The 125,599-nt window shown below is 42.1% G+C and overlaps 1 protein-coding gene across 2 annotated transcripts; it reads right to left on the bottom strand.

Moving 5' to 3' along the window:
* Positions 1–11,035: 11,035 nt before the first annotated feature.
* flrt2 (fibronectin leucine rich transmembrane protein 2) lies at positions 11,036–79,319 on the bottom strand. 2 transcript variants are annotated; one of them, XM_050058037.1, is made up of 2 exons: positions 78,602–79,319; positions 11,036–19,404 (listed from the first exon to the last, which is right to left on the bottom strand). In XM_050058037.1, the coding sequence occupies exon 2, from the start codon at positions 18,967–18,969 to the stop codon at positions 16,987–16,989; it is 1,983 nt and encodes a 660-aa protein (XP_049913994.1). In that variant the 5' UTR covers positions 18,970–19,404; positions 78,602–79,319; the 3' UTR covers positions 11,036–16,986. The 2 variants fall into 2 exon arrangements, with proteins under 2 accessions (XP_049913994.1, XP_049913993.1); XM_050058036.1 differs by lacking the exon at positions 78,602–79,319 and adding an exon at positions 21,555–22,158.
* Positions 79,320–125,599: the final 46,280 nt, after the last annotated feature.

Raw genomic sequence — 125,599 nt, 5'->3', positions numbered from 1 at the left:
TATATTGCTGTCATTGTTCATTTTAGTCAAACCATACAGTTTGAAAACGAGGCGCGGCTCCAACTAGAAAACAATGTTTTGATGCATTGGATGTGCTGAATGTGCATATTAAGGCAGTACAGGAGGAGGTGCACATTAATAATCCTCCAGGACTGTAACATGCTCATGTTTAACCCAAACAATGTGTCATGTGACTGCAGTTGCTTCACATCCAGGTCAGAACACCTTCTCACCACAAATGAACCGCACCAGAGTTCCTTTGTAACCGGACTGAGACCACCTCTTCAAGGTCTCGGTCTGGTTGTTTTGCTGTGTTCACACCTGCCCAGACAAACCACACTTAGACGGCAAACAAACTTGAGTTTGACTGACCCGAACCAAGCAGAGTGTGAAAGCACCCTCAGAGAACCACTGTATTTCCTGTGAACCACAGTGTTTTTATCGTGTGGTGTTCAAGCCAACACGCCACACTCCACTGAAATGAAATTAGGTACATTAAATTAAGCGCTGTTCTTAAAGTGGCTATAATTAATATTTTCATAATAGCAATGTGCAGTTACAATGTGAAAGGGTTCACTCGTAGTGACAAACTCCAGAGAATTATCACCTGAATCTGCAGCTCTCCTCTGCTTTTTTGGAGCTTTGCAGCGTCCTTCAACTCATTATTTAGCAAAAAAGAAAGAAAAAAAACAAAACACTTACTGCAGATTTAAGTGCAGTTCTGATATGGAAGATCACCAGTGTCACCAAAAGGCTAAATTGAGAGGCTGAAAGGAGAAAATGACTAAGGGGCAGTAAAATGCCGTGTCGTTAACCACCTGGAAAACGCGAGGTCAGACGCTACTTTTTGCCTTTTTTGAGCCAGTTTTCAAAAGCTTGCATGTGAGGTTGCTAAGCAACCATAACAAGCACCATATCATAGCCTGTTTACCTGAAATCCTGAGTGCAGAGCTGATCTTCTTCCAGGAGCTGTTTATTAGTGTGTAGGCCTATCGTCTGTGGGACAGATGTAAAGCTCTGGGTAGACTACTACAGACTGATATTTAAAAAGGAAGGGAAAGATATCTGTCGGCTGTGATTGGTTGTTCCTCGACCCAAAGCATGCGGTGCGCGCTGCTGTGTTCCCAAAGTTGCGCTCAGTTTATCTCGAGGCAGCCTTCACACCCTGAAAAAATTGGTGCTGAGGAATGTGTATGCACCAAGATAGCGTTGCTCCGGTGTTTGAGCGCGCCTGCCGTGCTTCTTCATTGAAAACAATGAATTTGACGGTGCAAAAATAAATAAATAAATAAAACCCTGAGCAAACTGAATAGGTAACAGGAAAGAAAAAGCAGCGGGGAAGTGGAAATGAAAATAGGAAAGGAGACTGCTAGGGTTGCACAGTATGCTCAGATTAAACACGTATCCGGTACAGATCATGTACTTTATACGAATATGAGAATTATATGTGCAAAATGTGTCAATGTCTGTACTCGTGATGAAGAAAAATCCTCATTCAGGTAACTATGTTTCGTCTTTTGATCATAAAGGACCTGAAGCTTAATTCTGACATTGTCCTGTGAATGTTTTCTTAATAGATAATAAATACAACTTCAGATCAACCCAAATCAACATCAGTCTTAAAATAACAGATTAGGCCACACCCACTTTCAGTTTAAACCCCACCCACTTCCAGTCCAAATGCTGCCCAAACTGAGTACAGGTACAAATACAGATAATTCATTTGGTTAAACAGACACTGATACAGATAATTGTGTCGCTCATCCCTAGAAATTGTCCTGAATTCTTCTGTAAATCTGCATTTTTAATTCAATTTGCATGTCCAGTTATTTATTTCTCTTTAAAAACTGCTTTTCAAATAGATTTTTAAATTCCAGTATTTAGTCATGAATTCATTATTGTAGTTTTTAACAAGATGCTTTTTAATTTAATGTTGCTTATGTACATCCCTTTTTAATTTGAAATGTTTGTTGATGGATTCAATTTGTTTAATTTTTAAATTATTTTTGTAAGTTCTCTTTTTATTGCCCATTAAAATATCATGCAATGAAATGAGTCATTTTAAATTAAAAAAAGTAATTTAGCTATTAGTTATAAAATAAAAAAAAAATTTGTAAACAATTTTTCTTATGCTTTTTTTGTTGTACAATTAGTTTATTATGCTTTATTACTTTTTCCGTGACACTTGTTGTCCTCTGTATTCTAAAGCATATGCTTGGATATTTCCATTTTGTGCTTATTTATAATTCTGCTCCACCAAATGCAGATTTTACATTTAAAACACTGTATATAAAGCAGTTATAATTAGCACCACCTCAAGTAAAATGGCAAACAATCCGACAACAGATACCAATTTATTTTTCTATAAAACAACACTTTTACTTTAGCTGATAATATTCCTCCAGGGATTTTGAATGCTGGAGTATTTTTACATTTTTGTGGTAACAGTCTTATTTTCCTTCAGTAAAAGCTTCTTCCAGCACTGCGGCACTCCCCTCTATCTCACCTCCTCACAGTTCTTTTAACTCAGTGTGTTGTTTACTGTGGGAAGGGGGGTGTGATGGGAACGCTGCAGCTTCATTCACACACTCACTCACTTCTTAACACACAAATCCTGAGCATATGTTGACAGAATGTTACATGCATGCTCCTTCGCAGTCTCCATTTAACACTGACACAGTGTCGTTTGTCAGTCAATTAAAATAGAAGCAACAGACTCAGTGAAAATATACATTCTTATGTAATCCAAGACAACACTATAGAGAAATACCACTGTGAAGCCGGAGAGGAGTAAATTCAATTGTATGGTTGTTTTTGAGGTCATAGTTGATAGTAAACCTTGTTTATCCATACATTCTGCAAACCACACATCTGTTACGTTTGTATATTTCATGTGTACGACGTAGTTCACATTACATGTTTATAAGAGCTCAGCTTCTCATCAGGAGGAGAAGATGGTAAATGGCGAGGTGAGATGGCTGCCAAACAGATCAGGACATTTCCAGCCGTGTTTGTGGCCACAAAAATGGGTATTTTTTAACGATACATTTCAGGACATTGCTCGCCTAGATTTTACTAACAAAAGCGTGTGTTTTTTCACAAGAGTTCAGGGCATTGCCATCAGTGTCTGTAGCCACAAAAGCTGGTGTTTTTTAACGACAGTTCAAGGCATTTCCAGCTGTGTTTCTAGCAACAAAGGTTGGTGTTATTTCAGTATAGTTCAGGATGTTTCCAGACTTGTTTGTAACCACAAAACCCATTGTTTATAAATGAGAGTTCAGGACATCTCCAGTATTAGAGTATAACAAATCGAATGCAGGAAGCCAACAAACTGCAGCTGCAGAAGGGACCAAATATTTGAATCAATGCCTTTAGGCCATAATGTCAACACAAACTGACCATTGCAAACCTCACAACAGTGTAGTATTTGTTGCAGGATCCTGTTAGTATGTTGCATCATTGTGTGTACAGCAGGGGTTGCTCTCTTTGTGTCGACACCTTTAAATGCCTCCCAGGCCTGAGAGGATTGCAGGCAGTTCGACAGCAGTTTTCAGTGTAAAGACTCATTTTGTCACCCATTAGGAGTGTGTGCAGCTGGCGACTCACTTCTCATAAGTTGTAAGAGAGAACTGTGTATATTGTGTACATTTTTAAAGAAAGTGCTGCGGTTTTCTTGTTTTGAAAGCGAGTCTCCCTGCAGACTTGTCAGGCAGTATTCAAAGTACTCATTTTGCTCGAGAAAACATCTTGGCTATCTCGATGGCACAAAGCACATTTTCTTTGCTGCTGAAGCAGAAAAACAGGCGAGAATTGTGTTTGCATTTTACCCTCACATGGTAATCTTCAGCTCGGTAATCTAAATTTGGGTGGACAAATTTAATTTGCATCTCCAAACAGTCCCCTGATTGATGATTGCCGAAAATATCCCCTGTGTTCAGTGTTTAAATGCTGTCGGAGGGATTCCTATAGAGTCTGTGCTGTGTTTTTGGTCTCTTTCATCTCACAAAGTCAAGTTTAAAAGACCAGCATCAAACAGAGTAAGTATTTTCAGGAAACAGTATCGCTCAAGAAAAAAGAAAACAGAACTTGAAAGGCAATTTTCTCTTTCACCATCACACAGGGATAAATGCAAACTGTGCTGCCTGTTCCAACCAATTTTCAATTTATTCACTTTTTTCATATAATTTCAAAGTACATCAAGGTGATCCTAAATTGATTTAGTCTGTTCTTTATTTAATGTTCATGGCATTCACTGTTGGCAGGAAATGGGCAGAAATCCAGTGACCCATCCTGACACACATTAGCCTGAAGTACTGTGAAAGAGGCAAAGGCCTCACCTGCATTCAGCCTTTAATTAAAGGCTACCGAGGGCAATGAAAGATGGGAATAACAACAGAGCGGCGCTTTAAAGCAGCCTGTTCAATGGTAAGTCTACCAGATGTCGATGTTTGTAACACCTGAAATACGATTGCTTTAGATTGCGTCCTTTAATGGCTTTCCTTCCATATTGAGGCTGATTAGAAGATGCTTAAACGAGGATCACAAAGTGAAGCTGTTAGAGAGCTCGTACTAAGCAGAAAATTAAATGTTTTTTTGGCAGGGAGAGATTAAAAAAACTGCTAAACAGAGCTAACACCTGCTCTGCGAACAATTCAAAGGCAAAAATCCACATTTCATTAATTTCCACCATATGGAATATGACAAACCACCAGTTTCTTTTAAATCAATCAGCATTCACAAATGTTGGGACACAAACTGTGCCGGAAAACGCTGCGACAATACTCTTCTTCATTGTTAACTTAGTGCTGACTGCACCAAACCTAGCCTTGTTATAACTTACATATGAAGGTATTAGGAACATGTGCAGATTATGAGACAACAGGCCCCTGGGCACAGATGTGCAAAGACATAGAAACAAGTCACTCAGACTCTCTTTGTAGTCGCTACGCATCTTTTCATGGTTTTGTGTTCCTTGTGGTTGTTGGGTGTCTTTTTGTTGTAGTTTTGTGTCTCTTTGAGATATATTTTTTTGGTCATCTTGTGTTGCTTTTTGGTCATTTTAATTCTCTCCTGGTCGGTACATGTTCATTTGAATGACATTTTGCAAGTAAGGGCCAGCAAGGGCCCCAGGTCTATGACCAGTAGGCCTGTTCAGTAATCCAGCACACTGAATTAGAGCTCTCAGTAGGTTTTAATGACTAAAAAAGCAACGTTTCGACCCAAATGGTCTTCCTCAGGCAACTTCACCATTTGGGTCGAAACGTTGCTTTTTTAGTCATTAAAACCTACTGGGAGCTCTAATTCAGTGTGCGGATTTTCCTCTTCTTTCTGCATGGACCCCTATTATCCAGCACCTGACCTAAAGCAGGATTGGATGTGCGCACAACTACTCTGTCTTCTGTTCAGTAATCCAGCCATGATGAGCTAACTGTACTTGAAATATCAAAAGTAAAAGTCTCATAATGCAGAAAGAAATGGCCCCTGAGAGTGTTTTACTAGTATATACTACGATATGTTATTGTATTATTATAAGTTGTCAAATACAGGCACCCAACACGGACAAAAAAAGCCGACCTTTCATGTTGGCATGATACTCAGCCGGGTGCCGTCAGTGTGAAATGGCACCTGATGGCATCAGGTGAAAACGCGGCCAGACAACATGAGTTAAGAGGCGAAAAGTCCGAGTAGGGTAGATAGGAGGGGTGGTGAATGAGTCCAACAATCACCGACTTTATCCTGGGAGGCTGTTTGCTTCCCGTATGAATGTAAAGCCAAGCCTGTGTGTGTGTGTGTTGGCTAAACGTAACCACATGCATTTTGTCAACTTGCTGTGTTGTACCAACATAGTGCTTTTAATTTGAAAGAGAATGTATGCAAACTGTACATTCCCTGTGAAAACAGAAGTGTATTTTGAAAAGACACAAGCCATGTACCAGCCTGAAGCTGACACAGTGTCCCAGAACGTCAACAACCAACACACCCAGGGTACCTTGCACGTCACATGCTGACATCGAAAGTCCACGACTTTGCAGTGACGTGTGACAAGGTCAGAATGAGAATGTTTTGTCATTGCAGCCGGGGTCACAGAATACAGCTGCTCACTCTACAGTGAAAAATCATTAACAAAACCTTCTAAACACAAGCTGACACGTTGCAGCAGGAATATCATCTGAAATCAGGGAGAAGTTAACAACATCTGAAACCATGATTACATGTTTCACTGACATCTGTGTGTAAACAGTTGCAGTAGTTTGTAGACAAAGAAGAAGGAAACAGAATATTTTGAAAAGTCTGAAAGTTTTTGCTCACATGGATTACTTTCTCTTCATTATCTGAAACGTTTAATATTTACTCTTATGAATTTGATTTTGTAACATTATATGATATAAAGTAAAGAAAAGCCATGATAAAGCCACAGCTGCCACGAGGAACTGTTGAGCAGCTGACAACACTTAGCTTGGTGCTAATTTGACACACATGCACTGAAGAATAACAGAGGTCGGACCTGTCAAAATACTGTTTAATAAAACAACACCAACCTAATAATGTCAGCTAGGTTAGCATAACTGAAACATATACCTGTTAATGAGTTCATTTATGAGTGAGAACATGAGTTATGCCTACATTTACAGGACAGAGTAATGTTTCATTTTCACCCTGAAACTGTCATTTTTGGAAGTCATGTTGCAGCCTGTGATGCTACAGTCACTTCCTGTTTACACACACTTGATTGCTTATAATTTGACAGCACTGCAGATGTTTTCAAGCAGCTGATTTCACTTTGCTGAAGTCTTTATGAGGTGAGACAATTCTAAAGTTTTAACGGTGCAACCTGATTTGGTAAATAACTGGTTTGAAACAGGAATGTATTTATGCTCCCCAGTATGGTATCCTCTTAGTATGACACAGTAAGGAGACCTTTCAAAGGGTTTATTAGAACAGTTATTCAAACATATAGCAAAGCTTTGTATGCACTGATCACCCAAAAGCTCCCAATTCAGATGTTATCAGCCCATCAAAAGGCCGTTATCAGTGGCTTGTAGCCTCATAGGTGTGGGATAGAAGGGGCCCGCCAAACCTACTATTAGGTAAAGATGCCGTTATCAGCTAATTAAATGGCTGTTTGTATACACAACATTAAAGGGTCACAGTTTTGTTCACTTTGGTGTACAGTGACTTTTGATTTCACGTGGGACACAAACGCTCTCCTGGGTGAAAGTCCTGTTTTACTGACTCGCCCCACGTGGACTTGCTCACTCTTTATACAACATCACCTGACTTGCTCCTTTGCTCCTCTAATGATTATTACGGTCATAAGAGGTTGCTGCCTGGCAATAAATGTAGATGCTGATCCCATCGCCTGATGAAGACCTTCTGAACCTAACGCACGGTTCACACTGCCCGCATGAGCAGTGCATCACGACTACCTTGCTGAACTGCTGCGTCTCACACGCATGCAGTGTTCACACAGACACTGTAACAGCCTACTGCTATAATTACTGTATTTCCACAATTAAAAGCTGGTACTGCACTGGAGCCGTGCAGCCGCTGCAATCATGACGATATTTGACAGTGAAAAGCCTTTTTAAAACAAATGAAGGGATTCTGTCCACAGAAACAATGTCAGAAGGCTTTTATTTTGAAATGGAAACAGGATGTTTTCTGTTTAAAAGGAATATTTACATCTAGACATTGAAACTGTTATGAAAGGTGGTACAATGTCGCTGTCTATTTTTGCTGAAAACCGTGAGTCGCGCGGAAAAACTAGGCGAGCCTCTTATTCTCTAGATGCTCTGCTCACGCTGACAGTGTGGCTGCTCATACCTTTTAACATAGTAAGTGAGGCAGGCCCATTTTAACCAATACGTATGAGGGTTATAACCACTGATAACTGTGATTTAATGGCCTGATAATATTGTATTACATGTAAAAAAGAATAATTGAAAGAAAAATAAATTCTTTCATCAACAGCCACATATTTTAATATCTGTAAATCACTATGATGACGGATGTACAGTGTCTCTTAGGTGTTATATTCAAGGGGCTCTATCTGAAAGCAGAGCATATGAATTGTCTGCACACATGAAGGTGGCTGAACCAGCAGCGCTAACTCCATAAACAGTCGGGAACTGGAAGGTAGGTGCTACACTTCCACAACAATGCTGTCCGATATCTGCAGTAACCACCATACGAGCGCATGACAAAGCAGCAGCAATGAGCTAGCAAGTGAGATGCAAACAGGCCCTAACATCCACTGGTGTTGAATTACAGCACACACAGAGGAAGTGTGACTTCATTCTCTGCTCAGGACGCCATCACTCCACTATATCTTTACATAGCTACAGTGCATTTAAGAGAATACAGCGCTGGGGAACACTGAACCCTGGGAACATGGGGATGTCCCTGTTTTAAACCAGCGGGTCATTACAAAGAACCCGCTCCTGACGAATGCACAGGGGTGAGCTCACACTGAATCTTTCATGATGCTCGTTATACAACACAAAGTAGGGAGAACAGGAAAGTAAATGATTTTAGTGCCAAAGCCTCAGTTCTCTTGGCCTCCCCCAAAAAGCCTCCGATTGTGCAATAACAAATCACATTTTGACATGTGGGGATTTTGAGAAAAACACCAATTTCCCGCTCAGAATACCAGAGCGGCACGCCCTCTTTGTGTTTCTGCTGTGGTTAATTGTCAGAGTGAATTAAGACGGGGCTAATGTGGGTTTTTTTAGCGGGCTGGAGGTTGCAGAGGCAACACTGGGATGTGGTCATGGGGAGGAAAAAAAGTTGGACGTTGGTAGAACACAGGGATTTGGGGAAAGAGCCCTTTCTGGGATTTAGTTGTGCCATACAAGTAGAATGAGAGAGTATCCTGGATTTTCCCCAGCTGAACGCTAAGCTGCGGTGACTACGCTAAGATGTCTCAAGCTTCCCGTATAGAAATAAGAGGATAACTTGGCATGGTGTGGTACAGCACACATCTTTGATCCTGAATTACTAGTGTCTGACCCAAAATAAATTTAGCTATGTACAAACACTCTCCTCAGATTGCTTGACAACTTCATCCAACACACAAAACTAATAAAGGATGTATGATCACTCAATAAAGGTCCCACATTCTTATTTTTTATGTGCTTTAATGTTCAGAAAACACTTTATTCTCCTCACACTGTCTGCCTGAACACACCTGTATTCACTCTCTCTGTGAGACGCCCTGTTGAGCACCTGTCTCTTTAAGACCCCCTCATGAAAAGCCTGGGCTGCTCTGATTGGTCAGCATTTCCAGGTCATAAGCATCAGCACTCTCTGTGTTTCTGCACCATCATTGCAGCCAAGGACGGACTGTGATGTCACTGTTGCAGCAGTTTCTACCTTCACAGAGTATAGTTGTGACATCACAACTGCACAGACGTTCTGACGGCTCGCTTTAAGGCACAGTCTCTGAATACGGACTGTGCATTTCTGTTTATTAGGTATTTTAATACTTCCACAGTATTTATATCAAGGACTGCCCAAAATTCGGCCTAAAATTTTGAAGCCCCCTTCAGTTCAAATAAATGTCCCATTGGACTGAAAGCCATTTTTCCGACCGTCCATTGTCCCAAAAACCAACACCCATTACTCAGTCCCGTTTCTCCAAAATACACACTTCCTGCAGTTTGTTTCAGATTCCCAGCAGTGTTTGAGCCACTGATCCCAGGTGTTTTTACCGACCCTTTGCTGTGTTTACCAGCAGCGTTTGATCCACAGACACTGAGCCAGTGACTTTTGTGCTACCAAATGTGTGTATTTAAAGCTGATCTTTTCCTGACCGTAATCCAGTGGTTTTGGTGTAAACATAAGCACACACTGACCACAGTATTATTGACAAATGTAAAGTTTCAGTGTATCTGCTCCATAAAAATGTTCAAATGTAACGAATCTGTGGTTTACAGAAACATATACAAACATTTTCAGCTCATTTCTCATCATTGGCCCATCTCTCCAACAGCCCATTATACCAGAAACAAATGCTCATGGCTCCGAGGTTTCATTTCCACCCCCAACAAAACCACTCCCTGCAACTGGACAACCCAATTGCGAGAAAAAGTTTATGTGAACCACAGATGTGTTACATTTGTATATTATTTTGTAGCAAATACACTGAAACTTTACGTTTCTCAACAACGTTGTGGTTAATGTGTGGTTAGGAAAAAATCATGTTATGGCTTCAAATGCCCACGTTTGGTAGCACAAAGGCTGTTAAAAAAAGCAGGGATGGGCCGGTGGTCCGGGTTCACTGGCTCAAAGGCTGCTTGGAAACACCTTGAAGGGTCTGTAAAAACACCCAGGACAGGTGGTTCAGACGACACTGGAAAACATCATAAAGGGCTGGTAAAAACATCCAGGTTTAGTGGCTCAAACCATGCTGGGCAACACTGCAAAGGGTTGGTAAAAACACTCAGGACTGGTAGCTCAAATGCTGCTGGGAAACACCATGAAGGGTTGGTAAGAAAATCCCAGGATCACTGGCTAAAACGACGCCAGGAACTGCCAAAAAAGGCCGAGAAAAAAATCCAGGATTGGTGGCTCCAATGCCACTGAGAAACGCCACTGAGGGTTGGTAAAAACACCTGGAATTGAGGGCTAAACAATGCTGGGAAACACAGCAAAGGGTCAACAAAAACACTCAGGATTCGTGGCTGAAATGCTGCTAGATAACGCTGTGGAGCGTTGGTGAAAATACCTGTGATCGGTGGCTAAAATGGCGCTGGGAACTGCCACGAAGGATCGGTAAAAACACCCAGAATCGATGGTTCAAATGACACTGGTTAACTGAAGCAACCTGTGGTGTGTATTTTCGGAGAAACAGTTAGTGGGATAACTTTTGCACTATTTAGGCTTCAACATTATGAGCTGTTGGAACAATGACATGGCACCATTTATACACCACCTGCACCTGCTCTTTTTAATTTGACTTTACAGTATGGGACCTTCGAAGCACAACAGAATACAAACTCTCATTTCGATGTCAAAAATAAAAGATAGTGATCGCTGAAATCCAATGGCTCTTTTATTTTCAAAAAGCTTCACTTAAGTATTTACAGTTTGTGCAAAAACATTTAAAGGTTTCAAGGACTTTACATTGTAAGTTCAACCTCAAGGCACATACATGGAACAACATCAATATTTCATCATGAGAACAGAAATTTAACTTTGGTTCCTAAGAAAACTCGGTGTGGATGGCCAACGTTAACACTGCAGCGTCTCGATGAGGAGCCGGGACGTTTCCCAGCACAGCCGTTTCACATGCATTGTAAGTTTCCAGCCTTCTTTCTCTAAGCCTCTCTGTATGGTTGCTCACACTGTACCTCAACCACCGCTGGGCGATTGCTTGGAAATAAACAGAAAAACCCGGTGTGATGAACGAATGAAAGGCTATGAAGCTAAATACAGTACATGCAAAAATCCTTGAATGAATGTTACTAATAGATATTTGCAGTGAAGGTTTCGCCTGCAGGAAGAAAAGATGACTTTAAACGTGTGTTTTGTCTGAAGTGACCTCTCGCAGATTAAACATAATTATTTCAACATGATTCAATGAGCTTTAAGGGAAATTACTTCTCGGCACCCTGAAACAGTAATAATCTGATGCTAGTAATACGTTTTGTGTAATTCCATCGGTCACGGCGCCGCAGCCGCGTTCTTTCATCAAGTAGAAAATTAAGAGTAATGTGCGCTGCAAAACAACCACCAAAGCCTCCTCCCGTCTGCTGGAATCATTAGCCACGCACCGCTCAAGGTCTGGCACTATGGATGAACAGTCTCTCGGTAGCTACTGTGTGTGTCATGCCTCATGTTCTTCTTCTTCCTGTTAATACTGTTATTGTTGCCGCTGCTGCCACCGCCGCCGCCATGGCTGCAGAACGTTGGAGAACTGTGCTTTCTTTTCAGCTCCCTTGTTGCCGTCTTTTTATGTCTCATCTTTTCTTCCTCCCACTTCACTCGCTCTCTCTGCTAATCATTCAGTCCTGCATAAAAGGTAAGGCAAATATCTGTCTCCAGTACACATTCACAGACGGGGGGGGGGGGGGATATGTTGCAACAGTTTGACCGTCACGTGTATGATCGCACAGGCCTTTCATCTGGAACATAGAATAATAAAGAATATCTGATGTAAATGTTCAAGTGTTTCTGTGTGGGGTTATGGTCAGCTGTGGGGATTAGTAGATAGAAAAGGGTTAAAATAAAAAGTGGAGATGCTTTGATAACCACAGAAGATCGTACTGTTAATGAACCCAACATGGAAAGAAAAGAAAATCCATCTAAACACGTCATGTATTGAAGTCTTGGAATCTTATTTTGCAGAAAACAAGCTGACTTTATCTGCCAGGGGAATGTGATCATTAGGGGAGAGCTGGGACAAAAATATTAAGGGGCTGGTTGCCCCTATTTATAACACACAAGTCAGAAACACAATGTACACACTGCTACTGAGTCTGCACCTAAGAATCAGCCCTAACTGATCAATTTCACCAGAGTCACTCGAGAAAAATTGATTTTTCACTTTGTAAGTAAAAGGTACAAAATGGAAGTGTTTTCCGTTTTTGTTTATCATCTGTTCAGACCTTTCTGTCGGCTAATACTCAGCAAAGGTTTAATTCATTACACTAGCCTGTCTTTGGTGCGAGCCAGGGTTAAGTTAACTGACACAAGGGAGGGACGAAGGTCGTGTGTTGCTATAATTTTGGACACACAAGTGCAGCTCAATGGTGATCACAACCCCCGTGACATGACTTGTCACTATCAGAATTTGCTCCATTTGGTCTGATAAATTTAGAAGGTCAAGAAGAGCCGTGTGATTCAATCATTTTATCCCAATTCAAGTTAGCGAAGCGCTAAACTGGCAGTTAGCTGCTCAACCGGCAGAAGTCTCCGTTGTGCTGCACAGTGTAGAATACCTGGGTAATTTTATACCCGTGAAGTCGCCTTAAACTCTGTATCAGTTCTCTTACAAACATACATCCATGGGGGAAACATCTGGTCTGGCTCTTCCCAAAAGTAACACAATTCACTAACAGCGGAGGTTGAGTACCAACACCCAGTGCCAATATGGTACCGATTCCTATACGACTGGCACCTACCGAGCCAAATCACAACGCAGATTTCGGGACCTTGTTTTGGTGCCTGATTGTTTGTGTAGAGAGAGTGTGTGTGTGTACAGTTTAGGCTACTTGTCAGTGGATAACTGCTACAACTCTTCCAGACCCAAGACAAGTTCCTAAATCTTGCTAGCCACTCGCTGATTAAAGCGAAGGAAGTGAGCAAAGTTAACCTCGCTTAAAGTCCCAGTGAAACAGAAGTAAAAGTGTCGTTAGCTTCAGTACTGTGACGTATTTCCCAGTGAAACAGAATATTTCGTGAATCAACAAATTAGACCTCAGCCACATTGTTTTGGAAATTAAAACAAGGTTTTGCTTGTTAAAAAGTGGGCGTGTCATAATGGTAACGCCCTGGCGACTTCACGCCATCAGGATCGTAGTCTCAATCAGAGAAAGATGAACGATGCCCGTCATATGCTCCATGTAGCGTTAGTTACTGTCAAATGTCTTGCACATCATCTTGAGCATTTTCCTCACAGTAAATAATTAATAGCCAGCGGCTGTGATCACGATATTCTGGGGAAATGAAAACACATTGATGACGCATGCTGTTGCTAGCTAGCTAACGTAATATTCGCTCTGTGCAGCTAAAAGTTGCACATCCATTGATGGGTGGATGTGGTGATTTATTTCAATGAAATTGGTTGGTACTAGTTCACATAAGCGCACGTTATATTTTGTTTAACAAGAAGAAAACATGATTTGATTTTAGAAAACAAAGAAACTTTTGTAATTTTGTGGCACATGCTGTTACACAGGTACACAATATGTCTGAAGATGTGATTTAAAAGGGTTAAATAAGCATTTTTCATTTCATCTCAATGTAACATGAACTGGTGAGGTGGACTAGCTGTTGTCATCGAGTGACAGTATGTCCTGAACAGAGACATGTCAGAGTTTGAGGGACAGTTATTGATCCACATGCAAAATGATTTTTGCTGTTATCAGATTTTTTTGTGTATTTGTTTAAAGTACTTTGTATTTATTCATATTTATATATTTAAATATATTTTGAAGCAGTGGTTCCCGACTGGTCCAGCCCCACGGTCCAAACGTCTCATTGACTGGCTCAAGGTCCACGCATATATTAAGCGTCCTACTTGTGTTGGGCAGCAGGAAACAGCACTTCAAAATAAAAGCTCTGTGCCAGATATTCACTGCATTTCAAAATTAAGTGTTTTTAACTCACTTGACAAGTCATTTGCGGTCCATTCAGAATGAACCCGCGACCAACCAGTTGGGCACCACTGCTTTAACATGTTCAATTTCAAGTCCAAATTTGCCTTTGCAATTTAAAAAAAAAAAACCCTTCTGTCAGCATCTTTAAAGCTCAATAATTAATCTTATTTTTTTTTAATTCGTACAATATATAAGTGTAGAGGTTACACATTTGGTTTTACAGCAGTTTTTTTTTTACATGCAGACAGAGCCAGGCTAGTTTTCCCCCATTTCCAGTTTGATGCTAAGATAAGCTAAGCTAAGATAAGCTAATAGCTGCTGGTAGTAGCTTTATATTCAGCGTACAGACATCAGAGTGGTATCAGTCTTCTCATCTAACTCCCAGTAAGGAAGACAGAGAAGAGAATTTAACAAAAATGTTGAGCTGTTGCTTTAAATGTTTTCTTAATGATTGAGATTTTGCCTTTAAAAAAGACAATCTGACAAATAAAGTCAAAAACATGTCAGCTGTATTACTGAAAACAAGATTTTAAGACATAAGATGACACTACATGACATGTCAGATGATTTCATTCACTCGTTCATTCATTCATTTTGTGTCGGCTTGGTCAAACAGATTTTCACCACCGGGTCTGTGGAAGTCATCGCCTCAAATTAAAATCCACGTGATCACAATCAGAGCGACTGCTGGAATTACAGTAAGTGCAGCTACTTTTTGAAGAGCGCTGAGGTAAATCCTCTCAGAGATAATCTCAACACTCTGGAATAACTCGAGTACAAGCCCTTAAAAACCATTCACCTAAAATTTGTGTCGACTCTCCGCCGTGCAGCTGAATCTGTGCGCCTCACAAAGAGTTAACACACACACACACACTCCGTCTCCCAGCGTGAGCTCCACGCAGCCAAGTGAAAATAAAGGCTACATATTTTCTCCCTTTTTTGGTCGAGGATTATGAGGAGAGCGGGGAGGAGGGGCGGGGGGCGGGGGTGGGAATGCTGTAAGCTTGGCCCCTCAAAATAAAATCTTGTCAAATCAAATAAAGTCTCCTTAAGAAGTGCACAATGAAGACCTCTCACCGGCACCTCACATGCAAAGAGCTGCCACCAACCCCGGCCCTGCAGCCGAGGGGCAGGGAAAGTGTTTTAATTGAGCCCACGCAGGGATGAGAAGACGAGGGGAGATAGTCTGAGGATCATCATCGCAGGAAGTAATGGCGTGAAGTGAGCAGGTGCATTGTTGAGGTGAGCAAGTGAAGTAGACAGTCTCATAAACGTGCACAAAGGGGTGAAGGATGAGATGCGAGATGAGCTGCTCAGTGACAGCATTGTGGGGACGGTGGGTGGAGCGCCATCTTATTGTTGTAATTTCCTAATTTATCAAAAAGCCTTAATGAACGCCGGGACAAGGTTGAAATAAGTGGGTGTATAATTATCGTTGTGTGTCTCCAAAAATTCATCACACCCTCCACACACACACACACACACACAACCACAGTGGTGAAAATCCATATCATTTAACCACCAAACACTGAAAACACTGTTAGTTTTAAATGATTCCACATCATTAAGTAGCTCGATGAGCAATAATACTCCAAACAATGCTGTTTGAGCATGAGTAATGTCGTCTGGGTAATGGACTCCAGGGGAATGGTGGAGGTAAAATGATCTATGCAGCTTTTTTTTCCTCCCCTCTCTCTGTCTGACTTCCTGTCCCACACACGACGCTGAGGGAAGCTGCCCCCTTGTGGCCTCACTCGCCAAAAAGAAGCAGAACACATTTCCCTCACAAGGATCTGCAGGTCTCAGCACATCCATGCACCTCATTAGGGACAATAACCCTTTGTTCCTTTTAATAAATTGCACCTCCTCGCTAAAAAAAAAAGCTGAGAATGACACACCCTTTTCCAGAGTTTTCCCAAAAAGTGTCTCCTGACTGAGCCCACCTTTGTTCCAAACGCAAACCAGCAGAACAAAGATGCTTTTAACGTGAAGGCACTTTGGGGAAATCTCAGCCCAGGCTTCTCAACAGCACCATGACATCCGCCCTACACAACCACCTACATCACCACCTCTGCTCATTTCCTGCCTCCATTAATAAGAAAGTGCACTTCTTTTTTACAACCACCAGTGAACCAGCGCTATATTTCCACAGTGCTCTAATCAGCAGTGTTTGGATTTCCCCTGTGCTGTGTTGTCTTTACTACTGTTCTGTTGAGCTGGGGAGGGTTTGTTTCAAAGAGCAAAAAAAAAGGCCATTTTTTTGTTTTCTTTTTTGCTTCTGTGGTTAGCAAAGGATCCCAGCCCTCTAAATGTGCCCCAACATTTCCAAGGCTGACAGCGTCCGTCAGAAGCTACACCCAGGGTGCCGTGATTGTACAAATCCGTGTTCATGTACAGTACTGACCATTAAAACAACTTTCAAAACCCTGCTGGTTATAAAAAAAGAAACACTTGTATCTCTTCCTCTAAGATAAAAAAGATAGCAGAGAATCCCACATTATTATCCACAGTATAAATTACATCGTAGACAGAACTTGGAAATATATATAGTACAGTTATATTTCACTAGAATCTTTATGTTTTTTGTCACAAACGCTGTGTGTACTTATGCATTAAGTGTTTCTGGTATGTGTGTGTGAATGCTGCTCTACTATTTGCCGCCGCATCACGTGTGGCAGAACTCTGTACTCGGCACGTTGCTGCTCTTGCAGTAGGCTATGCTGTTGTTACTGAGGTGACAGTCTCTAAATCCAATGCCCCCGTTGGGCGTGTAGATGGGCTGAATGCGAAAATCTCCCTTCAGCAGCTGCTCATTGTTCAGCGCCACTATCTGGAAACTGGTCTCAGTCATCTCCAGAATGGAGTTATCCTTCTTGGTCCCGGCCTCACCGTAGTCGTCTTTTCTCCTGCCCCGGTTGTATTTCCACTTGGTCGAAGACGACCGGCTCTTCCTGTGCATGTGCCAGCAGAAGAGGCTGAGCAGCGTCACCAGGACGATGAGCACCGCCCCACCTATGATCCCAGCCATTAGCAGCGTGGAGTTGATGCTCTCCTGAGGAGCTTGCTCTCTACCGGGAGGCTTCGTCGACGCAACAGCCTTGGTCCTGGCCTCAGAGCATATAGTATCCTCTCCGGGTCTGTAGGAGTTAAGGGTGTCCAACACGTGCACACAGATCCGATACACGGACCGGGGCTCCAGGTTGGTGAGGCTAATGTGCCGCCGGTCCCCGCTCACTGTCCTCTCCCGCATCCCTTCGTTTATTTGGCTTTGGCCCCTTTTGACCCAAGTGACCTTGTAGGCTGTGACGGTGAAATAAGAAGCCCAGCTCACCTCGATACTGGTGGAGTTGACCACGTGGAAGGAGATCTGAAGGGGGTCCTCGTACGGAGGCAGAGGCCCGGGAGGGTTGTTATGGATCGGGGGTAAGGGAGGGGAGGGCGAGTCAAAGTAGTAAGGGATGGATGTGGTGATGAGGGTGGAAATCATGGTGGTGACAGGGGTGGTTGTGGGTGGGGGAGGGGGTGTGGAGCGGAGAGTGGGCCAGGGCGGCTGGTCAGCATCCACGGGGCACTCTATAATATCCAGCGTGAGCTCTCTGATTGCCATGCCACGCACCTTATCTGGACTCAGGCACACAAAGCCTCGGGCATTGATGAAGGGGGGCAAAGATTTGAGCCACACCACCACCCATTTCACAGCACAGTCACAACGCCACGGGTTGTTTCGCACCATGAGGTGCCTCAGGCTTGACAGGCCGTCAAACACACCCTGCGTCAGAGTCTGAAGCTGGTTGCTGGAGATATCCAGTTTTTCCAGCCGGTTGAGGTCAGCGAAGGCCGCCACAGGGATCTGGTCAATCTGGTTCTCCTGCAGGCTGAGTTTGACCAGCGACTGGCTCGGGAGGAGCGGAGGGGGGAAGGTGAGTGAATTGCGGGCCAGGGCCAGCTCACGGAGGTTTGACAGGTCCTGGAAGGTCCCAGGCGCTATGCCCTCGTCCGTCAGCAGGTTCCCGTCCAGCAGGAGGCGCTGCAGGCGTGTCACATTCTGGAAGGCCTCCTCTGCAATGTGAGCGATACGGTTCTCGTCCAACCGCAGCTCTTTCAGGTCCTCGGGGAGGCCGATGGGAACGCTGCTTAAGTGGTTCTTGGTGAGGAAGAGGAGTTTGAGGCTCACCGCCTCCCTAAAGGCTCCTTCCTCCACCCCCACTGTGGAGATGGAGTTATCATCTAGGTGCAGCTCCTCCAGCTTAGTCAGCTGGGCCAGGGCCGCCCTTGAGATGGTTTGGATATTGTTCTCCTGGAGGTGCAGGACCCTGGTGTTTTTGGGCAGATTGACAGGAAACTCGTCCAGCTGGTTGCCGTAGAGATACACCGTGTCCACGGTGGCCACGTTGTGAAGTTCCAGAGGGAAGCCAGCATTGTTGATCTGGTTGTTGTGTAGGTAGAGGACCTTGAAGCCCTCCTGTATCCCCAGAGGCACTGACGTCAGGCTGCGCTCGTTGCAGTACACAAACGTTTTGTCACAACGACACTCCTCCGGGCAAGAGGCGCCCGGGCTGAACTGCATCTGGAGGCTCAGGATGACAGTCAACCAAAACTGCAAGAATGAAGCCCAATCTTTATTCCAGGGTCCAGCCAGAAACTCCATAGTGGAAAAACAAAACAGGAAAAGGGAAACCAACAATTAAAAAAAAAAGGGAATAAAAGAAATATGAAAATCAGAATGACGTATATATCCACCAAAAACCAGAGCCACGAAAAAGTCCAACTAGGAGAGTTTGGTAATGATGCAGTTAGCTGGGAAAAGAGCAGGAAACCGTGGGAGTAATCCTGTAAATGCTAGTCCTCAGCTGAAGAGCGATGGTCTCATTAGTGGTGGCCAGTCCTCTGACTGACTCCATCCATGCTGAGACATCAGACCATAGCAGGACTCTTCACTCGCTGCTCCATGCAGAGCTCAGCCAGGGCCAATTTGAAGCCACGCAGTAGAGAGCCACCGCAGGCTCCACTCGCCTGTCCGTCACACACTGCCGGTCCCCGACCAGGGCAGAGTCCAGGGGGGGTGACATTTGGATCCAGAGACCTGTGGGAAAACAAAGAAATGCTGGATTAGGGTGTTTTGGAGGGGGTGGTGGTGGTGGTGGCCTGTTCTCAGAAAAAGGGGCCTCTTTTCCTTGCTCTCTTTATCTGAAACCCAAACATGCACACGCACACACGCACACACACACACACACACAGCAACTGTCTTACAAAACATATCGTTCACCACCGATGTCAAATTATGCACCGGCTATTCCAACAAAAAAAAAAAAAGCATCTGATAAATATTCAGAACAGCTCTTGCACATCCGGTTTCACAGACATAAAGAAGGCTTTTATCCCTTCCGCTCTATCAAAGGAGGGAATAGAGCACTGCAAGGACACAGATTCACAGAGCAACATCAGCGCTGCTTCATGGAAAACATGCTAAAAAGAGATAAAGCTCATGAAGGCAGCACCTCTTTGTGCAGATATTTCCTGGGAAAAAAACAAACAAAAAAAACCCAGAACTGAACACAAGTGTCTTTCTCCCCGTCTGCCTGAGCGGACATTGTGGGCAGAGGTACACGAGTAAACACACAAGTGCTTACAGTAAACACAGGCGACTGTTTTGCCGCTGGCCTGAGGAGGAGCTGGTCTGTAGGCCTGAGCACGCCATCGCCCCAGCAGCCCCAGATTTAAGGCTGAGAGGGGAGCAGGAGTTAGAAAACAAAAGGCAGTCGAGGAATAGAGACCCTACACGTCAGCTCCACCTCTCAGCGCGGTGACATACACGAGCTGTCAACAGAAATGGGATTGGAAAATAATTTAATCTCTCCACCTGCGATAAATGATCGATACAGGCTGTTTTTCAACACGCAGAGGAGCTCGTAGTGAAGGCCGCTGGATTACAGTCGAACCCCAGCTCCATTATTCCAAGTTTTATGAGCCATCTCCCCTCCTCTTCCTCTCACACATGATTGAAAGATACCGGTTGTCATCAATGGCTTTCAGCTTAAATGAAGCCCCACTCTGAGGCAATGCTGGGTGACACACAATAATGGGAAGGATGGGTTGAATGTTAAGCACAGGAGCGGCCATGAGCGTGGATTAAGGTGTCAAGGAGCAGGAGGAGCCACAACATTCAGAAAATCATTTAACTACATTTCACATTTGTCATGTCTGGCAGCCATGACAGGGAACTGCTGCAAAGAAAGGGACAAAATGGAAACATAAAAAAAAAAAAAAATTAAAGGAAATCCATCTTTTTGCCTTCTGCTGCTTTACATCCTCAGCGCTGTTTGTTGACTGTGTGCCTCTTTTGTGGCAGAGCTGGAGAAACAATCCTTTGACACACATCTGTGATCTACTTTTCTAAATTGAAAGAGCTAAATTTAATCAAATAAGCTTCAGGGGGTATAAGCAACCACATGAGGCGATAAAAATGTGCTGCCACAGCAGCAGAATCAACAGCAGAAGGCAGCAGCATCCAGATTATTATTATTATAGCTGCATAAATAAAAAAAGACACGAGAAATCCGACGCGTAAAAAAGACGCGTAAAGTTACTGGACAACCTGATAAACGTTGGACAAATCAAGGAGGGAGACTGATAGACTTTTTCTTTCTTTTTTTGATTTAATTTCCAGCCGAGGGAGCAGAGTTTCTCAGCGCCAGATGAAGGCTGTGATATGTGGCCAGGACAATCCGATTAGAACTGGATTTAGCGACAGAAAAACGCAATTAAAAGTTTAAAATGGAGAGGGTATTTAAGAGGCGATAAGAGGCGGATCAGGTGTACTTCAAAGCCTGCCCAGTGAGCGCTGTTCATCTGAATGAATTATTTCAAAGGGGGAATTGAAAACCGTGCAGTGCATTGAGAGTGAAAGCCCCCCCTTATGAAAAAAAGTCAGGTTTTCTCCTGCGTGAAAAATGTGGAGCTGCGCGCTTTGTAGCGCTCTGATCTTTAACTCGATGAAACATATAATAATCCTACAAATAATTCTGCAAACTGATTTAATTAATCATAAAAAAGTCAGTGGGAATTGGTGGATTGATGGCAGTTTGTCTCTGCGTGCAGGCTGCACAACATATTTTAGTATCGGTAAACATTAAACATGATGTATTTATTTGAAAAAGAAGTGGATTGATAGAAACTCAGGCCTGAATGTTTCCTCCACATTTCTCTACAATAACTGAGAAACATCCACTGTACCTTTGGCGAGCCTTTATCCATTACAAAACCCGCAACCGCGTTAACTTTTCCCCTTTCTCTGCGCCTCCGTCCTTCATGCGGTCCCGCTGTATGACCGTGCGTAAAGGTCCGTTCGGTAACACTCGGCTCCGATCAGCAGCAGCGTGAACCCGGTGAGTCTACGGAACAGCATATTTGCCTGCATGGGTCCCCTCGGTTGTGGCTGTCCTCTCACCGCTGTCCGCACTTTTTTTTTTGTTTGTCTGTTTCCCTCCCAGCTTCTCCTTCGCAGCTCCTCCGCCTTTCACTCAACACCGTCCGCAGCGCAAAGAAAGCGGCGGCAGGGTGATCGCAGCGCCCACCTCTCCCCTTCCTGCCCGCACGGTGAGGACGCACAAGCCGAAGTGTCCGCCACGGGCCATGACGGCCAGCTGCGTCCGTCCCTTCGTCCCTCCGTCCGTCCGTCCGGTGCGCTGTTAAACCGGGGAGCTCAAACTTGCCTTCAGTGTCTTCGCAGCTCGGAGCCGGACTCCCTGCGAGTTGTTTTCTTAGATGGATTCAGTTGATAGTGCGACGTGTGTGCTCTGCTCACCTCCCTCCCTCTCTCTCTCTCTCTCTCTCTCTCTCTCTCTCTCTGTCTGTCTCTCTCTCTGTCTCTCTCTCTCTCTCCCCTCCTCCTCCTCCTCTTCCTCCTCCTCCTCCTCAGAATAAAGAATGCATCTCCTCCAGCAGCTCCGTGATGGCTTTAAGCCACAGATCCTCCCTGCTGCCCTCACACTGCAGAAAATAGTTTGTCTCTCAACACACTCCATCTCTACATGTTATTAGCCGGCCTACCTTTAACCCGTCTGAGCTCTCATTTACATTTTAATCACAAAATCCACCGATTCGTCCTGGAGTCACATCCTGAATAAAAACTCACCCCAGGACAGAGAGTTCTTTCTCTAATCCTCCGGGTTATTTACAGTGTGATATATATCCTGAGGGCCACACTCTGTCCCTGCAGGGCCTTATAGTCTTGTTGGCGTGTGTGTAGGTCTGCTGTTGGATTTCTTTCTTTCTTTCAGGACCACTAACCTCGCTTCTTTTTTTAATTACAGCTGGATAATTAGCCCCGAGTGAAAAGCACACTTCCCGGACTTTCTTGCAGTGATTTGAAGCATTTAGACACAGCCAAACTCATTTCATCTGACTACACTGCTTCTGGTACTGATTCAGCACTGCGCTGCACGCACTCTGCGAGACGCGTATCCCGCACGCACGCGCGCGCGCACACGCACACAATTGCCCTCGTCTACTGTAGTTTTCTCGTCAATGGGGTAAAGCTTACTGAAAACTCACACACATGCAGGGGCGTAAATATAGACAGTACAGGCAGTGTGGTGGGGGGCCCATAGAGAGAGGGGGCCCCTATGAGTGATTGGCTCCTTGAAAATATTCCTGTGTTCAAAGAAGAACTCTCATTAAATTAAAAAACAGCTATTTGCTGTATTTGCCCATGAAAAAGGGAAACCCATCCACGCCACATTTTTTATTTTGTAAAATAGTTAATACATCCACGCCACATTTTTTATTTTGTAAAATAGTTAATAACGTCTCGAACAAAATTATATGTATATATTATTCTATAACTGTACATCAAATATTCTATCAACACATTCTCACTCCGACCTTTTCACAGGAAATGTGCAGTACAGTCTCTTTCAAAATAAAAGCACTACGTTGGTACAACACTATGAATTGACTTGTTTTTCTTCAACAACCAAGCGCACGTGGTTGGGTTTAGGAAAAAAAGAACAGGGTTTGGCTTTATTATGTTACTGGACCGCTGTCCTGGGTGAAAGTCCGTGTTTGTTTGACACATCCACAACCCCTCTCCCCCACCCTACAAATTTTTTTCTAGCGATTACTTTTCTTCTACAATTGCACTGAGGAGTGGCGGAAGCGAAATGTTACAACGTAGGATACAGGTATCCATCCATCTGTTAGTCTATCATCGATATTCAATGGTTGGACTGATAGATGTTCACAGATAAGGTGCCTCCTTGTCTGGTGTTCTCATAAATTTGTGGCACCAACGTCACAAAGCCAGACTTACTAGCTTCCATTAGCATGCTAGGTCCCACTTTCCGATTGAAATACAAACCTAACAGCACAAATAGTTTGTCCCAAGTGTTGAGTGTTGCGAAGGCACCGATTATGAAGGCTGACAAGGGCAAATGTGCTACAGCACAATGCCACAACATTTCCATCAGGAGAAACGATGGCAACTCAAAGATGCGTGAAAATTCAAAACAAATATAACGACAATGAACACATTAACAGAAAACATGCTGCAACACAGACACAATGCAAAGTCAAAAATTCACAAACAAATGAAGCAACAGAAAAATGTGGCGCATCAACACAAAAGTTCTCCAGGCCTCCAGGGGGAGCTCTAAGTGGAATAGCTTGATTTTCAACCAGAGAGAGACCAGACACGAGTGTTTGTTTTTGTAGTGGGAAGACAAGTGAAGTAAGGAGGCGACACAAGAAGGTATGTATTCCTTTTAACATTTGGCCTTAGTCTTTAACAATATTATAAAAGAGCAACAGATCTATGTAGCTCCCTCTAGAGGCCTGGAGGACTTCGGTTGTGTTAATACACAGCATTGTCCTGTTGCATTTGTTTTAATTTGTTTGTGTGTCTTTTTCCTTTGCATCGTGTTTGTTGCTAATGAATTGATTTGTACAGAGACCCTATAGTCCTGAAAGGTGATATTTATATTTCTTGTGGGAACAAGTTAATTTACATTTTCCCAGAAGATAATAAACATCATTTTTTGGGGGACTTTATGGCCTCTGCATTGTCTTTGTTTTAGATTTTCATGTGTCTTTAAAATGGAGTCATTTCTGAAGCTGCAGCACTTTTCTTGAGATGGAAGTGTTTTGGTGTGGCTGTAGTGTGTCTGCCTTGTCGGCCATGGTAACAAACAGCTAATAGTCAACATTATCTTGACATTATCAATGTCTTCTTGCAATGCTGGCCATCAAATGTCAGTCACAGTTGCCATTAGAAATGTCCACTCAGAGAGCTGAAGCTTCAACACTCTTTCTACAAATATGACCTAAATAGGTTTATAACGTTGAAACAGAAAATATGAAGAAAAGCCACAGTGTCATTATAATTTATATTCCCCTACACAGGAAATATAAATTACTGACAGTGGAGAGGATTAAGATTTCAGTTCGCCTTATAAAATACTAAAGCTGTCATGTTCTGTGTTTCCATGTTTATAGTCAGAGCCGGGGTCAGAAAGGCACACGGCAGTCACATGATCCTCACAGGTCAGCAGGTGCATGTTTGCCTTTGATCTCCACCTTCAGTTGCCAAATGGTATGAACGTGGCTCTTTGACCCACTTCAACATAGATAACTCACGAAAACTTTCAAACAAATTACATGGCTCCCACTCAAATCACCAATGTCATTCTGTCCAATCAGGCCGGCCGGCGCTCGTGCCACTGAAGCCTTCTGATACGTCCACTCTCGGCGAGATGATGTGGTTGTTCTCAGTGTTTGCCTTTCATGTTTAATTTCGGCTGCCACGTCCCCGAGATGGACGGCCGCTGCGAGGCCCAGTCCACAGCATTTAATTCCTTCATAAATCAAGCTTCTGTGCGCGTCATGAATTATTGATTGAGTGAATTTAGAGGAAACAGCCTATTTTTATTTTCTCCTTGATGGACATGTTTTGCAGTCGTGCGCTCTGTTCCTGGTCGGCGCTGCATTATGGAACGTCTCTTTCTGGCACGCAAATGTGGATAAGATGACAGACACATAACTGGGCAATAGAAGGGCCTATAGGCAAATACGCTCCAGCTATTATCCGGCATGTTAATTTGAATTGTTCATTGTTGTCAAGCAAAAAACTGAGCAGGTGTTACATGAAAAACAGCCTGATTGCATTCAATCAAAAAATGAATGGATTTCTTAATTTAGCTTGATTTATTTTAAACTCTTAATACGACCTTTTTTGAGGATATTACATTTTATACTTCATTCTGCTTAACTTAGACCTGTTGTCCTTGTTCGTGGACACTGTTTGGGCCATAGAAAAAGAACAATACACCAATCCATGTAAAGTCAGCCAGCCTGTTCTTATTACCTAGTTGTCAAATATTGCTATTTTGTCCGTGATTTTGGCGTCAGACATTGACACAAAAAGGCACCTTGTGCAGCGATATGATAAGGTGTTAGTTTATTAATGCCACTGGACAGCGTCAGTTTGAAAAACCGCTGGTAACAACATAACATAAGGAGCTGTAAAGTCCCTACATGGCAGATGGGAGGGGAGATGTATGGGTCAAACAAACCTCGGACTTTCACCCACGAGCCCACTCTTTGGTTCCCATGTGAGGTTTAAGCCAATACATGATATTTTTTCTTAAAGTAACCATGTGCTTTTGTTGCAAAAGGAAATAAACGTAAATATGTTGTATTTTACGTACGTTGTGAGATTTTTTTTTAAAAACACTGGATGCATCTAACAAGCAGAAACTGTACATTTCCTGTTAAAGACGAAGTGCATTTTAAAAAGACAGACAGAAATTGACACAGTGTCCTGGAATGTCAACAACAGATGCTGGAGGACACCTGGCACGGCAAATGTAAACAAGAAAGCCCACCGACAAAACAGCGATATTTGACAAGACGGGATGAGAGGCCATTGAATCAGTCTACAGCTGATTGTGACACAAAAGTTGACAAGGTGTAAAGTTGGATCAACTTTAATGGTTGAGACTTCTTTATTTTTGCTTAATATAGTTTATATATGGCATACAAAGTTGATCTACTTCAGCAAAAGTAAAAAGCTAAGACACTAGTATGGAGCAAGGAAAATCAATACATAGTTATAACATGAAACACTAACAGACTTTTGGATATGTTGAATTTTTTCAGGCTGTTCACATAAAGTGTTTGTACGTTTTCCAATGTACCAGCAGGGGTAAAGACGGAAGCAGTCCCGGGCAGCCAGATAGGAGGCAGGTTGGGGCGATGGATGAGTCACAAAACACAGGACCTTCCCCAGGTTCTCAGAACTGTGTAAAATTTAAGTAAACTTTTATTCATTTTAAGGTTTGTCCTCACTATGTTTCTTTTCCTACACTTGACTAGCCTAAGCCTGTCCTTTGGAGTGTAACGTTAAGCACGTAACATCATTTGTGGGGTGCTAATTCATAGGATATCATATGCACCGTTGTATGAGTATATGTTAGCTATGTCAGTGGTGCTAGGTGAGCTAGCGGTAGATGCACACTTCCTTCTGTGCGGTGATACACTTGGCAGGTGATGTTTGGTAGAGAGAAAATAGTACCTACATGAAACAGCTCACAACAAGGTCTGTGGATTATCTTGAGTAACTGGGTCATGATTGTAGAAAGAGACATTACTGTTGAGTTTTTCTTGCTTTGATTTTGGGGTGAACTGTGCCTTTAAAGTTTCATGTCTTTGTAATATTTAGGACGTAGGAGCGCAATTATTATTTACATTTACATTTTATGACTGAAGTCTCAACTCTGTCTGCAGCTATCCCCAGAACCATTGTTTTTCGTTTCAAAATAAATTGAAACACGGAAAAAAATGATCCGTCTCCCGTTTTTTATTTGATAATAAAGAAAAGAAAAACGGAAAACTAATCGTTATCCATTATATGTTATCCGTTATCCGATTTAATTTGGGAATTTAAAAAAACCCTGTGGGAAACTCCTTTCTCTATTTTTTGTTCCTTTCTTCTCTGTGACCAGTAAGTTGCATTCATGTGGTGTCTGAATAATCGGAAAAATTACTTTCCGACTGGGAAAATACACACAAACGCCCGCTCATGTCGGAAAAACAACTCTGAGATAATTTTGGAACAGGAGTTGCCAACTTGACTGAAATTGACGTCACTTTCACAGAAAACTGGCGGACGGAAAGGAACGTTTGGTCCATGGTAATAAAACGTTATATTAATTCACGTATTGCATATCATTTTTTGCGGACATGTCATATTAATTCACGTATTGCATATCATTTTTTGCGGACATGTCATGTGTAATGTGGTATGCCGTTAGCTGCTGTCCATGTAGAGTGACCTAGATTAGTTAGAAAAGTTATTGTCATGTCATGTCAGATAAAGCAATATTCTAGTAGTTATAGGAAATGTACATGCTCTGTGTGTATATTTCATAGAGCATATGAATGCAACTTACTGGTCACAGAGAAGAAACGAACAAAAAATAGAGAAAGGAGTTTCCCAAAGGTTTTTTTTAAATTCCCAAATCGGATAACGGATAATGGATAACAATTCGTTTTCCATTTTTCTTTTCTTTATTATCAAATACAAAACGGGAGATGGATCATTTTTTTCCTTTTTCGTTTGGTCATTTCTAAACAAAAAATGGGTAATGGTTGGTTTTCCGTGTTTCAATTTGTTATTTTGAAACGAAAAACGAATGGCCGCGAAGTACACGGACCCTTTTGGCTTCCTTATCATGTTTCTTCTCCTAAACCAACCTGTGCAACTTTATGTTAATTATGTAACTTAACCTCATACAAACTGTTCTATGATGTGTTCAGGCACTGAAATAATCCGTTTTATAATTTAACACACTGTGACTATTGAAAATAAGCCCATTGTCTCCATATGAGGATATTATTTTCTTCAAAAACTACAAACTGTTCAAAGATAGTGCTCAGTTTTTATGTTCATCAGGTCCCTGTCATTCCAAATAGCTTTGATAAATTCAGAATGCCTGCCGAACAAAAGCTGAGGTCTCAGAAGGTTAAGTGAAAAAGTGAAACATCTATGTTGTGCTTTCCTCTGGTGGCCTCGGTAAGAATGTACTCTATTATATCTACTGTATATTTAAGGTCTGTATTGCACAAATGCAGAGAAATATTTCAGTCTGCACCCTCTCTGGAATCTCAAAGTGGAATTTCCCCTTCTCCGCCTTTCCCAGAGACCTTCCCAGAGCTTTGGCGTGGCGTATTTACTCTGCACGCTTGTGTACCTTGATAAAAGTGCAGATACACATGACCCCCGAGCACATCAAAGCCTGCTCTGTCCATCTGCTCCCGTTCAGTCCCTAAACAGTGCTAAAGGAGGGTAGAGGGATATCGTCCACTCAGATATGCAGATATGTTTATCCCTTGGTTATATTCATTCTTGTCCCCAGAGACATCATTAGCTTATCACATTTCTCCCTGCATGAATTTACATCTGGACACCAAAGGCACTTCAAAGGTGCCAACAACATCAGCGTCTAAAAACCTCCCCGCAAGTACTGGAAGGAGCTGTGAAAGAACTAAATGTGGCAAAACCACAGAAATATTACAAATGGCAGAGAGCCTTGATATAATCAGGCCCTTCCCTCCTGAGATTTCAGTGGCTTAAAGAAAAATATGCTGATAATGTTTAGAGTGGGCGATCAATGCGTTCATTAATTTCTAAGGCGATGTAATTATGTTTACCCCCGTCGATTATCAATCTGCATGCATCTAATGTCACAGCGTGGCTCCCTGAAGAGAGCGACGCGTTTTCACAGCCGAGGAAACAAGTCAGCCAACAACATACTGTATATTTTACTCAAGGAGTGAGCTGAGAGGAGACGAGGGAGTCGGAGGATTGCACCAACTCCTGAGCCCCTCAAGACCAAAATTCATTCCGTCTTCCACTTTTAGGATGTTTTTTATTGCTCTCTTGCTGTGCAAACATATCATGACTGACAGACTCTGAAAAATACTCTACAGCTTTCAGTACATACAGCACTACACACACTTTACACATACAGCATGATGTAAGAGGACATGGTATCTCCCAAATGAAGCCCTCTAATTAGATTAAACAACATTTACTTCCCAACTGTCCCTCCTTGTTAGAGTCAAACAAATCGACTAGACTGTCATGAAAACTCAATTCAGCACCGCTCCATCCAGGCCCCCCTCATGTCATATGTACGGATGTCAGCTCAGGTTAATGTTGCTTGGATAGCCTGACACCCATTAACTGGTAACTAAACAGTTCATATTTAAGAAAAATATGCAAAATGAGATGAAATAAAAGAGGCCTGTCCTTTTAGTCTGGCCCTCCATTGCATCAGTGAGCTTTAGCACTGCATTTAAAAGCACTATCCATTTACAGATGGTGGAATTGTTTTCATTTTTGTTTGTCAAATCATTTATTTTTGTATTTAGGCCCTACTGGCAGGATGACAGTGAAGAGCCAGGTTGGAAATGGGGGTTGAGAGATGGGTATGACATGCAACAAACGTCCCAAGGCTAGGACGTTGCGTCATGTTATGTAGCATGCACTGTAAGCACTCGGCTACCCCAAAATTTTAATGTTTTGTGATGTAAAGTATTGCCTTTTAATTCTGTTGGCTTTGTTGACAAACAGTTGGCTAGCTAACGTTAGCCTCGGCTGCCTTGCTTTGCACATCGCAGAGCTGGGAGCTAGCTAGCGGCTCTGCTCATTCAGCGATTACTGCTGGCACTGCAGAAACATTGTGCAGCCTTTGGTCTTTCAACAGGTCGGCCCAGTGAGCCAGCAGCATCATTCTGAACACAAAACCCCCTTTAGCATTGTCAAATATGCTAGCACCACTAGCCAGGCTGCCACTGCTAACGGCGCTAACAGAGCTATCAATAGTTATCAATGGAAAAGGGGTTTTGTGATGTAAACCTCTTGCTTTTTATTTTCTGCTGGCTTTGTTGACAAATAGTTAGCTAGCTGGGTTAACATGCGGAAACATGACGCCCACCGCCCACCTTCTGGTCTCCACTGGTTAACTAACATTAGCCTCGGCTGCTTTGCTTTGCACATCTCAGAGCTGGGAGCTAGCTAACGGCACTGCTCATTGGCGATTACTGCTGGTGCTGCAGAAACATTGTCCCCAGCCTTTGGTCTCGCAACAGGTCGGCCCAGTGAGCCAGCAGCGCCATGTTGAACCCCAAAAACACCCTTTAGCATTGTCAAGTACATTAGCACCACTAGTAGTGGGGACCGGAGTGTGGGCACAATGTTTCGGGGTTGGCGTTACTAGAGGTGATGGCTGAGCAGTGTTGGAAAGGTTACTTTTGAAATGTAATAGGTTACAGATTAAAAATTACTCTGTTAAATGTAATAAAGAATGTAACTACTTTAATTACTTTATTACTTTTATTTCATGTTTTAAACTAGGCGAAAAGACGGAATAGTCCCCCAAAATCATAAGCGCATAAGTGTTGCACTCAAATTTGTCACAATGGCTTTGCTGACCTGTGTTGTCGAGAAATATCCCTGCTAGCACTGGACATCGAAATGACGTCAGATAGATGTCGGACTCTTATGTTAGACAGATGTGGAATTTTTGTTGGAATGAGAATTGGGCTAGTAATATTCTAAATGTCGTGAGAACTTCACATTCTGTAGGTGTTAACATGATGACGTTTTGCAGACTTTGGGTTTTGTTCTCCATACCTCACGACTAAATGTCGGTATTCTACGTCAAGATGATGTTAGCATGATACTTTTGTAAGATGTTGGATTTTGTTTACTTAGCAACACAACTCAAAACCAACAAAACATCAGCGTCATCAGTCATCATTTGACGTTGACATTATATTTTGGTCACCCGACATTGCAACATAAATTCGATCATATCAAGGTTGCAAGATGTTGGTGGTCAGCTGGGACGCCAAAAGATGGCATTCCTGCACTATGAAAAGTTGCAAAGTAAAAGAATGAATGTTATATTCTACATATAGGGTTTTAATCTAGAGGAATATATTTGGCTGTATGAACCTTTGGAATCGCCAACACTCTGCTTAGTAACTGTAATTTAATTACATTCCCCCCCCCAGTAACTGGAAGGGATTATAATTACATTTATTTTGCTCTTTAATTACATAACCCATGTAGGCCAACTAGTTACTCCCAAACACAGGCCACTAGCTAGCTCCCAACCAACCTGGGTGGTCCACAGTACAGTAAAATGAAGAGTAGAACAATCAGCCGACAGACAAACATGTGTAACTGGTCAAAAATATTCTCAGCAGTTAACAGATTAATGATTAACCATATCCTAAGGCTTAAAGTTGCTTTTAGAAGAAGAGTAAAATGGTCTGCCAGGCGTTCAAAAGGCCGGCGATGATCAATCAGGGTCATTTCACGAGCAGCAGCGAAGGCAGCGCGCTCTCACATGAGCATGTGAATTATAGGGGAGGCAGAGTGAATGCAGTGTCCTGACTGAATGCTGCCCTGTGCTAATGCCAGGCTGTAAAAACACTGAGTTGACAACAAGCAAGCCCCTGTAGTTCTGCTGAGGGAGGGACGGGGGAGAAAGAGGCAGAGTGAGGGGAGAGAGGGGGAGAGAGGGGGAGGCAGAGGACAGGAAGAGAGGATTGGGGATTACTGCTGTTCCTCACATGTGGCTGCCATGTCATCCCTGATTTAATACCTCAGACAACTGCTCAGTAACATGTAATTGTTCAGATAAGTGGAGGCCATTTTGTTCATTTTGACATGTGCAGCTTTCTGCTGTGATAAATAATGTAGTTTAAAGGAGCAGTCCGCGCTTTGAAAGGCCTTACTTTAATTTACATCTCCACTCTGTAATGCTCAGGGCATGTGCTGCATTATATCATGATCAAGTGTAGCCCCAGTTTGTCTCTTTCATACATCACCACTACAGTATATTCCAGTCACAGAGCTGAGCATCTGATATTCCAAAAATTAAAAATAAAAAGCCAAAGGATTCTTCAACAACACTAACTGCTGTATTTTCCAGAATAATAAAAGATTCTTCCAACCATTTTAGTGAGAAAATGTTGCATGATGAAATTCGATTTTACTCACAGCACCCTTTTTAAGTCACTGTTACCCCCCCCCCGAGTAAACTGGTGCAATTTCTTTCAAAAATATGGGGGAAAAGCCAATGAACAACTTCGTAAAACATGTTCCACAAATTGCAAAAAAAAAAAAAAAAAAAGAAATTAGAAAATTATTTAAACCAAAAGCTAGGGCAAAATTCTATTTATAATTATCATTATTATATATTTAAAATTGTGTTACAGAATTATTATAATGTTTAAGCTCTTTTTCCAGATCATTTCTTTGTTTGTTCACTTGTTTTTAACTTTCTTTTTTCCTTTTTTTTTTTTTTAAACTAATTTTCTGTATTTATTTTGGGTCATTCTTTGTTCTTTGTTTTTGAAAGAAACAAAGCCTATTTGCTCAGGTTTCAAAGGGTTAAATTGGTTGTTTAAATTTTGTACAGACAGTAATCATCCCCAGAGGATGAGCCCGACCAATTTCAGTGATCGACTGATTTTTGCTCCAGCACCAAGCAGGCCGCCATTTTTACATTTTGACTTTTTTTATTGACATGTCTTGACAATTATTGGATGGATTACCAAAGTATTCATTCATATCAAGGAAGAGGAAGGTTATTTTAAGTGTGGGAGTGGCCTATTTGAATCCCTTTTGTTTGAGACCATGCTGCAAGGTGAGTGTGTTTGCTCATTCTGTGAGTTAATCTTTTCTATCTCCCTTAACTTTAGCTTATATTGGAGTTATGCTATGTAGCATGTGAAATAGAGTATGGTGAATGTGCTAGGAAAGGTGGCATCAGCACTGTCTCTACCTGGAGCTCGCATAAACGGAGCCTGGGTTTGTTGAAGGTGGCAGTGCTGTTTGGGCTGAGAAAGCCATGTGTAATTTAGGTAAAGGAGGTTGTTGGGTTGGTGCGGGGAGCAGTGAGACCTGGCATTAGGGGAGTGTCTCTGGGAAGCCAGAGATCACTGTCTAGCCTCCTGGAGGTGTCGTGGGACCAACTAGACGAAACACTGGTGAAAGGAGGTTCCCACCTGATGACCCCAAAGACATGTTAGTTATCACTGCTCACTGGTCTGTATAGTTAAGCCTTGCCATAATAGCTTATCATAGGGTTTAGGAGGTTATTCACTGAGTGCTGATCCTTTCTCTAGAACACAAACTTCTTGTGTTTATTTGAACCAGAGGATGAACCCTTATGACTTTGGTGATCCCCTGAATTTTCCTCGACCTGAATTACCTGAAGAAATTTTGGGTTTCTGCAAATATGAAACATCTATACATAATTATTTAGCACATATATCAAAACGCTGTGCAGTGGCTAACCTGTGGTTATGTTTAGGCATAAAAAACTCTTGGTTATGGTTAGGAAAAGATCATGTTTTGGCTTAAAGTACCTAATTTTGATGGCACAATTACGGATGGAAATAGCACCGATATCTCGCTTAAAAACACCCAATCTTGCCAAAAAAACATCCAGCTTTTGTGGCAGAATTAGGGCTGGAAAAGTCCTGATGTTTCAATCAAAATCACCTGCTTTTGGTGATAAAGTTGCAACCAGAAATGCTGCCAATGCCAAAAAACCACCCGCTTTTGGCTGCATAATATTGACTGAAAATGCCATCAATGTCTCGCTAAAAACATCCGCTCTTGCTGGCACAATCGCTGCTGCAAATGCCACAGATGTCTTGCTATGAGGCACCCAGTTTTGTGGTACAATTATGGTTAGAAAAGTCCTGATGTCTTACTTAAAAACACTTGGGTTTTGGTGGTGACATTACCACTGGAAATGCTGCAAATGTCTTGGCAGAAAAGCCACCAGCTTTTGGCAGCATAATTACGACTGGAAATGCCGTCAGTGTCTCGCTATAAAATGCCCACTTTGTGTGGCATACACAAATGACAGGAAATGCTGCCAGTGTCTGACTAAAAACACTCGGTCTTGCTGGCACAATTGCCGCTGCAAATCCCACAAATGTCTTCCTAAAAAACACCCAGGTTTTGTGGCACAATTATGGCTGGAGACGTCCTGATGTCTCGCTCAAAAACCACCAGTTTTTGGCAGCAAAATTATGACTGGTAATGCCATCAATGTCTCATTGAAAAAAACCCACTTTGTGTGGCACAGTTATGACTGCAAATGCTGCCGATGTCTCACTAAAAATCACCTGCCTTTGATGGCCAAATGGCTGCTAGAAATGCCACCGATATCTCGCCAAAAACGTCTGTTGGTCTCAAACAGTGGTCTGCAGCTTGGCAGCTATTTTGCCTTGGTATAACCTGATCCACTATCCCCTCCACCTCCACCTTCAAGTCAGCTCATAATCTGAACTATTTTTCTTTACAAAGTAGAAAGTTGAAAATATATGTATACGTAATGTATTCGTGGTTTGCAGATTCAGACAACACCAACATTTTATTCTGGCACCTGGGCTACTTTTTTTGTGGTGCCACAAAGAGCTGAAAGACTGAAAATATCTTAACATTTAACTGATAAATCACCACAAAATTTGGTGCAGAGACTTTGCCACCATCTGGTCGAAAATTTAATTTGTCCAATACATTGGTTCATGATCAAATACCTGCTAAATTAAAGGCATTCCCATCAGCACCAGCTGTACTTTGTGTTTAGTGCTAATTAGCTAATGTTAGCATGCTAAAGTAAGATGTAGCATTTGTTAGCATTTAGCTCCAAGCAAGTCTGTAGCACAGCAGAGCTGCTAGCACAGCTGCAGACTCCTGGTCTCGTTCAGAGGTCGCCAGGTTATATTTTTGCAGCATCAGATGCTGTGAGTGGAATATAGCATCGAGGCATTAGAGGCACAGACTGGGGCGAGCTCAAGTGCTGTCACTTATACTTTCAATCAACATCTACTTCCACTTCATTTAAGTAATTTCCTTCATTTCCCGAGGTGACTGACTTCAGACAGTTTCTTGGGAACAGATCGTTGTGCTGCGTGAAGCTTTATGGGTTAATGACGTCGAGACAAAGTAAGGTGAAGCTTTATGGGTTAATGACGTCGAGACAAAGTAAGAGTGGCAAAAGAACAATGTCGTTCACCTGAGAAAAAGATCCTTGTTTGTTCCTGTGTAATTACACTAAAAAGAAACGTTTTCTTTTTTATTGTGCTGTGTTATCTGTGAAACCTTGTTGTTTAACCACCACTGATGTTTTATAGCTCAACATTTCTCAGCTTAATCTTCACTGGAGTGTTTTTTCCTGGGAGTAGTGGAGTGTCATCATGTTGTCTACATTTGGTCAGATATTTATGAGAAAAAGATACAACACGAGGCAGAAAAATGTGAACTACTTCATGTGTGGTATTTAAGGGCTTAAGTGTGTGCGTTCTGAGAATCTTACAAATGGCCTTATTTGGTGAAAATGTGCTGCTACACAGTGTTTTTTTATCATTTTACACACGGTGCCGGGAAACTGCACAACCAAAGTGAGAATGACACAGCACTGAGTTGTGAAAAACAGCTGAGCTTTTGGGGAGTAAAAGTAAAAGGACCCGCGAGACGGCAACTTAGAAGAGCTCGTCAAAGAAAGAGCAGAAGAGGAGAAAAATAGACAGATGCCAGGAAGGAGCAGGTCTCAGGGTCACGCGAAAGATGGGCCTGATCCCACCTCCAATCCCTGCAGCTTTTCCTTTGTTTGAAGTCACATCTGGGCTAAATTTCCCCTTCTGACTTGAGCAAAGAGGAAGTCTTCTGGGTGGGTGGACGGGGGCTCAGGGCCGCTCCTGCCTCCCAGGCTGAACTGTACAAATACTGTAGATCTATGAGTCAGTAAAGCAGCGACTGAGCAAACCGATATCCAGACCCTGAATCAGAGCTCATCATGGAGGATCTGTGATGAACACTGCCATGATGTGTTACAGGTCAAATCTGGGTGCGAGAGATTGGACAATCATTATTTTGAATCTAAACTTGGAACAATAGCAGCTCTCACAGCACCTCAGGCAAATAGTGCAGTTATTCTTCATCGTCATCATCGTCTGCACTTCATTCTGCTGAGCGGGCAAATTGTGAACAGACAATCAAATAATTAAAATTGAAAGAAAATCAAATTTTGCCACAAAAAATTACCTTTATTTTTCTCAAATTTCTCGAATCTTTCCTCGTTTTTTCCTTTTACTAGTTTCACCTCTTCAGTTCCGAAAATTCCTCCAATGAAACGCTTTGAAACAAAAATCTATCTTACAGGGATACACTGAAAACCATGACCTATAAAGTTGTTTGTTAACCTATTAATTACAGATTTATAAGTAATACCAGACATCCAGCGTGACAAGCTCTGTATGAGAACAGCCATATGCAACATATGCAAGAATTTAATATGAAAAGTTTTTAATGACTTCAAAGTGGCTATTGTGATCATTTTGGCCAGTTTAATGACATTGGAGAGTATTTACACTCTCGTTTGCTTTGTTCGAATTTTCAGCATTAATCAAATTAAAGTTTCAGTGTTGGTTTTGAGCCATTTATTCATTTAGTAGAGTCTTTCAAACAAGGCAGTGATTTACAGTTAAAAAACAAACAGAAGGCTCATAAGAGAGAACAGATGACTTAAAGCAAACAATTCAAAAGCATATAATTTGTTTAAAAACAACAACAGATAAATGGGTAATATAATATAGCCATCAAAAGACATACAGCCCACTGAGCAGAAGAGAATGTTGGCATTGTGTGTTTCATCAACTTACGAATATGTTGCAGTTGAACGTTTCATACACAGGCTGCCTATCAACCTTCCTGAAGTGACATTAAATATGAGGTGTCTTTCCAAAGGCTTTCTTCAGCCTGCAAATGTGTTTTTAGGGACCTGTCACTGTGTTTCATCTGGCTTTTTACCCTCTATATGTGTTATTTTTTCGGTGGGGAACCAATGCTGTGTTTCCTGCAGTTCTTTATGGACCCACTGTTTTATTTCCTGCGGTACTTTAGCTCCAAGAACCTTCTTTGAGCAACACGTCACTGGGTTTCATGCAGCTTTTTAGCCCCTCAAAAATTGGACTTGCCAATGTTTTTCCTGCACTTCTTTTCCTGGAGTTCCTGTGTGACCCCTGGCTGTATTTCCAGCATCTCTACAGCCCCCAAATGTGGATGTTTCTTATGGACCCCCCGTTGTTTTTAATGCAGCTCTTAGTCCCCAAAACCTTTTTTTTTAGCAACACGTGACGTTTTTTCCAGCAGGTCTTTATCCCTCAAATGTGGTTTTTTTGTTTGTTTGTTTGTTTTTTAGCTAGGCGTCACTGTTTTTACAGCAGGGATAGAACCACAAAAATAAATGTTTCTTTTTTTTTTTTAGCAACACGTGACGTTTTTTCCAGCAGGTCTTTATCCCTCAAATGTGGTTTTTTTTTTGTTTTTTTGTTTTTTAGCTAGGCGTCACTGTTTTTACAGCAGGGATAGAACCACAAAAATAAATGTTTCTTTTTTTTTTTTTACCAAGACTTTGCTGCTTCTCCAGCGGGGATTGTGCTCCCAGAACCAGACATATTTAACCACACCTGATGTTTTCTGAACCAAAACCAAGACTAAAAGCAAACAAGAGGTTTTTGTACTTAAATTCACGTTAACCACAGCGCTGTCAAAATAATAACATGCAAATATAACCTGCCTGTGGTTTGCAGAAACACGTCAGGATTTTTTTTTTTTTTTTTTTTTTTGAGCTATTGGGTCAAGAAAGTAATCATTACTTTTTTCAAAGAACAAAAAATTATATAAACATGTATACATACTATGCAAAAAGTTTGCCTTAACACGATGCAGTTGTGTGTGACGACCACCTTGATTTGATCAGGACCTTCCAGCTGTGGACAGCTGTTTAAAGGCTCAGTCTGAGCTTTGGATGACAATCTGTGTTTATCTTGGGCTTTTCCCTCCGACTAATTAACTAAGCCCAGAAACACAGAAACACCACGGTCCCCTGAACCTCTTTCTTCCTGACAGCTTCTCCCCGCAGCTGATTTATTATTGCACAATTTCAAATTAGTGCTGAGTGCAGAACGTCTCACAACAATTTACACTCACATGACCTGAGACACTTATTAATTGCTATATTCTAATTAGAGATAATTACAATATAGTGCATAATAAAGTAGTTTCATATAGACAGATATTATGATTCTTGCTTATTTACTGAGTAAAGTAAAGAGGAGATAATTATTATCGTCATTATTATTATCATCATTCTTTAATTTAGCGAGTTAGATTAACCAAAACAGACTCGGAGGAGGAGGCGGGGAGGCTTTTCATTTTCCCTCTATACTCCTGTGTCTTCACTTTCAGATTAAATACCATGCCAATCTTTATTCCTCACGGAAAGTTTTAATTGCCTGGGAAGCAAAGAGACATTTTAGCTTGCAGTATGGCCGAAAGCACATATTGTAACGGATGTTTGAAGGGGTTGTATTATCTGTTCCAGCCCTCCTCTTGTCTTCCAATGCGAAAATATCCCCCTGATACATGAGGCAGGAATTTGGATAAATCCTGATTACATCAGAAGGCAGGTGAAACAGCTTACAAAACAGACAGCTAAAAATATAATTACACTGTCAGACTGCTACACTGTTTAATCCTTTGCCATGCTGATGCTGTCGCTTGTCTTCTCCTATCAAGTGTCGTAATTTAATATTCTTATCCCGTGTCTTAATATACATTTCTCTCCTCTGGATAATTCATCATCATCAAAACATTTTTCAGCTTATTTATTCTGGTTACAATCACAGTATTAGCCTTGGCAAGCTCCACTGTAACCTAACGCTTTATGGTATTACATCCTGGCAAGCGTTCATTTGCTCTTATTTTGGGAATATTGCTCACAAGTTGAAACGAAACTCCTCAACATGCCCCAGAGACATGCACATGCAGATGAGGCTGCTGGATTTTTTATTTCCCCATCACATGTTGACAGCGTTAGTGCTTTATCTTTTGTTTACAAGATCCTCCAGTGCTGCTCACCATGTCGTGAAAAACATAAATGAGATTTCGCTAAATAGCATTTTTGCCCCATATGGTTTTGCTGAGGCAGTAGCCCCTTTTAAACAATCTGCGGTTCCATCTGGTCACTGTGGTTTTTGCCCCTCGCCAGTTTGCCCCCCCCTCCCCCCTCTGCTTTCACTTACTGCCGCAGCACGCCGCCCCAGTTTGAGAACAGTCTCGCAAGACATCCCGAGGGTGTCTCTAGGTGGACGCCTACATGAGAATTACCGCTCTTCTCAGGGTGCTTCTGGGACGCCTGATGAATCAGAGCGCCTCGTTCAGCCGTTATTGGCCTCGTCTTTAAGTCCCGTGAAGGAGGAGAACAAAAGAGGCTCAGAGGAAGAGAGCCAGCCGGAGAGGAAGAGAGGAGGGGATGAGTTTTTTGGTGTGAGCGATAATGTAAGGCGCATCGATTCGGAGGGATCTGTTTTCATTGCTCATCCCTCACCGAGCAGCAGATCACTCTTCCTCTCTCGCTCAGGTGGCATGGGGCCCAACCCTGGCGCCTGCCACCCTGCCCAGATTAATTGAAGCATGCTGTTGTAAATGAATCACATATGGCTAATATCTCCCCGCTCTCCCCTCTCCAGCACACGCTCATCACCTATCCTCATTTGTATTCTATTTCGGGAACAGACGACTTCACTCTTTCCGCTTGTTTTTTAAGGCGAGACACCCCGAGTGGGGTGGGTAAAAATTTTAACGAAGACACCACATTGAAACTACGCCAGCTGGTTACTAACAGTAAGACAGTTATTTTTTTATTTTACACAGTTTTCTGAAATTTTATGTTTAATATGCAAATGAGGCATTGTTGAATTAAATTTGCACTAATTTCCAGTGACTTCCAGAACATAAATCTGAACATTTGATAAAGCCAAGTTTAAAATTCTTGTTTCACTTTGTCCCAGTAGTAGAGGTAAATGCTTTTACAGAGGTGATTTTGTCCATCTGTCTTTATCACTCAGAAAATAGTGTTGACAACCAAAAAAAATTCAATTTTCACCATGTTTTTAGGAATAAAATGTTCATAAATCAGGCTGTGAATCAGAAATGAACAAACCCTTCTGTAAAAACCTTCAGAATATGAATAGGAATAGAATTAGAAAATTTGGTGTATGTAAGCGCTACTGAAGTTGAGATTTTTGGCTTGGAACAAGAGCAAAAACTAATTTTAAGAAAACTGTGTGTATGGTAAAATTCCATGCATTTTTAGACCAAAAATAAGGCACTAGGGTAAAAATTTTAACTCAGCTTGATCAGGTTGGCATATTAATAAAGAAATTTTGTATGTCCGTTTTTATCACTCCATACATCAGAAAATACTGTCAATAGCCATTGAAAAACCACATTTGTGCCATGTTTTTAGGTTAAAAAAGTTCTCTAAATGAGGCAGTGAATGCAATATTAACAAACCCCTCAATAAAAACCTACAGAATATAGATAGGAATAAAACTGTAAAATTTGGTGGCTGTAACTACGATTGCAGTGGAGATTTTTTTGCTCGGAGCATGAGAACAAATTCATTGGAAGAAAAAGGCCTTTAAAGGCATGTATTGTCAAAGCCCATATATTCTAAAACCAAAAACTAAACACTAGGGTAAAAAATTTACCACAGCTTAATGAGTTTGTTATAGATTTAAAGGATTTTACAGAGGTAATTTTGGATAGCTCTTTTTTTAATCACTCTACAAATCCGAAAATCCATTTTTACCATGTTTTTGGGGAAAAAAGTTATATAAATCCAGTGCTGGGGGTAATGCGTTAAAAAAGTAATGTGTTCATATCAATCATATATTACTTTTTAGCAAAAACAAAGTAACATAATGCGTTACCGACAGGATTTCAGATAATATAATTACATTTACAATGTCACGTAACACACTACCACCCGAAAGTTTTCATTCATCCACACTGATCCACATCGCACCACTTCCACTAGTGCACCAACAGAAAACATCCCCGAAGGTTGTTGTGTGTTGACATGTCATTTTATGCTACGTTATAGATGGGTGCCAGTGATCATGTGCATCCAGTGTCCAGTGGATTTCCATTCATATACCTACAACATATCCTGTTCTGCTTTTGCATCCTACGGCTGCCTGAAAGCAGCGGGGGAAAGGAGGTCACAAAATGACCCTCAGCCATTTAAAATCAACATCAGTTCTTCTGAGCTCATTTTGGTCAAAGTGATGCAAAAGTGGTGTACAAAGTAACTTATTACTCTACACAGAGAGTAATATTGTAAAGTCATTCATTAGTTTCAAATTAAAGTAACTAGTAATATGAAGTATATTACATTTTGAGAGTAACTTGCCTGACACTGCATACATCAGGTTGTGAATGAGATATGAACAAACCCCTCTGTAAAAACCTTCAAGATATAGATAGAAATAAAACTTTGGTGTATGTAAGTGCTACTGAAGAACATTTTGTTAGAAAAAGATGTTTTAAAGATGTGTACTGTTCAATTCCATACATTTTTAGACTAAAACTAAGACACAGGTTAAAATTTTACTTGTAGGCTACATACATAGCATTTTTATTTTATTACTATTTTCAAATATTTAAAATAAAGTATGTTCAATCCAGTTCAATTCAAAATAAACACCTCATTGTGTATTTTGGATGATCTCATTCCACTAGTCTGAAAGAAGATGAGTTACAGAAGCAAAATAGCCCAAAATCTAAAATTGACCGGTGGATAAAAAACTGTTTCCACCTGAGGTGTCTCGCCTTCAGGGAGGACTGCTCAACATACACACAAAAAAAAGAGAGAGGAGGAAGAAAGTGTAAAGGTAGCCAAGGTCAGGTGCTCATCGCTTTGAGTTCACTGTAAAATTCATGACTTTCCCTTTTGGTTTTTCATTTGTCTCTTTCCACAGTCCACTCTTTGCTCTTAACTTGGCACACAGCAGATTAATTGCTCTGTCGTACAAAAGGTAGGAATAAGCCAGCGCACCTGTCCCTGATGCCACCTAGCATTAAGATGAATGCGTCATAGCTTTGGTCTTTATTAGTTATTTATAAGACCCACTGCCCAGAATAACAGCACTAAAAGACGGGGACAGAGTGAGCACTCGCTCACGGCGTTTTTGGCACTAACGCTCGCGAGGAAGTAATCTGAAGGAGTGATAAATGTTGACCAAAGTGACATTAACAACAATGCCCTGCCAGGCGGCGGGATCAGGTTGTCATGTCAACACAGCATGGTTGTCATGTTGACATCATGCATAGTGGAAGCAGTGTGCGCAGGAGGAGGATTTGTTTGTCTTAATGAATCTTGACACAAGTCCTTGTAATCCTGTAATGGTCCCACACGGAGAAAAGCCCAGGAAAAAATCATGTTTTTGCATTTCTGAGCTCCTCCAGGCGTCGACACCTAAAAAATCAATTACTGTTCTTTCAACTGACCACACAGTGTGGTGTAATTATGAGCCTCCTACAAATGTCTAAGTTAAATTACACCTTCAACAACCTGCATACATTCTACTGAATTTCATTTTGTATATATCTACTGTTTAATATTCTAATATTCTTATCTTCTGTTTTGTGCAAAGACATAGAATTAGACTGATATATATATATATATATATATATATATATATATATATATATCTTTTATCTTACATCTTTTTATTCTGAATTGTTTTAACACTAGGGCTGTCAATCGATTGAAATATTTAGTCACAATTAATCACACATTTTTTATCTATCGATTGAAATATTTAGTCACAATTAATCACACATTTTTTATCTGTTCTGAATGTACCTTAAAGGGATAGTGCACCCAAAAATGAAAATTCAGCCATTATCTACTTACCCATATGCTGAGGNGTAAAAACAGAGTTTAAATGACGTTTTTCCGAACAGCGTTTTATGCTGGGGCTTCAGGACACTTGGATCACTACAGACGAGCAGTATGGAGATATTTTTTTTTATTTGTTTTTGGACGTTTTAATCTGGGGCGCCGTCAGCCTCCATTAGGTGGAGTTGTGCTGCTACCCACTCTCCCCTTGGATCTCCGCAAGGGATGTGAGGACTCTAAAACTTCACCTGAGCCTCCCTCGGCATGAGGGTGATGGCTGAATTTTCATTTTTGGGTGCACTATCCCTTTAAAGGAATAGTTTCACGTTTTTTAATACTCCTATTAACATTGGGGTGGACAAATATGCGTTAACACAACGTGGAGTCCAACTTACACATCCTACACGGTTAACTAAACATTTCATTTTTTTGCCAGGTTGATGTAACTCAGTTCACATCGACAGTAAATGCAGATAACTTTGGTCTTGTCGACAGAATCATTAGAAACTGAACTTGCCATTCAAAAGAAGACTTGTTCCTGCTTGCCATCCATAATGTTACTGCTGCATCACTTCCTGATTTCCCAAACAGGTGGGCCGAGGGTCATAAGTATAGAAGCTACGTGCGTTAATCATGCTGCAAACAAATTTGTGGCGTAAAAAGGAATTTGTGTTAGCTCGTTATTAACGTGTTTAATTGACAGCCCTATTTAAAACACAAGAAAACTATAGTATTTCCTGTTCACTTCAATTCAGATACAGACTTTAGGAGGAGGTTGGTTTAAAGTTACTGTTTACAGTGCGTTCAGTCCAAACATGAAGCTAGTTTTTCACACAGCATGATTATATATACAAAGCAAATGCAAACATGCAAATAGATGTGAAATCCCGCTGAACTATATCTTTTCGTGTCTAGACGCGTGCTACGCAAATTTCATTGTTTCAACTTGAGGGAAAAATTTACACACTTATTAATGTTGAGAGCTGAATCAGACATGGAGAACAAACTTACTGTCGCCATCTGTGGGCACCCAAAGCTCTGAGACTCAACGTCTGGTACTGAGTAGTTCCTAGAGCACCTCCTCTTATTACATTCTTGATATGGGGTGGAAATAAAGTAACGTTGGTTGAGCACGTCGATCAAAGGCCCGTATAAAGCAGCAAGCCCTTCGCAATAAGGATGAGAGTCTCCTTCTCCTTATGGTCAGACTTTGGGACAATCTCAGTATCCAGTGTTATTGATGCCATTAGACTTCTCAAACTTCACTGGGTTGGCCAGCCATGCATAGATCGTACTCATGATGGTGTCCATGGCCAGAGCAATCCCCTGTGACCACCACTGTAAAAGAGACATCTGTAAAAGCGTTGGCAGGACACTTCAAACTGCAAACAAGTTCAATTATGACCCTTTTTGTTCTGAATTTTTGAGCCATGTTGGTTTTATATTTGTAAAGCTATCCTCAAGCCGAGTAAAGCACTTTAAAACTCAATGTGAAGTCTATAAGCCGAACGGGAGAAACACTACTGAGCTTTTTTGGCGTATGCGCCAGGCGACCAACTCCATAGGAATGAATAAGCGCCATCTTGGCATCCGGTATGTAGGTATAATTCAAATCTATGCTTGAAACAGGAACTGGCAGCATTTACAGACTTTCTCTGTTTCGCTCGACCAGCTGTTGCAGTCCAGGCAAAAACTTACTGTAAATACATGTGACTGGTGGAGGCTGCGCAGCCATTGGCCACTATCGAAGGTAAGCTCCATCAGTAATGCATCTTACCAGTGCTGATTAATCAGTCAAACAGCTATAAATTGGTTGACCTATAGTTGAGACCTTTCACTCAAAGCCACAAATGTTCGTGTCATGATGGTGATAGAGGAAAAGTCAGGGGATCGCCAAAAGTAGGTATGACCATGAATATCTGTACAGAATATCATGGCAATCCATCCAATAGTTGCTGAGATACTTAAGTCTGGATCAGAGTGATGGACCAACCAACAGGCCATCCATTGAGCCAGGCTGCAAGCATGAGTAATAAAAATATGATTACATAAAAAAAATGCACCATGAACTTCAAATTTCAAGTAAGCCACCTGAGTAGGTCATTTTTCAACATGATATCATTACTCAATATGTCCTCCTTCAAACCGCTGGGGAGACCTTCACATCCTGAGCAGAGTAGACTTTACACCACTTGCGGGATTATTTTGTTCCTGTCAAAGGAGATTTAGGAGTTTTTGTCACACAGGAGGCGTTTACAGGCTATGAGCTAATATCTGCACCGACTCAAGATGTCTGATAGCTGACAAGAACACGGCCTCTCACAAAGCCACAGTGCCCCGTTGGTCCCTTCTTATCATCAGACTGATCAGGGTGTATTCACTAACTTGGCAGAGCCCCTGATTGCATGGTTAGAAATTCAAGTGGTAGATGTATCAGGTTTGATATGAATATTATGTGGTTTGCCCATGGGGACAATTCCATTTGTAAGACCTACCCCCTTCTTTGTCTGAACCCTTTTGGATTTGTCACTTTGCATTTACTTTAAGAGCTAAAGCTTTAAACAATCGGAATAATGGAAAGCATGCTTTGGTGGTGACACCGCTATGATCTGTATCAAAGCCATCTGGAAAATAACGGTCCCAGCTTGTCTCTGAAAGCGCGTTTTAAATCCCGTTTCTTGAATTTCCACATTACATCCTGCGCTGAGGGGGCAAGTTAGTGAATCACTTCATGCAAATGTTCTATGCGATTGCACTTCAAACCGTTTGGAGGATGGTGGCGTTAAATTTAGACGCAGCAGTCTAAACCCTTGTCTATCATTGTGGTTGTGTTCATCCCCAAACGCCCTCACATTTCCTGATCTGTCCACAAAAGCAGATGTTGGCAACACGCTCCTTTATGAGCCTTGAAAGCTGTGAGTTGTCTTTTATTATTAAACACCATCTTGATGTATGTAATTCTCACATTAATGCTGCTCAGGCCCCCAGCATGCACTGCCCACATGCATTTGAACCACTTGTTCGACCCTGTGTTGGGATTAATCATGTGGTTCAGCACAGAGTCCCTGCAGCATCCAGAGTGGCCTGAGATGGTTAAACAAATAAACGGGAGGCAGAGTGTGCACGCGCTGGGGTGGCGGCAGCGTTTTGTAGGTGTTATTCTGCACACTGAACCTCTTTGTTCTCCCACTGACCTTCATCCAGACAGTTTTATTTGACAACAAGGTGTGCCCCGCAACAGCCGATTGGAGCTGATGTCCCTATGCAGCCGCCAGGGGTGGTGATTATGACTGTCATAAAACAGCCTTGGCTCCATCTCCCTGGTGTATAAGAGGAGGAAAACAATAGCTGGCACATGTGCAAAAACAAAAGACCAAAGGGGATGGCAAAAAAAAATCCCCCCATCCTGTTATTTAAAACTGTTAAGAGCTAGCAGGTATTTCTCATGACTATCTGCTTTCCCCTGGGTATCGGGTATCTTTGGGGAGAGTCTTGAAATGCCTCAGAAAGGTAGTTGGAATGCAGAGACCGCACATGGAAGCATTTTAGACGACTGCAGAGCAGGCGGCCGCTGGAGAGATGTAAGACGAAACATTGCTCAATGTCCTCTTCAATGTATCTCTTGGAAAGAGAGTGTTAACACATGTTGTGTTCCCGGGCTATCTACCCTGTGCATGTGTGTGTGTGTGTGTGTGAGTCTGGTGTGTGTGTGGGGTTGCAGAATAGTAACTGCCGTGTCATAGCAGGGGTTGTGTAGAAATACGCCCCTGGGACTTCAGCGCTGGCTCGAGTCCAGCTCTACTGATACGTTAACAAGAAGAACTTGTTCTTATCAATGGGGTGCTTTATTCCTGCTGTACACACACACACACACACACACATACAGGGAAACATCAATGTATAGAGACAGGCAGAAATGCAAACATCAAAGATTTTAATAACCTCACAGGGAGATGCACATCGACACACAAAAACAGACAAACACACCGATGTGCTCACAGACAGACCGACAAACACATAAGTTTCAGAGACCAACAAACACACACACACTCACACACACACAGCCTAGGGGTAAAAAAGCAGTGCTGACATCAGGAATGCTCCTCCAGATCCTCATCGCAGCACCTCACACACACAGCCCGCATGTTATTATTTCTAGTAAGAGGAAACTGAATCTTTCAACCCGGAGCAAATACGGAAAAAAAAATAGGACACCAGAGCGGAGAGGTGGAGGTGTGTGTCTGTGCAGGTAGGGGAGTGCCCCGGTGGTATAATGGTGTCTTGTTAGGTGGGTACACTGTGTAATAGTGAATAAGGTTCAGAATCTTCTCTGAACTAACGAGGCGGTCGCTGCCCACATGCACACAACCGCACAAAAAGAAGAAGAGGACATGTGGCCAGAACACAAGCTGACATTAGCCGGATCCATTTTTTGCTTTTTGTCAAGGTGCCGTCGTCAATACCAAAACAAGACTTTGGTGGTATCGATACTTTAGGATTCGATCGGCCCACCTCTTGTTTCCACAGAGTAAAACACAGAGAGCGGACTGGCTTGTTAGGAGAGCTTGAATCTGAGCACCTGCTGAGATAAACAGAGGTCTGAGTGACATTGATCAGCAACACCGGTGAACCCTCGCCCCGGCCGGCTAACATTACACCATCTAATACAGGGGTTCGCCACCTTTTCTGACTGCAGGCGCACTTCTGGGTGTTCAGAAAATCAGAGGACCTCCTCCCTAAATAAATGATAAAAAACCAAAAGGGAGAAAAATAAACTGGGCTGTAAATACGTGTTATGCCACTGTCATCTGTTAACGTTGTGATCCTCTCTGTTGTGGCTGCAGCCCGTCCCTTTCCCTTTGGAAATATTCTTTTGGCTTCTCAACACATCCCGGCTGCTTTGTGTTTAAGTGTCTCTGGAGCTTCGATGGTTTTAGCGCCTCATTTGACAGGATTTCATCACATTCAGCACACTGTGCTTTCGCCTCAGAATCACCGCCTGTCATTATGAAACCAAATTTTAGCTATTCAGTGTCGTATTTTCTCACCAAACAATTCAGAGCTTTTACTGGCGCGGGGTTATCACTGCATTCCAGGCAACATTAGCCAGCTAACAGCAGCAAGACACGTTTGTCTCGACCTGATGATGTGTAGTGATTGGCGTAACTGGTCACTGAAATCATGCGTTTAATTGACCTTAAAGTATCAAGCTCACTAGAAACAACATGGCGGACTCAGTGGAAGAGGATCCTCTGCATATAAAGCTCAATCTAATGTGACAAAGCACAATGATTCTTAGTTTCAGGCAATTACACAAATGAAAACATAGTTATAAATATTATATTCCATTTCTGCCAATATATCCCCCTAACTCCTACACACTGAACCTTTAAGACAAGTTACATAAAGTGCTTTCATGTGTTTGTGTTTCATTTTAATGCTGCTGCACAAAGCTCACAGGTTGTGGGACAACTACATACACTGCAACAGGTTAACTGTGTTACTCTTCAGTTTACTGCACTGTGCACCACCCTGATCTGGTGGGAGACAGACAGCCAGCTAGCCAGGTTAACGTACAGAAACCTAGTGCCCACTGCCCATCCATCATTTTCCACTGGTTAGCTAGCCTTGGATGCACTGCACTGTGCACCAGTTGGGTCGGTGGAATCTAGCTAGAGGCACCGCTAGCTCAGCAGTAGCTATGTTTCCATCCAAAAGTGATTTGAATCATTGGGAAATGCGCATTAAAAGAAATACGAATCCTGTGTGTTTCCATTAAATGTACGGACTTTGGTGAAAACTACGAATTTGCACGAGTTTTCTGCAGAACCAGAAACAAAACAAGTCTCGCATTCTTCTTCTTCTACGTTTTCTGGCGGTTGGCAACCAGCTTGTAAATGCATTACCGCCTTCCCGACGCGGAGTGTGGACATCACCATGGAGAGAGGTGCGCTACGTCAGACTTAATTCAAACATAACTGTTTCCATCCCCGTTTTGCGAATCAACATTTTTTCAAATCAACCAAATCTCGAGTGAGCGTATTTTAGTTTGTGCGAATCAGGGGATTTTAATTCGAATTTTGGCGTTTCCATCATAATTTTCCGATGCGATACTTCTAGATGCGCATCTAAACAGGCTGATGGAAACATGGCTACTAACTGCTAGTAACGCCGTCCTGACCCAACAGTATTGCTGCAGAAACACTGTGCCCACCCTCAGGTCTCCCTTCTGGTCATGCCTTTGAGTAATTGGTTCAATTAGGAGCTGCGATCCCACTTTAGCATTTGTGTTTGCTCTGTTAGCATCATTAGCAGTGTCAGCACACTCAGTGGTGTGCCCGTGTTTAACAATACTAAAGGGCCTGTGACTCAACAGAGCTACCTGGAGGGAGACCACCATGCCTTCGCAGCAACATCGTCCCACCACCAGGGCGGTGTTACCAGCAGTAATCACGAATGAGCGGTGCCACTAGCTAACTTAGCTCCCACCTGAGCTGGGTGGTAGTGATGTGACGTTCGCGAATGAGCTGAGTCTTTGAACCGGCTCTTTGAAGTGAACGAGTGAACCGGCTCTTTAGAGTGAATGAACCAATTCCTAATTTCTTTGTTTTTTTCTTTAGAGTGAATGAACCAATTCCTAATTTCTTTGTTTTTTGCTTGAATTTACTCTGTATCCATTCATTTCAGATTATTTGATCCGTAACAAGTTGAGAGAGACTAGTTTGTGAGGGAGAAAGACAGTGCAGCTGCTCACTCGTTCACTTTAAAGAGCCGGTTCAAAGACTCGGCTCGTTCGTGAACGTCACATCACTAAAGCTAACCCACTAACTGCTAGCACTTGCTTGTATTTACAGGCTTGTTGTTTATAAAGGGCGTTGCTATGGCTACACCAAACTTTATATCTGCAGAGTCTATTCTGGGTCCATGTTACAATATCAAGAGCACGTGATGCGATAAATCAGCAATGCGATTCGTCGTTGACTCTTCCTGAAGCTTCTTGAGCCTCCCTGAGTGACTGGTGGAAATTGCATGACCCTCCCACCGCCATATTAGTTATTAGATTTTTAAAACTCAATCTCTGATGTTTGAAAGTTAAAGATTAAAAGTTGAAGATGAAATCCTGAAATTGAAAAAAACCTTGGTTTTTCACTCTTGTCATACATGTTGGTATGTTCATATAAACAGTTTATTTTTGGCCAAATTTTGGACAAGACGTAGAATGAAGTGATTTTCATGAAATATCACTATTTTAAGCTTCTTGTTTTATTCTGATGGAAATGTTCGACACACATGATGACTCCAATGTCTGTGGAAAATTTGAAAAAGTTAAATGATAATTTCTGTTTTAATAGTTTATGGCTGTGACAAATGGTGTAATGTTGCCGATTTTTAAAGGATAAAAAAATTGCGGTAAAACAATGCAAAAAACAACCATTTAAATTCATGTGCCCCTCTCCCAAGCCAAAATAAAAACATAAGTCCTTTCCCAGTGCTTAAAAGAATTATTTGACATGCCTCCCCCTTTTCTGCACCACATTCATAAGTAAAGAACACTCCCATAGTGCTTTGAAATGTGTTGGTAGAGCTCCAGACTGAAAGGACAAGCCTCTTGTTTTTCATTTTTCCTTAAAATGAACCGGTCAGTCACTGGTTAATGGTTGCCGGGCTATCGAAAGCAAAATTAACAGAAACTGACAACCCTAGTATGTACATTGCCTCAGAGGAGGTGCTACCTCAAAGGCTAAAGTCAGGCAACAAAAGTCTCTTGCTGATTACATGAAAGATCTGAACATGATTGGCTTCAGTCTTGTTGTACAAGATGGACACTGATGGTTATTTTTATATACAGCAGATCCCAGAGGAGGGTGCACGGTGTATACCTGCGTATTTATGAGAGAGGCAAATGCAGGAGAAAGGAAAAGAGGCTATAAAAACAGAAGGTGAGATCACTGATCGTAACGGTTGATAGGAGCAAAAGCGGGAGGAGAGGGGAGCTTTGCACCTCCTTGGCTGCTGCTCCTGCCAAACTACGAGGGTGAAGCAGAGCAAACAGTGCAATGCACAGCCTTCCACTGCCCTGCTAATCTCTCAACACGGCCTACCTGAATGAAAAGGCTTTTTGACAGGATTTAATTACAAACAGCATTAGCTTCTTGCCTCTCTCTCTTCTCTTTCTGCCTTTTTCTCTTGCCTTCTCCTCTTCAGACCTCTCACACTTCCTCTCGCACTGCAATTAGCCTCCTTCACTCGTGCCAACATAAAGCCCTATTTTTTTTTTCTTTTTGAGCTCGGACTGCTGCACACATCCAGCACAAACACTTATATACAGCATGTGTAAAATACAGCACCAGCTCTCAAGTAGTACCGAGGCCAAGTGCTGCATTACTCACCCTCTGTCTCATGTAACTGAACAAAGAGCATAGGCCTGTGTGGAGGCAAGGTGTTAATAGTTTTCTATTCCAACATGCTATTATTGCTGGAAAAGTCGGAAAGCTCTACCATATGTTTGCCACAGTCAGAAGCTTTCGCTGTCTGTTCTGCTGCTGCTTTTTACCTCCAATCCCGGAAGTCTCGAGATCCTATTGTTTTCAGACATCCATTAGAAACAGCCTGCAGAACATAAAGCAAACGTACGGCTGCCTCCACTAACGCACTCCATCATTTTTAAACAACACGTGCATTGTGTTTTTCTCCTCGTGACTTAATCACACAGCTCATTATTGTGTTTAATGAGGACTATTTTCACTTCTGCCAGCACTGAGCACTTTTATGACACATGTAGTTTCAGTACTTCTGGTGAAGAAAACGAAAGTGGGAGGCAATTACACGCAACGTCTGCATGTTCCAGTTCCAGTTCTGTTGTTGCAAGCTGGACTCGGGTTTGATGATTGTAAACGCAGTAATTGTGGTATTTTAAAGTCACGTAAGGACACAATACATGTGTTACTGTAAATGGTGGATTAAATTAGACATTCATTTCCAGAATATCAGTTTTTGAAAAGGAGCCTAGTTTCTGGGAGGTGGAACTGACATCCTGGGTTTTACTCCGACCTACAGTGGTGCCTCTGTTGGCCCCTGGACACTCTAGACAAAAGATGTTTGTTGTACCAGTGTCCACATTTATCTTTCAGTCACAGTAAATAAAAGCAGAGAAATTAAATGGATTGTTCACAGAAGTGGTCCACACTCCCTGGCCTCGGGCAATGCAGCTGTTTTCAGTTATGGAGGAGCGTAAAAATAAGTAGGAATCAAAAGTACAGTGTTTTATCTATGTGGGAAAGTCATCCACGTGAAAACACTACTTTCTTTGCCAGCCGTGTTTAACAGTGTCAAACAAGACGCCATCACGATGTGGTAACAGCTGCTATAAGACAGTTGTTTTGTTGGTGAATGTTGTGAGTTGTAATGGAGCCGAATTTTGTAACATTACCTTTGTTAAATGTTGCTGTTGTCCCTGGCTTCATATGAGTAGAGGAAAAGTCCACTAGCTGCTAAGCTAATTTATACAATGTAAAATGCCATAGATTTGTGCTAATAACATTAGCATGTTGTATTTGTGGGGGAAATGTGTCCAGATAAAGACAAGTGTTTGTCTGTGAATGCTGCGATTTATAGTGAAGCCAGTTTGTGTACTTGTGTTTGAAATTTTCTCTATTAAGCCATGTTTAATGTGTGTTTAATGTGTGTTTTGAATATATATTATATATAATAAAGTTTAATTTGAACTAAACTTTACAGCACTTAACACAGTCCTCCACCGCCAGCAAGTGTTTTGGAGGTGTAACTGCAGAGTGACACAGACACACCACCGCAGAAGTAAAAATAACGTGATTTTTTTTTTTCCACGACTAATCGATTAGTTGAAGATTATGTGCGACCAAGATTTTCTTTGGTTGACTACAGCCCTAGAGAGCACATATTCAGGGCTCAAGCATTCTCAGAACCCATCGGCTGTATTCGGCGTCTGACTTCTGGCAGACAGCGATACAGCCGATGGGGGCAGACCCCCGATTTTTTGGCATTCCCGTTTGATTTGGGCGGAGGAGGCGAATTTCCGTTTACGACTTCCATTTATATATAAGTAAATATGCTGAACCATTGCGATGGATTCAGAGTTTGCAGTGACGCCAATTATGTTCCGCCTCGTTAGTTCAGTGCACGGACCCTTTAACCTGGCAACAACTGCAGCCGGTTCAAACGTGATTGGTCAATATCACGCGGACTACAAACAGCCTACAACCGGAAACCAGGGCTCTTCTGCTCTTCTTCCGGAGGCAAGATCTCCGGGGTTTGCCTACAGACTCTACATTCACTGAATGTAGAGTCTGTATATAGAGACTAGGGCTCAACTGCTGCAGTTGAGCTCATGTATTCATGTTCAATATAATATCAGCAAAATATGTTATATTTCAACTTTAATTTCCCAAACTATTTAAACTATTAATGTGAATGTAGCACGCTGAATTTTTCCAAGTTCTGAGAGCATTTTCTTCGGCTCTGATATGAAATTGAATTTGTTCTGCAGATGCTGCAGGTGGTGCCCCGTCTTGTTTTTTTAGGGTCATGTTTTTTTAAAAATACACTTAAAAACACATTATTCCAACAGTTTGGCTCCATTACAGTTGTGTTCAGGGACATGCTGTGCTGGGATTAAATACCACTATGTAAGGCAAAAAAACAAACAAAATAAAGTAGTCGACCTGATGTGGGTTTAAGTACATTTCCAATGGACTTCTCTTCTCCATAGTCATTTAAGGCTTTTATGAAGGCAACTTGTCACTCCCCAAATGCCCGCAGTGCTTATGGGAAAAACTCCCTAAACTTTATTCTCCCTTGAAACAGTTTAGTGATCTCTGCAGCCGAGTCAATAAATAGGAACACATAACTTTTTTCTCTCCCCTCGCTCAGCTCCCACAGCTCCCCTCCTCTGTGCACGATCCAATTTCAGCCCGACGGAGGTGATCCTTCCTCGGGGCCCGTTCAGATGGAGGCCGGCGGGCCGTTTACACAGCGCAGTGAGAATGAGGGATTTCTAATGACTCTGCACTCTGATAGTCTTCCAGTGGTGCCCAAGGCCTCTTGCCAAGGACCTTCCAACTCGACACAACTACTCATCAACCAGTCACATAATTCTACAGTATAGGCAGAGCGTGGGGGGGCCTCCGAGTCCAGGAAGCCCGGCCACGACGAGTGTTAGCAGATGGAGTCCATGCTTATTTCATGCTTTTTTTCCTCCTCTCTGAAAAGTCACTCAGAATTTCTGAATGAATCAAAATTATAATGTAAAAAACAAGTTGGTCTAAAAATTACTGCTGATGATCATCATTATTGGAGCATTTTGAACCGAAGCCTGTGATGTCTGAGGGACAGACTCAAAGGAAAAAATCCTTTCAATCCGCCAACTTTTTACCTTGTTAATGCAAATTTAATCCATGAATAATAAGTGCGGTGTCAAAAATATTAATGATCCTCTATAAGTGAGTAATTAGTGGTGAAGCTGTCCTGCGGTATGAAGTCACCTCGAAGCTTTCTAATTGTTTTTCAGTAAAACAAGGCCGATGTCGTGCCGCTGTGTTCTCTCTTTATAACCTGAATAACTTCTACTCTTTTTAGAAAGCTCTTGTTTTGTTTTCCCTCTTTGCTGCAACTTTCTTCATTACAAACCCATCTATTCTTTGAAAACTTCTGCTCCTCGCTGGCAATTTACTGATTCAATTTGCACATTGTTTTTAAAGTGTAATTTAAGTTTGGGCTCCAAACTTCCAGCAGTAATGGCTATCAAGGTAATGCTCAGCTTTAAATGACGGACTGTGGTTTTGAGTCGACGGCGCTGCCTGTCACTGAGACGTTTGAAGGGTTTTGATTGAGTTTTTTTTTTTTTTTTAAATCCTTATATTTGTTGTGGTTTTTATTTTCGTAATGGCTTTGAAGACGAGCTTCTGTTTTTACCCTACAATACCCCTGAGATCACTTGTCAATCAAATGTGTCCAATACTACACGTCTTTTCTGTCCCTGACTTTTGAAGGTTTTCTTGTTTGTTTGAGTTGTTAATACACTTACACTGATATTAATTTATTTCAGGACTTACACTCTAACTGAAACTATCAGCTCAATATATCACAAATACTTTGATGGTTTTTATCTCTTTTCCAAACTTGAGTCTTTAAATCCTTTCAGCAGTTTTACTAAGACTGCAACTTAAAGTCACACGACAACGGCCATTTCAACTTCTGTCTGGATTTTTGACGTCAACTTTTTTTTACTATGTTGTCTATTTTAAACGATTGATTTGCACATTTTTATCATCGAGTACATGTACATTTTCTTCAGAAAAGAAATTGCCCCATATTTATGAATTAACAAGATAAATATCTCAGAATTCTCAAAAGTTTTCATGGAAGACAAATTCTGTTGTTGTTTTTTTTCTGATTTAACGAGACTATCTCACTAATCTCGTTATTCTGAATCAACGAGAGTATTATCGCAGAATTATGAGAAAAGTTTTCATGGATGTTAGTTTTTTTAAACTTACAAGATAATGACCTCATTAACAATTTGATTATCTCAGAAATAACACTAAGTTCTCATAGACAAGAAATGCTGCTCTTGTTTTTCTAAATTAACAAATAATATTCTTGGAAATTCTTGTATTTTCTGAATTAATGAGTTAACAATCTCGTTAATCTCATTTTGACATTATTATCCCAGAATTATAAGTAGAGTTTTCACGGATGAAAAAGTTCGGCTTTAGTTTTTCTAAGTTAACAAGATAATAACCTCGCAAATTCTCGTTTTTACTGAATTAATGAGATAATAACCTCGTTATTCCAGATTTTTCTAAATCAATGAGATTATCATCTTAGAAAAGTTTTCATAGATGGAAAAAATGCCCCTCTTCTTTTTCCAAATTAACACGCAGATAGCCTCTTAAATTCACATTTTTCTGAGTTAACAAGATTATTATCTCAGAAATAGGAATACATTTTCATGGATGAAAAATTCTGCTCTCGTTTTTCTAAATAAACATGATAATAACCTGCAATTCTCATGTTTCTGAATTAACGAGATTATTATCCTAGAATTACCAGAAAATTTTACTTGTTTTTTCAAGTTTTCCTAATTAATGAGATAAAAACCTCTCAAATTCTCATTTTCTGAATTAACAAGATATTAATTTGTTAATTAAGAAATAATGAGCAGAACTCTTTTTCTCAAGTGAATACATTATGTTTCGGTATCTTCAGCTATTGAAAGTCCTGCAATCTATAGTCTATAAAATGTCAGAAAATAGCAAAAAATATCCAGCACAATTTTCCAGAACCAAAACTAGCATCTTCAGATGGCTTGTTACGTCCAACCAGCCCGAAACATATAAATAGTAATTCCACATTAATGAAAGACAAAGAAAAGCAGCAGATCTCAATATTTGAGTAGCTGGAACCCGCAAATGTTTGCATTATTGCTTAAAATACCACTGAAATGTTTCATCACTGATTCCTCAACCATTGTTTTTTGCTGTGTTTGTTTGACCAGGTGACTTCAGCTCCTTCCTGCTGCTGTTTACAGGGGGACAGTTGTAAGTGTAACTGTAATGGATGCATCACTGCTCGTGTAGCAGAACTTTGCCTTCTTGTCGCACCGTGTTTACATCAGAGAAAACAGCACAAGCTCCATGCTGCTCAAAACAGAGGAGCAAATTACCAGCAAATGTCACAGATCATTACTTTATCATTAATGAAACACTGTGAGGCTCACAGGGCGCAGTAATGCCACTCAGGACAGTATGTGTGATGGTGTCGACCTGAAGCAGCAGAAAAATGAGGGAGATTAACAAAAAGGTCAGTCCCACCATTCGTTTCCTTTTCACCCGCATCAATTCTCAAACTGGTTACACTTCCAGACTTATTACTGTCGCCGCGGGGGATGTGGGTGTAAAGTGGTACCGCGAGGCCACAGACCTCATCCATGTGTCCCTGAATGAGAGTTAGGTATTAGGATGCAGCGCGAGGGGGGAAAGGAGAGCACTTGACCCCTATTGTCTCCGTGTTTGGTCATATTTCCCTGTCACAGTCACGAGCCCCAGCTGAACTCCACTTCCTTTAACATATCAGTGTGTCAAAGACAAAGCATAACACCACAGGCACTCAGAGACACACACACACTTAGAGACAGAATGTCACTGCAACGTGGGTTCATCACCTCCATCAAGAATGCTCTCAGGAAGGGAGTGAACACACACGCACTCCCACACAGCTACATTTCAGTTTCTCATCTGGGCATACAAACATGTCTCAGCGGCGTTCTTCCCTTGACAGTTTACTTCCTTTGACATTTAACCAAATCAAAACAAATTCCACTCATGAGTGCTTTTTCAATACGCAAGAAAAAAATGTGTAAACTCAGAGTGTAAAGAGTCCCCTGATAATAAATGCAGAGAGGATGGAAACAGCACAACAATACTCACTCACTGCTGATGTTTCTGTAAATGAGGCCATTTTGTCGCGAATAATGATGTGGCTTTAAACAGTTTATTGGCTAATTTAAAAGGGGACCGTTGTGAAGTACGACCCAGTAGGAATTGAATGTTTTTATTCCTCGCCTGAGCTCTGGTTTTAAAGAAATGGCCTCACTAAACCGCCGTTACTTTCACACGTCTGGGTCCATTTATGTGAACAGTCCCTGTTGTATAATTTCTCCGCCGTGTTAGCAGTGCTCCACCAGCTCCCTGTTCAGCCTCTCTTTGTCCCTCGTCTCTTTCTTTCCTCGACACCATATGGGAGAATGGAAAATTGATTATAAATAGACGATGTGAGGGATCCGCGGTAATGATGGCGGAGAGTGCTCTGTCCCACAGCACAATGTCACCACAAGCTATCGGCTACCCCGGCGCTGCGCTTTGATGCTGCCCAGTGCATATTCTTATGCTTTGACGCTGGTAAGCCTATATGCCTCCAGAGAGCTCGCCTGGGGGTCAACTAATGGGACCACTGCCATCCTCCCTCTTTGCTTTGGAAAAGCAGCCGTTCCTTTTTTCTCTCTGTCTCTCTCTTTCTCTTTCCTGAGGACTTGGTTACAATAACTACAGCTCTCACAAACCCAGATGGGGGACGAGCCGGAGTAAAGAGAAGCAGTGTAAGTAACCAGCCTGCTCGTTCACAGCCAACACAAACTGACTCACACCTTGGAATCTTTCAATTTGCCTGTAATAAATTGCAGTAGGAAGCAATTGCGTCGCTGATGTGCTGAGGGGGTTGAAATTGAAACCCATGCGGGGACAGTGGCACGCTCTCACAGAGAACGGCAACGCATAGTCTTACTTTTGACTGGTTGAAGAAATGGAAACAATGTGAGATTCCTGAATATCTCTGTGTCTCGTTCACACACACACATCCTCAGGGCCACAGCTTCATGTTTGCAAGGCTGAGCAGGCAAAGCAGCAGATATGTCTCCACGTTAACGTGTCACTACCTTGGCTCGCAGATTTTCTCACAGTAAAAGGTAAAAACACTATTTGACGACAGCAGCAGCATAGTGTCTGGCAATTATGGAGGCAACAAAACAGCTTTCACAGAGATATGGACGTCTAACTGCAGCATAAAACAGCCACAGGAAGTCTTTACAGTGTTTGAAATATGTATGTCCTTAAGCTATGTGACCAAGGTTTGTCAGTATAGCCAAAGATGGATTACTTAAAAGGTCTAGCGGGCACAGGCCCAGGGGCCCAAACTGTCAGGGGCCCCCTGGCCTTCACCTGCACACTGTCATTCAACGTAACATGTTACCAACTAGCAAGAGACTCGAAATGACTGCAAAGATACACAAAAAGACCACAGAGACATGAAATACTACAGAGATGCAAAACAGCTGCAAATAGACTCACAACGACTGCCAAGATACACAAAAATGACAAGGAGATTCAAAAGAACTACAAAGAGACTCAAAATAACTGCAAAGATATTTGAAGCAACTGCAGAGACACAAAACTACAACAAACAGGTTTAAAACAGCTGCAAAACTACACAAAGAGATACAAAGCAACTACAAAGAGATTCCAAATGACTACATAGAAACATTAAACGACTACAAAGAGATGCAAAAAGACAACAAAGAGACACAAAACAACCCAAAAGGGACACAACATGACCAAGGCTACATTCAAAGCAACTACAAAAGACACACAGTGACTACAAAGAGACACAAAGCAACTTAAAAAACTGACTACAAAGATGGATGAAACAACCACAAAGAGACACAAAATGATTTGAAATAGACAAGAAATGACCACAAAGAGACTCAAATCAACTACAAAAGACACACAGAGCGACTACAAAGAGACACAAAACAACTCTGGAGAGACTCAACTACAACTCAACTACAAAGAGATGCAAAACAGCTGCAAGGAGACTCGCTATGAAAACAAAAAGGGCAAAACAACCAGAAAGACGCACACAGCAACTACAAAGAGACAATAAACTACTACAAACAGGTTTAAAACAGCTGCAAAACTACACAAATAGATGCAAAGCAACAACAAAGAGATTCCAAATGACTACATAGAAGCATTAAATGACAACAAAGAGATGCAAAAAGACAACAAAGAGACACAGAACAACCCAAAAGGGACACAACATGGCCACAGCGACATTCAAAGCAACTACAAAAAGACACACGGTGACTACAAAGAGACACGAAATGATTTCAAATAGACAAGAAATGACCACAAAGAGGCAAGAAATGACCACAGAGACTCAAATCAACTACAAAAGACACACAGAGCGACTACAAAGAGATGCAAAACAGCTGCAAGGAGACTCACTATGAAAACAAAAAGGGCAAAACAACCAGACACACACAGCAACTACAAAGAGACAAAAAATGACTACAAATAGGTTTAAAACAGCTGCAAAACTACACAAAGAGATGCAAAGCAACTACAAAGAGATTCCAAATGACTACATAGAAACATTAAACGACTACAAAGAGACACAAAACAACCCAAAAGGGACACAACATGACCACAGCGACATTCAAAGCAACTACAAAAAGACACACTGTGACTACAAAGAGACACAAAGCAACTTAAAAAAAGACTGAAAATGACTTCAAAGATGGATAAAATGACCACAAAGAGACACAAAATGACTACAAATAGACACAGAATGACTGCGAAGAGATTCAAATCAACTACAAAAGATACGGAGTGACTACAAAGAGACACAAAACAACTTTGGAGAGACTCAAAATAACCACAAAGAGATGCAAAACAGCTGCAAGGAGACTCACAATGACAACAAAAAGGGCAAAACAACCAGAAAGACGCACACAGCAACAACAAAGAGACACAAAAAGACCACAGAGACACCAAACGACTATAAGGAGATACGGCAACAAAAACATTCACAACGACAACAAAAAGGGTGCAAAACAACCAAGAAGAGATACACAGTAACTACAAAGAGATGCAAAGCAACGACAAATAGACTCAAAATGACCACTGAGAGAAAGTAAACAGGTGGAGAGAGACAAAGAGACTCGTGACAACGGCACAAAAAGGCAAAACAACCAGGAAAAGACAAGATGCAAAACAGCAATATCTATCTCGCTCTCGATCACACACACACACACACACACACACACACACACATTCTTAGGGCCACAGACAACACAGAGCAGCAGATATGTCTCTACATTAACATGTCACTACCTCGGCTGGCAGATTTTCTCATGATAAAAAGTAAAAATACAACTGACGACAGCAGCAGCATCTAGTCTGGCAATTATGGAGGCAACAAAACAGCTTTCACAGAGATATGGAAGTCTAACTGCAGCTTAAAACAGCCACAGGAAGTCTTTACACTGTTTGAAATATGTATGCTTTAGCTGGGTGGCTTGGGTTAGTCGATGCAGTATCACAGCCCGATGCTCCCTCCTTTCTCTGTCGCCCAGCTGAGTGGCGGTCAGCTCTGTTTGTTCTAACTGCAGGTGGCAACGGTGACATGCATTAGTCCATATCGGAGGAGCAAATGTGAGCTCCCTGGAGCGCCGGGGCCCAGACGTAACTGGATAAAGGCCGTCGAAGGGCCTCGTCTGAGCCACAAGTGGAAACGCAGGCCGAATCTAGTCCAACCCGCAGCAATGTAGACTGTATCAAAACAAGGGCTCTGAATACGGACTTCTCTTTGCAGGTAATTTGGTCTCAGCTGGGTTGAAACTCGTGTTATTCTGTTACATTCCCTCATGCTCTCTGTTCTGCGCTCGGGTGCGAGAGAAAAAACAGACATTTGCTGACCTTACAAATGACATTCTCTTGCAGTGATGTATAGTCTGCGCGGACAGCTGATTTGAAATTAATAACATCGCCGGTGACATCGTGTTTTTCCGAGGCTTTGCTTTCTTACATGATTAAAAAAAACACTTTACATTAAAAGCTGCATTAAAGGCTTGTTTTGTTTTAAAAAAGTGGGGGAGCAGAAAGAGATTGGCAGAAGCTTGTTTGCTCGGCGAGCATGTGGGTATCAGATAACGCCGTGCGTGTTTTATTGGGTGACGGACAAATAAAGAATAGCAGAACAACGTGTGGGAAGACAGACACTGGTCTAAAAGCCCCCATTCATCCCTGAGTCATGTTTCACCGGGGCTGCAGTGTCAGGTTGGACCCTAATCTCCTCCAGATGCCCTCTCAGGAAAACAACATCCCCTCCTGCAGCACCACAGAACAAGAACACAACCCCAAACCTTGATAAGGTAATTGATTTGCGAGTGGTTGTTTCGACTGTATCTATGCATTTACTCAAGTATTCTCTCTGTTTAGATTTTACTGTCCTCACTTTCGAGTCTTGATCAAAACAGTCTCTCCTTCCACTCATCAGCTCTCTCCTGTACGCCTGCCTGTTCCTGTCGGCTGGGAAGAACAAGGGAAATATATGCATAACCCTCCTCTGACATGCCGTCTCGTTTGATGTGGGATTCTCAAACAGATGCCCCGTCTCCCCAACGTTATTGGGGATATTAAAGTGCGGCATGGCTCTGTCTCTCTGACTCCTTAATGCAAACACACACACACACACACACACACACACCGACATTTGCAAAAGCCAATTCCATTTCCTGTTTTAGAAGAGAGCTTCACAGCTCTCCTCTGTTATTCAGATAGTAAATAAAAACTCGGTCCAGGAACTTGAGATCAGACGGAGGGCTGCTGCTGCAGCTAAGGATCATTTTCAAGATCATTATGTAGCAATGTACTTAGGATGTGTCGGCTAAATTAGTTCATCTATAAAATATTAAGTCTAGAGAAAAAGGTGACAATGTCGAATATTTAATTTACAAATATAGAGACGAGAGAAAAGCTGCAAATCCTCATATTTGAGGAGCTGAAATCAGTAAATGTTTCATGTTATTGCTTGATGAATGCAGGGTACCGGTGGTTTATTGGTAGGGATGTGCAATATTGGATTATTTGCCAATATCTGATACGCCGGTAAATAACAACTTATTTGGCCAATAACCGATGCAGATATATCCACTTTTTTTTCCCATTCCCCATTTTAGTGATCCTCAAGTCTCTTCTGTAGTGGAATTAACATCGTATTATACATGCATACACTTATCGTGACGGCCCACCAGCAGATGGAGACATGAAATACAATACTTTTCAAAGTGTGTAATATTCATTCATTGTGCAAAATAAGAAAAAACATGTTGGCCGATTTTAAAGCCATATTGGCCGATACCAATGACGTGCCCATATTGTTGTGCATCCCTAGTTCCTAGAGTTTCCTAAAGTAGATCAGGAGCCAGAGCCTTCAGCTATCGGGCTCCTCTTATGTGGAACTATCTTCCGGTTTCGGTCCGGGAGGCAGACACCGGCTCAGGCTTGCTTTTAACCGGCCCCTAGTTAATTTAATATGGGCCTAGTCTATCAGGGGACCTCCTATGATACACTGAGCTCCTCTCTTCTTCTCTCTCTCCATTTGCAAACATTCATGTCTCATTAATGCATGTTAACTCGACAGCTTATAGTTAGGGCTGGCTCAGGCTTGCTCTGAACCGGCCCCTAGTTAGTTTAATATGGACCTAGTCTATCGGGGGACCTCCTATGATACACTGAGCTCCTCTCTCCTTCTCTCTCTCCATTTGCAAACATTCAAGTCCCGTTAATACATGTTAACTCGACAGCTCATAGTTAGGGCTGGCTCAGGCTTGCTCTGAACCGGCCCCTAGTTAGTTTAATATGGACCTAGTCTATCAGGGAACCTCCTATGATACACTGAGCTCCTCTCTCCTTCTCTCTGTCCATTTGCAAACATTCATGTCCCATTAATGCATGTTAATTCGACTTCTCCCCCGGGAGCACCTGTCTTGGAGGTTCCCTCAGAAAATGGTTGCGCCTGGATCGTGGTTGAGCTGCTGCTGTAGTCGGTCTGATGCCTACTACTACTGCTATTTTTATTAGTCATACTTCTACTATTATTATACACAAATGATTTTTATTGTCACATACAAATACTATCATAAGAAAATACTGAAGAAATATTAATAATACATGTGAATAAAAATGCTGTGCAGTTTTGAGAGGTTTGCAGTAATGTGCAGAGGAATAAGCAGATGTTCACAGCACAAAGTATAAAAAGAATGTGAAATATACATTGTAATGACATATTGTCCTAAAGATGTGCGTTAATGTAATGCATTTAGAGATAGTATATACCTGTGTGACAATCAGTGCAATACATCGGTGATAAAAAGAACCTTAAACATCTATTTTGATCTCATAACATCTTAAAAAAATAGTTAGAAATCTTGGGAAGGTTGCTCATTTGCTTTGTTGCAGAGATTTCGATGAAAAGATGGACACCAGCTTTATGAAGCTACATCCAGCAGCCGATTAGCTCATCTCAGCAGAGAGACTGGAAACAGGTGGGAGACGGTTAATGTGGCTCTGCCCAAACACAAAAACAGCCTACCAACACCACTACAGCTCCAGAATTCAGACATTATGTCCCCTTTGTTTCATCCGAACCTAAATCGAAACAAAACATCAACAGTTTGTATGTAATCCTCTGCAAAACCACATTTTGTTTTTTGCAGAGAACAAACAAACAAACAAGACACGACGTGTTCACAAGTGTAAGAATTGGTGGTTGGCAGATATTGTGACGACATTGTGATCTGTTTCCCCCTGTTTCCAGTATTTATTCATGCTAAGCTAAGCTAACCAGCTGCTGGCTGTAGCTTCATATTTAACAGTCAGACATGAGAGTGGTGTCACTCCTTTTATCAAACTCCCAGCAAGAAAATAAAAACAATGCATTCCCTAAAAATTAGGCTTATATTTTAGGCAACTAATCAATTAAACAATCCACCAGTCAACTGATTCCTGACATTAAACCCATCCGAACATAACATCTATATATGTTAAACCCTGCTGCAGCAGCTCAGTCAGCAGAGGAAACGGTTGGCATTGTAAATTTATACAAACGTTATATTTGCATGTCTCATACTTAGCATATCCACATTTCTATAGTGCCGAAGAATATGAGCTGTCTTTGTCATCAGGAGGTGGAGGGGATGGTATGTCACCCAGGTGAGACACCTGCCAAGCTGTAGACCACTGTTTATACCAACAAACAAAAAAACTGCTGTTTTTAGCGAGTCATTGCTGAGTTTCCAGCTGCTTTTCAGCCACCAAATGTGGGTGTGTTTTAGAAACATAGCAGTTTCCACCCAGGATAGTGTCACAAACACTAGTTGATTTTTACCAGTACATAAGTGCATTTTCTGCCGGGATAAGGGCGACAGAAAGTGATTATTTTTACAAAGACATCACTGTGCTTCCAGCTGGGATAATGCCACATAAAGCGATTGTTTTTACTGCATTTCCAGCATTCTTTCAGCCACCAAATGCAACTGGTCACTGTTTCCACCCAGGATAGGGCAACAAAAAACTGTATTTTTTTTTACCAATACATCAGTGAATTTCCTGCCAGGATATGGCGACAAAAAGTGAATATTTCTACCAAGACATCACTGTGCTTCCCACTGGGATAATGCCATGAGAAGAGGTTATACAGAGATATTAGTGCCACTACAAGACGTTTTATTTACCAAGACATCAGTGTGTTTCCACCCAGGATAGGGCAACAAAAAATGGGACAGGCAGTCAACAAAATAAAGGGCCAAACAGGGCCTACCCAACTACGACTACAAGAAAATGTAAGACAATAAGACCTACTTCACGTGGAGTTATCAATACAGTGGGGGTTCATAGTCTAGCATTTATATATTCCATGAGTGGATTCCAGATTCTCATTAATTTATCAGAAGAGCCATTGAATGAGAATCTTAGTTTCTCAAGTTTGAGATGTTGCATCACTTCCTTGAAGTCCAGCTCAGTGGATGAGGATTCATATCTGCACGAATAAAGTGACAAATATCGTTATTTTGTGTTTAGATCCTGATTTTCCTCTCCTGTTTTGCCAAAAATAGCTGTCAAACGATCATTTCATTTTCAAAATATCTGATAGGGTTTCGAAGATAAAACTCCAATAAGTGGATAAATTAGGACGCAGCCAGAATAAGTGTGCTAAGGATGCAGGGAAAAAACATGTATTTTAGGCCAAAACATGACTTTTTCTCACCATAGCCAAGTGGTGTTTGTGCCTAAACCTAACCACACGTCATCCACAGCCTTGTTTAAATGTTAAGTTTTGGACATTAATGAACAAGTGTAACGTATGCGTGGTTTGCAGTGATGCCAACTTTTACTCAGCTGGTTGTTTTGGCTGCAGACAGACTGAAAAACATCTGACACGACCGCGACACTGTGATAAATTTCAAAGGCTTCCAGTGTTTGAGCGGGGCTGTATCTGTCCTTGTAAAACAAAACTGTAAATACACATAAATGAAATTTACAAGCCAATTGCATCTCTGGAGTTGAGTCAAACTTGTAAACACAGAGGAGGAGGAGGAGGAGGAGGAGGAGGAGGCTGAAGAAGAAGCAAAGATAAGCAGGACTTGAATTATCTAGGCCAGTCAAAGGGAGGTGTGGTCGTGGACGGACGGTGCGGCTCTCGCTGCAGGCCGGGTCTGTGAGAAGGTCATGTGAAAGTGGAATGTGGCCGAGCTGGATGTTTGCCAGAGGCTGTTATAAGTCAAGAAAGCTTGTTTTTCTTAGAGTAAAGTGAAAACTGTGTGCCGCCTGGGAGAGATTATTCCTCTATGTCTCAATACAGTCCAGGTGATTTGAATAATTAGGTTTGGAAACATGTGACAGAATCTTGCCACGAGGCAGAGATCTCTTTTTTTTTTTTTTTTGACGCTGTGATGTTTCAACAAAATTCAACAGACATAATGAGAGACCGGGCTTTCACACGCCGCATTGCTGGACAAACAATTACCCAGCAATTACTGAGAAGCTTTTGAGATAGAGGCGAATGGATCACTCAGCAGGCAGCTGACAGCGTGAGCTAACTCAGCAAGCGACATGCAAAATAGGAAAATAATGGCGTCGAGTGCCATAAGAGAAGATCATCCGTACAAGAGAGGCATACGATAAACAAGTCGAAGGAGGTGACACATGGGTGGGGAAAACCCAATTTATGTAGACAGGTGAAGGGGACTTACACAGAGACGAATGCAAAGAGAACATGCACACAGATATTCAGACCAGCCGGTGTCAACAGGACGGACAGCGGCACCTCAGCCTGGATCAGCATGTTTTATTGAGCATGAATCAGCATAAACAGAATGATTACATTTGTTCCCATATGAAAGGATTATTTCATTTCATGATATCAGGCTGTGAGAAAGTTTAATAAAGGAAAACTTTAAGGTGAGCAATAACAGGAAATCCAGGGAGTTGCATAATGTCTACGCTGTGTTTAGTTTGGAAGTGAAGCTGCTGTTTTGTGTTGACGAGACCTTTGATTCATCGCCAGTCACGGCTTTGGGTATTGCAACAACAAAACTTAAGGATGATATCACAGTGGCTGGTGAGGGATGGAGTGAGTGAGGAGAAGGGTTGAGGACAGATACACAGGCGAGATAAAAATAAAAAAAGGAGAAGGAGAGAGACAAAGTGGTTATGTTCGGACCGGCAGCCTAAATCTGATCTCTGGCGTATCCAGATTGGAATCAGATTGCTTCTATCGAGTGTGGATGGCAAGAAACACGTAGAAGTCATTCCGTAGGTGGTTGGAAATCTGACTCAAATCAAATTTTAAACGACTTAGCCGAGCCACTCAAATCAGATTTCAGATTGTCCTTTACGTCACTCTCAGAACATAACACAGAACACATGATGGTGACATCACATCTGGCTGTGAGACTGACGCACAGCAGGGGAAACAGCACTTACTGTAAATCTAAAATAAAAGTGCCAGTACAGCAAAGTCAAACCGCTCCATTAGAAGTACATAATTCAAAATCCTTCTGACAGTAAGTAAAAATGCAGTAAAAGGTATCTAAAGTATCAAAAAACACTCGTCTGCACAAAAGTGTCCCCTGTGAAATGTAAAGTATAATGTGGTACATCATTTTTAGATTACATCATTAGATTAAAACTGACTGATTGGTGATTTAGGTTCATTTCACCTCCAATGGCCCGACCCCCCTTTAACTGGTAACTAACCGAAGCACAAGAGGCCTTTCCTGTTAGTCCGGTGCTCCATTGACTCAGTGAGCTTTAGCACTGTGTTTCAAAGCGCTATCCATTTAGAGGTGGTGCAACCCTGTCTCACTCCAAAGTCGATGGAAACCGGTGCTTAGTCAGTGACTTCTGGCGTCAGACACTGACAAAAAAGCTGTCCTATTCACGTCGGCATGATACGCAGCCAGTGGGCGTTACTCTGTAACCCCCAAATTCCACCAGATGCGTGTTGGTTGTGTCTGCGCTGCGGAACAGCAGCAGAGCCAATACGTTTCAATTCTAGTTCATGTGTGTGCTTCCACCGGCTGTGCTGCGTTCCGGCTCCATCCCAGCTATGGCGGTCCGGAGCCCTCTGCAACAGATACGCAGGACTTCTATTTTTGCCGGACGCCGGAGCACAATGCAGCAATTCAGCACGGAGCAGATCATGCGGGGCAGGAAGTCATGCACAGAAACAAAATAAAACATCCGGTTAATTTTCAAAATAAAATACACAGTGTTCATGGCGGATCATATTTCCCTGCACTACACCTTGAAAACATCATAATGGGCGGAGCAGGCCTGAAGTCAACAGGTCAGAGGTTTTCAGACGTCATTTCACCCCGTTGACACCGTGGACGAGGAGATGTTAATCATGGAGGTGCACCGACATGTCTTCCTACTACTCCTCTGGTTTTGTGTTTCTGTTTATAGAAACTACACCTTGTTGTATCGTGCGATTATGTGTGAATTTGCGATATCTCGTGGGTCCTCCCACTGTCCGGCGGAGTCACACCGCTCCGCACAGCAAACGCAGCCAGTGGGTGTTGACGGACGGCGGAGCACGCAGCGGATAACCAGCGCTGCCGATCCGCAACGGACATGCATCCAGTGGAATTCCAGCATAACGGTGTCTGGTGGCATCAGGAGGAAACTCTGCAGGACAACAACAAAACGTAAGACACTGAAAGTCCAAGTAGGGTGGGTGGGACGGGTGGTGGATAGGTCCAATAAACACTGACTCTTACCCAGGAGGCCGATGTTTCGCTTCATGTAGGATTATAAATTTTAAATCCTGTTCTTTTTCCTAAACCCAACCGCATGCTTTTGTTATTGAAGGAAAGAAACATCAATTTGCAGTGTTGTACTGAAGCAGTGCTTTTATTTTGGACTCACAGGGGCGGCCCAATGTCATCCACCTGCAGAGCGGGAGAGCCACCGTTACAGACGTGGCTAATCAGAGGCTAACATCCCGTCAATCAAAAACTTCAGTTTCTAATTCAGCCAATCACTTCACAGAAATGGGAGTCATCAACATTACAACTAGCTCCCTGATCGTAATAGAATATAGCAACTTCAACCACTGCTCATTTTAAAAGGACCACCGCAAGAAAGCCTGTTCTTTGTTTAAATGATCAGACAATTAAAGGACAATGTATCATCTTACTTAAAACATTGTAAAGTGGAATAAAACTTTTCAGCTACTAAACACTGGCAACCAAACCGAGTCTTTCTGATCCATTGTCCATTTGATAATCTGGAAAAAGAACACGTTTCCTTGCAGTGGTCCTCCTAAAATGAACAGTGGTGAAAGCTGCTATATTCTGTAATGATCATTGATTAAGGAGCTGATAAGCAGACGGCGTTAGCAAGCGAGCTAGAGCGCTAGCTAGTAGAAGAGTTTTCCTACTTCTGCTTTAAACAAGCAATTGTCTTTGCAAGGGAATCGCTAACGTTATTTTTACAAAAATGATCAAAAATACGAAATTAGCAATCTCCCTCGGTACAACATAAGGGTCTGCTATTGCACATATGCATGTCTAACATGGCCGCTCTCTGGCTCTGCAGGGTGATGTTTCTCGGACAACTGGGGGGGGGGGGAGACCAAAGGTGGGCACAATGTTTACCAGTAGCAGTCACCAAATGAGCTGTGTTGCTAGCTAACCTTAGCTCCCACCAGACCTCTGTGGTGTGCCATGCAGTAAACTGAATACTACCAAAACTAACCGACAGACCAACACGTGTAACCAGTGAAAAAAATAAATGTCCCGATCTGATGTCAAAGATCAGTATCGCGGATGATAAAACCATTTTTTAACTGATCAGGATCAGCTTTGTTGAGCCAATCCGATCCTTTGTTTTACGTCAGTTGCCAACACAGGTGTTTTTAGTTGTGAAGCCTTCATGCACAGCAACACAGAGTGCAGCCTTTAACATCTCTCCAATTCTCCACTGAGCTCATTTGTGCTCTTTAGTGGACGAAGCTGACCGTCCGCTATCACCACGATGAGTATCGGATCTGAATATTGGACCAATTTCAAAATCGTTGTTCCCATTATTCACTTAAGACAAAAACATGGGAAAATAGGGTCCAGGTTGAAAGTCCAAGGATCACAAGATTCATTGGAAGGGTTGTGAGATCATTAATGGGCTGCACTAGAATACAGCACCAACACACACACATGTATTCATATCATTCAGTTTTTTCTCTCTCTGAACAGTTATTTAAATAAACCATTTTACACAGTTCAAGAATCAGTCGTTCTTTGTTGAAATAACTCATGAACATCTGAAAAATGATGAGAAGCTGCGAGACGTTGCTGTTTTCTGAGCGGTTACAAGCTGAAAATGTCTGGATCTTAATCTGAGAAGCACCTTTTATCTGTCACATCAATGTAGTTGACTAAAAAGCACATTCCCCTCTGAAATGTGGTGGACTACAAGTAGAAAATATCCGGAAATACTCAGAAGTATTCAAGTCAAATACATGTACCTGCAGTACAGTACTTGTGAAGATGCTTTCTGATGCTACATGAAACATGGCTGCACATATTAACCTTCCTCATATCTGTCATTGCGTGCTGCACGCCACTGTTAAACGTGAGAGCATACATCTCCATTCTTCGTCTAATCTGCAGCGTGCAGTGTCGGTGTCATTGTGGAAAAATGCTCTATGAGTCACAGTACGTGCAACGGTGTCGTTACCACCAAAACTAATCCTGATAGGTTTACGATGCCTGACCACAAAATGCAACATCGCTTGTAAATGACACAAAGGAGTTCCACCCTGAAGATCAGACTTTAGAGACAAATTGAGTTTTTATGAGGTGTGAACATAAAATCTAAGATAAGGGGGGGAGATGAGGGTGGAGGTGAGGGGTGGTGGGGTCCAAACTGCGTCAGCAGCATGAAGCCTCCTCAAAGTTCAGTGTGGTTAGAGCAGAAAATCAAGGAGCAGGGCTCTGTGTTGTGTGCTGTACGCCTGCTGGCAGCCGCTCCCGCTGGCATTCGCCTTTGCTTTTTTGGCTGCTTTCAGATGGTTCCAAAGCAAACAAGAACGGTCCTACTCGCAGGCCGTAAAACTGGAGTCAGCCCCCTCAATCATACACAGAGCTGCACTTCACTAAAAGGCATCAAGTATTTACATTTTATCATCAAGGTGATGCAAAATATTACAGACTTTTCAAATTATGATGGTTATTTTTAAAGTTTTTCTTTAAAGTCAAATAAAAAAAGTTTCCTTCTTTTTGTGTGAGACATTTTAATTATTTTTTTTGACGTATTTAAAAAAGTGTCGTACCCCTGGACATCCTATGAAGTCTGATATAATAATAACTTTAATTTATATAGCGCCTTTCAAGAAACCCAAGGTCCCTTTACAATACATAGTAATGTGTTGATATGATATATGATGTGTTTGACCACTGGAGAAGAGGTGTCCAGACAGAAATGTCCAGGAGTGTACTCAGCTGAGGAGATCTACAGCGAACAGCCAACAACCGAGTGAAATGGAGAACATTCATCAATGGCCTACACTCCCTAGATGAGCAAAGGGCTTTAGTCAAGTAAGTAAAGCAGCTGTGTCGCTCACACGTCGGTCAATGCACAAAAATGTCCCCTCCCTTTGACATAAGGATGAGTGAGTACACCATTATCTATATCTGGACTTGGTATGGGTGGAGTTTAAAGTTGAAGTTTGTGGGACCAAACCATAAGTTCCGTCATCAAGAGTACAAATATTGTATCCGGATGATACCTGTACTTGTAAAAAGCACATTATCTGTACCAGATCGTCGGTAAAACACTGTGAATTGACGTATTTTTATTTTTTTCCCCTCAACAACAAATGTACGTGGTTACATTGTGCCAACACAGGCACATGGTTGGGTTTAGGACAAAAGAACAGGCTTTGGCTTTACAATCTTATGGGAAGCGAACACCAGCCCCCCGGGTGAACATTGGTGGTTGTTGGTCCCATCCACCACCCCTCCTGCCCACCCTACTCGGTCTTCCACCACCTTAACTTGCATTGTTGTCCTGCCACTTTTCCCTTTACGCTGCTCAGTGCTGTTAAGAAATAACGGCTACCAGCTGTATGTCATGCCAATTTGAAAGTACGGCTTTTTCCGTCGGTGTCGCCGGATTTCGATGACTTCGGAGTGAGACTAGGTTGCCCCAGGAGCTTATAATGTGGCATGGAGATCAAGTGTGTGTTCTTGTTTGTCTTCATGCCAATTGTCTAAACGAGGGCATGGCAAGGGGGAGGGGGGGGGTACATGTGGGCACGTGGTTGCAGCTACTGCAAATTCATACTCGTATATTTTGGGGTCTTAAAGTTTTCTAAACCTAGTGAGAAAATGGCAACATTTGTCAGAGTGTGTTTTGCAGAGTGCTCTTATTACAGACAGAGCCAATCGATGTCTGACAGCATCGACCCTCAGTGTGTTTTGGACGCCTGCATTTCCATTTGAATTGAAGCGATATTATATAAAAAAGAAATTAGTGCCCACCCACAGAAATATTGTACCAATCAAATGAGTGTTCCCACATTGTCAGTCATAACCAGCCCTGATTTCTTGGCAGGCGAGTCAGATTTAAATGGCTGTTTTGAATGTTTATGGAGCGTCTTTGTGTCTAAGTGTTCTGAATTGCAGAGCGTTGTTACTGCAGCAATCAGAGCTGTGATTTTCCTTTTATCCTGCTCTGTAAAGAACAATCCAGGTGCTGCTGGTAAATGTGGAGACATTCATTTAACAAAAACATTTGTCACCTCTGATGTTGAGACGCTCTCACCACAGCATCATGAATGTCAATGTTTGCCATAGAAAAAAAAAGCTTCCTGGAAGCTGAAGTACAACAAAGTAAGTAATTTTTTCCTCCCGTGTTCAGCTGTTAGAGGTCAAGGCTGTACTCCGAGCATTACCTCAGTGAGCGTCGTCTGTCTCTCTGAATGACAGGTCGCACATAAACAGGGTGCCAATGGTCACGACTGGGAGATTATGAGTGTTTGATGAAAATAGCCATTGCTGGGATTCATCACAGGTGGCGTTGGATTCGACCTCCAGACGTGTGGTAGCGAGGTCACTGTGGCAGCTTCATGTTTTTTACATCGGTCTTCATGTTATTCTAATTATGTCTAAGCCCCTGACTATAATCTGATAATGATTGGACTCCAAATGTCCAGGTATTATCCTCCGAAAACATACACTCGCGACATTCCTTCTGAACTGTGTTTATTTAAAAGGAAGCAGTAAGAATTCAGCCCCATTGGCAGAATGGAGGTTGACGTGCAGATGTATATATAGAGGGTCGTTTTTTATAGACACTTAACTCCAATTAACCTTCATTCTCCTATTTGCCTGTAATCACATTATCCTCTGGTATTTGGCTCTATTTTTCTTCCATCCAGGAGAGGCCGCGTCCTCCTGCTACAAGTCCCGAGACCGCCAAGGCATCGTAAGAACAAGCTTCTCCTTGTACTGGATCTCCCAGTTGGCCGGAGAACCAGTCTACTCTCTCTGCGTCTCCCCCTCCTCACCCTCGGATCTCTCTCAGTGCTCTCCTCACGCTCTCTTTTTAGCCGTCTCCTTCAGCTCCCTCGCTGCAGATCTGCCCGCGGGCCATGTCCAGCGTCAGACAACGTCTGATTCATGCCTTCGTTTGGCTGCTGTGATCAGCTGACTCTATAGTACTGTAGGTTTGGGGCTTGTTGGAGGTTTGAGTCAATATCCTGCCGGGCGCTGATCAATTCCAGATAATAAGTAAGCTCTGTTTAATAATTAAAAGACACAAATTTCACAGAAATATCACTTTGTTATGCCTATCATATTCCACTTCATCATCCTGTAATTAATTTTAATACATTGGGACACAGTGAGTCATTCTCGATGTCAAAATAAGGGTTTTACTTCTTGCTATTATGTCTTAAAACGGACAGATTGAAACAGAGGCTCGAGTCTGTGCCTCTTTCTTCCCCCCATGCCGCGCAGAAACACATTCCAGCTGTCAAATATGTTCCTTCATGTACTTCCATATAAAACCGTTTCTGACTACCTGCCTGTCCCCTAAAGCAATTATAGGTGAAAGAGCTCACTTTCAGCACTCGAATCCCCACGCTCCCAAAAAGGTGTGTGTTGAGCTGTCGCCCTCGCTGACACATTAGTGGCATATTTTTCAGGATTGATGCATGAATGGTGATGCATGGAATTTGCAGCGACTTTGAAGGATTTTGGAAATGTCACCTCAGTTTGGCTCATAATTTACATGTCTACCCCAAACTGCATTGAACAAAGAAATTTGCACTAAATTACATTTATTTGGAAGTTAGGGCTGCTAAATGCAACGTGATATGGTGTGAGATATTAGAATTACAACCAACAACTTTTTCCTGGTTGATTAATCTGACAGTCATTTTCCTATTTAATCAAATAATCACTTGACCTATGAAGCATCTGATAAAAGTGAAACATGTCCAGCACAATGTTCCAGAGCCAACCGTGATGTCTCCAGATGTCTCAAGAGTTTACAGTGATATAAAACAGATTTTGTTTAGTTTATCATACTTTCTCTTAAGTAACACTTTGAAGGCAGGAATGTGAGCAAAGGATCTGATATGGAGCAATGCAGGGCCGTAACCATGGAGCCAATATTGGGGGGGGACCAAAAAGATTTCAAAAAACTAATTTCCAACTATATTAAATTATTTTTCCTGAGCGCGTTCAGCTATACAGCATACTTTATGGATATCTAATGAATGAAATCTACTATTGTCTACATAAATTAAGCCATTCTCATTCCGAAAGCATCAAATACCGCTGCTTTGTCAGTGATTGCGGCGTCAAAAACCATTGCCAAGAGGCACCTTTGGTTGCAGTATGATACCTTACTAGGTGCGGTCAGTTTGTAAGGGTGCTGGACAGAACCTTTCGCGGCATTATGATATGCAGTTGTTACGGCAACTGTTGCAGCAACACATTCTCACTATGACCTTGTCACATATCAGCATTTAGTCATGGACTTTCTACACTGAGATAGGACAAGGTACCCTGGGTTTGTTGGTTGTTGATGTTCTGGGACGCCGTGTCAACTTCAGCCTGTTACATGCATTGTCGGTTTTCAAAATACACTTCTGTTTTTCACAGGAAATGTACAGTTTGCATACAGTCTCTTTCAAAATAAAAGCACTGCGTCAGCACAACACCGCATATTGACGTTTTTTCCTTCAACAACAAATGCACGTGATTGTTGAAGAAAAAAGAACAAGGTTTGGCTTTACATTCATACAGGAAGCAAACACCCGCCTCTTGGGTGAAAGTCGGTGGTTGTTGGACCCATCCACCACCCCTCCCACCTATCCTACTCAGACTTCCACCGCCTTATCTTTCATTGTTGTCCCGCCACATTTCCCCTGATGCCATTGGGTGCCTTTAAAAACAATAACTCTGACTGTCCGTGTATCATGACAACATGAAAGGACAGCTTTTTTCGTCGGTTTCTGACGCCAGAAGTCTCAGACCAAGCGCCGGATTTCGATGACTTTGGAATGAGACTGGGTTGGTCACAGCAATATGAAACACAGATAGTCGGGGTCAGTTTTTTACAGGCCATTGTTCGCTTCCCGTATGAATGCTGAGCTAAACCATGATGTTTTTTTCTAAAGCTAACCATGTGCTTTTGTTGAATGTACATATGAGGTGTTTTATCGACATTTATTTTGAAAAAGTATGTATGTACGCATGTAACGAGCAGAAACTGTACATTTCCTGTGAAAGTGAAAGCCTGTTTACAAAAGACACAATAGACCCAACAGGCATAACATGGGAGGGGAGACCGGGGTTGGTTGGCACACTTTTTACTCTCTGCTGTATTTCTCTGTCATTATGTATATTCGAATACTTTATCCAGCAGTAATTGAAAGGTTAAGTTCTCAGCTAAAAATAAAAATGTTTTGACACACAAAAATGTTTTCTGAAATTAGGTGACTTGTAAGTAAAGTCTTGTTGTGCATTTGTGCCAACCAGTCCCATCACAGAGTTGGATGGCACAGTGTTAAAATATTGCAATGAATCAACCAATCGAAACCATTTGAACATTTAATTCAAACAAGAAACAGAAAAAATGAACATTTAAGAGAATATCTGCCTATTATTTAAAACCAAACAGCATTTTAAGCAATCTATCAGCTACTTTTGCCTTTGACTAGTCAAAATAACACTTAAAAAATAACAATATAAACATTGTTTTTAATCTTTCAAAAATATTTAAATCTCTCAAAATACTGTTTCAGTTAAAACTGTTACTGTTGCAGTTGGTTTGTCCATGTGCCATCCAACCCTGCTCACATTTGTCTCAACTTGGTGATGAAATGGTGTCGCCCAGCTGCCATCACTCATCACACACTTTTAAATCTCAAATCAAAATGTAGCTGATTCATTTGTCTGTTAACGAGAGGTAACACATTTACAATATGTCTCTTTAACCCAGTTTTATAAAACGTTTAGTCCACAGGCCACTTTTTTACTTTCAATGCTATGAAACTGTAATCCTCACCAAAAAAGTTAGTGACTTTCAGATGTTTCAGAGTGCAGGTAAATAAAGCAAACGTGTTTATGTCATATTTTTGTTTTTATGACCTTCAAAAAGACCAGAAAATAGCCGTCTGCCAACCGACCCCGTTTTCCTACCACAACAGAATGAATTTTGTGTGTGTGTGTTCTGCCTTGTTGTTTCAAACTCATCTCATACTGGAAAAAATGTCTTCAACTTTCCTTTCGCATATTTCTAAGACATTTTCTGTATTCTTCCTTTAAGATGATCTTATGTGCTGTTCCTGTGTTTTATGTCTAAAGGAAATACAAAGATTTACTTTGACGCGAGTTGATTCAGGAAATTAAGATAAGATTCATGGCACATTTTTTAAATAACATACTCTTTAATCTTTGGGCTTGGGGGAAGGTAAGAAGTATTTACAAGTCAAAGGTTTCAGTCTGAGTGAAGTCAGGGGTCACTGGTGTGAAAGTCCAAGTCAAGTTGCAAGTCTTGTTTTTCAATTTGTTGAGTCGAAAGTCATCAATTTTGTGACTCGAGTCCACATCTTTGATGAACTGTAATGTATTAAAGTCATATGTTGCTGTAGAGACTGCCTAAAAGAGAAGTTAAAATAGATTGACGTACTGGATAAATGGTTAATTAACTAGTCACACGGATAAAGTTATAATAATTACTTTTAATTAAAAGGTAAACAGTTTAATTAATTAGCTAAAACTAGAGGATAAACTGGTGTTGGTGTTGGTGTATATTATTTATTGCACAGTAGTTCTGACCCTTGACTTCCATTCTTTTGCATGGACAAAATAAACAACTTCATATTTTGGAACAGATACAATTTTGTAATAATGTTCTTTGCAGGTATCTGTGAAAAAATATCAGCTAAAAGCTTCAGAAAATACTGAGTAATTATGAATTTATTAAGGTAATTAAATGTTAGAGGTTATATGTAGATGCTGGAGAGGTATGTGCTGTTATTCTCTGTAAGTTTACTCATTAATCACGTCCATTGGCAGTCTGGTCTGGGACTTGGCGTGCGTGTTAAGTAAAACCTGTGAATAAAACAGCTTTGTAAATTGAGTGCATTCGGGGCAGCGTTTCCTGGCTGTGTTTTTTTTTATATCGGTATTTTTTAAAGCTTTTGATCATAGAGTTGTCATTATTTCCCCAGAAGCATGGTGTGTTTACCTGCGAGGAGCAACAGAGCACTTCATACCCATTTAAATAATGAGACTTTTGCAGAAGATGTTAGAGATAATTGTTACTGTTTCACCTCAGACATTTTTAAAGTTATTGCTGGAAAACGCTCACAATTATTTTAAATTGGTTTCTGCTGGAAAAGAAAGAGCAGGTGGCAGATTTCAGAGCGTAAACTGGCCCTTGAATTTTTTAAAACAACTCCCGAGAGTGCGAATGCACCTTTTTTTTTTCCTTTTTAAATAATGTGTACTCAACCTTTTATTTAGCGTCTCCTGTAGGCCACCCATTAAAATCCTCACCCTGCTTAAAACTTTGCTTCAGAGGGATTTGTCACCCCAAAGGTTGACAAGACAAGTGCACAAGGTCAGAGAGAGACACGGCGAACAACAGGCAGTGAACTAGAAAGAAACATGGCGGCTATGAATAATGCATGGATAAAAGGTTTATCTAATGGCACTCTTAAAACTTTTAAAAGTTGATCTGTGCTTTCAGCTGGAGATGCTCTCGGCTAAAAAGCTCCTTTTTTTCTTGGCGTACCGCAGTCGTCCTCCAAACTCAGCTTGAGAGAGACACTGATTGGTTTAATTATGTTTGCAGTGATTAAGCATCTTAATGGTACTCATCACAATATGAGACATGAATCACAATGATTTGGAGATGTGACATTTGGGCTGCAGCTTTGGAAAAGATTTTTCCTGAAGTTTTTTTTTTTCTTACACTTTTCCTCAGACACACAAGGGGAACACTCACATCTTGGCAGACAATTTAAAGAGGCGACACTTACCGTGTTTGGACGCTTGGTGGTCAAGGAAGGGTCAGAGTAAAGCAGAGACACGGAGAGAGTGGAGAGCACGACCTCGCCACATTACACTCACATCCAGCTCCCAGACACGAGGACGAGACCGACGGGGCTCGTTAACTTGAAAGCGCGGATGGAGGGCAGCGGGCTCGCTAGAGTGTGTCAAGAGGAAACTGCAGGCACCAGTCTGTCAGGCCGCTCAGAGGCAGCGTGAGGAGGAAAACGAGACAGACAAAAGCTGAGAGAATTCAAAGACGCCAGCAGTTTCTTCTTCCTCTTCCTCCTCGCTTTCTCTGCTGCTGTAACTTAACCCCTGAGGAGAGTAGCGCAGGCGAGCACACACACACACAGAGAACCAGTTCCAGACCTGTCCTGCACCGACTGCTGCCTCTCCCCCTTCTCTCTCTCCGTTTTCTCTCCTCTCTCTGTTTTTTGGTATCATTTAACTCTTGATTCCATGGCCCAGCGATGAGCTCACCGCAGGCTCAGGTTTCAGTGCCTTTACTGGAATGCGAGGGCAGCGGCGCAGAGAGGCAGAGGTGCCACGGAGGTCAAAGGCTACTGGGGTAGTGTAGAGGAACGGAGTCTGTCATCTGGGGGAGTTCCAGTGGAGGGATATCTGAGGGGCCTGGAGTGCCGAGAACAAAACAGGAGTTACAGGGGTCATGGGTTACGGATGTTGCGGGGCCAGGCTACATCTGACAGCTCTGAAGGCTGTGGACTTGAGGACACTGAGTACATTTACACACTCAAAGACACACACACACTGAGAGACAACCTCTTCTAAGTGCCAGGTTTATTGCTCACTTAGAGAGCGGGGTGTTTTCCTCAGGGAGAAAAGATTTTTTTTCCTCTTTTGTGGTGTTTTCACATTTCAGCAGACTTGGGTCAGAGATATGAATTATACAGCAAAAACACATTCATACTAACTAAAGAGGGCGACCCACATCACAGGAATACACTGCTTTTATTTGCATAGCACACATTTAGTGCAAATTATTTTATAATCATGATAAAACTGAAATGTAAATAATTAGATGAAACACAAAACTTTAAAAAGAAACAAATATGGTTTTACTAAAAGGAATGCTGCACTTCCACTGCGGCTCTGCTCAACCCCACTCGAGCGAGCTGAACTGATATCAGAAGGTGAAGTTAAAACTCTGCAACATCTGATACTCCTCTGTTCCGGCTCCCACACGTAATTTCGAATCATTTGGAGCATTTCAACCAAAAATAACTCGGTTTGTAACCTGTAAAGTTGGTTCCCAGCTGGAACCAAACAAGAGCGAACCATGACGACATCAATGGGCGTGTCATACTCTACAGAGTGGAAAGAAAGGATGGAGAAGGCAACAATGGAGACGTAAAGCAAGAAGTCATTGGAAAAAAATAGAGTGCAGAGGTCTCATTAATCATTGGTCTATGCTTGCTTTTGGATAAAAACAAATATCTGTAATAAAAGAACAAAATTTCACCAGTAATCAGTGTGATCTGCCATTTTGCTACCACTGTTTATTTTGATTGTCCATTGTACAATGCCCCCCATTGATGACACATCCTTGATTACAATGGCATTGCTCAAAACTCTTGGAAACATGGTCCTGAACGCAACCGGTTGAAGAAACTTAACTAATTTGGTGGAAAAGGGGTATGATTAGTCAGAAAGAATACATCACTAGAACAGTCACGACACAAATGCATAGAGAGAATGGGATAGTGTTCTGGACTTTCAAAATGTTATTGGACCAAATGGGTCTAATCCTGATAGTGAAACACATCATTTTGTGGGGTTTGTGATGTTCAAATAAATCTATTTTCTTTCCCTATTTCAGTCGGCACTTGTAGATACACAGTGTGGCCACTTTGTCAAATTGGCTTCAATGTCCGGCAGATTTCCTGGTGGCCCGGCAACACAAGACATACTGCAGAAACCCAGCGTTTTTAAATAGCCAAGCTATCGTCAATAGCGTCCATAATAATTTTCTCACTTAACCTAGATTTTTTAAAAAGGGCAGCTGACAAAACAATGCCGTTCATTATGGCATACAATTGAGGGAGTGCAGATATTAGGACTGCCCCATTATGGATGGATTTCAACAATTATTTAAAACAAATACTCATCAGCTTTGGAAACATGCATTGCATTTATTAAACTTTATTTTAAAAAAAAGTTTGTCTTTTTAACAGTGGATTTTCTTTCACAGCTTTTAGGCAAGGCAAGGCAATTTTATTTATATAGCACCATTCATACACAAGGCAATTCAATGAATGGGCAAAAGCGCTGTCCAAGTGCCCCTAAAGTTTTTATTTAATTTCTTTTTCAAAATCTCTTGATTTCATGATGTTCCTTTTCACAACAGTGCAGTTGTCACTAATCCCTGCAGAGCACAAGCGCCAGTTAGCTGTTAGTTAGCTCCTGTTAGCTAGCGCTTGTTAGTGAGCTTCTGTTAGTTAGCCTCTGTTAGCTAGCTCCTGTTAGTTAGCCTCTGTTAGCTAGCTCCTGTTAGTGAGCTTCTGTTAGTTAGCCTCTGTTAGCTAGCTCCTGTTAGTGAGCTTGTTAGTTAGCCACTGTTAGTTAGCTCCTGTTAGTTAGCTTCTGTTAGCTTGCTGCTGTTAGTTAGCTCCTCTTAGCTAGCTCCTGTTAGCTTTCTCTGTTTGCTTCAGCAACCAGACTGCGTGATACAGCTTGCTTTTCTCTCCTCACACAGTTTTAGCATCACAACACTGCCAGGGTGACTCTCAATTACCAGCTAGCTGCTTCCATTAACACTGGCTCCTCAGTTGAACACAAGCCAACCTACCTAGTTAGCGGGCTGAGCAGGTAGCATCTGCTGCCTTGTTAAACTAAATAAAAGAAAAGCCTGGTGTCTCTGCAGAATGTTTGAAGTGTGTTACACTGAGAGAGAGAGAGAGAGAGAGAGAGAGAGAGAGAGAGAGAGAGATGTTTCCAATATAAAAGCAGTACAAAAAATAAAATGCAACACAATTCAACAGCACCAAAAACTACAGCCGGCAAAATGAAGTTGAATCAACCCATCTCTCAAACCTCATGACGCTCATAACCTTCATGAAAGTAGAATTTATTGCAGGGCATGTATCTGTTAAACACAACAAGGTCTCATTTGGAATATTTCTTCAGTAAAATGTACTTCTAATGAACACTAATGCTTTGAAGGGCCTATTTTCATTCAGCTGTTTAAGGCCATGTGTTTTTGTGCAGAGCTCCATATTATTGTAAAGTTACTGTACTGACACTTTACACAACATGTATGTCATTTTTATAGTTAGGGACTGTTCATTATTTATGAGGCGGGAGGGGGTGGTGCAAAACAGAGGGGGCTTGCCAATTACCACATTACGCACATTCAAGGCTTCCCTCTTAATAATAACTAAATTTTACATCTCATTGAAGATTGTGCCAAAAAATAAACCATTTGCACAAACAAGATCATGAAAAACATTGAGTTCTGAGCCCCTAGATGCATGATAGTCGTGAAAAACCAACTCCGAATTTTGTTTTCAACTTTAACAATAAACTTTCAAACATCAAAGGGTACGTTCTTAAAATCTACTAACGTCCGCCATGCCGAGTAACTGATATTGTGAAGCACATGCATTCATGTGATGTGAGGGCTGATGGCTGTCATGCTCTTAAATCTTGTTGAAGTGCTTACACAGCTTGTGTGATGATGTTGCAACTTGTAAGGAAGATTTGCATTTTGCTTAAAGTCCAGGTAAAGAAATATTATTCAGTGTGAAGAGTTTGTCACACCACAGAAAAGGTGTTATTAACCACCCAGCCAAATTTAAATGATTAAAAAATTACCAAGTGTATAAAAGTAGCTTTCAAAATTGTGAAAAAAAAAAGAACAGTATTCTGTGCTCTGAGACGTTGCGGTGTGTCTGCTGAAGGAGCTGAAACTAAGATCGAGCCAATGTAAAGCCACAGACTCTCCATGGGAGCTAAGCCTGTAGCACAGCAACATACATGACTTCCGAACGCTGGGCAGTGTCAGACTCTCGTTAGTAGCTAAATCAGTAGCACAAAGCACACATACCCCCAAGCCGAAAAATTAGCTGCTCCATGGCGACAGCCGTGTGTGTACAATCTGTAGTAGAACAGCACACACTCAGAACCAGGGAACGACAACCGCCGCACAACGATAGCCTCTCATTCAGCTGCTAATGTTAGCCCAAAGCACACACCCACAGCAGAGAGCATTAACTGTGCATTCACACCAAAAGCGTCATGAGCATCATAAGCGGCCGGCAACCATTCATTTTCAATGTACGCTTGCTACGAAGGGCGTCAGGGGCGTCGGCTGCAGCGAGTGGCGCGATGCCAGTGACCAAGTAGAAGTTGAGAGAAGCTGAACTTTATGCAAATGAGCAGCGCCGCTGCCGAAGCAGCAGCCAATTGCAGACCGGGATTCGGGTACGGAGGTCTGGGCTCTCCCGGAGCTGTACGAGCCGGTGAAATTCACCGTGGAGTGGCCGGGTTTGCAGGACTCTGTAGACCCAGATGGCCCGACAGCTCCGGGCCCTGTGTTTCCTCAGCAAATACGCCGATGCAGTACAAAGGAGGCTTCCGAAAGTGCGATTAAGGAGCTCCTGCTTATTTACCACCAATAACATTTCTCAGTGGTCCTACGTGCCAACAGGAGAGTAAAATCATAATTATAAAGGACTCATAAAGGCTATATTGACTGTGTTTATTAGCGTTATTTTAATTGTGTAATGAAAGTCATGGATAATACAAAGTGAAGACATAAATGATATATTTGTTCATCCTTGTAAAGTGAACAGCCGTGTCAGCCTTGATGGACACATCTGCAGCAGCCGGCCCCGCCCCTCTGGCCGCTGCAAGCGCCTGCTGGAGCTGCTGCCAGGCAGCGCGATGCCTGCAACCTAAGCGACCACTGGCGCTCATGACGCTTTTGGTGTGAATGCACAGTAACTGCTGGTGGGCCAGGTAGGTGATTCGGGTGATAGAGCGAAAGGTTTGTGGCAATTATTAGAGACGTTTAATAGGCTGAAAGAGCTCAGAGAGCTCGTCGGACGCAGCGAAGTCACTCACACAACGGCACTGAATGAAACGACACTGATGCTACGTGCTGCGCCGCAAGGCTGCGTTCGTAAATCTAATCTGATGCTTTACGCTAAAACAAGAGTGCTGTTGTTCAAAATCACTTCTACATGAATTAACAAATGTTTTAGCTAATCACATTCCCTCTGATCTGCGCTTCGCTACTCTGAGAGTGCAATGTTCTGGATAACTGATCGGTACATGCTAACAGCACTCCAAAATTACGACTGGGCCAGTTTGTGCCAGAGTGCACTCCTGCACTAGTAGTGGTCATTTCCAAAAACACCCTCAGTTGATGTTTGTATTGACATCATATTTATTTAGTATGGGAGAAGTTATGTTAAGGATGGCTTCATGGCTTAGCGTGCAGGCTTTTAGCCACGCCCGAAAATCCTGGACACAGAAATGATGAAAATCAGTTTAGAGGTCTAACTCCACAATTCAGTGTCTTTTGTCTTTTCACCTGTTTGTAATTTCTGACATATATAATGTGCATAGAAAGAAATTATTGATTTTGCTTCACCCAGACTTTAAGACATTAGCTGTTTGTGTTGGTGCTGTTTGCTCTTTGCACAGGCAACAACACCTACATTTAGTGTTTATAGTTTAAAAAAAAAAAGGTTATTAATGGTGAAGGGAGGACCATGCACACAGCAGCCATCTTCCTGCTGTAATAAATAAAGAACAGTCCCTTAAGATTAGATATCCCACATTTTGTGTCCTTAATCCATCTTGTGAGAGCAGCAACAGAAACACTTTCAGCTTACAGTTTCTGTATGTGATCTTTTGACTGTATAGATACATTCAAAGCTGCAGCTTGATATGTAAATGCGTAACCTGTCTCCAGCACCTGTTTTGTGGTACATTTGCATGCGCCTCCATAAAGCGATGCAAAACCACTGCAGGTATACTCTAATTATATGGTGTTTGTGCCACCTGTGGCGGAGCAGCAGAGGTGTGAGGAGGGGTGCTAATTCCTGCTGATGGCTAACTTGACAAAAAGCCAATTACAAAAAAGAAAAACCAGCAGAGATCAAAGTAAAGATCATCAAAATGACTTTCTCTCTCTCATGCTGCGGCTTCACTAAAATAACTGTGGCTGATTGAAGCGGCATGGCATTTATTTGTTTATTGTTTAGCCAGTCGACTTCCTGCTGTTTACTTCTCTCCCGTCTCTTCTGCAGCTCCGGCTAGCTTTGAACTGCAGCTCCGTCGGCCCAGCACTGCTCCAGCCACTGGGAATGTGTGGTCTTTATTAAGGAGAGGAAGTGTGCGAATGAGCACTGCAGGCCCAACATCTCAGGAATCTTGATCCTTTTTCCCCTTGTGGCACTTTTCACAAGCGGGGCCAGCTAATCGCTTACACTGATAGCAGGGTTCTGTGCGAGGGCCCGGCTCTCGGAGAAAGAGGCTGGGGGTGGCGGAGGCTGGTTTGTGTTGTATGCTGGGGAGTACTAGGCTTGCAGATGAGTGTCGGAGCGGGCACACCCTCTGCGGGCCTGTTCCCATGGGAACAGCAGTGATAGCGAACAGCTTGTTTTTGTGTTTCTTGGCAATGTTACCACTGCTGGAATACTGACAGGCACTGGGGAGGTCTGATATGCAAAAACGTTGCCAGGTAGACTTTATGTGAAAAGAATGTTTTCCCTTTGACTCTCTTCTCTGTGTTGTTTCATCCACGCCGAGTTATTTAGTCACACAGCTCCGGTGGAATTCACCTATCAGTGGGCGCTGTTGATCAGATGGAGTTTATGTTTCAGAGCCACAAGCTGACAGGCTGAACTTGTTCTCGAGGGTTCACAATCCTCAGGTGGAGCAGGAGATCCGTTTTAGTCAAATGACTTCAGGTTAGTGTTACACGTCTCCACACGCTCGGCCGACAGATGCTTGGCTTTGGTTTTGACCTTTTTGTGTCTCAGAGGGAATTCCACACTACGTAAACAGGAAAACACGTTTTCTAAAATCCCTTCTTCCCATAAAATTTCAAATGATAACATCACTCTGCGGGTTAGCTGACTTCATTAACATATTTGTAATTGTAAACCTCTCGTCCTTGGCTGAAAGAAAAAAAAAACCTCTACAAGGGTGAAGAGCAGTTAAGTTTTATTTGCGTTGGCACTGGTGAAGTTGTGAACAAGCAACGTGTGGCAGCACAGATGAAAGCAGGAATGTATAAAACCATTATTCTTTCTAGGAAGTCGATGTCAAACTGTGAGGAGGACAGAGATATGCTCCTGCAGCAACCCTCTGAACTCTGCTTAGAAATTTGCCTGTGCCTACGCTGGTGTTTTTGCTTATTGTGATGTCATTTCTTGGAGTATCTTCAAATGCTTCATATCTTGAAAATCTGCACAACCTCAGCTAACAGGTCACATTAGTCAATAAACCATGAATATGGATTAAAGTACTGAAATTGTGCCATAAAAAAAATCAGACATGTTTGTCATTAGATTCTACTAAATACACACAAACACATTTGATCCAAAAACGTTTTTAAATGCAGAAACATAAAGAAAATATTCCTTAACATTCCAGAAGTTATTGAATCAATTTATATTATCTAGTTTTTGAGATATGCTCATTTTTATGAGCAGAGTGTAAAGGCACTTTGATAGATTCATAATTCATTCCTCTGGCTCTGTTGCAAGTTTTCATGTTTGCTATTATGGTTTTTATTTTAGATTGATATATACAAGATTATGCAAACAACTATCTCCTGTGGCCATTACAGAGAAATTCCTGAGGGAATTCTGGAGTAATTATGGTAAAATACAAAATACTATGTTTGCACCTAATTACGAAATACTACGTTTGAACCACACTTAAGGTAAAGTAATGTAAGGTAATGACGGGATGACAAAGAAGACAGAAGCCTTAACTGCTCCAGCCATTACAGCTTATATTTTAGATCTAAATGTATAGGCACAATGTGATTTTGCCCAGTGGGACATGCTCCTGGATCAACATCCCACATTACGTTCCTGGACCAACATTGCGATCAAACAAGTCAGTTAGCTTGCTACCTAGGAAGGCTATGCTAACAAGTAAGCTTATCAATAGGCTGGAATATTGTTCACTAATTTTTAAAGTTGCAAAGACCTGCGTTGGACACATTTTCCCTCTCTTTTGAAAGCCCATTCAAAATATATATATATATATATATAAATATATATATATATATATATATGTATATTTTTTTTGGCAAGATTGCAGTGCTAATAATGATCCAGGATTTATCACTAGCATGACGACCTCGGATAATTTGTTTGTTGATCCAGGACCATTATCATCATCATCTTCATCCTGCATAGTTCTTCAAGGTTGATCCAGGAATATCATTCCGATGTCGATCCTGGACGACTTGTTTATGTTGATCTTGGACCATCATTGCCATGTTGATCCTAAATAGAATTGTTCATCTTTATACAGAACCATCATTGCTGTGTTGTTGTCGACATAAACAAATTATCCCCCTCCAAAAAAAATGAGGGCAATGTGTTAATCGCATGTATTTGCAACTGAAAAATGATATCCTTACTCTTTGTTAGCCAAGAATATTCCAGCTGATTGGCAAGCTTACTTGTCAGCATCGATCGCGAAATGCTATGTTTGCACTACATGCACTGTAAGGTACGTAAGTTAATGACGTGATGACATGGAAGACAGAAGCCTTAGCTGTCTGCTGCTAAAAGAATAATGTTCTAGACATTATGGTATTTCTTTTAGACCTATTCAAACAGGATCATGCAAACAATGATCTCCTGCAGCCGTCTGCTGAATGTCTGTGTGAAAAGGGTTATTGTTGGACAAATCGCCATCTGCGTCCAGGAACAAAGAACAAACGTCCCCGCTGCCCTTCATACATCAAAGAGACCCATATATATTTTTTTGTTTTCATAAATATCAGACACACACAGAGCGAGGGGGGAGCTTGAAATGAAATTAAAGTGTACGTTTATTGTGCAAACGACTGGCTCACTTTATGGTGTTTGGATACCTAAATGAAAACACACTCCAGGAAACCCTTCAGCAGGCTTCTTGCTGAGAGAGCGAGCTGCACGGAGAGCCAGCGCCTCTCCTCTCCTGCCGCCCTCTCGCCTGGGACGGCGGGGTAATTACATCATTTGGAGATGGAATGAAAGCACTTTACAAGCGAAAGTAAGTGAAATGCTTTATTGCTCGCGGAATTGCCAATTAAAAAGCAACACCTGGAACACAGGCTCAGCTAAAACAGCCCTCTCCCCCGTGACAGGCCTGAAACCAGCCGGTCCCCTGCTCCTCTGAGGCCCCTGGAGAATGTTTTTCTTTCCATCCTTTCCCCCCCATTTTACCCCGTCTTTATTTGTGAAAAGTTGCCGACAATGCACCTTCACATTGGCTTACATAGCCCATAAGTCACCAGAGCCTGACGTGCTCTTAAACGTATTAATAAAGCCCATTTCCTAGGTAGAGCATATGGCACGGCTACAATGTAAACCTGCAGGGCACGCTACTGAAAAAGAAAACAGTCATGATTCTCTCCAGCACCCAGTCGACACTACAGTGGGTACCCCTCGTCCAACACACACAGACTCTCACACCAGTCCAGATCTGTCCGGTCCCAGATGTGTCCCACACTCCAGAGACAGAAACAGACCAGAGTGAAAGGTGGAGAAAAGACAAACGGCTTTCATACACTAACACTGCTCCTACAGAACACCTACTGACCACTAACAACGCTTTACAAGGGACTCTTGTCTTGTTACACCATGTGGACTGAGAAGCTATAGCCATGCTAACAGCTCTGTGAGGCTGAACTGAATGCTAACATCAGGCATGCTAACATGATGGTGAGCAGGATAATAATAATAAAAATACATCACTTTTATTGTGCTTTTTGGAGTTCTCAAAGAGGCTTTATATAAGGTAGGATAAAAAAACTAGAGCTGTAAAGTGATTAAAAGATGAATAAACCTGAAGTAAAGCTGCTGGATTTTGGACACAATTGTCCCCGTCCTCTACCACCCAAACTGGTCTGCTGTCCATTTTGTAAGGGAGTTTGTTAGTCGGTCACAGGTAGACTGATGCAGTTTGCATTTAAATGCCTGGTTGAGTGCGGCTTGGTGAGGCTGTCTGCTAGCATTAGCATCAGATGCTGTGCAAGCTCGGACCTCCAGGTTTGCTGCTAAATGCTTTGCGTTGAGGTGATATTTCAGGCCATAGCGGATACCATCTGCAGTGGTGTCAGCCACTGTAAGTGCCTTCGCTCAGTGAAAAACACCATCACTTTCGCTACAGCAGCTGCCCGGACCACCTCCCCTGGCCTGTTAGCAATGGCACAAGACTGGGAGCTGAAAGGTGATCTGGGGAGGCAGCTGAAGTTCAAAGAAACTGTCGCCACAACATCTATAAGGCCAGACATAGTGCAGACCTCTGAAGCCTCCAAGCAGGTCATCCTCTTGGAACTCACCGTGCCTTGGGAGGACCACATCGAGGAGGCCAATGAGAGGAAGAGGGCCAAGTACACCGAGCTGGTGGAGGAATGCCGAAGCAATGGGTGGCGAGCAAGGTGTGAGCCCATCGAGGTGGGATGCAGAGGGTTCATGGGCCAGTCCTTCTGTAGGGTCTACAAGATGCTGGGCATCACAGGGGCTAGTAGGAGAAGAGCCATCAAGTTGGCCACCGATGCAGCAGAGGTGGCATCAAGGTGGCTGTGGATCAGGAGAGGAGAGCCATGGGTGGGGTAGAGCTACCTGGACACAAGTCGAGGCTTGATCAACCCCGGCTGGGTCGCCTGGGAGAGGGTGTCTGATTGTTGAAAGACCCGAAACACCCAGTGACCCCAGGTTACATCACTGAAGATGTGTCCAGGAGCACCAAGTTGTTGTATGTTAAAGCAGACTTGAAGTTCTCCAATGGTATGAAAATTTCTCACTGCAGAACCTGCAGAGAACTCTGCTCCTACCAACAGTTCCATCTGGGTGTTTTTTAAATGTAAATGTTCCATTCACAGGGCCGAGCAGCGTCGTCTCATCTGCCTCCATCATGTGACAAAGACACTGTGACCTTGATGCACCGAGACAAAGGGCACCACGGAAGGGGATTAATCAGCGTTAATTCTTTTATTCATCGAAGTCAACATGTTATTGTGACAGCCTTTAAAAAGTTATTCTTTATGGAAGACAACAGAGACTAAAATAGAATAGACTCAATGGGGGGCGGGGGGTTTAGCTAGAGTTGGCAAGTCTGAAGAGGTGGGTAATGAGAGTCTTTTTGAATACTGACAATATGGGGGCATTTTTAAGTGGTGTGGAGGTGAATTCCACAGAGAGGAAGTAGTGACTGAAAACGTCCTGTCACCCCAGATTCGGCGCTTGGTCCTGGATATTTGAAGGAGGTTGGCATCAGCAGAGCAGAGACAACAGGAGGGGGAGTGCTGATGGAGGAGCTAGACTGTTAAAGGCCTTGTAGGTAATGAGGAGAGTCTTGTATCCTGTGTTTAACCAGGAGCCAGTGGAGGTTGTAGGATGGTGTAATGATAACCGTGTTCACCATCTTAGTTCGGCTTGTTAGCATGCAAACATTTGCTATGAGCGATAAGTACAGCTGAGGCTGATAGGAATGACTTCGCTATTGTAGATACAGTGGAGACCTCCTATAGTGATCACATCTGTCTGGGTCAAACTGCACACTTTAACTGGATGATTACAATTCTTTTTTATTTATTTTTATTTTTTTACTTATTTTGTGTCTTATGCAGATTACTATATAATCACAGTTTGTGAATACCAGTTTTAAAGTATTCCATGATATGAAAGTTGACGGTTATCATACTGTACATTTGCTTATCTATAATATTTGTAGCAGAACAGAAATGTATTGTATTTCTGTTGTGCTTTGCTGTCTGAATTACTCTGTGATTTCTAGCCAATCAGCATGTGTTGGCACTATAAAGGCAGGTAGTTGTCATTTAAGCGTTCTCTGTCTGAGGCCGAATGCAAGCCACACTGCCGGTTCGCCAAACTTCCACAACTGTCACAGGTATGAAAGTGGTTTCTGCATTGTTTGTGCTGTAGTTCATCTTTTGTTTCATTCTGTGGCTTACATTGGTGATTTATGGCTTTGTAGATTGTCCTGCTGGCGCCCACCCCTCCTTTAGGAGTGACTCCGTCGTGGATCTCTGTTGGTAGGTCGACCTGGTTCTTGCGCTGTAATTTTAGCATGAAGCATGTAGTCGCAACATGAGTGCTTTGCATTAGGTAATGGCTGCTAGCAGAAGGAGCACCATTCGCTCCCTCCTCTTCCTCCTGAGCAACCAAATGCTGCCTGATGGGTATGTAGCCTGCTATGGTGCGAGTTAAATGTTTTTCCTATTAATATGCTTGTTTTAAACTGACCGTCAACTGTGTCTGACAGGGACTGTAATGGCTGCTCTTGCTTATGCTGCAAGAGCACTGCTGCTTGCTCCATATTGGAAAAAAAAAATTAATAACTGCACATAGAATCTCACCTTTTTTAGCGGGTCATGACTTCATCATCCTGGGAAAATACATTTGCATCCTAAGCACTGATCAGTAACTTGCAGAAGTCATGGGGGAGGGACATAACACTTCAAGAAAGCAATTTACTGGATGAAAAATTAGTACACAACCCTGAATGCTCTTAAACACTAGAACATTACTTTCCTGCCACTGCTGGGTCAGATACTGGCGTATTGGTGATGATCAGTGCAAGAAAAATGAGATATAAAAAAAGCCCAAACATCTATTTTGACTTCATGGGAACTTTGAGGGATCATGAAAGGAAAAATTTCATCCTGAGGGGAATGTGAATGTCTGTAGCACATTTCATGGCAATCCATCCAACAGTCGATGAGATATTTCTCTAAAAATACAAATGTTAACCTGATGGTGCTGCTGGGAACCGTAAATGTCTGAAAAGATTTGTTTCAATCCGTCTTGTTGAGATATTTTACTGGCTAACTGGAAATCCTGACCTGCTGGTGGTGCTAGAAGAAATTCACCAAAGTCATTAAGACTGAACCTCTGGGGAGCATGAACGTCTGTGAAAAGTTTGGTTTCAGTCCATCCTGTAGATGTTGAGATAATTTACTGGATAACTGAAAATGTTGACCTGCTGGTGGTGCACGAAAAATTGTTAGAGATCACCAAAGTCATTATGATTATAACCTCTGGGGACCATGAATGTCTGTCCAAAATTATGTTTATGATGGACAGTTTAGACCAAAGTGGTGAGCCAAGCAACCAACCACCACTGGCAATCCAAGTCACGTCGCTAGCAAGCCTAAAAATGAGAAAGTACAGCGAAACAGGAAAATAACCAAACCAAAGGTCTGTAAATCAAAGTTTTTCTCCGACTGCTGTCTTTGATTGTCTGTGCTCTGTCTTCTGACTTCGTCCTGGTCCTTTGCCTGAACAGTAGCTGACTGACACGTTTACCACACCCTGGCTGGAGCTCCCACTCTGCCCGACCACAAACTGTCACACACGCAGAAAAGATTAACATCAGCCTACACTGCCATGACGACGCCGGTGACAATGATGCTGACAGGCGATACCATGGCGACAGCAGTCATAGGCACACATCTGCGGTGTCAGAAAGGAGGCCTTATTTACTTTGCAAATGTCTTTACCAGCGGCACTGGCTTATTACTTTTGAGGCTGACTGACACAGTCTTATGGAAAATAAATTGGCAGAACCACAGTTGATGCATGGCATATTACTTATGATACTGGTTTGGTCCCTGGGGAGAGACATGAAAGGAGATGGATACCCGATGATAAGATGTATTGTTCGTAGGCCCTTTGTAGCTGCAGTCAGAGTGCCTCTTGCAAATTCAGAGCTGGCAGCCAGGGATAATGTGTCTCTCATGTCCAAATAACGGCCGCTGTGCTTTGCACATCCTTATAAGATCCTGGCTACACAGTTTACCAAGTCCACTGTTATCACTTGTTAAGCCTGCATTGATTTCAGGGGTTTATATAAAAGCACAGTGTCACGTTTCCTCTTTCATTAAATTCTGCTGGGGGAAGAACTAAGCTCTTTCATGCGTGGTTTACGTACAAGTATTTGTACAGTGACTGGTTAAAGGCAATTCCTGTGCTCAGATTTATAATTGTGAAAGAGAGGTCTCAGCTGGAATACAAGAACTGAAAGAGGAGCTTATCTTTTCATGAGCCATGTGAGCACTCTATTGCCTGAAACCTTCTGGATGACACATGAGCAGCTGGAGCAACAATCGGACTAACCTGCAGTCGAGCTTTAAGTCAGTGTTGGTGTGCTCACTGTATCTGATCATACCTAAGCAGGTGGATGAATGGGTGAATGTATAAAGGGACCTGAATACAGCATTGGAGGCAGGACCCCGTTCATTTCAAGACAGTTGTTCATTGGCACATGAGGCCAAAAAAAGCTCTATTTTCGGAGGCGTAGCCCAGACCTCTGAAGGGCAGATTTTATTTTTCTTTTATGAACAAGCTGTATTTTGATGCTTTTGTATGCACTATGTTATTATTATTTTTTATTTCCAGATAAATTATGAATTGTGATGTTGAATACATAAGTAGTTGTTAGTAATAAATACTGAGTAGAAACACAACACTTTGCAACTGCAATCATTGAAATTTAGAGAATACTTGTACTTGTACTCGAGTATTTCCATTTCATGCTACTTTATACTTACGTTATGTTACCACCAAACGCGATGCAAATTCTCACATCACGTTACTTGCGCGAGTTTGTAGACCAGAATATTTTGTGTTAACTTGCTTCATATGAGTGAATATCTTGTGTCATACAGTACACATGTGAAACTGCCGAATCGTTGAATGAGCTTCTACCGCTACATCCTCAACGTCATGCGTCCATGGAGGATCTCAGTGCTGATTAGCTATCGCAGTGCGAATCAGTCACTAAAGTTCAGATCTTTCAAAAGAAGACTTTTGCCCGGGACTTTCCCCAGGAGTCATGTGTTCAGATCTGTGTGAAATCTGAATGAACTCTACGTCATTTTAAGGTTCGTCCTCACCATGTTTGTTTCCTTAATCCTCACCACAGTAACGTTCGTTGCCTAAACCTAACCTCCAGAACTTTACGTAAATTATGTAACTGTACGTTAAGGATGTATTCATGGTACGCAGTCAAGACTGTCAAGTCCCAAGTCTTACACTTACAGTGTCAAGTTAAAAATAAGCCATAATGCGCTCTTCAATAAAATAAATGCCAATGTTTAGTTCACAAAAATCATGAATACTTTTTTAAAAATTTGCATTTATTTATTAAAACAAGTTTGTTAAGTAGTTACTGAAGTGTTAAGCTAACGTTAACTAAGTATCAGCTCACTAACTATGCTAATATTAGCCTGGACTGTTAAAAGAAGTTGGAAGCTGTGCGTCGTCTGTATTTTTTTGACCCACACGTTTTGCAGAGTGCAATTCTTTATGTATTTTTTGTATGTAATGGAATTATCTTTGGTATTATTTTTTCTAAGTGGCGTTCAGTAGTGTCACGTTAGTTCATGTTTCTCTCCTGCAGCTTGATTGGATGCTGTCAGATTGGTTCAAATAAAGTGGATGTGGAGAATTAAATGTCGACTTGCTGGGAATGAAAAGCATTAACATAAGTTGATTCGGGAAATTAATTGATTCATGGCACACTTTTTGGTCTTGGAGGGGGATGTCAAGTATTTTCAAGTCAAAAGACTCAATTCTGAGTGAAGACATGAGTCTTTGGTGTTAAAATCCAAGTCTTGTTTTTTGATTTTCCCAAGTCAAGTCTCAAGTCATCAAATGTGTGACTTGAGCCCACACCTCTGCTCATTGGAATCTTTAGCAAAAAAATGCATGAAACAGAATGATGGTGTCAAAGGTGCTTGTTGTGGCTGAGCAGAAGCTGCTATAATCCCTCTGAAGTGCTTTTTAACTGCAACTAAATCTTCCACATGCGACCTTCTCTTATCAGGAGAGAAAAAGAAACGCAAGTGACCCGAGCCCGTAATGTCTCGATACATTACCCCTGTGCTCGGAGCATGCCTGGCACTAATGCCCCACCTGTAGCACTGCAGCCTCTGCCAACACGTCTGACTCAGGAGTAATATCCATTTTGACTTGCTGAAATATTCATTGGCACACCTTGGGTGCTCCAGAGGAGGTGTGTGTGGTGAGTCAAATAAGGGTATGGCGGCAGTGTTGCAGGCTAATCGCAGTGAACCATCGGAAAACCTGAGCCTTCACTGTGTTATCAGTCCAAATGAAGAAAACAGAGAGGATTCTGTTCAAGCTGAAGATTTAGAAAAATACTTCTTTTAGCATTTATGACTCAGTGATTGCTTTGAGGGGTAAAAATACACACCATGTACACACACTGAATTTGCTTTAAGAGCCGCTGTTACTGATTGTAGAGATGTGGAGCAGACCTTCACTCACACTGGCTTCTACTGCACTTATTATTTCTCCTTATCTACTGGCTTACCTTTTAATTCAGGCTACATTTGAAACGGGGCTGTAATGAAACATACTCAATGTATATCATAATGTATGTGTGAATATTACTCACCGTGCAGGGAATTAATAAATTGTATTTTACATGTCGGCCTCATGTTTGCCTCTCATATGCTAATTACAAATTTGGTTTTATATTTGTAGATGTGTTTGTAGATTATATTTGGAGGTGTTTGGTGAATTTATCTGATGAGAAGAAACTTTATATACTGAGCAAGGATGAGCCCAGGTCTCAGGCAGATTCATGATTTTATTTTATATATATATGTAAAGAACATTTCATACAATCCTGTTTCCTTAATTTTTTGTTATGCTAGCAGAGGGTGATAAAATCAAAAGCTCCAGTGTGCCGGATTTGGGGGGATATTTTGGCAGAAATGGAATATAAATTAATAAGTATGTTTTCAAGGCAGGCAGAGTGGGTCGTCGTTCGATCCCCGGCTCCTCCAGTCCGCATATCGAAGTTTCCTTGGGCAAGATACTGAACCCCAAATTGCTCTTGATGGCTGTTCCATCAGTGTCTGAGCATGAATGGTTACTGAGTAGCAGGTGGCACCGTGTACGGTAGCCTCGGCCACCAGTGTGTGACTGTGTGTGTGTGTGTGAATGGATGAATGTGGTGTCAAAGCGCTTTGAGTGGTCGGAAGACGCTATATACGTGCAGTCCATTTACTTTGGTGTATAGAATNCTGAGTAGCAGGTGGCAACGTGTACGGTAGCCTCGGCCATCAGTGTGTGACTGTGTGTGTGTGTGTGTGTGTGAATGGATGAATGTGGTGTCAAAGTGCTTTGAGTGGTCGGAAGACGCTATATACGTGCAGTCCATTTACTTTGGTGTATAGAATCATTGTGATTTCATTACCTTAGAATGAGCCATAATCTAGGCAGGTTCTCGTCTATGGAGAGTACCATGACTCTATCTGAAATCATTCACTCATTCACTACTCTCTGCTCACTATGTAGGGAGCTCTAGGTTTGCAACGGCATACTAGTTTCAAGGTATACTGTGGTTTGCTTATCTACGATATTGGAAAAAAAGCAGCTGGACCAGCTTTGCCAGGTGTACGATATTTATTGTATTTGTACGATAAATGGCCCTCTGTACGATGTACGATCAATAATCCCAAAAAAGGCCAAATGTACGATAATTTGACCATTTTCGTGAATGTGTGGTTGTAATCAGTATGCCGGAGTTTTTTTGTGAACCCTGAAGGCATCTGTTCCCATGTGACATGTTTCCAGACAATCACGCTTTGCTTAGCGAGAGATACGGGTGACATTTGTCTCAGAACAATGAGCACGGGTGGCTTAATGGTCAGCTGCGCCCGCCCCACGAGACGCTAGGACCCGTCAGGAAGTCGAGTGAAAATGAGATTCAAAACAGAAGAAGAAGAAGAGGAAAAACAGAAGCAAGGAAAATGAGTGCCGCTGAAGGGGACAGTGATGAGGGACGAGAGGCAAAGAGGACGGCTTTGGAGTGGGGTAAAAGTAAGCAGCATCGCCCACAAACAGAGTGGGAAAGCCAGCCCAATTTTGCCAGATGGCTGGTTATAACGGGTGTACAATAACTTCCCTCAAAATACGATAATTTTGAATCTCTGGCACGATAATCCTACATTTCCCACCTGGCAACACTGAACTGGACAGAGAATCTCAACTTTATTTTAGTTAAGGCTTTCAACTGAAGTTTCTGATCATCTGACCGTTCATGTTTCTGGCCCTGACGCACTTCAATGCAGCTATATTGCCATGCACCAATTTCCTTTGGCAAGTATAGTTGTTAAAAATGATCTAATCATTTTGTTTGTTTGTTTTATCAGGGCGTGTGTAACAGATTTTTACATACCATGTAAGAAGAAATAATGCAGCAGATGTTTATGTGAGGCACGGAGCAGAAGCTAATTCGCACCATCTGTCGCTGATGAAGCTTTTTTAATTTAGGTTTAAATAAAAGAAAATGATACAACAGATTTAAGATGAAAACAACAGGACAGATAAACAGATTGTGTGCAAGTGTATATGCCTGGATCTACATGTGTATGCACTGAATATGACTGTGCATTGTGAATACCTGGTGCGCATGTTACTTGTGCGCTATCTGAGGTGTGAGGGTCGAGATAATGACACAGAAAAAGGTTTGTAATAAAATCATGTCATGCTTTGACATTTGATTGTTGAGAAAAAGTCCTATCAAAATAAAAGCACTTCAAAATTCGTCTGATCAACTATGAATTTTCCTCTGAATTCCCAACTGCGTGGACTGAGATAGATGAGAAATGCATCAAAGTCTTATCAATGCCTCACAGTCTGATTCGTCATGCTGCCGTCTGGATTCTACTCGCCATCCACCTGGTGTGTCCTGTCCAAATGTTTATCTCTTTCTTCATTTGTTCAGCTGTCTTGTCATCTCTGCAGACTCTCCTTAACACACACAGCACAGAGAGTACACAGAGTGGGTAATGTGTAAGGAGGGAGGGACGCACACAGCAGGTTGCATGATTGAACGAAACATAAAGGCAGAGTGAAATCCTTCCCCGAGTGTCAGTTCAGAGACGCGGGATGATTTACATGTGAGAAAAACAACTTTACAGTAAACTCCACATTCATGTGGCGCGCTTCATTTTAACCAAACCGACGCTCTGTGCACACCGCAGCACTCAAAACAGCACCGGGAAAAGAGCAGGGGAAAGAGAACATCTGGCTGTGGATGAGTATCGTCATTACAGAGTGAGCGGGTTGCAATGAGGTGCAGCTAGAGGTTTGAGATATTTCAAGACAAAGGTCATTCGCTAAACGATTCCCTCTCTCATATCCTCTAGTGTCTGTAAACAGTGAAACCGGCAGAGAGTTTTCCATTACCTGACACCACTAAGGTTGGTTTTATGTAAACACATCCTGGGATCGTAAGAAAAATGGGACACCATCCACTTTTTCTTTTTTCACACTGTTGTAAAGTGAAGCCTATAAGCGCTGCATTGTCTTCTTGTGTCCGCACGCACACACGCATACCTGGCCCTGAGTGCACGGTGCTGTGGACCGTAGCCAGCGTCGGCGTCTCGTTCCTAAAACATGCAGCACACGGGCGAGTTACATGCGGTGTTCTCATGGCATACATTACACAGTAGTTTGAGTGATGGGACGCTTATAGCTGCAGCTTAAATGTGATTTTAGGTCAGCACTGTGAAGAGCGGAGCCGCTGAAGTGCTGTTCCTGCTCCTCCTGCAAACATTGTTTTGCCATTTGGCTGCGTGCCTGTCGTCCGATATGCTCTGTGTCCCATGTTTCCACGGCTCGGTAGACAGGCGACCTCGCGCTCCCCCCCCTGCTTCTCTCCTCCTCTTCCTACGCCCACCCTGGGCTTGGCACCACCAGCTGTTGAATGCATCAGGCCCCAAAATGGCTCCTCAGCTGCTGTTGTGGCACACGGAGAAAAGCCTGACAGACTGAGCAGCTGCTGGGCTGAAACGGGGCAAGGTCACTCTCACAATGAAATTCATCGCCACTACCTGCTGAAACATCACCACCATTACTGGCTTATTCCTGTTCAGGGGTATTATACTGATGTTATTTTGGCATTTTGAATGGAAAAATGTCCTGTCCAAACTATAACAGTCTTGTCAATATTTGCGTCTATAAAACATCACAATCCGCGCGCCTTTACCTCTTCAAATGTGTCAAATGACTGTCGCAAAGTATCTCCATTTTACTCAATTACCACTCTTTTGTAATAGGATTAGCATAATTTGTAATCAGATTGATGTAATTATGCTACATGGAATTTGTCACTCTCCAATCCTGTTAACTGCAGTGGCAGTGCAGAGATAAAGAGCGGGCAGCTGATTTATTGTTGCTGTTCACACAGTGAACGCTGCCCTGTGGCGGTGTACCACTGCACCACTCCCATATTAGAGTCTTAAGAGACGGCTGTGTCTAATAAACCAATCAGTGGTGTCAAGTTCATGGAACATGTGGCAAGAAGCGATTTGATGTCGTTTGCTGTTGGCCGATCCTCCCAGAGGGCGAGGCAATGAGTCGGATACAGTTTACTCAGTTGGTGGATAGATTAGTGATTCCCAACCAGGGATACAGGTACTTCTGCAGCTGCCAGGACGTACAGTACGTGGAAAGACTGTGAGGCAGCTCAACGAACTTAAAAAAAACAAACTGATGATTTGATTAAGAGATATATCCACATATTTGTATTTAGGAGAAAAATAACCATCCTAATAGGATAATAAATTGCTGTTATGCTGACCTTTAGTATATTTATTACCATAATAACCACTGAGCTACCTGCTGCAGAAGGCTGAGTAGTTACACCTCAAAGTTATGTGTTGCCAAAGAGATTATATGAAAACTAGTTAGCAAGTGAGAAGTTATTGCTAAAAGTAATGAATAAACTGTTGAAATAGTGAGCAAAAAGTACTGGGTAAATGATTACAATAGCTAAAGGTAATAGATAAACAGTTGAAACAGCTTATAGTAATGATTCATATGCTTGGCGAGTAGAAGTGAATACACTTTTACAACAAGTAACAGATAGTTAAAACGTTGAGCTCAAAGAAATTAATAAACAGTTAAAATAGTTAGCTAAAATTAATTTAAACAGTTGAAACAGTTAGCTTAAAACAATGGATAAATGATAATAGATAAGAGTTGAAACATCGAGCTCAATGGAATGAATGAACAGTTAATATAGTTAGCTAAAAGTAACTGATAAATTGTAAAAAATAGTTGGCTAACAGTAATAGGCTTGTAGTAGGCTAGTGGATACTCTTTTAAAACAGTTTGCTAAAAGTAATAGATAACAGTTGAAACATCTAGCTCTAAGGTATGGATTAGCAGTTAAAATTGTTAGCTAGCAGTAATGGATAAACTTTTAAAATATTTCAGTGAAATAATAATGGGTAAACTGTAAATAGTGAGCTAACAGTAATGGATAAATGGTTAAACTTGCTGGCTTAAAGTGTTGTAGCATAAACAGGACTTGCACTTGAATTTATAAAATGGTTGAAACAGCTTATAGTAATAGTTGGCCAATAGTAATGGATACACTTATGCAACAGCTAAAAGTAATAGATAATAGTTGAAAGTTTAAAGGATGGATAAACAGTTTAGATAGTTTGGCAAAAGTAAACTGTTGAAACAGTTAGCTTAAGATAATGGATGAGCTGTTAAAATGACTAAAAGTAATAGATAAACAACTGAAATACATAAAAAACAATGGATAAATAGTTAAAATAGTTAGCTAGGTTTGAAGATTTGAAACTACATGAATTGGTCTCTGCCTGATTTTAAAGTACAAGGATGAATGAGTCGGTTGGTCTTGTCATTGTGTGTAGGTGTTATAGTATTTCTAAGTTACTGTGTATATTTTATGTTTTTTAATTTGTTGTTTGGCTGTTAACTTTTTGTGTGCCGCTGTCTTGGCTTGGACTCCCTTGTAAAAGAGATAGTTGATCTCAGTGAGACTTACCTCGTTGAATATGGGTTACAGTAGCTAAACATAAAGGAGTTGAAATAATTGGCTAATAGTAAGGGATAACCATAGAAAAAATAATTACGTAAATGTAATTGAAATTTTTTTTAATTTTTTTAATTTTTTTTTTGCTAAAATGGATAAACAGTTAAAACAATAAGCTAAAATTAATGGATAACTGGTTACAATAATCAGGTAAAATTACTTGATAAACCAAACCCACCTAAACACTGACAATTGACCTATGGCTAAGCCACGCCCCCCTCCACTCACTCGGACAAACTATCAACATTCAGTGACCGGCGCTATGGCAGGTGTCACAGTACACGGCATTTCACAGGAGGCAGTTGATGATTTTTGGGGACATAACGATCAGATGTCATTGAGAAGTAACCAAAAGGGCCTAAACTACGCATTGGAGGGATATATTCATCATTTTATTGTTGAGAAGGTCGATGAAAAGCTTAAATTACAAGCCAAAATTTACAGGTCACAGTGTACGCTTGTGAACCGCATCTGGTTGCCGTCACCATCAAAGACAACAAGTTAAAGTGCCACTGAAGTTAAGGTTTTTGGCTCAGAATATGAGAAAAGGATAACGGCCTTTTTACCATCTTTACCAAGAGTGTCTCTCCGTTAGTTTGGTGCTACAGTATTTACACTGAATCATTCAGCATAACGTTTGCCAACCTTTGTTATCTCTGCCATTACAGATAAGTTAATGAAGCTAAGCTCCAGAAGTTAACGTTAGCTTAACTAGAGCCCTTTGGACAACAGCTAACAATGATGTACGATCACCAAAGTACAAAACTAGAACAAAATAGGCTAATGAACTCCCAGCAAACAAGGTGACATGATGAACAACGCAGCTAGGAGCTAACGTTAGGCTAACTTTAGCTAACGTTAGCTAGAGATGTTAAAGATAACTTTATATTTCTTTCCAGCAAAGTGACAATATGTTGCCTCAAACACAATGTTGACTTACCTTAGAACAGATGTAGACATCATTGTTAATCTTATTCACGTTGAGTTGATGTTGTGGTCTAACGTTACCACACAACTTTATCCAAAGGAGACACTTTTCTCGGTTGAGATGTGGTTTAAAGGGTAAAAATACACCTCGTCGCCCAGCCTCTCAGGATACCTTGTGTCAGAGTTGCATGTACCCCATGCACACCGTTTGACCATTTTTAAACTTCAAATCTCAGAAAAAGCTCATAAAACCGAACAAAACTGACTTTCTGTAATGCATTTCAATGGTCGTCCAGGCAGAGAATGTCCGAGTGTATGGGAATGGCTATACGCACTGTGATTGGCTCATCGCGTTTGAGGGCGGGACTTAGCCATAGGTCAATTATATAAAAAAAAAGTTTCCCTGAGTAGTGTTAATTGATCCACCTTAAAAACATTTGTAACATGATGGGTGGTGCTCAGAGAGCAGGAGAGCCCCTTTGATAGTGATGATGGGGTACATACATCAGACCAATAAGGTTGGGTACGACTGAATTAATCTAACTGGACACCAGTATAACACACACAGCTTTACGCTGACTGACCCGCTTATTAATGAACACTAAGTAGTCCTCCTTGGAAAGACCTAATCCTTGGCAAGTCCATTTGATTGACTTCAACAACCCCTTCCCACCCACCCACTCCATCCCGCCAGTGCTAAAAGGGTGTTTCCTGACAAGTGAGGTCGTTTTACATTTATGCGTTAAGGTTTTAAGGCCAAGGCTTAGGTTTAAAATTTATTGGCTATTGTATAATGTTTCACGCAGGAGTCTGGGTGACTTCACCTTGTGTTTAGCCGTCGGCCCACACTCAGGAAAAGCCGATGTATTTTGATAGCAGTGAGAGTTGAAGCTGTCACAGACTTCAGCCTGAGGGAAGCTCACCTTTTGCATTTCTGACTGATTACGTAAACCTCTGTCACACAACAAAAGCCGCTCTGTGAGGTCCTCCGCACTGTAATTAACTCTGACTTTGCCTTGGCAGATTATTCTTTCACCAACTCCGAGGATGCAATTTAAAAAAAATATTAACCTCCTCGCACAGTGCTAATTAATGAGGTTCATGTGTAGGATTTATGCCTGTAGAACATGTCCGACACAACATCCTGTGAGTCTGGAAAACAGCCAAGGAAAATGGGTGAAAGTTCTTGGGATCATTTCAGTAGCTTTCTGTGTAGAGGAAGACGAGCTTGAGGCAGTAATTTGCGAGTTTTACTTTAAAGATATTTAATATAAGCTTTTGATTTGGCAGCAAGGACAAGTATCAGTGTGGGTGGCTAGCAACACAGTGATGTTGCGCTGTGTACAGCTGCTCTGACTGATGAATAAAGTCTGTTTTCTCTGCTAATCCACTGGTCACTGAACCCCCCCATTGTTGACAAGGATCTGTGCTGCAATGGTGTGTTTTGTTATCACTGCCTTGACCTTTTTCAACAGGTTCACGTCTGCTCTGATTAGTATTTCTTCTGGATACTCTCAAATACAGTGCTTGTTTTTTACCATCAGTGTACTTCCTTTCAGTTTGACTCCTGACAACTTCTCCCCCTTTGTTCCCATCACTCTCCTCCATCTTACTCACAGCAAAGCTCATCAGGGGAACTATGAGAGAGTGCCCTGCAGGTTTTTCTGTCTACATGCTCTCGCAATAAACCTTGAACGTCAGTGTTAAAAATGCGGACAAACATCCACCCATACATCACACACTGACAGACGCTGGCTCGCACACTCAGTGCTCACACAGCATAACCCCTAACCCAGTATGACACACTAATGAGTCATATGACCGGCCATGTGTGTGTGTGTGTGTGTGTGTGTGTGAGTGTGTGTGTTTTGAGTGTGTGTCAGGAAGAAACCTCTTGTTAAAGTGGGATGAAATATGGACTCAAATTACGCCTTAAATCTCCCCTATCTTCACATCTAGATAAACAGGAAATCAGCTTTTGCGGTTCCAGAAATATGAAACGAAGCCAAGCTGATCTGTAATTTTGTTTATTGCAGGGCTACATTAGGCGCTCCGCAGCCGCTCCTTTAGCTCCTTTTTGCTTTGCTTTTCAAGACCCTTGTTTTATCTTTCCCATCATTTCTTCTGGCTGATTTTCTGCCATTATTATCACGCTTCACTGACTCACTGAATCATGCCATCCCAAGTTGTGTCGAGCGTTTTGCACTTTTGTACTCGCATAAACAATTTACAAACCTCTGATCTGCCACACACACACACACATAAACACACACACACATGCAGACGCAGGAGTAAATTACATGGTCCGGGTGCGCGTGCTCCTGTGAAAGCAGCAATTATTGTACATTTTTTTACATCGTAAACACAATTATGCAAATGTGTTGATTTGGATCTTTTTTCTAACACTACTTTGAAAACACTTCTGGGAATCTTTGTACGACTTTTTAAAAGTGATAACCTTGCAGTTTATTTTTTTTCATTTTACACAAATTGAGAACAATACCAAAAACTTTGTTTTGCTGAAAAAGCAAATGTTTCAATGAAACTGCAGAGACAACCCACTGATAGCATTTAGTGAAAGAATCATCAGCAGGTTTTAAAAGATGACAAGACAGTTGTTATGTAATGCTTCACCTTCTGCAAACTATTAGGTGTTCTGGATATGTTTATTCGTTAAATTATTTAAATGCATATAATTCACTTCTGTCATCTTGAGGGATTAGTGCACTGAAGTAATTAAGTTTATCTAATAAAACATCTCTCACAGAGCAAGGCCGCAACGTGCTTTACAGGAATGAATAAATAAGACCATTAAAAACAGTGAAACTAAATTAACACGAGCAACAACTGACCTTAAAAACACAGAGAGTTTAAATAAGTGAGTCTTGAGCTGCTTTTTAAAGGCACCAACAAGAAGTGCAGATCACATGTCTACAGGAAGAGTGCTCCACAGTGTCAGAGCCACGACTTTGAAGGCGCCTTTTGTTTCCAATGAAGCGCAAGGGACAACCAATAAGCTCTGGTCAGAAGACCTATGTGATCTATTGGTGATGTAAGGATGGAGGAAGTCAGAGATGGACACCGTACCTGACCGTGTACGACTCTATATATGAAACAAGAGCCTTAAAATGAATCCTGATCTTGACAGGAAGTCAATGTATAGAAGATAAGATGTGTGTAATGCCATATGTATCAATGTTTCTGAAGTGATGTGGTATATGAGCTGTCATCAGGAGGTGGTGGGGACAGTGGATGCCGTGTCACCGAGACAAGACACCTGCCAAGCTACAGACCACTGTTTGAGACCAACAAAAAACAAAACCAGGTGATTTTTTTTAGGGACCAGTCGCTGTGTTTCCTGCAGCTTTTTAGCTTCTGAATGTGGGTGTTTTTTAACAACCTGTTGCTCTTTTTCTAGACGCTTTTAGCCCCCAAATGTGGGTGATTTTTAGGGATTGGTCGCTGTGTTTCCTGCAGCTTTTCAGCCCCCAAACATGGATGTTTCTTTGCGATTTGTAGCTGACAGGATAGTGCCATGAAACGCAATTCTTTTTTACCGTAACATTGCTGCTTTTCAAGTGGGGATTGTGTCCCAAAATCTGGATCCTAACAAATGTGTGTGATTTTTAGGGGCGTGTCGCTGTGGTTCCTGCAGCATTTTAGCCCCCAAACATCAGTGTTTTTTAGCAACCTGTGCCTCTTTTTCTTGCCGCTTTTAGCCCCCAAATGTTGGTGTTTTTTTAGGGACCAGTTGCTATGTTTCCTGAGCCTTTTTAGCCTCCAAATGTGGTTGATTTTTAGGGACCTGTTGCCTTTGGTTCTGCAGCATTTTAGCCCCCAAACATGGTGTTTTCTAGCAACCCATGCCTCCTTTCATCACTGCTTTTTAGCCCACAAAACTTAAGTGACTTGTCGCTGTCTTTCCTGGGCTTTTAATCCCCAAAAGTGTGTGATTTTTAGGGGCCTGTCACTGTGGTACCTGGGTTTATAATCCCAATTTTTAGGGACCGGTCGCTGTTTCCTGCAGCATTTAAGCCCCCAAACATTAATTTTTTAGCCTCTATTTCTAGACGCATATTTGGCCTGAGATATGAGGGATTTTTAGTGACTTATCGCCGTGTTTCCTGCAGCTTTTCAGCCCCCAAACATGGAAGTTTCTTTGCGACTTGTAGCTGCCAGGATAGTGCCATGGAAAGCAATTCTTTTTACTGAAACATTGTTGCTTTTCAAGTGAGGATTGTGTCCCAAAATCTGTATCATAACAAATGTGGGTGACTTTTAGGGGCCTGTCGCTGTGGTTCCTGCAGCATTTATAGCCCCCAAGTGTTGGTGATTTTTAGTGACCTGCTGCTGTGTTTTCTGCAGAATTTTAGCTTCCAAACGTGGGTGATTTTTAGGGACCAGTTGCTTTGGGTTCTGCAGCATTGTAGCCCCTAAACATGGTGTTTTTTAGCAACCCATGCCTCTTTTTATCGCTGCTTTTTAGCCCCCAAAACTTAAGTGACCTGTCGCTGTGTTTCCTGGGTTTTTTAATCCCAGTTTTTAGGGACCGGTCGCTGTTTCCTGCAGCATTTAAGCCCACGAACATTAATGTTTTCAATTAGCCTAGCCTCTATTTCTAGACGCATTTTTGGCCTTAGATATGGGGGATTTTTAGTGACTTATAGCTGTATTTCCTGCAGCTTTTAAGCCTCCAATTTAAGGTGTGTTTTAGCAACTCTTGGCTCTTTTTCCAGTGGGGATAGTGCAACAAAAGGCTTTTTTTTTTTTAACAGAGACATCACTGCTTTTCCAATGAGGATTGTGCCCCCAAACTGGGTATTCTCAGCCAAAAAATGATATTTTCTAACCACAGCCAAGTGGTTGTTGTGCAGCATTGTTGAAATGTAAAGTTTTAACATATCCACTACATAATAATGTGTAAATGTATATTATCCTTGGTTTGCAGAAACATTAAATGCCAACATTTTTCCTTGCAGTCAGTCTGTTATGGAGTGTTCAGGGACGACTTGCTGAGGCAGGTGAAAAAGTAATTACAGTAGTCTAGCCTGGATGTTATAAAAGCATGAATGATCATCTTTAGCTCAGGTTGCGATACAACAGACCTGAGTTTGGCAGTATTTCATAAATGAAAGGACAGGTTAACGTTTTGATATACTGATACAACACTGAGGTTTCTAAGAGTAGACCGTACAGCTGAGAAAGGGGACTGAGGACACTGAGACGAGACTACTAGAGGAAGGTGTCAGAATAATACTGTGAAGTCAGAAAAGTTCAAACTGTGAGCCAGCTGTGCGTCTTGCTCAAAATAGTGATTATACGCAGGTTTTAAAAGCTGTGTGTAAAAACAGTGTGCCCCATAGATTCTCTCTGCAGTACATACATAATTGACAAATGCAGTTCTGGCTCAGACTGGGCCTATGATATTATTGGAATTTGCATCATACTTTTACTAAAGAAGTGAAAGGAGCCAGCTGTTCCATTTGGAGAATACATGACACGTTCATGGTCTAAGACAATCCAGTCTATACCAATTAAAGTGAACCCCTCCTTCTCAAAGCCAAGACTCCTGTTCAGTGAGACTGTTACTTTAAAAACACATTCTTCCTCTCACAACTGAAAACAGTAAGGATTAAAACAGTTCAACGCACTCAGGGGTTTTGCTGTTACAGCCCTGCTTAGGCTGCATTTTGGCATTTGGCCAGCTTTTTAAGATGGTAACTGAGAAAAAAAAGAAACTCCACTGAACTAGAATAGCACACTGACGTGTAAAAGTTAGTATCTTCACAAAACACTAATCTTTTCTCCAGCCATCCTCCAACTTTTGGTCATAAACAGCTCTTGGTTTCTTAATGCTTCTCTCCTGACCTTATTCCTTACCTCCTCCCAGCCAACTCACTCTTACCCGGCAGGTCGCACTGCCTCCCACAGATGCAGAAGAAATGCTGAGACAGGCCGCAGCAGCTGGCGGGCTGGAGCTGCACACAGAGCGATTCTGAAAGCAGCATCATTACGGTCGGTCACCCACCGTTTAGCAGACACACCCTGCGTCTCCTGTACCTGCTGATGAACAAAGTTGTGAGGCTGAATCACCCCGTTCACTGCCACGGAGCCGGGCGGGGAGCGATTCCGCCATCGCTGCAGCATCGGACACGAGTTTGTTGAAAGTGTGTGAGAGACAAAGTTGAAGGGCAACAGCTCCACTGTGCAGTGCGTCCCCGTTGATGCACTTCAGCTGGGCAAAGTCATATCCTGTAAAAGCCTTCGGGCCATTCATGCTTCTTTAGTACTCGCTCTTTTCCCAGACAGTACGGTTAGAAACAAGTAAAAAAGAAAAGAGGACGTGCTGAGGGTACTTTAGCTACAAATATGCTTTACTCACTAAAAAGCCCTTTTACTACTATCATAAAATTATGATTTTTAGTCATGTTGGAGGAGAAGTTATTGGGATTGCAGTAACGGTAGGTCTATCGCCATGGTCCAACTTTTTGATGGATTGATATGAACTTTGCTTCACATATTGATCGATTTCTGATGACCTTAGCGATCCCCTGACTTTTCTTGTCGCTCCATCATCAGGTCAAAGTTGTAGTTTATTTAATACAAACGTTCACAACCAAATACCTGCAAAATTAATAACCTTCCAATCAGCCTCAGCTGTTCTTTGTTTTTAGTGCTAATTATAAATGTTAGTATATTAGCACACCAAAATAAGATGGGGATCATGGTTAACATTATACTTGGTAAACATTATTGTCACTGGGAATGTGTTAGCTTTCTGTTGTTAGCATTTTGAAACAGCCCTTAAGAGAAATGCAGGTTTGTTGTCGGGACGCTCAGCCCATTTTCATTCCAAATTCATCAAACATTGCCACTTTGTCAGTGATTTCAGCGCCAGACACCAACACCAAGCCACCTTTCATGGCGGTATGATACACCACGAGAGGCGTCACGTTGTAATGTGGCCAGAACCTTTCGAGGTGTTATGATATGCTGCCGATTGTCTGGATGGCACCTATCACTGCATTAAGACATGCAGATGGGCAGCATTAGTTCATAACGTGGCCGGACGGCACCTGTTGAGGCGGTATGACTGTGGTAACGACGTAATATAAGGAGCTAGAAAGTCCCTATAAGGTGGGCAGGAGGGGGACGAATGGGTCGAATACACATTAGACTTTCAAGCCGGAGGCCGGTGTTCACTTCCCGTTTAAATGTAGAGCCAAACCATGATATTTTTTTCTAAATCTAAGTGCGTGCTTTTGTTGATGTCCCAGTTGGCCGGATGGCACCTGTCGTGGTGGACACCAATGCCAAAATCAACCTTCCAGGGTGGTGGGACACACATTGGGCAGGGTTAGTTTATAACAATCCAACAAACCCTGGACCTTCACCCAAGAGGCTGCTGTACGCTTTTTGTGTGAATGTTGAGCCAACCTATGATGTTTTTTTTTTTTTTTTTTTAAACTAACCACACAACGTGGTACCGACATTATATAAGAACCAGGAAAATCCATGTTGGGAGGATGGGAGGGGAGGTGGATCAGTCCAACAAACCCCAGACTTTCACCTAAGAGCCTGATGTTCTCTTCATTTTGCAGTGTTATGATTGGCCGTAGGTTGGCCAGACGGCACCTGTCGCGGCAGTATGATATGTGGGTAGGCTACGTCAGTTCATAATATAGTTGGATGGCACCTGGCGTGATAGTATGATACGCCAAAGGGTGGCCTTAGTTTGAAACGCTACCGACAACTACGTTATATAAGGCGCTGGAAAGTCCCTGTAAGGTGGATGGGTCTAACTAACTAGATTTTGACCCTGGAGCACGGTGTTCGCTTCCTGCATGAATGTAGAGCCCACCAAGATGATTTTTTCTAAACCTAACCACCTGATTTTGTTGCATGAACCTATCCATGTGGTTTTTACTGACGCTGGCTGCAGCATCCTGGAACGGCAACAGCAGATGCAGGAGGATACCTAGCGTGTTATATGTAGACATGACAGTTCAATGACAAAGTGGTGATGTGACGACTTGGGATGAGAACCGGTTGCGACACCAGGCTGTCATACAAACGATCTCTCTCTATACAATGGGACATTGGGTGTGGTTACATGATGGCTTCTCATTCAGAATGAAATAAATCTGAATGAAATCATTCGGAATTAAAGTTTTTCCAGGTAGTTTACATGAGAAATATTCATTCCGAATGAGGGTTTACACGGGAGATCAGTTTAATCGCCTTTATTCGGGTCTGCACAAGGTTTGGAGCAGGGAAGGTTTCTGATTGGATAGGGGGCGGGGCGGATGTTACGTGTTTACGTTTACTGGAAGAAAACACTGTAGTCCTCGCTCTGGATAACAAGATGCTTGACGACGCCGTTCTTAGTGCCTTTTTCGGGCTTGTTTTGCTTATATTCTTGAAGCAGCAGTATGACAACAACCTTGTTCTGCTAATGCTTCGTCTGTTGAGGAGGAGAAGGGAGGTAGAAGGTTGAAGAAGGGAGATAGAAGACCATGCTTTGGCGAATGGAAACACGTGAGTGCAACAAGTCCGACTGCTCTATCTCAGCCCGTTGCTATGCGAGCTATATACGTCATCGCGCCAGAAGGGCAAGGAAACGAGCATGCGCAGAAAGACCGGGATAAACTTAAAGAGGAATGAGTGTATACAAGTGCGAGAAATTCTTTAATGCGGAATGACAAACGGAATAAACCACCCCCTTTAATCGGATTTAATTTTCAATCGGAATGACCATTTTTCAGTCGGAATAACCGTTTAGATGACCACTTTTAATCGGAATGGCCTTTCATTCCGAATGAAAGTGGAATTAAACTGTCCATGTAAACACACTGAGTGTTGAGACTACTGAGGCTTCAGAATTCTGGCCCCTCAGAACAATTGCGTGACATACAAAAAGTTAGCGTGTCCACCTGGGTGTCGTGTTTCCATCAGTGACGATCAGAGCCGGAGCTGATAAATAGCCGTGACTTCTGCAGAGCCATTTGCATGAACGCTGATTGTAACCTTTCCAACCAAAGACAAAAGCCAGATGTTAGTGGGTTCTTTGTCCAGTGAGAAAGAGGCTTTGCAGAACATTTATTCACTCGATACTCTCAATTCTTTCTCATTAAAGACAGACATGCTATGTCATCAGGCAGAACATATTGTAATAAGGAGCCTATGAAAAAAAAAAAAAAGCACCAGATGGCTGAAACTACAACATGAATAAAAAAAACTCTTCAGCAATGACCCTGTGTGAACTTTTCCAGGGGCGAGAGGACAAAATCCACTGAAACACAACAGAGAGCAGCATCAAAGCAGAACTCTTCCAGAAACATGAACATTTCACTTGAAACGATCTAAAAATACATTTCGCCGAACGCGTGTTTGATGTGACTCCAGCCAGTTTTACATCGGCAAACCGATCCGCGCTAAATATTCCCAGGGTAATATCTTAATCAGACACTTCACACACAACTCACAAGTCCAAAGCGATAGCAGCGAGGAGACCTTGATTCTCTGCACTTTTCCCCCACTTTGAATAGACCTTCATGTGAACATTATTATTAATTCATCAACCTGCCAGACCGGATTTTAACTTTAATATATTTTGAGATTGAGCTATCTTCGCCGGGAAGATTCTGAGTGATTAATGATTGAAGAGAGGTGAGAGCATCGGCTTCGTCCACTACACCTTCCCATCCGGATTAAAAAAAAAAAAAAAAAAAAAATCAGATATGAACTGATGGAAAGCCTGGTCCAGAATTTTAAATGATCCGAGCATTTAGTTACTGAGACATCAAAGTGCTCTGATAGAGTCATAAGACAGTATCAGAGAAGGCAGAGGTGAAAACAGCAGCATCGCTCAGGCCGCTGTGTAAAGTAGAGCATCCCCGACAATGCCGCAGGATCAAATCTGGTTACACACACAGCTCTGAGCTTATCCCGTCTGTGTGATGGCTGCTTTTGTCTGGCCTCAAAGGCTTCCGAGCTGTAGAGTCACCTTAAACAGACGGGGAGAGAGCGGAAAGCCTCAGAGATGAGGCAAAAGAGAGGGAAAGGTATCAACATATGCACAAACAGCCAGCGAGAGCCTGCGAGGATTATTCCGAGGGAACACACGCTGCAGTTTCTTTTGCTTTCTCTCTTCGGCTCCCCCGTTTTATCTGCACACACTCACACGCAACACACATCTCTCCTCACCCGAACTGCCAGACACTTTGTAGACAAAAGATAAAACAAGACCTTTTGAAGGTCGTCGTGTAACAGGTGAGAGATATTGGGGCCTCAGTGGTCTTGTTTTGGTGCCCGGCCTTTTATCTCAGGTGATGTGATCCCTTCATCCTGCTCAGCCCCTATGTTACCGACTCTCCACCTGCGCTTTGATGTCCTAGCCGCTGTCTGTATTAACCGAGGAGCTGTCATTGCGCTGTCAGCAAAGAACACAGGAAGCCATGTTCCCACTTGTGTTTGTGATTCACCTGAAAAAAGAAAACATAAGCTCTCGGTAAATTCTGCTTTTTTTTTTTCTTTTTTTTTTAATTTGGTGACATTTTCACCAGCACACCTGAGGAGGAGCTTGTCAGTGGATTCACATGAAATGTCAAAGCCGACAGCAGACTGAGCTCAGTCATCGGGCAACAAGCAGAGACTGGCGCTGTGGTTTTATTTTTCTCAGTGTTTGGAAGTTTTTAAGTGCCAGTGGGATAGAGTTACAGTGAGTCCAAACTGAAGACAATCTGTTTTCAGCGCTGACAATACAGTTTGAGCCTGTTGAAACTTGACATTGCCCTGTCACTCACAGTTCACCTTAACTCTTAACCTATGCTTGAACTTTACATCACTGTAGTGCAAGATTTCCAAACTGTTGCTGGCCTTTGACCTTGTTTCTTTAGGTCTCACTATTCTCAGGCCCTTTGCAATTAGAGAGTCATCAAGTTGTCAAGTTAATTCGAGGGTTACATATTTCTGTCACTGTTCCACCTTTAAATCAAAGGTGAAATCATTAGCAATAAAATGCTTCCTTTATGTGTTCAGTACACTGTGGGGTTTTGCTGCAAGAGCCTTAAGCAGGGTGTATACCTCTGCGTCAAATCAATGCATACGTCGTAGCCTGACGTGAACCTCCCTAGAAATGCAACTACACATTGCGGCAACGCAGCATCCTGTCAGTTTCTGTAAGCTGAAACCATTTCCCTCAGTGGAAGTAAAGTTTTTATTTACCTTTACTTCACAGATAAGAAACAATAAATCGTGAAGACAATAAAGCCTCCACAGAAATAGCATTTTAAGTCCTGTGTGTGATTTATCCTGCCTTCATATGACTAGAGAAAGTCTCTGCTATTGCTAGGCTAATTTATACAATGTAAAATGCCATAGGCTTGTGCTAATAACGTTAGCATGTTGTATTTGTTTGGAAAACGTGGTTAGTATAAGACAGTTGTTTTGTCAGTCTGTAATTATGTAACGTTACCTTTGTTAAATGTTGCTGTTGTCCCTGGCTTTATATGAGTAAAGGCACTGGCCCTTGACGTTGTTTCTTTACGTCTCACAGTTCTCAGGCCCTTTGCAGTTAGAGAGTCGTCAAGTCGTCAAATTAATTTCTTGGTTGCATATTTCTGTCTTCTTGGATAGATGTGCTACATTCTTCCAACTTTAAATGAAAAAGTGAAATCATTAGCAATAAAATGCTTCCTTTCTTAGTTTAGCGCACTTTGAGGTACTAGAGTCTCTCTTGCTCTCGCGTGACCACTAGCTAACGGTGGCTAATGTTTGCTAACTTTAGAGGAATGTTGTGTAACTGAAATCACTGAGTTAGTTTACTGACTTTAGACGCTCCTCTTCTTGTACTACCGCAGCATTCTATCATTTCACAGATAAACAATTCAATGGCTTCATCACAAATGTAAAACAGGAAGTACACAGTGCTAAACCAAGGCTGTGTCTGAAATCAGTCCCTATTTGCCAGATTCTTTGCTTGAGCTAGGGTGCTTCCACATTGCGTGATTTTGTACTCTTCCTTTTAGAGCGTCAGTGCGATTGCTTAGCATCAGTGCAAGACTTCTTAACTGTTGCTGGACCTTGACCTTATTTTGTTAGGCAATTAGAGAGTCGTCAAGTTAACAAAAGCATGAAACCCTAAGGTTGCATACTTTTTGTATTTTAAAAACTTAGGGCCGAACTCACAAAAGGATTGCGTGGCTTTTGCGGCCGCTAAATTGGTAAAAATGGAGCAAACAGATACCGTCTAATTCACAAAGCACACGCAGAGGGTGAAATGCTCCACTAACTGCGCTGCCAAGCAGACTGCATCTCGGTGCTCCGGTGTTATTTGCACGTATTTAAATGAGGTAATATGCATATATTTGGCGCAAAAATTGCCCCTTTCTATGCAAATGAGCCTCATTGATAAACAACGTCTAATTCACTAACACCAGCGCTAATAGCCACACGCAGTTTGAGTGAAGTAAATAACGTTTTTAGAAAGCTGGTGCAAACTGGGCGCTCCTCTGTGGAAGCCTCTCGCCCAGACTTTCCAGTGATCGTGGCAGCAGTGATCGTCTGTTCAAATAGTCTGTAAATAATATTTTGACATTATTATTATAATCATTATTACTTTAATGACATCCGAAGATATTGATGCGTTGAACAGGTGACAGTCTGCGGTCGTTCTCAAAACGCACTTCAAAAGCAACTTTCAATAATTTATTTTACGAAACAGGGGAAACAAACGTGAACACAAACGGTTCCATAATTCCTATTAAATGCAAAAGATATTGAAAAAACAGCAAAAAGTAATAGGGAATAGTGATAAGTGGTCAAAATTGGCAGTAACCACAGCCGCAACCCATCCAACAAGCAGCATGACAACGTGAGTATACGGTAGCCACTCGTCATCTCACTGAACAATAAAGCCTTCTAATCGTAGGTAGTATAATCAAAGTAATCAAATTAGAAACCGTTATTCACTCAACATTCATAGGGTCCATGATTATCGATTTTAAAACAGAAAAATCTAAAACAATTATTTGAGAACTTCAACATTGATTGAGTCACAAACAAGACAGCTTGGCTCAAACTTTTTTATTTTTCCTTTGAAGATACAAAGAAATACATCATCACATCCCCTTCCCTCCTCTCCCTGGGCTTACATTTTTCCCCTTTCTCGCTCTTAATTGTCTGCCACTCTGACAAGCACCTCCTGACAAGACTTGGGCCTCAGGCTGACTCTCAGGGCTCACAACCAACGCCTTGGCCTCAAGCGCAGCAGCAATTCGATCCATAACCCCCATAATTTCCCTGTGGCTGGCCTGCATGTCGGATCTCGAGCCCACAAGGTTTCTGTTCAGACCTGCCAGAGCACTGACCAACTGTCGTGAGCTACTGGCTATTGGCCGGAGCTGTTGATGTGTGGCCCTCAATTCACCTGTCAGACCCTTCAGCTGGGAAGCGTGTTTTTCTTGGGCAGTGGTCTGTTTTTGTTGTTCCGTATATAGGAGTTGGTCGATCTCCTCAGAATTAACATGCATTGATGGGGCTAGCATGTCCGAACTTTGGCTGGGCTCCGAGGCTGGTGGTTGGATGTGGGATGGGGTGGTGTCCTCAGTCTCCATAGCGGAGGAAGGGCCAGGCATTGGCTGATCTAAAAAGTCGTGGCACATTTAAATGTTAGCCTATATTTTTAAACAAACTAACGGAACATTGTGCATAAATAATAACAATAATAACAATAATAATAAACATACCTTCAAAGACTTGTGAAACACACTCGCCCGTGTCACTTCCCTCCGGGCCAAAAATTTGTTCGGTCTGAAAAGTTTGCTGTACGATCTCCTCAATTGTGTTCAGAGGCTGTTCTTGAGGTGGACCCCTGCCCGTCTGAGCAGCTTGTGAGGCATTACATGATAATTTTTCTTTGGTCCTCCGCTTCAAATCATGCCATCTTCTTTTACATTCCGATGGCGTGCGTTTGAAAACTCCTATGGAACTCAGCAATCAAATCCCAAATACGGTTTCTTTCTCCAGCCGTTGTATTTCTTGCCTGGAGTTTTGAGGAATGGGTTCGCACCTCCTCAGTCAGGACCTCAAGCTCGCGTTCTGAAAATGTCATCTTTCTCTTCCTAGCTGCCATTGTTCTGCCACGGTGTTCTTGGCGCAAAGCCAGCATTTATACTTTGCCATGTGGCAAACTGCACTCAGCTGCCAAACTTTGTGGGCATGTTTGCGCTGGTATATCATTAGCGCAATATCCTTTGTGAATAGGACGTTAAGGCGGAGCAAACTGCGGATGCAAGTGAAGTGCAATTCAAGGTGCTATCAGCGGCCGCAGTTCATTCTTTGTGAATGAGGCCCTTAGTTTACTGTACTTTGGGGTTTTGCTGTTAGAGCCTTTTCTTGGTTTGGTATGACCAGTAGCTAACGTCGGCTAATGTTAGCTAGCTTTGCAAGCCTTAGAGGGATGTTGTGTAACTGACAATACAAGCAGTCACATAGCAACTCTCGTAGGAGTCAATGGGGCACCGCATCCAACACTATATCCAGTTCTCCTTATACATCCATGGTGCCTATAGTGCGAGAGATTTATCTTCCACCATTTTATTTGTGTGTTCAGATCAATGGAATTTATGCACCATAAAGTTAATCAAAACAACTTTCACTAATTAACCAATCCCACATTATACTTAAAAAGCTCTAAAATGAAGCAGGTGTAAATCACATTTGTGCAATTCAACACCTGACGACATAAAATAATGACATAAGCGTCTGAGCTCTAAAATCTCATGTTGTCAAACAGTAATGTCTTCGAAGCAACTGATGTAAAAGAATCCTGGGAAATAAAGGGGAATTCAATGTACCATTATACTGCAACAGCAACCGTCCCTAACTTCAGCAAAGTACTGATGCTTTTTCTCTTCTTCACTTTACCAGACATCCTGTATCCACTGTGATTAGTCTAAATGAAGTTGCAACCAGATGGCTGTCACTAATTACGTGCACGGAGGATGTTAAATGTTGTAGAAAAATGTCTCAGCGTTTTACAGTAAGGACAAACTTGACATCTCAGAAACCGTTGACAGAAAGCAGAGATAAACCATGAGCCACTAAGACATTAATGCAGTAGCTTCTACTTTTGGTGCAATACCAGAATACCATGAACATGCTCTTTTACCATTAAAGGGACAGTTCAGATTTTTTGAAGTGGGGTTGTATGAGGCACCTATCCATGGTCAGTGTATTACCTACTGTTGATGGCGGTCAGCATGCCCCCAGTTTGGGGAAGCAGGCAGGTGTACTGACATGGTCGCAAGGCAATTTACTGCTGTGGACAGGGAAGCATCAAAATGTATTTTAGCCAAGCGCCCCGGGGTTAAGTGCCAAAAACTGCAGTTCCTCTAAAGGCCACTTGAGGATGGCTCCAAGAATGAGTCAATCCCAACGGACCCCCATGTTGAAATGCCCAACAGTTTTGGTCTTTTTAGCTAATTTCAACTTTCATGACAGCTGTGCAGGGGGTGAAGTTTTATATAACTTATCTGCTGAAATTATATTAAGGCTTAAAGTTATGCATAATTAAGGGTGCGGCTGCTTTAAGTGACAGATGGGTGCCACCCATTGACAAGTTGCTTCCATGGTGACATCACTGGTTGGGTTACATAACGATAGCGTAGTCATAGCTAACACTATTTCAGTGTGTTTTCAGTTCATATAAAAAATAATTCAAAACTTTTAGTCACCTAGAAAAGTCCTTGATTGTACCAAAAGACCCTCCAAGCAGTCGCACGTTCAGTTTTTCTGGAAACTACAATTAGTATTTATGGTTTTAAGCCTGTTTGTCGCTAAAGAAAATTAGCATTAGCATAATCACAATAAGCCGTAGCTGTTAATACACCGTGCTAACCAAGCTAGCAGCTAGCGTTAATATATCTCTACTTATCCATAGACTGTCACTTTTGGCTCCAAGAATCCAAGATGGCGACAGCCAAAATGCGAAACTCGAGACTTCAAAACAGGAGCCCACAAACTAGTGGGTGACATCACGGTGGCTTTGTCCATTATTTTCATACAGTCTATGATTTCAGCCACTTTCTACCAAGGAACTCAAACCATTATCTGAGCTCTCGTCACAGCCACCAGACTCCATTGAGAAAAACAGTACTTTTACCTCACCGAACACGGCAGCTCCTGGTTTACTGCTGCCTTGATTGGGTAGTTTGTTTGTGTTAATGTGTGACTGTGGTGAATCCAAAACAACCCTCAAAAACACCAAAGTCACACAATAACAAACACACTTAATGATAGCGGCAGCAGTAGACCAGCAGCCCACGTGTTCAGTGAGGTAAAATTATTCTTTTTGTCTATAGAGTCTGGCAGCTTTGAAGAGAGCAACTTAGGGCTCACTTTTAGTTCAGTTCTGTTGGAAAGAGATGTCAGACACCAAGGTAAAGCAGTGACAATGTTCTAAATATAGCGTATACCTAAACTGATATTGATTATTTTAGGTGGCTAAACTATGTTGCTGCTGCCCCCATTCACAGTAGGACATTACTTAGCTTCCGTGCTCTGGTACAATTGCCTGCCCCTCCAAACTGGTGATGAACTATCCCTTTCTTATAACAATAATGTTACACTGTTATGCTAAACCTGGCTTGTGAAACTGTAAGTAAGTAAGTAAGTAAGGCTAGCAAGGCCATAACTTAGTGTCTCTTCTAGACTCACAAGTCAGTCTTTAGACACTTTGCTTAACTAAAGACTGATGTCTTTCTCCCTGATTTTGTGTTTAGATGGGCGGATACAATTTCAGAGTTTAAAAAAACTCCCTACGTTGCAAAACATTAAATCCGCAGGGCGGTCCTTCAGTGGCTCGCTGAACTCTTGTGCTCGTAAACATAGTCCGACTACATTAAAAGTTTTAAACAAAGTCGCTGTAAGTCCTTCATTTCCACAATCTTGTGGACTGAGCACACGTTTGATAAAACGGAGTTAAATCTCTCGGCATCCATTTTCAAGTTCTCTGTGTGTTTGTTTCCTTGTGGACGAGAAAAGGGGGAGCGCACATTTCCGGGAGGGCGTGTCCTTTTCAAAAATGCAAGAGGCGTTGCTTTGTTGCCGGCCGTTTTCTCTGGTGTGTTAAACACACTTTAGAAAGGAGTGTCCCCAGACAATCAGAAGGCGGAGATCTCTGGTTGTCTGGTGGGGTACATGTTGCAGTAGACGTGAGAAATGTCTGGACTTCCCTGGGTGAGTGTGAACCTCTCTGGGGGGTTTGTGTGGTTGAATCACCGCCAGGCCACTGCCTTTGCTCCTCACGACCAGCTCGCTCAGACCATACGACTACACTGGACACCCTTCGGGTACCGTTCCATCGGACCAGTTGGCCAGCTCGCTATTCTTTGTGGTTATTTAGAGTGAATGTGTATTCACATGGATAATTTTAACGCTTTCTCAGTCTCTTTTGTCCTCAGAAAGTCTTGCCTGCGGCGTCTCCCTCGTGGCGTGCCCGTTCAGCTCAAAGGCCTCTTTAGCTTTCTTCCCAGGTGTGACTAATGGTGGCCAATGAGTCAGTACCACCAACTCCCAATTGTGATGTCAGCGCTGACCCTGCCTCCTACCACAGGCCTTAACCGCACCCACAAAACATTCAGTAAACAACCAATAAAGCTATCATAACCAATAATCCACAGCGTCGTTCTTTTCCTACTTTTGGTGACTTTTGGTCATCATAGCATAAACAGAGAGCAGCAAAACATCTGTATTTATGGTAATATATCATAATTGTTCTATTTCTGGAGATAGCATGACACTTGCACAATCGTCCCTCACATTCACTTCAGCAGACACAACCTCTGAACATGACTTCGGAAACACCAACTAAGGAACATATCCTATAGTGTGCAGCGACTTCAGTCACTGTGCCAACCAAGCAATCCTCTCGACACCTAATTAAGGCATTTTTGCATGTAGTCCAATACAGTGCTCTGCTAACGCCCTCAACTGCCACGGGTTTTATCATCTTCTTAGTGGTAATTAGCTGTTTAGTGTTCTTGTATCCTTCTCCAGATGCAACCAGGGTATATGTGGGAGGAACCCACTCACTTCGTCGCAACAGGAGGTCCGACCCCCGACAGCACATGGTCTTGCTGATTTATCTACTCTGCAGAAATATAAGGTGTATACACTAACAAGCTATAGCATTGTCATCTTGTTTTATGCTCTCCTTCCTGGCCTTTCCAAGACATATATATTCACACCAGCTCCAAGATATAGAATGATAATGAGCTGCAGATCATTAGAAGCACCCTCTAAAGGAGGAAGGTGAGAGACCAGCACATAAAGTCACTGCAGCATCCACGCACCGAAATATGTTAAGTTTTTCTGTCACTCTTTCTGACATTTGCTTGGTTTAGTATGATTTCAAGGACTTCTGTTTGTAATCGCAGTCAGGAGGCTTCGAGAAGTGGTGGCAGCAGCGCATGACAACACCCTCCTGTCTCCTAAACAACACCAGTGATTAAAGAGCAAGTTCCCCTGCTTAATAAGCGACTAATCCTCCTGCCCTTTTGGGCTGTCAGTCTAAACAGATGAGCCTGCAGGTCAGGGAGATTCATCAAAGCAGGATCTCTGGTCATTGCTGTTGTACTGGTTCAGCTGAACTCTTAACCAAAGTGTGTGAGGAAAAATCTCACCTAAGTGGAGAAGTGTTCATATTAAATCCGTCCTTATCAATATTTTTGTAAACAATAAATCAGATTATTGTATTAATGTGACAGAGGCAGCTCATAGTGATGAACCCACAGATAAATTCGACCCGGCTCTGCAGCTTCACAGAGCTTTCATTGTCATTGTTTTGGTTTTATGGCCCAAAACTACTCTCAACCGTCTCATTAGCCATGTTTCCAGCAGCAGCAGCAGGCGGCTATCATTAGCAACAGCAATAAAAAACTCTGATGAACTCATAGTGTGCTGCCTGTCCGGCACCAAACAGTAGACAGAACTAGTTAGCAACAAGGTGGTGAAGATACACAAGCTAGAAAAACAGATATTTCCCTCAGAAGCTGGTGAAGACCAAAATAGAGCTGAAAGAAGATATTAAACTGAGGGTGCCTTCGGACCTAGAGTCGTCTCCTTTGGTCTGAATCAGGGACTAATTTTATTCCAAAGTTGTATAATTGCCTAGAGTTGGTTCATGTTCTCACGTCAGCATTTACAAGTGGACCAGATCAAATTCCTTGTGTGAGAAAGCTGCTCTTGATTGGTCAGAATTTCCATGTGGGAAAAATCCAGGAAGTAAAGCAAACGTTGAAGAAGAGTACACTTGCAAGATAAATGTGACACTTTCTAATGTCAAACCATACAGTTTGAAAACGAGGCGCGGCTCCAACTAGAAAACAATGTTTTGATGCATTGGATGTGCTGAATGTGCATATTAAGGCAGTACAGGAGGAGGTGCACATTAATAATCCTCCAGGACTGTAACATGCTCATGTTTAACCCAAACAATGTGTCATGTGACTGCAGTTGGTTCACATCCAGGTCGGAACACAAACGAACCCCACCAGAATTTGTTTGTAACCAGACCGAGACCACCTCTTCAAGACGGTCTCGGTCCGGTTGTTTCGGTGCACACCTGAGTGTGATTGTTGTGTTCACACCTGCCCAAATGAACCGCACTGCGGGGGCAAACAAACTTGAGTTCGATTGAACCGGACCAAACAGGGCAGGTGTGAACGCATCCTTTTATTCGTCAGGTCACCAGAGACGTGATTCCAAATCAGTGCTAATGCTGCTCCATGTCTGCAGATGCTTCAAAAGGCAACTGTTCACAGAGACATTTGCCATATTAAATCACACCAAGAGGCCAAAATATTAATATATGCAGCTTCAAGTTTGTCTATGACATTATTTTTGGTACTTGCGTAGACATATCTTTCAAGCTGTATAATGATTGACCCAATGATTGTGGAATTAGGTCTATTTATGTGCTAAGCAATGCTCCTTTTGATGTTCATCCATCAGTGTCTGAAAAACTAAATTGGATATCAACAAGCTTTATGCAACTTTTGATAAGCTTGGTACCATTATTATCCACAGAAAATTTTGTAGCAATTGGACCTACGATCTAGGAAAATATGTCAATAATTTATTTTTCAAAAATTCAAAATGGCTAAAAATCTAGTCAGGTGGATTTAAATGGTTCTTGAGGCTTTTTGTAGAGCACATTGAGCTGGACTTGCGTATTAAATTTCAAGTCAATCCGACTTCTGGAGTGGGGGACGTGGCTTTTCCAAAATGCTTTTTGAGGCCTTCTACAGCACTCCTATCAGGGCGACTGTGGTCATAGTTCTTAAGCTTTAGTTGGTCACAATTTCCAATCAGTGGTGGATATTTCATGTGTCTATGATCAACCATCTCATGGGAAGTAATGACCAGACAGGAGATCTGCACACTGTATTAAAAGCTCACTGTAGTCTTAATTATGCAACATTTCATTAGGCATTTTGAAATCCTTATCACAAAACAAGCAATATCAAGAATGCCTGATAAAGATCTTAAGGGAAGAGATTGCACAATTAAAACTCCTGGAATCTCTTAATATAGTGAGTGTGTGTGGCTCTATTGCTGTAAACATATTTTGGATGTGCGTGACCTAAACTCTGCTTGTTCCTAACTAACAAGTAATAAACAACAGGGTTTCAGCCCTTTGGGTTTAAACCCCAAAAAGTTATGGCCATCAGCTTTCACAGGTCCGTTCCTTTGAAGTATTCTGAAAGGGTGTGAACAATATGTTGTGCAATGCAACATTTGACTTGCTTCAGCTCTAAGTCCCGTTCTCAATGTCTTAAACTATCTGCATGAACAGATACCAAACTTGTCAGGAGTGGTATCTGTTCATGCAGATAATTACATTGGAAAACTATTAACAGTAACACCTCTTTCCAGGAAATATTGAGTGTTAAAATGTTTGTATGGGATATTTCTCTGGTAGAAAGTATTGTAGTCTCAGTGAAAATTCTTTATAATGGTATGCGGGGGTTAACCAGGGAAATGTTTCTGAAAAGAGACGTTGATGTTGAAGTACTTTGAATGTAACTTATCAAACTTGTGAGGATTTACCTTCATTGTATTTGGGTGGAGGCTGAAATGTCAGACACGGATAAGTCAAAATCTAGACGGATTAAACTCCAATTATCTACACGGGTAGAGATAAGTCATAATATGTGCTTATTGTAATTTGGGTGAGCCGCTCCTTTTTTATATTGTCTGTTTTGGTGCTGTGTTTGACAAGACTCTCTATGTTCTGTGCTTGTAAGCTCTTAGTAATATACTCAGCCCACATAAATCACCAGTGAAGCTAAAAGCACCCATTACTCGCCCGGGAAGTTGACAGACACTGGCAATTGGTTGAAAAGGCAACTTAAGTAGGGTTTGATTGTCACGGGGATAATGTTTCATTTCTTTTGTTGCAGCGCGCTGAGCGACCTCTCACCCTTCTAAACCCCGCTCCTAAATCAGTCGCTGTGATGTGGATCACATTCCAGGCTGTTTACATTATCCCCCTATGCCAGACGCTGCCACCAGCCTTTCACACCTGTCCCGTCACGTCCGCGGAAGGGAAACTGTGATACATTTTGGGAACAGACAGGCCTTTGTGTGTGTGTGTGTGTGTGTGTGTGGTGAGAGGGGAGCTTAATGCACAGACATTCACACAAATTCAGAATTGCCCACATGCCAAGACTGACACACAGCTGAGAGATGGCCCACACAAATTCACGCAGAAAAACAGTGAGACACAGATTCGCACACACACTCATTGGGCTGTCAAAGCGTCAGAGGAGTGAGTTATGGAGCGGGTGGATGTGTCTGAACACGGAGGGGAAGATTCCACTGCTGTAAGGAGTGATAAATGAGGAAGAAGTGAGAAGTAGAAGCTCCTCACTCCGACAGAGATGCCACAGTCGCTCACCGGAGAGAGCAGATAGGCAGATATGTGCCGTCACCTCAGTGCCATCCCGTTCCCAATTCATACAGTCACAGAAGCTTCAAGAAATCCGGACAGTTTCTTATTAATTCAAGAAAGTTTTCTTTTGGTACAATGCTGTGCTCTGTCACGTTTTAAAACCCTGAAAACTTGGCTTTAAGGTTAAGTACGTATCTATAACATTAAAGATGCCCTGTGGAGTTGTCTTGTAAACACAGTTTGTGAGTATCCTTGAGGCCTAATGGGTTGTCTCCACATCTTTCTTTCAGTTGTCCGTCTAGCACACGTTTGACTTAACAGATGCGGTGCGTCTATTTAATCATACAGCTGTCTTCACAGGCCGCAAAACAGCTCACGTTTCAGTCAAAACGCACTTTTACGACTTGAGTTTATTTTCGTCCATTTTATGTGCGTTACTGCAGTGATTGTGTAAAACACAGGTTACCTACACTCAGTACTGTGCTTGAATGCGTCCTGGGTAGACAGATATGGATGTATTGATATACCTGCATACCGGACCAGTCGAATGAGAATTGATAGCCTGGCGCATACACCAAAAAAGTTTCTAGTTTATGGGCTTTCTTCCGGGTATTTTGCCCACTAAATATATGCAGTAGTGTTTCTCCTGCTGGCCCTGCCCCTGTGTTTCTGCTCTACCCAGCAGCAACCTCTAAGGCTGAAAAATTAAGTGCCAAAAACTGCAGTTCGTCTAATGGCCACTTGAGGCTGGCTCCAAGAGTGAGTCAATCCCCATAGACCTCCATGTTAAACAGCCCAACTTAAAGGGACAGTGCATCCAAAAAGGAAAATTCAGCCATTATCTACTCACCCATATGCCGATGGAGGCTCTGGTGAAGTTTTAGAGTCTTCACAACACTTGCGCCCCAGATTCAAACGTCCAAAAACACATAATTGAAAGCACAAAATATCTCCAAACTGCTCGTCCGTAGTGATCCAAGTGTCCTGAAGCCCCGACATAAAAAGTTGTTTGGAAAAACATCATTTGAACTCTGCTTTTAGCCTCATTGTAGCCTGTAGCTCTAACTGCCTCTCTGTGCACCATGCTCACGTGTGCGCATTGCGTGCGAGACCAGCGAAAGCACGTGAACACACATGAACGCCGTGCCCATGTCTCACGGTCTCGCGCAAGCGTGCACACGTGAGCGAGGTGCACACAGAAGCAGTCAGAGGTACAGGCTTGTGACGCAAGTGAAGCGAAATACGGGAATTAAGCAAGCACTGCAATTTCCTGTCACACGCGACCTATTCGCACTGCAGCAGCCAACCAGCATTGAGATTCTCCAGGGACGTATGATACCAAGGACGAACCGGTGGAAGTTCATTCATAGATTCGTCGATTCCAAGTGTGTGTGATGCGAGTCAACAGAAATTTTCTCGCATTCAAACTTGCATGAGTGACATGATGCAGAAATTTGCATTACGTTTTTTTGTGAACACAAAGTTAGAGTGTGCGCAATAAAAACATAACAGGGACTCACTGCTCTCCACAGGGTACCTTTTAACTGACGAAACAAGAAATGATTAGGGGTCAAAACGCAGGAAATCATCTTCAGTGGGACGATGCAGATGTGGTTTGATCAGATTTGATTGACAGTGAACAAACAATCTGATTCTCACATCACCTTTTTCTAATGGAGTCCCACCCACTTTAAACCAGTGAAAATATAAAGGTACGTCGTTCGCAACTCATTTTGTTTCAATCTAATTTTTTTTCTTTTGTTGAAACATATCTTGTTTAAAACAGTCTTTGCTCTGCATTACAGTGTATCAGTATGAGGATATGAAGCTATAAAGATAAACTATTCTCATTTTTTCATCGCAGTGCTTCATCAGTGCACTGAAACTTTTGCTTGTATAAGGACATTTATTCAGAATGAATTTCCCTTGTTGATTATCGCCAAATGAGTAATTTTCCACCCTGATCAGCCTTGTGAGGGCTGATGAT

Source organism: Epinephelus moara, chromosome 12 (assembly GCF_006386435.1).
Source record: "Epinephelus moara isolate mb chromosome 12, YSFRI_EMoa_1.0, whole genome shotgun sequence".
NCBI lineage: Eukaryota > Metazoa > Chordata > Actinopteri > Perciformes > Serranidae > Epinephelus > Epinephelus moara.
Note: the sequence above shows the minus strand (reverse complement) of the source record. Positions and strands in the feature narration are given on the sequence as shown.

Excerpts from the sequence above, each read along its gene's own strand:
- flrt2 (XM_050058037.1), bottom strand. The coding sequence starts at position 18,969 with ATGGAGTTTCTGGCTGGACCCTGGAATAAAGATTGGGCTTCATTCTTG.